Genomic DNA, 143,903 nt, shown 5'->3' on the forward strand with positions numbered 1-143,903 from the left:
ATTAATAATAATAATTTTATATATATATATATATATATGTGTGTGTGTGTGTTTTGTAATGGTTTTAGGAGACATGCTATGCTGAAAACAGCAGCAGCAGCTCGGTTCAGCAGCGCAGCTTAACAGCGCAGATCTGAGTAACTTTCAACACTAATATTTCAGAATGTGTGGCTGTCAGAGTAAGTTTAATACTTTCCTGACATGATTTAATGTTAATTAATTTGACTGGCTCGATATCCAGGTCACAATGTCACTTTAACACGTATTTTGCGAGTGTTTTTCTGAGTGTGTTCAGTCGCGAATCCCCATTGAAAATGCATTAACATCCGTGAACTCTGTCAATATTTTGCCCGGTTAGGAGGCGTCATGTCGCTGTCCATGAAGGGACGTTCGCGTTTAGTGGGCAGCATTGGGAGTCATATACAGTGTTGCCACAGTTACTTTGAAAAAGTAATCCAATTACTGATTACTCCTTGAAAAAGTAACTTAGTTACTTTACTGATTACTCAATTGTAAAAGTAACTAAGTTAGATTACTACTTACTTTTTTAGATACTTTCCCCAGCTGCCAACAACAACCCAGCTCAACATGACAATGATACTTGTTTTGCCAAAACTCACTTTATAGTCACCCTTTCTTGACTTCAAGGAAAATAAATACTTGTTTTATAAAAAGTAAAATAAAGACCTCTTTCTTGACCTCATATTTAACTGTTGACAGCACTGTAACAGCAAAACTTGCAATTTCTAACCAAAATTGTTTATAAATGTAACTTAAATTCATTCTAACATTTTTCTAACATTTAAATTCTCTCTAAACATTTTACTTGTCGAAATTATTATTATTTTAAGTAGTATTAGTAGTTGTAGTAAAAAAAAGGCTTCAAAACTGGACCTTTAATCTAGGGGTGTTGTGGGGAGGGGGGGCACATTCCTACCCCCCACCTCCATTCGAACTAGATTTGCCCCTGCTTTGGCGTCTGAGCACAAAGAATGGATAACATTTATTTATGCAGAAAACATGACCAGATTTACAGGTAAGAAAGTTTTATTGCGTTTTCACATCATGTGGTCCCCAGAAAGAGAGTTTAGGTGCATTTGAGTGGAAAATAGTGTTAGTTAACGTGTCGCGGAGGATCAGCTGTTTTTAGCAGCAGATACGGAGCGGCTCGGAGAAAAAAAAAGCATAAAAATGTCTTTGTTTGTAAAGCTCAGTGCAGGTGTGCTGTTGTCACCACGCTTTAAGAGGTGAGGACGAGTCGAGCTGCTGCAAAAAACCGTGGATGAAAAGCTCACAGCTCGCTTAAAGTGTGTAGTTCAGTCGAACCCCAACCCCCGGCCTGGCCACGGACCAAGTTTAATGCTGCTATCGACCCACAATGCAAAAATAATAGTAATGCACAGTGACTTGGAGAAGTAACTTTAATCTGTTTATTGATTTGGAAAGATTAACGCGTTAGATTACTCGTTACTAAAAAAAGTGGTCAGATTAGAGTAACGCATTACTAAGTAACACGTTACCAGCATCACTGGTCATATATAACCTCTTTGTTGGTGCCTCTGGCAGGGAATCTCAGAACGAGGCTCATCTTCCCCCAACCAGTGACGTCACCTGCCTGACCTGCGTAAATTGCGGCAGCTGGTCGATGTCAAAGCCTATCAGACCACAACTCAAACAACGTTTTCTGTAGATGTTTTATGGTCTTTAGTTTTTCTTGAACTATCAAAAGAAGGCATTTTTTTTGTGTTTATTCATGCTATAAATAATCCGTGGGCGTTTCTGTTCCCCTTTAAGGAATGTCACAGACAGTGTGCAAAGTCTGACCAGGGTTTACATTTTGAAAGTTAAAAACCACAGTTAAGACAAAGATCATCTCCTGCAGGGACACTGAGCTGTACGTCTGGTTATCATTATGCCAGACTTGTGCAAAGATTAGTATCACATACAGGGAAGCTTAGAAACATTTTGATTTGAACATTTTTAATTTTTAAGTTGCATGAAAGAAAACCATCATTTTGGGTTTGTCTGTTCATTATATATTTAAATTTTTTTTCTTTATAGGATTTCTACAGTACACTATATTTTAACTTTGCTGTGATCCACATATACGAGGGCTGTCAATAAAGTTACGGTCCTTTTTATTTTTTTCAAAAACTATATGGATTTCATTCATATGTTTTTACGTCAGACATGCTTGAACCCTCGTGCGCATGCGTGAGTTTTTCCACGCCTGTCGGTGACGTCATTCGCCTGTGAGCACTCCTTGTGGGAGGAGTCGTCCAGCCCCTCGTCGGAATTCCTTTGTCTGAGAAGTTGTTGAGAGACTGGCGCGTTGTTTGATCAAAATTTTTTCTAAACCTGTGAGACACATCGAAGTGGACACGGTTCGAAAAATTAAGCTGGTTTTCAGTGAAAATTTTAACGGCTGATGAGAGATTTTGAGGTGATTCTGTCGCTTTAAGGACTTTTCACGGTGCGAGACGTCGCGCAGCGCTCTCAGGCAGCGTCATCAGCCTGTTCAAGCTGAAAACCTCCACATTTCAGGCTCTATTGATCCAGGACGTCGTGAGAGAACAGAGAAGTTTCAGAAGAAGTCGGTTTCAGCATTTTATCCGGATATTCCACTGTTAAAGGAGATTTTTTTAATGAAAGACGTGCGGACGGGTCCGCGCGTCGGGACGCAGCCGCCGCGACGCTCCGCCACAGGAAAAACACCTCTGTTGAAAGCCTTAAGGACAAGTTGGAACATGTCCTGCCTGTTAAACAATTTCTCATATACTCACTCCACTGAAAGCCATCAAAAGCCGCCTGGATTTTACAAATGGTTATCAACACGGAGGTGTTTTTCCTGTGCCGCCGCACCGCGTCGGCTGCGTCCCGACGCGCGGATCCGTCCGCACGTCTTTCATTAAAAAAATCTCCTTTAACAGTGGAATATCCGGATAAAATGCTGAAACCGACTTCTTCTGAAACTTCTCTGTTCTCTCACGACGTCCTGGATCAATAAAGCCTGAAATGTGGAGGTTTTAAGCTTGAACAGGCTGATGACGCCGCCTGAGAGCGCTGAGCGACGTCTCGCACCGTGAAAAGTCCTTAAAGCGACAGAATCGCCTCAAAATCTCTCATCAGCTGTTAAAATTTTCACTGAAAACCAGCTTAATTTTTCGAACCGTGTCCACTTCGATGTGTCTCACAGGTTTAGAAAAAATTTTGATCAAACAACGCGCCAGTCTCTCAGCAACTTCTCAGACAAAGGAATTCCGACGAGGGGCTGGATGACTCCTCCCACAAGGAGTGCTCACAGGCGAATGACGTCACCGACAGGCGTGGAAAAACTCACGCATGCGCACGAGGGTTCAAGCATGTCTGACGTAAAAACATATGAATGAAATCCATATAGTTTTTGAAAAAAATAAAAAGGACCGTAACTTTATTGACAGCCCTCGTATTCATTACTTGCCCTGATTGGATTTAATTTTAATAATTATCCCGTGCTTCCAGCTCACCAGTTATATAATAAATTAATCATATTTATCCTTTTATTAAATGGTTTACGAATCCAAATGCTTTCTGTGTTGTTTCGAGCTATTAGCACACCTGTTATTAGTGTCTGTCACAGTATTACCACATGTCTGTATACAGTATATATGTCTGTAAAACAGTTACATACTGTAATAAGATGTTCACATGAATATTACTCACACGCCAATATTTCCTTTATATGAATTGAGCTACATATTACTATAGAGACCAAAAAGCATTATGCCATTTCACAACAGTGAAATTAGGCTCATTACAAATACTGTAAAGATTATATATATATATATATATATATATATATATATATATATATATATATATATATATATATATATATATATATATATATATATATATATATATATATATATAACCATCAATAAACACTATGAGAAAATACAATGGAGTTAGTAGTTGATTAACCCTGTTTTCATCTTGAAAAGGTTTTCACACAGTTTACATTTTTGAAGGTTGAGAGTACATCAGTGGCAGCGACAATGTCTGCAATTGTTACATGACGTGCTCTTAATAACAGCTGACGTTAAATTAACTTCATCGTCTGAAATAACAAGCGAGGGAGGAGCAGCCAGTTTTGGATCAAACACGGCAAACTAATGACAACAAAACTAGTACACGTAAGAAGGCCAAGACTTCAGCTTTGCAGGTTTGATTTCACACATAGCTGTGTTTTGAAAACACGTCAATGTTAATTTATTGAAAGAACCCAATATGACGATCAACTGTAGAACACAAGGTATTTCTGAAATAATCTTTAAAGGTGTTGTTTCAACATCGAGATGAAAGTTTCATGTGTGTGGCTCATTCAGAATTGTTCTCCCTCCTCTGGAATGTGAGCACATGTGTGTGTTTGTCAGGCGGTAAATAAATATGCCATTTATATACTTTCATGTAAAAATGCAGACATTTGTGAGCAAATTTTAAAGTGTTTAGACATCCATGCATGATGATTCTGTCCTTTAGTGTTCCTGATGTTTATGATGCATCTGTTTTTCATAATCTGTCAAGATCAAGTAGCAGCAAAACAAAATTATAGCAGCACAAACTAATGTTTTGTGGTTTTTACTGTCCTGTGAGGCAGCAGGAACTTAATATGATAGGAAAACAGATTTCAGGAAATCGCTTTAGTAGAGCTGGATTCTTGGTGTCATTAAAGGAATGCAGGGCGTTTTGATCGAATACAAGGCACTATAGATTTTGCTATAGAACAGCTAAACGGGAGGTTTGGGCTGAGGGGAAAAGAGGACAGGGATCACTACGACAAGTCTAACCAACGAGCGCGATAGTCTGTAGAGTCAGTGAGAATAGAAAGAGAGAGAAAGAAGAAAAGACAGATCAGACTGGTGGAGGAGAGGCAGAAGAAGGTGGTGGAGGAGCGGTTAAGACTGCATCTCAGCACGCAACATCCATGGAAACCAACAGCAGAACAGCAACCTGGACACGGAGGAGAGAAAGAGAGAGAGAGGAACATGAAACAAAAAAAATGAAGGAGGAAGAGTACAGTGGAATACAATTTAGCAAAGTATGAATTCAGATAGAGGTTGTGTTTATCCATGTAGCAAATGTGATACAGTCTAATTCAGTTAAATTTCTGTGCACACTGTGTGTACATCAGATGTGAGAAAACAAACTTGCAAACACACACACACACAACAAAAAATCCATAGAGACTGATAGTTACACAACCCCCTGATATATATCATATATACATTCAGCAAGCTAACACTGGTCAGGAAGTAACCCAAAAACAGAAATTAAAATTTGTATATGTACCATCCTGCAAACATTTTATTATATTTTCAGTTTGCTAATAAACAACCTATTTCTGACTGTCTGTTCTTTTAAATATAGCGTACATGGAGCTCTCCACGCCCTCTACTTACAGAGTGAGCATCTCTCCTTTTTCACCACAGACTGAGTGGGCCAATCACACAGAGTACATACTCGCTCATTAGGCATGTCACAAAAACACAGGAGTCCAGACATGGAGTACTGTGGCATACCTCAAGGAGTACTAAAATGAGGCGTTCCATGGATTAATTTTTTGCTTATACCAGGGGAGTTTCTCCATGCGCACTGATCAAATTTTATATTTCTGAGGCTGTTTAAAATCCAAAACATTATTACTTAAAGGCACTTTAGATTTTTTACATGCTTAATGACTCAGAGAACCACACCATCATTCGCAGACAGCTGCAGATGAATAATTTTCTGACAATATGCAAATTTAAGTGTGTCTATGCATCAGAATAAAGCTCAGTTTGTGAGTGGAAATAAGGCTCATACATATGCACACAGTTTCAGAGTTACATTTTTGTAAAGGTGAACCTGCTTTATAAATCTGAAAGACAAGGTGTATAATCATATTTCTCCTGTGCATATACAATATGTCCCTCTGAAGCAGCATGTTTGTGGCTCCACAATGACACCTCCAGCTGTCCTGCATACAGGTTAACACTATTTTCAAAACTGTTAGTGAGAGTGACAACTGAAATTAAGACACTGTATGGATGTCAAGTGTTTAGATCACAGGAATCAAATATGTCACTGATAATAGAGGTCTAAACTCAGCCTTTGACACGTGTCTGACAATATACAGTTGTATGTAAAAGTTTGGGCACTCCTGACGATTTCCATGATTGTCCTTTATAAATCATTGGTGGTTTGGATCAGCAATTTCAGTTAAATACTGTATATCATATAGCAGACACAATGATATTTGAGAAGTGAAATGAAGTTTATAGGATTTACAGATAAATGTGCAATAATCCTTTAAACAAAATTAGGCAGGTGCATAAATTTGGGCACCCCAACAGAAAAAAATACATCAATATTAGTAGATCCTCCTTTTGCAGAAATAACAGCCTCTAAAGACTTCCCATAGCTTCCCATGAGAGTCTGGATTCTGGTTGAAGGTATTTTGGACCATTCTTCTGTACAAAAACATCTCTTGTTTGTTGGTTTCCAAGCATGGACAGCCCGCTTAAAATCACACCACAGATTTTCAATGATATTCAGGTCTGGGGACTAAGATGGCCATTCCAGAACATTGTACTTGTTCCTCTGCATGAATGCCTTAATAGATTTTGAGCAGTGTTTAGGGTCATTGTCTTGTTGAAAGATCCAGCCCTTCAACTTTGTCACAGATTCTTGAACATTGTTCTCAAGAATCTGCTGATATTGACTGGAATCCATGTGAACCTCAACTTTAACAAGATTCCCAGTACCTGCACTGCCCACACAGCCCCACAGCATGATGGAACCACCTCCAAATTTTACTGTAGGTAGCAAGTGTTTTTCTTGGAATGCTGTGTTCTTTTTAAGCCATGCATACTGCCCCGTGTTATGTCCAAATAGCTAAATTTTAGTTTCATCAGTCCACAGCACCATGTTCCAAAATGAAGCTGGCTTGTCCAAATGTGCTTTAGCATACCTCAAGCAACTCTGTCTGTGGTGTGTATGTAGAAAAGGCTTCCTCTGCATTACAGCATCTCCTTGTGCAAAGTGTGCTGTATAGTTGAACGATGCATACAGACACTATCTGCAGCAAGATCATGTTGTAGGTCTTTGGAGCAGGTCTGTGGGTTGACTATGACTGTTCTCACCAGCCTTCGCATCAGCTTATCTGAGATTTTTCTTGGCCTGCCACTTCGGGCCTTAACTACTACTGTGCCTGCGGTCTTCCATTTCCTCACAGTGGAAACTGACAGCTGAAATCTCTGAGATAGCTTTTTGTATCCTTCCCCGTAAACCATGATGTTGAACAATCTTTGTTTTCAGGTCATTTGAGAGTTGTTTAGAGGCTCCCATGTTGCCACTCATTAGAAGAGATGCAAAGAAGGGAAACATTTGCAAATGGCCACCTTAAATACCCTTTCGCACAATTGGATTCATCTGTGTAAGGAGGCCAAGGGTCAGTAAGCTTACCAAAACAATTCTGTGTTCCAATAATTAGTATAGCCTAAATTTATGCACCTGCCTAGTTTTGTTATAAATAATTATTGCACACTTTCTGTAAATACTAGAAACTTCATTTCACTTCTCAAATATCAGTGTGTTCGTCTGCTATATGATGTATTTAACTGAAATTTCTGATCCAGACAACCAATGATTTATAAAGGAATATCAGGGGTGCCTTCAGCTTGCAGGTTCTCTCTGTCCTCACCTGGATATGGAGTTCTCAGAGGTCAGGTCTTTAGGAGAACGCAAGGTGTTGAAGTTACGCTTGGGCTGAGACACTGCAGAAAGCAAACAAACAGAATATTAATGGCATTATTTAGGGGAAAGGCATCAACATCCATTACTATTGATTTACAGGTCAATATCAGACCTGAATCAAGAGCTTTATATTTAGCGCATGATGTAAATATTCTTTGAATTTATTTTAGTGTTGCTTATCATTTATTAACAAAATTTGCTGCAGCGGCTTTCCACATCATCCAGATGGCATCAGTGGCACCAGCAAAAAAAAAATTCAAGGGTGGCTAGTGGGGGCTAGGCAAAATCTTAGGGTGGCATACCTGACCAAAAAAAAAAAAAAAAAAAAAAAAAAAAACTATTTGATATACTGAATTTACAGTATATTCATATATTTAAACACTGATTTTTTTATTATTGCAATCACACAATAATTACATTAACTTAATATATTTGGGTTATTCAACTATTCATGACAGAATACAATGACTGAGACAAATTTGACAAATTAGGGCCCGAGCACCGAAGGTGCGGAGGACCCCATTGTGCTCTGTTTCTTATTCTTATTATATTATATATTATTATTGTTGTTGTTGTTGATGTTGATGATGATGTTGCTGTTGCTCTTGTTTTAACACCGTTTTCACATTATTAACTGTTGTGATTTAAAATATATTCCCTAAATCCACACAAATCCAATGCGCCCTCATGTGGTGGCTAAGGGGTGGCTCAGAGTAATCTGGTGGTGGCTGTAGACACCCCCAGCCACCACATGGGGGCGCCAATGGACGGCATGACAAACACAGATCTGAAATTAATTGACCATGTAAGTGCACAACTGAGAGCACCCCTTCTACGACTTGTATGTTGATTTATGTTAAATTAAGCAGTACACATGGTGGCCAAGAAAACCTAACACACTATTAGGTGCCTTAAGGAAAGTCAGTTTGAGTCTCCAGAACAGTCTCACCATACCTAGATTAGATTCTACCAGTCACTGAACTCTGTGTGTGTGGATGTTGTGCTATGTCTCAAATTCTTAACAGCTGGATTTAAGTAATTAGCCAGAACACCAAAGTTTGAGACTACAGAATTCAATATGCATGAATGCCCAAACAATTCCAGTTTTGTCATTCAGGTAAAGGAAATTCTGTGGCAGCCACTACATTATACGTATCATGAGTACAATCAAATAATGAATTCAGTGTAATTGATCTGACGTGGCTTTTAATTAATAGACCCTGAAAACTGAAATACTACTCAAACAAATTCAGATCTACCTAGGTGGGAAAATCAAATTAATGCAACACTTACTGGTGACCTGGTGAACTTTCTTGATCTTTAAGTTGTCGTTCTGTGAACCATCTTTGGGGCCTCCGATTCTGAGAAATCAATGGCAACAACACCATAAATGCAGTTTGTTGGTGCTGTTATGACACTGTAGGAATGAAGTCATTACTTTAACTAGAAAGCACTCAGAGAGTGCATGCCTCTGCCAAACTGAAATAATGCAGATAAACTATAAAGGTGCCTTGACACTTGCACAAATTTGATCCCCGCACTGGTGTGCCAATGAGCAAACTCGCTGTAAACTGCCCGTGAACTGTGTGCGGTTGAGTCTAAAGAAAATTTTGAAATGTTCAACATTTCTGGCATGCATAAATTTTGTGCCACTACCGTGAACTAACCGTGAGTGTAGTGCAACCTATTCTCAAACATTGTGTGTCCATGCGTATCATTGTGCACAGGGCCTCGCAGTTTAAACACAGTGTACAACAATTTATGACAAGTTTACTCACTGACATGCAAGAATGCCTGTCAGTGCGGAGATCAAATTTGTGCAAGTGTCAAGGTGGCTTTTCAAGCATACCATCTAATGACACACATTGGCACGACGAATTGCGTGGCAATGTAGAGCCAAAATTCATGCAAGTGTCAAGGTGGCTAAGCACGTCCAGGTTTTCTGCTGCGTACCTCTGTACACGAGAAGGAGGAGCAAACACTCCATGCTTGGGGAGGCAGGAGAAATAGTTAACTCCAAACACGGAGCCGTCATGCTTTCCTGTTGGCTGATCAAGTTCTACACCAAACCAGTAACCTGCAGAGATGAACACACAGCTCAGTACACAGTGTTTCATTTCGACAATCATCACTGTTACCTGAAACATGTCTGTCAGATTGGACCAACAACGGGGGTGGGGAGGTCTGAGTAGAGGACAGTTACTTTAAATGAAGCCTCATGCTATATCTTAAAAATGTGCCTCATCACGAGTTTGCAGTTAGTTCAGTGTATCTCTTACATTTAAAATGTGAGCATTCAAATTATAGCCTGTGAAGGTGCACACTTGGCATGCTCATAGCCATTTGGTTAAAAGGCACCTTACTAATACTGACATGCAGCATGTTAATTATACAATGAAGAGACTCTGCAGAGTTTAAGCACAGACCTGGTGCAAAGTCTGTCTTGCCGTAGAAGCGGACAGTGCCGCGTTTCTGTCCGGCCACCAGAACCAGATCACCTACTTCAACCTTCATTCCCTCTGGATCCAAACCGGCCACTGAGGACTTCTTCTTCTGAGCTGAGAACACACAGTCACAACAACGTAGTTATCAGTCTGTAACATGGGCCACATACAGTTAAAGAAAATTCCTGCTTTAACATATTATCATACATCTAAAACATATACAGACTACAGTTCCTGCCAAAAAGATTCACTGAGCAAAAAAATGCTTAAAGGTACTCATCATTTCCCACTGTTATCAGTTCCTTTTGGCTTAATACACGTTTCCCAGCAAAACCACCCCAAATTACAACATTAGTATTTCTTTTCATGTGTTTTATATACGGTTTTGGTTCTGTGAGTTAGGACAAACAATCTACATGTTGACCATAACAAGACTGTATGAGTGAAGGTACGACTTATGCGCGTGCAAAGATGTGCAAACAACAAGAAGGAAGATGACACTAAGTAGACAAAATTTAGAAGTTCTATAAAAAAAGCAGAAAAATCTGATATCAAGTGTTAAGAAACAAAAGAAGCCAGCCAAGAGGGATAAAACCAGAGTAGCAGTTGAAGAGGAATATGAACACTGGTACACATTAACGCCGTAGGTAAAGCTGTGTAAACTTTCAGATTTCGCTGCCATGCTAATGGATGCACAATCAAATCTGGGCATGTTGGCCTCTTAGCCAGTAGGGAGCACTAGAGATGATGTGGTTACCTTTATCTTTCTCTTTTTTCTCTTTCTTGGTCTTTCCAGCAAGACGAGAAGCCAGGTCCATGCGGGGGGTGCGAGGGGTGGAAGTGACAGACGAAGGTGTGAGATCAATGGCCTTTGAAATCTTTGACACTGGGGCAAAAATTCCTGCAGGAGAAACAAAGACAATTAAACCTCAGAGTCTCTGCATTGGATTCTATATATAGGGTGTCCCCCCAAAAATATACAACATTTAAAACACTCGGTGTGACCCTTAAATGCTACAAACTTAATCACTTATGTTTCTTTTTTACTTGCAGAGACCCTGAAGTTTATATTGATGCCAAGCATCGATGCACTGAAGGAAAACATCTGCCGAGAAATCTGAAAGATTCCTCAGGACACTTTCCCCAAAGCGTTTGCAGGCCGTAATTGGCCAACGCGGGGCCTACACTGAACATGTTGTCTAAGAGACTGACAAAATGCAGGGCCAATATTGACATTGGTATGAAAAACGTCAACCTCTCAGCTTTCTATCCAGCCATAAATTTATTTCCTAGACATATGCTTTGACCATTTTCTTTGCTGATAAAATGTTGAATATTTTTTGGGGACACCCGATATGTGAAAAGTCGGAACAATGATGGTTTCAGTATGTTGTCGAGCTGCAAAGAATATTTACCTTAGGACTGTTTGGGGAAATGGAAGGTTACGGCTCCATCACACTAGAGCACGAACGCTGTACGAATCACACAAAATGGAAAAACAAACAGAATTCGAGCTGCATTCATACGAGACAGACATTCGTACAGCCGTGTACGAATGCCGTATAAATACCCAGAATGTGGTACGAAGCCGACTCGAAGGACTGGCGCAATTCGGAGTGCAACAGCACCCAAATCCAGGTCGACTACCCAGAGTGCAGGTCAAATGGAGACATAAACCTTGCCCTCCAAAAAAAAAAAAAAAACAGAATTAAAAAAAAAAGACAAAGAATAAAAACACCACAACACGAAATACCACAATGACACCTGAGGTCTGTGTGGAAAGCAAGCCTGGGGTGGTGGTGGGGGGGGGGGGGGGGGGGGAGAAGAACTGTGGTCTGCTCTTTTGAAGACCTGCCATGTCACACTGCTGGGTGTCACGCTTGCATCATATTAAAGATTAATATTAAAGACTGCTTGCAATCCACCTGTGGCATTGAGCAGAGACACTCGACATGGGAAGACAATTATCAGCTTTTCAGCTTTTGGGCACAGGCAGGATCACGTTGTCCAACACCTTCCACCCGAGCTGCATTCATGAGCCAGGTGGACTTGTCGACATGTTCCACACTGCAGAGGGTTTTCCAAGAAGTGGTGAAGAAAGGCAACACCAAGGAGGTGCACTCTTGCTGCAAAACATGACAAACTGCAAATTCAACAGCGGCTCCAGGTTCCAACCTGGAGCTGGTAAAACTGCTGGTGACATTTGGCACAGATATCCAACAGGCAGGGTGGAGAACAGTCATTTATAGCTACACAGTTGTGCCAGATTGAAGGAAAAAAACAAAAACAACTTTCCACCACCAACCACTGCAAAGCTACGAAACGCACCGCTCTTTGTTCTCTCAAATCCAAAAGGCGGCGCTGCTTTTATGCAGCACTTCACTAAAATTTCAAATAAAACAAATAAAATGAAACAGCCACGCCGGCCAGTTTTGTTGGTACTGAAGATTTCCCCTTAAGTGTGTTAACACTGATCGTGCGCTCCATTCCAGCGGGAGCCGATCCATGTGCGTGTGTGTGTGTGTGTGTGTGTGTGTGCATCAGCGTGTATGCGTTTGGAGTCCAGAGCACAGATGGCCCCTTTTCACCCTCCAGAGTCTCCTCTTCCTGAGCGGGGGCGCAGATTTAACTTGTCATCTTTTTTATTTATTTTTTGTCTTTTAAACTTGTTTTATGTCACAGTCAAACACGGCACATGATGTTCAGTAACAGTGACAGCCCATTCAGCCGGTTCTGAGACGCAGTGACTCGCTGCTCACCTGATCAAGCTGTTACAGATACATGGTCATGCCTTCTCTTGGGTTACATAACGTATGTGAAGTATGATCATCATCTAAAGGTGCCCTCGTCAGGGGTACAATCGGGACGTGTCGACACGATCAGACTGCTGTGAATGCTGGTGGGTTGCTATTTTGGATGCAAGTTCATATGCCAGTTCGAATGCCATTTGAAGAAGCAGTCACACAACAGTACAAACGACTTCCGGTTATGGCGCGTAGCTGAAAGGTCGCTTGGACAGAGGCTCCGCCTGGGTTGAAACAATTTGTAAGCTTTAACAGTCTATATCGAGCGAACTGTGACCAAAATTAATCCTAAGGTCTGAATGTCGTATTATGTCGAAGAATCGAGGGAGAAAACAGACAATTAAACTTAAAAAACACGACGTTGGAGCGTTACGCGAGGACAAGTCCGAAGGAGCTGAGGATAGCACTATGCTAAATCAGGACGAAGCTAGTGACGTGAGTCAGATCCTGTCAGCAATAAAATCACTCAGAAATTACTTTAACACGCAACTACATGATGTCAGAAATGACTTCTCCACGCAAATGCATGAAGTGGTCTCCTCTAACCGCAAGATTAAAGAAGCTATAGGGACCTTCTCAGAAAGACTCATTGAAGCCGAGAACCGCATTAGTGCGGCGGAGGACCAGATCTCCTCTCTCACAGTAATGGCCGACACCACAAAGGGAAAAGTCCAAAAGCTTGCTATGCAGATGGAAGAGATCGAGAACCAACGCCGACGTTGTAATCTAAAGCTGGTTGGAATTCCTGAGGGCTCTGAAAAGCGTGACTGCCGTGCATTTCTGATGACATGGCTACCGCAAGTGCTGGGTATGGAGGATCACCTGGACATCGAGCAAGCCTATCGCCTGGGTACGACGCCGACAGCAAAAAACCATCAACAACAAAGTGAGACAAAGCCGCGTGTTGTGCTTGTGAAATTTCTGTCTTATCGTGACAAAGACAAAGTGATGAAGGTGGCACGTCTGAAGGAGGTTAAACTCGAAAGCAGTCGGGTGTTGTTCTTCCGGGACCTATCACCAAAAGTCCAGAAACAACGAAAACTTTTTGATGGTGTTAAACTATGACTGAAAGACTTGAATATAAACTATGGACTCATATTTCCCGCGCGATTGTGGATCTGGCACGAAGACACCTGGCACTTCTTTGACTCTCCTGCTAAGGCTGAGAAACTCGGCAATAAGCCGGAGCGCTGCAATCCGCAAGACACCCGACGTGAACCTTCCGAGGAACAAGGGTAACATAATACTGTCTGACTGTCTGATTGACAGTCCAGATTGTCAACAATAACCTGCTGTTGTGTAGCTGCTGTGACATTGGAATGTGTGTAAGAGACAATAATAGTATGGTCTAGGCTACTGTGGACTGTGAAATATTTTCTTTTTGGTAACAAAAGAAAAGAGTATTTTTCCCTTTTTTTATTATTTGGGCAGAGTTTATATCCAAGGTACTATTTTGTTGTTGACTGTTTTCTTTTCTCCATTGCGACGATTGGTTGCTCACTGCTCCCTCTACAGGATCAGGTTGGAGCCTGGCCGGGACACTGGTTAAGGGAGGGAGGTGCGTTTTTGTCCGCACGGGGTCGGTGTTTGGCCTTGTTTGGGATAGGCCTGTGTTTGCTGTGTTCTATGTTTGTTTTGAATGCACATTATTGGTAATATTTTATGTTCTGATTATAGAGACGACAGCGGTAATGTTTAATTTACAGATGGTATCATGAGCAGAAATGTAAGGGCAAATATGATTTCATGGAATGTTAGGGGTCTTAGAAAGTTGGTGAAGTTGAAACAAGTAACATCCAGATTGAAACAACTAAAAACACAGATAGCCTTTCTTCAGGAAAGCCATTTACTTTCATCTAAACTTATACCATTAAAAAGGAGATGGCCAGGGCAGATCATAGCAGCCTCATATTCCTCTCATGCAAGAGGGGTAGCAATACTAATTCAGTCTTCTGTTCCATTAAAAATTCACAATACCATATTAGACTCAGCGGGCAGATACTGTGTTGTACAGGGTTCAATATTTGATCAAGATATTAATTTGGTTTGTATTTATGGGCCAAACAATGAGATGCCTCTTTCTATGACAATTTATTTTTAACCTTATCATCGCTATATGGTGACTTCTGCCTAGCAGGGGACTTCAATTGTACTCTGGATCCAGCCCTTGACAAATCTTCAGGTATTGATGTCACACACATTCAAAGTAGGAAAGCAATTCAATACCATATAAATAAGTTTGGTCTATGTGACGTTTGGAGATACAAAAACTCATCTAGACGTGAATATTCTTGCTACTCTGCTACTCATAATTCATACTCTCGTATCGATTATTTCCTTTTCTCTAAATCCCTTATAGAAAATGTGAATGACTATGAGTACAAAAGTATTGTCATCTCAGATCATGCGCCACTGTTGCTCTCCTACACTGTCATTGGAGCTTGCAAAGGACCTTCAGTGTGGCGATTAAGCCCACGATGGATCCATGATAGCGAGTTTTTGACATTTCTTGAGGCAAATATTGATATCTACTTTAAAATGAACACCAACCAAACATCCGCATCAATTAGGTGGGAGGCGTTCAAAGCCTTTATCAGGGGACAAATGATCAGCTATACAAGCAGTATTTCAAATAAACAACATATAAAGCTGATAGAGTTGGAAAAAGACATTAAAGAATTAGAAGAAGAAATTAATATTTGCAGTAAGAAGGAGACCAAACAAAACTGGACATTCTTAGAGCTCAGTATAATGAGTTGTCAGCAAATAAGGCAGCGTCTAGCCTAATGAAACTAAAACAGACATTCTACGACCAAGGGGAAAAAGCAGGGAAGCTATTGGCTTGGCGTATAAAATCATTACAGAATGAAAGAGCAGTCTTTGAACTTGAGTCTGAACTAGGGAATCCAATTACTAATTTACAAGATATCAATAAAAACTTTCAGGCATTCTATTCAAAACTATATACATCAGAAACTAAAGCAACCCCTCACTCACTTGACAACTTTTTAAACCAAACTGACATACCTAGGTTGGATGATAATGCTCAAAAAGAACTTAACCTCCCAATATCCCGGTCTGAGATATCAGAGGCTATTGATAGTATGAAAGGAGGGAAAACACCAGGGCCCGATGGCATTCCTATTGACATCTATAAAACATTTAAAGGCATGCTACTTACTCCCTTATTAGATATGTATGAGGAATCGTTAGAGAAAGGTGAATTACCCTCAACGCTAAAGACCGCACTTATAACCTTAATATTAAAACCTGGCAAACCTTCTACAAAATGTGAGTCATACAGCCCAGTATCTTTGATCAATAATGATGCCAAAATAATAGCCAAAGTTCTTGCACGCCGACTAGAGAAGCATTTGCCATCTATTGTTGAGCCAGACCAAAATGGTTTTATATTGGGTAGACAAGGCTTCCACAATATCCGTAGGGTGTTAAATATTATACATGCTAAAAAGGAAACACCTGACACGGCCGTGATAGGTTTAGATGCTTTAAAGGCCTTCGATATGGTGGAACACACATACCTATTTGAAGTTCTTCAACATTTTGGTATAAGCAGTTATTTCCTTAACTGGATTAAGATCTTGTACTATGACTCAAGGGCATCAGTACTGATAAACCACATAGTGTCAAAACAGTTTCCTCTTTCCAGAGGCACAAGACAAGGATGTCCCTTATCACCTCTTCTTTTTGTGTTAGCTATAGAACCCTTGGCTATTACAATCAGAAACAATCTTGAGATAACCGGTATTAACATAAATGATATCGAGAATAAAATAGCACTCTTTGCTGATGATGTGGTTGTCTTGCTGACCAACCTGAAGCAATCTGTACCTGCCCTATTGAAATGTATAGACATATTTGGGAATTTTTCTGGCTATAAAGTTAATTCAACAAAATCTACAATTATGTTCCTGAAAAGCTCAGAAAGGATAACTCCACCGCCAGGGGCGTAGGTTTGCATATGGACCATAGGGACAAGTCACAACCAATATTTTGGGATGGCAAAATAGTCCCTACCAATATTTAGCATTTTTGTTTATATAACAAAATCATTCACTATTTTTTTGCGAACTCGATACTATAATGTTAGTCGTCACGTTTTGTGTTTTCGACGTGCCAGAATGACAGGGTTACCCATGTTGCAATTTCATTGGCTCACGTTCTTCTCACATGGACGTAAACAAAGCGCATCTCGTGGCAGGCAGTGCTTAATTTGTAAAGTGGGAGGTCCTGGAGCGCAGAGGATGGGTGGCTCCAGTGCAGTGTTGCCAGATGTACGATAATTATCGTATTTGTACGATAGTTTTGCCATCTGTACGATGTACGATCTATAATGGGAAAAAACCCAATATGTACGATAATTTCAGTTGGTTGCCCAAACACGCATCTCTCTCTGACACCCAAGAATCATTTTGCAGGCGTTGCACTCAGGCGGCATCAAAGACACACCACACACAGGGCTGCCGCTGGCTTTGGGCTGCCGGGACAGTCATTTGAAAGCCCGCCCCCTCCCCATACAAAGTAATGAGTTCCCATCCAATCTCTGCAGGACAGGACAGGAAGATTCCCCAACCAACATCTTTTTTTTTCGAAACTGTATTTCAACAAATGCAATAACAAACGAACAAAACACAAGAGCAAAGAGATATACAAGAAAAATAAAAAAAAGTTCAAGTTCCTTATGGAGGTGTCAACATTTTTTCTGTGTTCAACAAAATCTGCACAAGTGGCCATGGCATCGGATGACGACAGCGACCTCGAGCTTGAATTCAACTCTTTCTAGTCTGGTAATTAACACGTTTGTGTTACTTCACAGTCTGGTAGTGCATTTGCTTGTGCATTTGCGTTCTTTTTGTGCCATAGTTTCCCCATTAATATAATTACTGTTTAAAAATGTGACATAAAATTCTTTGTAAATTAAAAAAAAAAAACGCTAAAATAGCTACGTTGTATGCGTTTTGTTTGTGTACGATAATTTCTCCCAAAATACGATAATTTTGAGGTTTTGGTACGATAGTTTCATATTTCATATCTGGCAACACTGCTCAGGTGCAGAAAAACAAGAAGGGCGGGGGGGAGGGGTTGCGAACAATGCTGTGCGCCACACTTAAAATAAACTGCACACAAACACGCACACACACCTTCACAAATGACACTAACATCCTGCCTTTTCCTTAAAAAATACATTTATGTTTGCTGTCTGTCTATGTACTTTTCTGTCACTTTTGCGCTCTTTTTCATACTTTTCCCTCGTTTCAAAAGTCACCGAACGCACTTTACTGTAATATATGCAACATATAGCATACTGTTGGATAGCATGGGTTCTTGGCTTGCTGTCAGTGTTGAAATTTTTTAGAGTGAGGGCTTACGTGAGAACTTACGGTAATGAGAATCAGCGGCGCACTAGTGTGAAACTTCCGTGTTTTTCCTCTGCGTTATGACATCACAGGCTTACGTTTACCGTAATACACCATATATATCATTGGAAATCCCTTTTTTTTTTTTTGGCAAATTAGGTTGCCAGATACCTACAACTGCATTATTGATGAAGAGAATAGATTATACATCTTGTTTGCAAAAACTTTTTTTTTTTTTTGTTAGCTCCACAAGTATTTTTTTTTTTGTTGTCTTGTTCTCTCAGGTGTAGGCCTATAGAATAGATTCGTGATTTTGGGTGCAATTTTGTTATTTAAGCTATTTGTTTGTTTGCCTACACACTTAATATTGTAAATAAAGTGTTAAATTATTCAGCATTATGTCGTCATATGTTATGTATTATGCTGTACTTGTGCGTCTAATGGTATGAGTGGGTTAGGGGGTGATGGTGGTGAGCAGGGGGGCCGGGTGGGCGGGGGGGGGGTGGTATTGTCCCTACCAAAGCTGAGACCAAACCTATGCCCTTGTCCACCGCTATACACCCCCTTCAAGAATGTCCAGGATAGTTTCACGTATCTGGGTGTTAAAATTACACCAACAATGGAATCACTGGTACCCGCTAATTATGATCCCGTAGTTGAATCTGTGATGGGCTCTATAAACAGATGGAAATCTTTGCCACTGTCCATGATTGGACGTATTAACTTTCTGAAAATGAATGTTCTCCCTAAGCTCCTTTACCTCTTTCAAACCATTCCACTTGCTCCTCCTACTAACTTTTTTGTCAAAATGAAGCAGATCTTTTGTCATTTTATTTGGAATGATAGATGCCCCAGGTTACGCATGACTCTGTTGTATTTACCATATGATAGGGATGGGTTAAAAGTCCCTTTTCTCCAAGGATACTATTGGGCTGCACAATTGAGGGCAGCTTCATACTGGTTTGACACTACATCATTCCCTAACTGGGCGAGGATGGAGGAGAGGACAACCTCCAAAATCCCTCTTAAGTTATATCTCCATTCAGCAAACCTTTCTATTTTGAAAAAAACGAACCTTAAATCCTTTTGTTAGGAATACAGTGATCATCTGGCATGAGATTTTGAACTACTTAAAAGAAAATGCTGCTTTATCCCAATTTACTCCCATTTGGGGAAATAGAAATTTCACACCAGGTACAAACGATCTTGGTTTTAAGATATGGGCTAATAAGGGCATCAACAAAATATCAAATTTTTATGATAGAGAAGTCCTTTTAAGTTTTACTAATGTCAAGCAAAGATTTAACATTGATGCCAAACATTTTTTCAAATACTTGCAGATTAGACATTTCATAAAGCAAACTCAAAACTCCTTAAACCTGCCCCCCCTGAACACTATTGAAATGATAGCTATGAACTATTATGGCAGACCCAGACTCATTTCTCGATTCTACCACAATATCATTGCAAAATCAATAGAATCCTCAGACGATAAAAGACATGCCTGGTGTCTAGATCTTAAAGAAGAAATATCTGATGAAGAATGGAAGCATGTATTCTTACAAAGCCAAGTTCAAACGATAAATACACGGTTTAAATTACTTCAGTACAAATGGCTGATGAGAACATATATCACTCCAGTAGTACAACATTGTATTGATCCTAATACAACTGATCTATGTGTTAAATGTGGTACACATAAAGGGACTCTATTTCATTGTCTTTGGGAGTGTTCCATTATCCAAGAATTTTGGAAGGAGATAATTACGACTTTGTCTAAGATTACTGATACACATCTTCCACTATGCCCTAAGCTCTGTATACTGGGACCTTTCCCAGAAAATTGTACACTCAGTAAATTTGAGAAAGCAATGGTCATATATTGTATACTTGAAGCAAAACATAAAATTGCTCTGTCATGGAGATCTATGTATAGGCCAAGTAAGCACATGTGGGCTGAAGGACTCTCACACTGTATAGCCATGGAGAAATTGACATACTTGATGAAGGGGAAATATAACAAATTTGTTAAGATCTGGAATTCGTTTATGGAGTTTTTGGAAGGAGGGGGTTTGTCTGAAATTGTACAACTTATTCTTTTTTTTTTTTTTGCTCATGGTATTCTTTTTATTTTCTTCACTAATGTTAATTTCCACATTTTATATTTACTTACTGTTGTCCCTGAAGACTATGTTTGTTAACATGCCTTCTTTTGTTCTTGTTGTTTAGTTTTTGTATGTGCTTGTTAATTAAAAGGGAAAAATCAATAAAGATATTTGTCAAAAAAAAACAAACAAAAAAAAAAACAGTAAAAACGCCGTATGAATATTCCTCAGTTTGAATGCAGCACGACAGTAGTGTGCCTGGTCGTGTGAATTTGGTGTATTTTCCTGAGTGCCACACGAATGCTGCCCAAGGAATTCAAATGCAGCTTGAATGCAGGTCAAATTGCACGAATGAAATTTGAATATCCATTCCTACGGCAGTAAGAATGCGATACAACTGCAGCTCCACTGCCATTCGTATGTGTTCCAGCACGGGTGACAAGCGAATGTGCCAACTGCTGTAGGAATGCTGCACGAGGTGTTTGAGTGCAGCATGTATTGGACAAATGCAGTGGTGGGCACAGATAACCAAAAAATTAACTTCGATAACAGATAACTGAAAAGTTATCTTTGATAAAGATAAACCGATAAACCACCCAAAAATGTATCGGAAGTTACAGATAATCAATAACCGATAAATTCTGGTGTTGTCTATGGGACATTTCTAGTTACTAAAGAGCTGAAATTGATTTTTAACACGATCGCGGTAAAAGACCTAAAGAATAAGCAAGAATATTTGACCATGCTGCCCCCTGCAGAAAGCAACACAGACAAATCCTGAGAACACCCACGAAATCAACTCTTTACTAATCATAATCATTTTTCTTTCAACATTGTGCCCCTGCTGGAAGCTCTTGTTTACAAGCCGCAAGAGCAGCCGCAAGAGCAGCCATAAGGCCAGCTCCCTATCAATTTCAACACTCCGGTCAGGCGGAGGTCTTGAAAAATAAAGTCATACTAACTTATGGTTTTTTGAAAATACTGATAGAATAACTCCATTAATGTCAATTCTGTCATTTGTACAAAGTTAAAATATAACATATATCTTTTAATGTTGAATAAGGCACTAATTCTGAGGTTCTGTAACAAACACAGACCGCAAAGCATTCTGGGTAAAAGTGCTAAACAGTGATTGGTTCAGTAATCCATTATGTAAACCAACATGTTAATGTGACGTGTCGTGTGTTGGTTTAAAGATAAATGTGCTTTTGTAAAATATTCCATTTTTATTTGTAAAAACAGGCATTTTTACGGAGACCTGGAAGTGTCATCGCAATTGCATGTTTTAAAACTTTTATGATGTTGTAAAACGTGCACTCAATATTAGTAAGTAAGTAAGTAAATTTATTTATATAGTGCCTTTCACAGACATAAGGCCATGTACACACATTGTCGGGTATTTGTAAAACCGAATATCTTACCCTTTCAGTTTAGGGAAAAAACTTCATCCACACTACGTCGTTTAAAAAAAAAAATCCATCCACATCGAACCGTATAAATGTGTTGTAATTAGTCTGCCAAACCTTTGGGTGGCGGTACTGATTAAAATTCTATCCAATCAGGAGCCTTATTCTCTTGTCGTCACTTCCACAAAAACTAAAAACATGGCGCTAACCTCGTTCGTGTGGACCGATAAGGAGTCGAAATTACTTCTAACTGTAGTTTTAGAATACAAAGTTAACAAATATATGCACACAAAAAGCGCCTGGACAATGGACAATACCAACACTTTGAGAGCAGCCATGTACCCAGACGTTTAATACTGCCATGAACACTCCTGGCCAGTAGATGGCAGTAGCGGCCTTGAAAAAATGTCAAACAAAATTCCAGATAATGTGTGTCTGCTACATTTAAGATGCGTGGAATTTAACAAACGCAAATACACTAACGTCTATAAACCCAGAGAATATATTCATGAGAGTTTTAGGCACTAGAATTTAATGCTGTTATCTGTGGAGCCTGAACAGAGTGTCTGAAATGCATTTGTCCTGTCGTGAACGTCTGAGATTACCTTATGCTACCCATAATGCATTGCTGCCTGGCACAGCATGTGCTTACAAAATCTTAAAAATTAGCACATTACTTTAAAACGAAAACATATATCTGATATTTTCACTTTATAAACTTCAGACATGACAATAATTTTAAATAACTTGTCTAAAATGAGTGGTTAAAATTTGAACCATAAGTTAAACATGTATGCCTCTGGATGACTTGTTGACATTGCGATTATATTAGTATGGTGTTAAAGGAAATGAGTTTTTCTTTGGTCACCAGTTCTCCTTTGCTTATAGACAATAGAGTGGTTTCTGATTGCAGAGGGTACAACAACATGCCTATTAGGAAACTTTTAACAGGTAGGTCTCAACAGCTTTAACAGTTTTGAAAATGTTTTTCACTGTTCAGCTTAGTTTAGTACGTTATCGGTCTAAAAGTTATCGGACAGTAATTCATCGGAAGATAATTAGTCCGATGATGGTTTTTAAACTTATCGAAAAAGATAATCCGATAATGAAAACATTATCTTCGATAATTATCTGTTATCGGATTATCGGAAGTGTGCCCACCACTGGACAAATGTTGTTCGAATGTCAATTAATTTGGCATTCCTGCAACTCGTGCTCTAGTGTGACACGGTATTACAGAAGCCTGCTGGTGACCACAGTTTAGTACATTCAATCCCCCTACCAGACAGAGAAATGCTAAGGTAATGCAGTGAAACATAATGCTACCCCTGAGGAACGCCGTAAATCCCCAAGTTGGTTCTTGCGACTATTTGACCTTGCACCTTGCGCTGGGAAATCCCAGATGAACAACTTCAAATCAGAAAAAGTTGGGATGGAATGGAAAATGCAAATATAAAGCAAAAGCAAAAACACAGTGATCCTTAGATTTAGTTTGACTTCAGTTTGCAGCCGTATAAACCTAAGATATTTCAAGTTTGTGTGGTCAACTTAATTTAATTCAATGCATTCATGCTTGCATTTCAGGTCTGCACCCCCCCCCCTTACAAATGCATTAATTTATTTATTTTTGCATTTTCCATAGCATTCCAACTCTTTCTGATTTGGGGATGCAAATTTAGTAAGGGGTAAGTATTCAAAAACACACTCTAGTGAATACAACTCTAATAAATCCAAATTTGCTAACACAGTATTGTGAACAAGCCGTGGTGGCATTGGTGGCCACCAGACCTAAGCTTTGGAAATTAAAAAACAAAACTGACAAACAGCCTCATTTCAAGCGACATGCTTGGTCAAGCACACCTGCTCCCAATTCCCATTATACATGTGGCTATAACACGTGTCTAGCAGATGTCAGTGCAGTCAGTACCATTAAAGTTCACCAAATTTTAATTAATTTATCTTCACTGTATGCTGTTTACAATTGGAGCTCTTCAAGATGATAATATTTATTATGTTTGTTATGATGTTAAACAAACTGGAAAGGATGGATTTATCTATTTGTCTATCGCTCACTGCATTTGCAAGGTACATGTTTCAGCTTTCCATAGTCTCGGAATAATGTGTTTACAAACCGATAAAATATAAACTATGAAAGACGGGCAAAGTTTTGGGAACTGTTTTATAAAATACTCAACGTCAGAGGCACTGAGAGAATTACATTAAAATTGGCTATAGCTCAGTCTTACTGCCGCCCACTGAGATACGTCAACCCCAGTGAATTGTTTGAGGGCACTCTGGCAGCTGTTACCTAGTTTAGGAGGACAGATGAAGTAGCGGACTCCGCCCACACTGCCATCATTCTTTCCTTCTGGCTCATCCAGCTCCACACCGACCCACTGACCGCTGGCAAACTCTGTAGTACCGCAGAACCTCAGAGTACCAGTCTGAGAGACAAAGGTACAACACAGACACACAGAGAAAATGAGATACATGTACAACTTACAGGTAGTGGAGGGTGATATAGCATTTATACACATTGGATCATGACCCACCATCTTATCACAATTCTTTTTCATGTTGAGTTTTTAAGACTATTTTGTAAATTATTGAACAGTACAAACTATATGTCCATTAAAAAACAACCTCAAAATGCAAGAAAACGTAACATAACATACTTCGACTAAAGTAACTTTTGAAGAACACTTGAATCGTGTGCAATTCTGCTAAGTATGAACATTCAATAAAATAACAGCCATGGTTTTTGACTTGTACTTAAAGGCCCTGTCACACCTTGATGATTTAGCCAGCGTATGATGACCATATTAAAAAATGCTGGCATACGTCTAATATGTTATGGGCACGTTTTTTATAAGTTAAGTGCACGATGAAGCATGCTGAAGCATGCTGATATACATTGTAATACACAGAGCACCTTGAAAAATTTTGGGCATGCTGGAAATTTTCAACGCATGCCAGCGTATGACTCATACACAGAAATGGGCATAGAAAACCAAAAAGTTAGCTTTGATAACCATTATTCCACTAACCAAAAAGTTAACTTTCATAACGTTAAACTGATAATCCGGTAAAAAAATTAGCGCAAGTTACAACTAACCACTAACTTTTCGTATTGTCTCGGTCGCGACCATATCGGATTACACTGTCGGCTACTGATAAACCAGTTTTGAGTTTAAGTGCTGCAGGGGCTGCTGGGTAAATTCAGGATCATAAACACAAAACAAATACATGAAAAATAAAGAAATAAAACCCCAAACACTGTCGTTATCTTTATCAGAAGCAGTAATTCGAAGTATTAGAAGTCACAGTTTATTGTTGTATTATATTTATAAACTGTTACAGGAATGGCTCACCCATGTTGTTTTCAACGCGACTAGTAAAATCTACACCTCATCCGTCACGTTGAGCTTCACCACCAAAGAAAACCCACCTAAGTTTTGTCTTCACATAACAATAAAGCAATATGTGGGTTATCACTTTAAAAAGTAAAGATTTGCATTTACATGCTGTCTTTAAAGCAAACACACTAACTGATGATTTATGCTACGGGAGCTCATCTCGGCAGAACACCGGCCTGACTGTTGCAGACACACAACAGACAGGAACTAACATGCATGATTTTAGGGTTTACAAACATTTTTGGCCGTTAAACTTTATTTACTTTACCAGCAAAAAAAAGTTAGTGGACTGAAAGTTAGTGGAACTAAATTTTGTGGAAGCTAATTGGATGCTGATGGTTTTCAAAGTTAGCTGAAAAGCTAATCTGCTATTGAAAAAGATAGCTTCACTAATTAGCAGTTAGCAGATTAGCATAACTGTGCCCACCACTGCTCATATGTCCTGCACATGCAAGACATAAGTTGCAGGTAAGTTATGCGATTGCTGGCACACTTTTCTTGTAATTTACTCATAAGTCTAAGTACATCCATTAATGCTGTGCATTGATTGGCTGAAAGCAGCAGTCCTCATGCAAACAGACTGTTTCATTCACACACAGAGTAATATAATCTTACCTGTTTGTTTCAGTGGGATCCATCATCACAGTCTGCCGAACATGTATTCACATAAAGTCTCCTGGTTTTGGAAAACAACATCTAAAAATACATTAATTCCTTGTCGTAGCTGGAAATGTAGCGTTTTAAAGCAAGTCCCTCAGTGGTTTTTCTGCTCCGGGTGCATTTCTCAGAGGATGCCAGTGTCGGGGGAACCGATAAGACAGCAACTGACACTTTGATTGGTACCTCGGTCTGTTCAATTATATTTGAATACAGTGTCATCAACAAAACCAGATTTTGACTTAAACCAAATATCGGTCTTTCTCATTCATTATCCGGTTGTTTAGCGCTGATTTAACGCATCACGTGATAAATCTGTTTCCGGGTCCAAAGACCTCCAAGTTTACAATTAAAGTTACGTCTGTTTGATCCTTTTAAGGATTTACAGTTTAAGTTTACTCGTAGTTTGTGTTTACATTGTGCGCAAACCTCCATCCCTCCCTTCTCCGCCTCCACCTCCGTTAACCGCATTGGTCTGGTTCTATGGTCAGAACACTTAATAAAACTTGTTTTTTCTTTTACTTTACATATTTTATTATGCACAGGTAAAATATACATGTCTGTTTGTTAATAAAAAATGATTTATTACAATAAACAGGATGTTAAAGTGCAAACTTCACTTTCTCCCTGAGCAACATGAACAGGAAGCGATCGCAGCTCGCAGCAACTCCCATTGAAAATAACAGAAACAACCTGAACGTCTGACATTTTTACATAAAATTAAAGCAGTAACAACGTCAAAAAGCCCAGTTAATATATCCAGGAGAGTTTTAGGCACAATATACAAAGAGTTTGATGTTGCGATGTTAATGCTGTTGTCCGTGTGCAATCGTGTAAGTGCATCCTCATCAGATCGTCTCAGTGCAGTTCTCACTGTTACTGACAGCGCGCCTTTTTTGTTTGGAGCCGGAAGTTGAAAATCACATGATGCGTTACGTCACACTTAACAACCGGATAATATCCCATGTTAATTTAAATCCTGGCACAATTTTCCTTCAAGTAGTTGAAACATAAAGCATCTAATAATGTAATGAATCACTTACTCATCCGAAGTGCCTTGAGGCAGCTTTGTTGTGATTTGGTGCTATACAAATAAAATAAAATAAAATGAATTGAATTGAATGAATGTTTGTGTTGGTGTTTTTTGGGTTTTTTTTGGTTCAAACTAGATTAATTTTGCCATCACTACAGACCATCCAGACTGCTGTTCTGACCTTCATGTCATCCAGCACCACGCGATCTCCCAGCTTCAGCCCCAGTGAGGACAGCATTAAGTTTCCTGGGATGTTGTCATAGTTGGGCAAAGTGGCTCTGGGAAGGTTACAGCTCAGGGGGACCGCATCCAGCAACAGCTGCTTCAGCTCTTTAGCCACCATAGCAGCCTCGGCCTTGTCAAGACTCATGTCCATCGGATCAGGAACAACCTCTGCTGGAACCTGGCCCTTTTCATTCTGCAGACAGAAAAGATGAAAGCTAATCAATGAAAAGAGTGATGGACATTTCTTGAGGAAGGCTAAAATGGCACTTTATTGGCATTCAGACTAATCTGAGACAGTATCGGTGAGCAAATCAAAATTCACAACTGATCTACTAAATGCATTAGAAACCTGGAGAGCTGCCTTCCATCACTATAGTGTTTTATTGCCAATAGCCAATTTGGACACACCAGTGTCTCCAAATTTATGAACGTGTACTATCAATAAACAACATTAAAACACAGAGAACATTTACCCGGACAGTCGGGTTGGCGCCATGTTCCAACAAACATTTGACGGCACCAAGACAGAGGTTGGACGCGGCAATATGGAGAGCTGTCCCATAGTGGAAATCACTGCAGGTGGAGTTCAACACTGTGGACACCACAGAAGAAGAATTCAGTATAGCAAGTTAAAGTTGTAATAACACCTGATTCTCATACATTTTCTATACCCAGGATGCCAGTCTGTCACAGGGCCACATACAGACAAACAAACACATTCACACTCGCACCTACAATCAATTTAAAGTTCTCAATTCACCTCAATCGCATGTATCTGGAAGTGGGAGGAAGCCGGAGGACCCAGAGAGAACCCACATAAATACAGGTAGAACACGAAGACTCCATACAGAAAGGCCATAGGTGGCACGCGACCTCACAACCTTCTTGCTGTGAAGCAACAGTGCTAAGCACTAAAGCACCGTGCTGCCTGACACCTGATAATATTTGTGCCAATTCCAACTCTGGTCTGTAATCTTTGTTTGTAATCTAAAGGGTTGAACTGGTCTGAATCCATTTTAAATCAAGCCCAAAGTGTTGAAATACAGAGCATGGCTTAACCTCTGTATCAAAACTTGCAGTGAATATTTTATTTTAGCACAAAGAGATTCAGCACATATAATGATTTTGGCACAGAAATGCAGGGTCCGTGATGCAGAAATTTATATGGTAGTTAATATTCTAATTTACACCCGGCCTTCTTACCAAGTTTAAATAACTGTGCTAAAATGACTAAAAATCCAGCCAAAGCCAGCACAGGTAATAATTTAGATTTTCTCACTTAAGTCCTGTGTGATTTTATTTTTATTATAATTTTTGGTTATTATATGGTATTATTTAATAATGACCATTTAATTTTACACTGTGTACCAAAAAAAATAAGGCAACCATCTACTCCCCAATTAAAGCTTTTTGTAGTTCATAATTGTGACTTTTGTCAGAGTTGAAAAAGGAAAAAGCACCGAGGTACAGACACTCAACTGATTATCCCTTATTGTCAGGAACTACACACATCAAACTGTGTATGTGTGTGTGTGTATATACCTCTAGGTTTGCCGGCTTTTAGGAGGACTCGAATCAGTTCTGGGACATCAAAGTAAGCAGCGTAGTGCAGCGCATTCATGTTGGTCCAGCGGCTTCTCAAACTCACATCAGCTCCCAGAGATATCAGCTGGCTGCTGAGACGCAGCGCTGCTGCTGGGTCGCCTGTGCACACAAACCAGACAAAACGTAAAGCTGCAGTGTGACAGAGCAGCTCCTGACAGGTCAATAAATGATACAATAAGGCTCCCTTTACACAGTTGTGGCATGCAGTTGTGGGTCTGTCGTGTGGCTTAAAACATGTCTGATCTGCACAGGTGATGTGAAAATACCTTTCTGTGTAACTATTTAAGCGGCCCTTGTCCAACATGGAGTTTATAATGGTACAAATTCCATCACATTTCCACGGAGATCCGACACTTTTTTGACATATATGCTGAATTTTGAGTGGTTAGCCATCATATTTCCTCACCGCACATGAACACTCTCAGAGAGAGAGCAAGAGAGAGCAAAAAAACAAGCCAAATATTAAATGGTTAATTTTTCACACCCGACAGTTTGGATTTACAGTTGTGTTCAAATGTTTACATACCCTGGCAGAATTTTTAGTGGGGGTTTTTTTGGCCATTTTTCAGAGAATATGAATGATAACATAAAAAGTTTTTTTCACTCATGGTTAGTGTTCTGTGTGCCGACGCGGCCCGGAGGACCCGAACCAGCGTCTGACCGGACCCAGCGTTAAAAGAACAGAGAGCGGTTGTTGGGAAAGTGTAAGTACACGTACCCACAACAGGGGGCGCAAATGAACGGACAATGGAATAGGTCAAATAACAACACTTTACTGTTGCGAACGTGCACAACGAATACAACAGATTACAACAATGGACAAAATTCAATTCACAAAGGTGTCGTGTGGGCAGGCTCGAAGATAGGAGACGCCTCTCCGAAGTAGAACCGGAACCACACGGTTTCCGCCGCCACAGGACCCCGGGAATACTGGAGCCGCCAAGTCCCGAACTCCCAGGTGGCCACTGCCTCCGCGTGTCGGACCTGGTACTGCTGGCGAGGAACAAAGTACAGTTAAATGAGGGCGCGTTTGCACCCAGCAATCCGCACGGCAGGAAAACTACCTCCACCTCTCGTTGGAAAAGGAGTCTGTTATATAACGCACAAAGTCACAAAAGATTACTGTCACACAGTGAGCTGAGAATATTACCTTCCAGGTAGAACGATATCTCGGCAAAGAGGTGGAGACGTCGTCCTGCTGATATACTCCTGCCGATCAGATGATTGGTAACAGCTGTTGCAGGTGATGCGTGACAGCTGTCACCCTGGCTGCTCCTGTGAGGCGGCTGCGCCCTCTGGTGCCTGGAGCCCGCACTCCAGACAGGGCACCCTCTGGTGGTGGGCCAGCAGTACCTCCTCTTCTGGCGGCCCACACAACAGCGGTTCAAAGAAAACAGATTTATTAACCAACTGTGTGAATGTGCAAAAGGGAGCAGCGGTCTGGCGTGGGAGGACGGCGCGCGCAAATGGACCGGAGCCACAAATGTTCTGGACTCAGGAACCCTGCTGACACCCCCCCCAGGCGGCTGCACGGACCACCGAGTTTGTGAAGAGGAGAACGAGGTTAGTCAGCCCAAACCTTCAACTCAGAGGGAAGTTCACACCAGCATGTACTCAACAAACACTTCCAGGCTTACGTTAAAGGTAGCTCCTCACCGCAAGTGCCAACCAACACTTTCCATGAACGGCGGTGAGGAGCGAACCAAACAATTAACGTAACACGCTCAATTACAGCTGTTAATTATTAGAAACCATAAACATTAAGGTACCTCAGGAAGTGCGCAGTACAGCTTGAGAACCTCACTTCTCCTCTCTCACAGACACGTGCGTCAAACCCGGAGCGGTCCTCAGCGTCTATTGTAATGAAGCTGATCTCTCCAAGTCAGCCTCACACGGATGGCACAAAGGTAATCCTCTGGCAAAGAAGCCCTGTATCTTCAGGGCTTAAATCCAGCAGGCCTCATCAGGGAATGCACTCCAGCTGTTCTCCTGTTGATCTGCACGTGTAGACAGGCAGCAGGTGCAGGCAATGAGTAAGGTTCTCTGATCCTCTGCACACTTCACCTCTTCTCAACTCAGGACCAAATGCAAACCACCTGGGGAGACACAGAGAAAGCAGGCCCAGCCAAACACCCCCCACTCCATGACAATAACCCCCCCCCCAGAACCACCTGGGGAGACAAAGAAAAACAGGGCCAGCCAAACACCCCCCAATCCATAACAGTTAGTGGTTGGGTGAAGCCATTTATTGTCAAAGAACTGTGTTTACTCTTTCTAAATCACAATGACAACAGAAACTACCCAAAACCCTGATCTTAATACCGTGTATTGCCCCCGTTAACATCTGTGACAGCTTGGAGTCTTTTGTGGTAGTTGTGGATGAGGCTCTCTGATGGTAAAGCTGCCACTGAATATGTCTTGGACTTTATTTACATCAATTATGAAGAAATACAAACAGTATGGCACTCTATGGTAAATCTGCATGGAGTAGACAGTCCTCAACAACTGACTGGCTGTGCAAGAAGAAGAGTGAGGAAAGACACCAAGACAACCCTGAAGACGTTATAGGCTTATGTGGCTGTGATTGGAGAAATTGTACACAGTACATGTTTTGCATTTTGTATCCCCAGTTATACAGCTTCATGATTAAGTGGTATAGAGGAGGATTTTCTTAAAAAGACCTGAAAGTTTAGCTACAAATTGCCAGAAGGTACATGTGAGATGCAAGCATAGATTTGACTGTTTTGGTGAACACATATCCTTCTCTGCTCTACTCCACTATGAAGCTAAGACTTCATTGCCTGTAATGACTGAAAAAAAGTAATGTGACTGTTGTCCTGTTCCATTTGTCCTCCTCTGACCTTGGCTGGAGCTCCACACTGAGCTCTGTGAGTCAAACCATGGCATATACTGCAGTGTTTTGGGATTGCCTTTCATTGCTATACTGATGATACCCAATTGTACATGCCGGTAACTGCTGCTAATCTCAGTCAAATAAAATCTTTAGAAGATTGCCTTGCATTAGTGAGAAGTTGGATGTCTAGCAACTTCCTACTTTTAAACTCTGATAAGACTGAAATGATGGTTCTTGGTCAGAAAAGCATCTGCATCAATTTGATCAGCTAGTGCTTAGCTTGGGTTCATGTGTTATACATCATACGGACAAAGTGAGCAATCTTGGGGTAATTTTTGATCCTACACTGTCTTTTGACCTCCACATAAGGGACATCATGAGGACTGCTTTCTTCCATCTGGGAAATATAGCGAAGATTCATTCCATCATGTTTATGGCTGATGCTGAGACCCTGATTAAAGCTTCTGTTTCTTCTAGATTGGATTATTGCAATGCCCTATTTTCAGGGTTACCACAGTCCAGCATTAGGGGTCTCCAACTGGTTCAGAATGCTGCTGCCAGACTGTTGACATGAAGCAGAAAATTTGACCACATTACACCCATTCTGGCATCTCTTCAATGGCTGCCTGTCTCTGTGAGAGCAGATTTTAAAGTTCTCCTACTAGCTTACAAAAGTGTTCATGGACTGGCACCTTCCTACACTGGCTGACTTAGTAAAAAACCTATGATCCGGCCCGGGCCTTGCGCTTGCAGGATGCAGGACTATTTTGTGTTCCTATTGTGAATAAAAAGTCTGTGGGGCAAAGTGTTGTGTGGGCCGCTGAAGAGGAGGTACTGCTGGCCCACCAATACCAGATGGCGCCCTGCTTGAAGTGCGGGCTTCAAGCACGAGAGGGCATCATAGCAACCGGGAGTGACAGCTGTCACTCGTCATCAGCACCAGCTGTCACTCATCACACATCACCATCACCATAAAGGCCGGACTGCCACTCCACCTCCCCGCCGAGAAATCAGTTACCAGAAGAGGTAATTTCTCTGCTGTATTTACAACGAATAATAGTCTGATCTCAATTGCAGCCGTTTTCTTGTGACGTGTTCCTTATCTGCTGTATTGGCGTTTGGTGTAGACAGCGACGGCTTCGCTTCACACCCCAACCAGATAAGTGGTTAGACAGGAGCTGCACGAGTGTGTGATTGGAGGTGGAGGTGCTCCCTCCCAAAGGAACACAGGCTGTGGAATTACTGAGTGTGCGAACTCACACTCATCTATACTGTTTCTGTTCTCTGCCAACAGTATCAGGTCTGACAGCTGGAGACGGTGGCCACCTGGGGATCCAGGACTTGGCGGATCCGGTGTTCTTCAGGTCCGTTGGCGGTGAAGGCCGTGTGGGATCCGGCTCGGTTCTGGACGGACGTCTCCTATCCTCAAGCCTGCCCACACGTCACTCAACATATAATTGTCTGTACTACCAAAACTGTATTTGTCTGTATTGCGTTGTGCATTTCACAACATTAAATTGTTACTGTTTGGCTTATCCACTGCCCGTTCATTTTACGCCCCCTGTTGTGGGTCCGTGTTCCTACACTTTCACAACAGGATTTCTCGGCCAGCGTCATGGATCCCGAGGGGCGTCAACCATCGCCTGAACAGCCAATGGAAGAGCGAGGTGCACAGGCGCCAGCAGGAGGCGTGTTAGGTGAGCTGCAGCACATCTTAACCGCTTTTACTGCTCGGTTGGACTTAGTTACCGAGCAGAGCATTATTCTGAATCGGAGGATGGAGGCTCTCACCGCCCAGGTGGAAGCGCATGCTCAGGGCGCTGCTGCAGCACCTCCTCCTGCTGACCGAATGCCAGAAACAGACATTCCACTGGTCGTTCAACGAACCCCCCACCTTCCCCTGAAGCATACATAAGCCCTCCGGAGCCGTATGGAGGCTGTGTCGAGACGTGTGCGGAATTCTTGATGCAGTGCTCGCTCGTCTTTTCACAGCGTCCCGTCATGTACGCATCAGATGCTAGCCGGGTGGCTTACGTTATAAATTTGCTTCGAGGAGAGGCACGCGCCTGGGCTACGGCGCTCTGGGAGCAGAATTCACGGCTCCTAACGAAATATGCTGGGTTTGTGAGGGAGTTCCGACAAGTGTTCGACCACCCTCATAGAGGCGAGACCGCTTCAAGCATGCTGCTGTCGATAAGACAGGGGTGTCGGAGCGCAGCGAATTATGCAGTCGACTTCCGCATCGCGGCAGCGTGAGCCGGCTGGAATGCTGTTGCGCTCTGCGCTGCCTTCGTAAACGGACTGTCTCTGGTCCTTAAGGAGCACCTGGTGGCGAAGGACGAGCCGCGTGATTTAGACGGGCTTATCGACCTGGTTATACGGTTAGACAACCGATTAACAGAACACCGACGGGAGCGAGACGAAGGGCGTGGTCAGGCACAAGCCGTCCCTCTTCCTCCCAGGTCCGAAAGGAAGCCGTCTTCCCCACGCTCCACAGCCAGGGCACGTGACGACAGCGCCCCCTGCTGACATTGTTAGAGAGACGAGCAGTTTTGTGAAAGTGTAGTGACATGGACCCACAACAGGGGGCGCAAATGAACGGACAATGAAAGAGTCAAATATGAACACTTTACTGTTGTGAATGAGCACAACACAGAGGAATGTGAAATTTAACAGACAGTCAATCACAAGGGTGACGTGTGGGCAGGCTCTAGGATAGAAGACGTCTGTCCTGAGATGAACCGGAACCACACGATTTCCTCTGCCACCGAACCCGGAGAATACTGGAGCCGCCAAGTCCCGAGTCCCCAGGTGGCCACCGTCTTCGAAGGTCGGATCTGGTACTGCTGGCAGGGAGCAGAGACAATAAGATATGGGTGTGTGCACACCCAGTAGCAAAAACGGTGGGAATGCCACCTCCACCTCTAACACACACTCGTGCAGCTCCTGTCTACCCACTTATCTGGTAGAGGTGTGCAGCGGAGCCATTGCTGGACACACCGAACGCCGGTCACACAGACACGGAACACCACAGGAAAGCGGCTGCAAAAAAGAGTTCAGACTGATACACAGTTCCCTTTCAAGGCTGAGAATACTACCTGAACGGTTTGACGATATGTCGGCGATGAGGTGGAGATGACGTCCGGGTTTTATGGAGTGAGATGATGAAGCATGAATGAGTGACAGCTGTCAGGAGATAATGAGTGATAGCTGTCACCCCCGGCTGTGTCCGTGGCGGCAGCGCCCTCTCGTGCCTGAAGCCCGCACTTCAGGCAGGGCGCCCTCTGGTGGTGGGCAAGCAGTACCTCCTCTTCTGGCGGCCCACACAACAGGACCCCCCCCTCGACGGGCACCTCCTGGCACCCGACCAGGCTTATCGGGGTGTCGACGGTAGAAATCGGCCAGGAGGGCCGAATCTCCTTCAAACAGGAGCGTTCTTCAGGTCCATACCCCTCCCAGTCCACCAGATATTGGAACCCCCGGCCCATTCGACAGACGTCCAGGAGCCGACACACTGTCCAAGCCGGCTCCCCGTCAATGATCCGGGCAGGAGGCGGCGCCGGACCGGGAGCACAGAGGGGTGAGGTGCGGTGCGGTTTGATCCTGGAGATGTGGAACACCGGGTGGATCCGCAGTGAAGCTCCAGCTCCCAGCTTCACTGCGGCAGGGCTAAGGACCTTGAGGATGCGGAAGGGTCCGATGAACCTGTCCATTAGTTTCGGTGACTGTACCTGAAGCGGGATGTCCTTTGTCGACAACCACACCTCCTGCCCGGGCTGATATGCAGGGGCCGGAGACCGCCGGCGGTCTGCATGGGTCTTGGCCCTCGTCCGGGCCTTCAACAAGGCAGAACGGGCGGTGCGCCACACCCGACGGCACCTCCGAAGGTGGGCCCGGACCGAGGGCACACCGACCTCTTCCCTCAACCACAGGAAATAATGGGGGGCTGGGACCCCAAACACACCTCAAACGGGGAGAGGCGGTGGCAGAAGACACCTGGCTGTTATGTGCATACTCGATCCAGGCCAGGTGGTTGCTCCAGGCCGTCGGGTGCGCGGATGTCACACAGCGGAGGGTCTGTTCCAACTCCTGGTTGGCCCGTTCTGCCTGTCCGTTCGTCTGTGGATGGTACCCGGACGAGAGGCTCACGGTGGCCCCCAGTTCCCTGCAGAAACTCCTCCAGACGTGAGAGGAAAACTGGAGACCACGATCCGAGACTATGTCAGTAGGGATCCCATGCAGACGGACGACGTGGTGGACCAGGAGGTCCGCTGTCTCCTGGGCCGTAGGGATCTTCGGGAGGGCCACGAAGTGGACCGCCTTGGAGAATCGGTCCACTATCGTGAGGATGGTGGTGTTGCCCTGGGACGGTGGGAGGCCCGTGACAAAATCCAGGCCGATGTGGGACCAGGGGCGATGAGGCACAGGAAGCAGTTGGAGCAGTCCTTGGGACTTCCTGTGGTCAGCATTGCCCCTGGCGCAGGTGGTGCAGGCCTGGATGTACTCCCGGATGCCGACCTCCATAGACGCCCAGAAGCGCTGCCGGACAACTGCCACGGTCCTTCGCACCCCCGGATGACAGGAGAGCTTGGAACCGTGACAGAAGTCTAGGACCGCAGCCCTGGCCTCTGGTGGGACGTATAGTTTGTCTTTTGGTCCAGTTCCCGGGTCTGGGCTTCGTGCCAGGGCCTCCCGGACGATCTTCTCCACGTCCCAGGTGAGGGTGGCCACGATAGTGGACTCAGGCAGGATGGGCTCCGGTGGATCCGACAGCGCAGTTTTGACCTCCTCTTCGTGCACCCGGGACAAGGCATCCGATCTCTGGTTCTTGGTCCCGGGGCGATAGGTGATCCGGAAGTCAAAACGCCTGAAGAACAGTGACCAGCGGGCTTGCCTGGGGTTCAGCCGCTTGGCGGTCCTGATATACTCCAGGTTCCGATGGTCAGTGAAAACCGTGAATGGCACAGATGCTCCCTCCAACAGGTGTCTCCACTCCTCAAGAGCCTCTTTCACCGCAAGGAGTTCTCGATTGCCGACGTCATAGTTCCGTTCAGCCGGGGTCAACCTGCGAGAAAAGTAGGCACACGGGTGAAGAACCTTATCGGTCTCTCCGCTCTGGGATAGCACGGCTCCTATCCCTGAGTCAGAGGCGTCCACACCGTTCCGACCAGGTGAAGGGGACTTTTGGAGAGGTCAGGGCTGTCAGGGGGCTAACTACCTGACTGTAGCCCTTAATGAACCTCCTATAGAAATTAGCGAAGCAGAGGAACTGTTGCAGCTTCCTACGGCTTGTTGGTTGGGGCCAATATCTCACCGCCGCAACCTTGGCCGGATCAGGGGCAATGGAGTTAGAGGAGATGATAAACCCCAGGAAGGACAAAGACGTGCGGTGAAACTCGCACTTCTCGCCCTTCACAAACAGTCGGTTCTCTAACAACCACTGCAGGACCTGACGTACATGCTGGACATGGGTCTCAGGATCCGGAGAAAAGATGAGAATATTGTCCAGATATACGAAGACAAATCGGTGCAGGAAGTCCCGCAAGACGTCGTTAACCAAGGCTTGGAACGTCGCGGAGGCGTTGGTGAGGCCGAACGGCATGACCAGGTACTCAAAGTGACCTAACGGGGTGTTAAATGCCGTCTTCCATTCGTCTCCCTTCCGGATCCGAACCAGGTGATACGCATTCCTAAGATCCAGCTTAGTAAAGATTTTGGCTCCATGCAGGGGGTTGAATACAGAATCCAACAACGGCAACGGGTATCGGTTGCGAACCGTAATCTCATTCAGCCCCCTGTAATCAATGCATGGACGGAGTCCGCCATCCTTCTTGCCCACAAAAAAGAAACCTGCACCCATCGGGGAGGTGGAGTTCCGGATCAGCCCAGCAGCTAATGAGTCCCGGATGTAGGTCTCCATTGATTCGCGCTCAGGTCGTGAGAGGTTGTACAGCCTGCTGGACTGGAACTCAACGCCTGGAATCAGATCAATGGCACAATCATACGGACGGTGCGGGGGAAGGGCGAGTGCCAGATCCTTGCTGAAGACATCAGCAAGATCGTGGTACTCAACCGGCACCGCCGCCAGATTGGGATGGACTTTGACATCCTCCTTAGCATGTAAACCGGGAGGAACCGAGGATCCTAAACACGCCCGATGGCAGGTTTCGCTCCACTGAACCACCACCCCAGACGGCCAATCAATCCAGGGATTGTGTTTCAACATCCACGGGAAACCCAAAATCACGCGGGAGGTAGAAGGAGTCACAAAAAACTCGATCTCCTCCCGATGATTCCCAGACACCACCAGAGTTACAGGTTGTGTCTTGTGCGTGATTAAAGGGAGAAGGGTGCCATCTAGTGCCCGCACCTGCAATGGCGAAGGAAGCGCCACCAGAGGGAGCCCTACCTCCCTTGCCCATCTGCTATTCAGCAGATTCCCTTCTGACCCCGTGTCCACCAGTGCTGGGGCTTGAAGGGTTAAATCCCCGCTCAGGATTGTAACTGGGAGTCGTGTGGCAATATGTGTGTGTCCCACGTGAATGTTATGACCCCCCCTTAGCCCAGTCTCTAAGGGCGGGTGTTGTCGTTTTGGCCGTTTGGGGCAGTTTCTCTGTATGTGCTCTTTTGAGCTGCAGAGAAAACACTCCCCGCGGACCAGCCTCCTCATTCTGTCAGCTGTTCTCATTTTGGCCCTGTGCGTTTCCCTAGCAATGTCAGCAGGGGGAGCTGTTGCCCCACGGAGCGCTGCGGCTGTGGAGCATGGGGAGGGCAGAACCTTTTCGAACCCGGAAGGGAGAGGGACGGCGCGTGCCCGGCCACGTCCTTCGTCTCGCTCCCGACGGCGTTCCTCCAACCGATTGTCTAACCGTATAACGAGATCGATAAGCCCATCTAAATCCTGCGGTTCTTCCTTAGCTACCAGGTGCTCCTTCAGGACCAACGACAGTCCGTTTATGAAGGCGGGGCGGAGCACAACGTTATTCCAGCCGGACCTCACAGCCGCGATGCAGAAGTCGACTGAATATTCGGCTGCGCGCCGGCGCCCCTGTCGCATTGACAGCAGCACTGTTGAAGCGGTCTCTCCTCTGTTAGGGTGATCAAACACTGTTCTGAACTCCCTCACAAACCCAGTATAAGAGGTAAGGAGCCATGAGTTGTGCTCCCAAAGCGCTGTAGCCCAAGCGCGTGCCTCACCACAAAGCAAGTTAATAACATAAGCCACCTTGCTGGCGTCAGACGCGTACATCATGGGTCGTTGTGCAAAGACGAGCGAACACTGCATCAGAAAGTCCGCGCACGTCTCCACACAACCCCCGTACGGCTCTGGGGGACTTATGTATGCTTCAGGGGATGGTGGGGGGGGGGGGGGTTCGTTGAATGACCAGTGGAACATTAATATCAGGCACAGGGTCGGCAGGAGGAGGAGCCGCAGCAGCGCTCTGATCGCGCGCTTCCACCTGTGCGGTGAGAGCCTCCATCCTGCGATTAAGGATGACGTTTTGCTCAGTCATCAAATCCAGCCGAGCGGTAAAGGCAGTGAGGATTTTCTGCAACTCACCGAGCACGCCTCCTGCAGACGCCTGTGCACCCTGCTCTTCCATTGGCTGTCCAACAGATGGGTGACGCCCCTCGGGATCCATGACACTGGCCGAGATATCCTGTTGTGAAATTGTAGTGACACGGATCCACAACAGGGGGCGCAAATGAACGGACAATGAAAGAGTCAAATATGAACACTTTACTGTTGTGAATGAGCACAATACAGAGGAATGTGAAATTTAACAGACAGTCAATCACAAGGGTGACGTGTGGGCAGGCTCAAGGATAGAAGACGTCTGTCCTGAGATGAACCGGAACCACACGATTTCCTCCGCCACCGAACCCGGAGAATACTGGAGCCGCCAAGTCCCGAGTCCCCAGGTGGCCACCGTCTTCGAAGGTCGGATCTGGTACTGCTGGCAGGGAGCAGAGACAATAAGATATGGGTGTGTGCACACCCAGTAGCAACAACGGTGGGAATGCCACCTCCACCTCTAACACACACTCGTGCAGCTCCTGTCTACCCACTTATCTGGTAGAGGTGTGCAGCGGAGCCGTTGCTGGACACACCGAACGCCGGTCACACAGACACGGAACACCACAGGAAAGCGGCTGCAAAAAAGAGTTCAGACTGATACACAGTTCCCTTTCAAGGCTGAGAATACTACCTGAACGGTTTGACGATATCTTGGCGATGAGGTGGAGATGACGTCCGGGTTTTATGGAGTGAGATGATGAAGCATGAATGAGTGACAGCTGTCAGGAGATAATGAGTGACAGCTGTCACCCCCGGCTGTGTCCGTGGCAGCAGCGCCCTCTCGTGCCTGAAGCCCGCACTTCAGGCAGGGCGCCCTCTGGTGGTGGGCCAGCAGTACCTCCTCTTCTGGCGGCCCACCCAACAAGCAGGGCCAAAAGGCGATCAGATCAGAGACAAAGGAGGCTGGTCCGTGGGGAGTGTTTTCTCTGCAGCTCAACCGAGCACACACAGAAAAAATGCGCCAAACGGTCAATACAGCAGCACTCGTCCTTAGAGACTGGGCTAAGGGTGGGTCACAATATCCACACGGGGAGACCCCGAAAATCTGCACGCATCCCAGTCACGATCCTGACCGGGATTTAACCCTTCACGTCCCAGCACTGGTGGACACGGGGTCGGAAGGGAATCTGCTGGATAGCAGATGGGCAAAGCAGGTTGGGCTCCCTCTAGTGGCCTTACCATCACCATTGTCGGTGCGGGCACTAGATGGCACCCTTCTTCCACTAATCACACACTAGACACAGCCAGTGACATTGGTTGCATCTGGAAATCACAGGGAGGACATTGTGTTTTATGTAACACCTTCTACCTCCCGAGTGATTTTGGGTTTTCCATGGGTGTTAAAACACAATCCCTGGATTGACTGGCCATCTGGGGTTGTGGTTCAGTGGAGCGAAACCCGCCACCGGGAGTGTTTAGGACCCTCGGTTCCACCCGGTGTGACAGCTAAGGAGGAGGTTTTAGTCCCCTCCCAATCTGGCGGCGGTGCCAGCCGAGTACCATGACCTTGCTGACGTCTTCAGCAAGGATCTGGCACTCATGCTGCCCCCGCACCATCCGTACGATTGTGCCATTGATTTGATCCCGGGCGCTGAGTACCCGTCCAGCAGGCTGTACAACCTCTCACGTCCGAAACGCGAATCAATGGAGACCTACATTCGGGACTCGTTAGCTGCCGGGTTGATCCGGAACTCCACCTCCCCGATGGGTGCTGGTTTCTTTTTTGTGGGCAAGAAGAACGGCGGACTCCGTCCATGCATTGATTACAAAGGGCTGAACGAGATCACGGTTCGCAACCGATACCCGTTACCTCTGTTGGATTCAGTGTTCACGCCCTTGCATGGAGCCCAAATTTTCACTAAACTGGATCTCAGGAATGCTTATCACCTGGTTCGGATCCGGGAGGGAGACGAGTGGAAGACAGCATTTAACACCCCGTTAGGTCACTTTGAGTACCTGGTCATGCCGTTCGGCCTCACCAATGCGCCCGCGACGTTCCAAGCATTGGTTAATGACGTCTTGCGGGACTTCCTGCATCGGTTTGTCTTCGTATATCTAGACGATATACTCATCTTTTCTCCGGATCCCGAGACCCATGTCAAGCATGTACGTCAGGTCCTGCAGAACCGGCTGTTTGTGAAGGGTGAGAAGTGCGAGTTCCACCGCACTTCTTTGTCCTTCCTGGGGTTCATAATCTCCTCCAATTCCGTCGCCCCTGATCCGGCCAAGGTTGCGGCGGTGAGAGACTGGCCCCAACCAACAAACCGTAGGAAACTGCAACAGTTCCTCGGTTTTGCAAATTTCTACCGGAGGTTCATCAAGGGCTACAGTCAGGTAGTTAGCCCCCTGACAGCCCTGACCTCCACAAAAGTCCCCTTCACCTGGTCGGATCGGTGCGAAGCCACGTTTAGGGAGTTGAAACGCCGGTTCTCGACTGCACCAGTTCTGGTGCAGCCCCATCCCAATCGCCAGTTTATAGTTGAAGTGGACGCCTCTGACTCAGGGATAGGAGCCGTGCTATCCCAGAGCGGGGAGTCCGACAAGGTTCTCCATCCATGTGCCTACTTTTCCCGCAGGTTGACCCCGGCTGAAAGGAACTATGACGTCGGCAATCGGGAACTTCTAGCGGTGAAAGAGGCTCTGGAGGAGTGGAGACACCTGTTGGAGGGACCATCGGAACCTGGAGTACATTTGGACCGCCAGGCATCTGAACCCCAGGCAAGCCCGCTGGTCACTGTTCTTCGGGCGTTTTGACTTTCGGATCACCTACCGCCCCGGGACGAAGAACCAACGATCTGACGCCCTGTCCCGTGTGCACGAAGAGGAGGTCAAGACCGAGCTGTCAGACCCTATGGAAACCATCATCCTCGACTCCACTGTCATGGCCACCCTCACCTGGGACGTGGAGAAGACCGTCCGGGAGGCCCTGACTCGGAGCCCGGAAGCGGGGACAGGTCCGAAGGACAAGTTGTACGTCCCACCAGAGGCCAGGGCTGCGGTCCTAGACTTCTGTCACGGTTCCAAGCTCTCCTGTCATCCAGGGGTGCGAAGGACCATGGCAGTGGTCCGGCAGCGCTTCTGGTGGGCGTCTATGGAAGCCGATGTCCGGGAGTATGTCCAGGCCTGCACCACCTGCACCAGGGGCAAAGCCGACCACCACAAGTCCCAAGGCCTCCTCCAGCCTCTGCCCGTGCCTCATTGCCCCTGGTCTCACATCGGCCTGGACTTTGTCACGGGCCTCCCGCCGTCCCAGGGCATGACTACCATCCTCACGATAGTGGACCGGTTCTCCAAGGCAGCCCACTTCGTGGCCCTCCCGAAGCTCCCGACGGCCCAGGAGACTGCAGACCTCCTGGTCCACCACGTTGTGCATCTGCATGGGATTACATCGGATATCATCTCAGACCGTGGTCCTCAGTTCTCCTCTCAGGTCTGGAGGAGTTTCTGCAGGGAACTGGGGGCCACCGTGAGTCTCTCGTCCGGGTATCATCCTAAGATAAACGGACAGGCAGAGCGGGCGAACCAGGAATTGGAGCAGGCCCTCTGCTGCCTAACCTCCGCGCACCCGACGGCCTGGAGCAACCATTTGGCCTGGATCGAGTACGCTCACAACAGCCAAGTATCATCGGCTACTGGCCTCTCCCCATTTGAGGTGTGTTTGGGGTACCAGCCCCCATTGTTTCCGCTTGTGGAGGGAGAGGTCGAGGTGCCCTCAGTCCAGGCCCATCTGAGGAGGTGCCGTCGGGTGTGGCGTGCCGCCCGCTCTGCCCTGCTCAAAGCCTGGACAAGGGCCAAGAACCATGCAGACCGCCGGTGTGCCCCGGCCTCTACGTATCAGCCTGGGCAGGAGGTATGGCTTTCCACAAAAGACATTCCCCTGCAAGTGGAATCCCAGAAGTTGAAGGACAGATACATTGGACCTTTCACCATACTCAAAGTCCTCAGTCCAGCCGCAGTGAAGCTGAAGCTGCCAGCTTCACTGCGGATCCACCCGGTTTTCCATGTGTCACGCATCAAACCTCATCACGTTTCACCCCTCTGTACCCCCGGACCAGCGCCGCCTCCTGCCCGGATCATCGACGGGGAGCCGGCTCCTGGACGTCCGTCGGAAGGGCCGGGGGTTCCAGTATTTGGTGGACTGGGAGGGGTATGGACCTGAAGAACGCTCCTGGGTGAAGTGGAGCTTCATCCTGGACCCAGCCCTCCTGGCCAACTTCTACCGGTGTCACCCGGACAAGCCTGGTCGGGCGCCAGGAGGCGCCCGTTGAGGGGGGGGTCCTGTTGTGTGGGCCGCTGAAGAGGAGGTACTGTTGGCCCACCACCACCAGATGGCACCCTGCTTGAAGTGCGGGTTTCAAGCACGAGAGGGCGTCATAGCAACCGGGAGTGACAGCTGTCACTCGTCATCAGCACCAGCTGTCACTCATCACACATCACCATCACCATAAAGGCCGGATTGCCACTCCACCTCCCCGCCGAGAAATCAGTTACCAGAAGAGGTAATTTCTCTGCTGTATTTACAACGAATAATAGTCTGATCTCAATTGCAGCCGTTTTCCTGTGACGTGTTCCTTATCTGCTGTATTGGCGTTTGGTGTGGACAGCGACGGCTTCGCTTCACACCCCAACCAGATAAGTGGTTAGACAGGAGCTGCACGAGTGTGTGATTGGAGGTGGAGGTGCTCCCTCCCAAAGGAACACAGACTGGTGCGAACTCACACTCATCTATACTGTTTCTGTTCTCTGCCAGCAGTACCAGGTCTGACAGCTGGAGACGGTGGCCACCTGGGGATCCAGGACTTGGTGGCTCCGGTGTTCTTCAGGTCCGTTGGCGGTGAAGGCCGTGTGGGATCCGGCTCGGTTCTGGACGGACGCCTCTTATCCTCAAGCCTGCCCACACGTCACTCAACATATAATTGTCTGTACTACCAAAACTGTATTTGTCTGTATTCCGTTGTGCACTTCACAACATTAAATTGTTACTGTTTGGCTTATCCATTGCCCGTTCATTTTACGCCCCCTGTTGTGGGTCCGTGTTCCTACACTTTCACAACACAAAGAGCATTCTCTTATCATGTCCCCTTTCTGTGGAACAGTCTTCCAGCGTCTATAAAGCAGTCAGATTCTGTGGACACTTTTAAAGTCAGATTGAAGACGCATCTATTCTCCCTCTCATTTAGTTAGCATATTTGTCATTATGTTTTTTATTGTTGTTATTATGCTTTTTATTTCTTTTAATATTTAATATTTATTTTACTCTTTTAATTGTGCTTTTTAATCTTTTAATTCATTTTAATTTGTTTTTGGGTTGTTTTGTGTGAAGTGCCCTGGGGGCGAGGCTGTCATGAATTTGCGCTCTACAAATTGAAGGAATTGAAATTGGAATTTAACTGAATTTGATTATACCATTCATGAAAAAAGTGCAAAACTGTTGTAAGTCCATAATGAACTCCAGGTATCTACTTACATATTAAAATGTGCAGGTGCTGTCAAGCATGGCAGTGGAAAAAAAAAACAAAAACCCTGCACACACCCGCATAATCCAAACAGAATGTGCACATAGAGAAAATGGAAAAAGAATTCATTTAAAAATTTTCCATGGTGACAGGCTTTTAGTTTGTTAGTGCTATTGGTTGTCATTATAACAGTAATAGTGCTGCAGATTACTTGTCTGATGTAACGCACGCTTTTGGTGACAGTCGAACTGCATGTCTGCTTGTGCTGAATTGACACTGGAGCTTTCAGAAGCCCAGAATGAATCATCAGTTACAGGAAAAGCATAAGATAAAGCTCTCCACCTGATCTCTGCTCAAAGTTTTTAACACGCACAAAACTTTGTGATGAACTCTGTGGACAAAATCTGACATTTTGTGCTTGATAACAGCTCTTTGTAAAATTAACTTGATTCATAAAATCACGACACAGCCCCGAACATTGTGCACCCGTTGGCTGCAATATTGAAATGATATTGCTCTTTTTTTTCAGAGTTCATGTCCAAGCTCACCTCATTCCAGTCATGTGTCAGTGGATGATCTGCTGTTGTACTGTGCGGCCGTTGGACGGTCATAGGGTGCTCTGTGGGGTGTTTTTGCGTGGTGTGTGTGGTATTTGTGCATCTTCCAGAATTGACAACTCTTCTGCAAAAATCAGGTGCAACTTCATACGTCTCCGCAACCATTGGGATCATGGCAGTTTGTGAGAAGATACCGAGTGGACCCTGTAAGCTCCTGGCACCAGATCAGTGCCTCTTTGGCATAATGCGGCATTCCATGCGATTTCATGACCGCACAAGGACCGCTGGACACACCCCATCCCTGTGTAACGGGGGTTAAGAGAAACTACAGTCACTCTTATTAAATGCAGTGAGCATGGCCTTACAATAAGTAACACTAATCTGTGCTCACAGCTCAGTGACCATGGGTTTGAGTTGAAGACCGGAAATATGTATAATGTGTCATTACTACAAAAATCCAAAGAGTCTGACAGAAAAATAGATTAGATTAGATAGAAGTTTATTAATTCCTTGGAAAGACTCCTCAGGGAAACTGAGGCAGGATTTTCATAACAAAGGCAACTCTATATATCTGTAATCAGGCTTAAGCGAGTTTCCTTTAAATAAAACCACTCCAACAAGCACATACAATGTTTTAACTGTAAGCTTTGGCATGTGTTTGCACCCCAGAGGTACCATTCCAGTGTTGTCCAAGTGACATCCTGGATGTGTTGACACGTGCAGCCACCTATATTTCCTGTTTGTAGACAGTGTGTCTGACTGACTGGATCTATAATGAAGTATCTTACCAACACCATGTGCTCCAGCCTTACAGCTGTAGTGAAGCAGTGTCATGTCAGTCAAACCATCACGGTCATTCACATGGCACCCACGCTTCAGAATCTGAGAGAGACAGAGGCAGAGAGCCAGACAGTTGAAGGATAAGTGTGAGATTGATCGATTTATTCGGTTTTATTTTTATGTTTCTTATGGCTGTCTTCTCTGTATGATGGGCAACACGCAACACCTATATAAACACACACCTAAACACTTTCATCTTTAGGCCGGTGCAAATACTGAATGTTTTATATGAGACATGAATAGCAAAATATGCTCTGATTTGTTTATTGTATTAGTTGCAAAAGAAATACTGGAAGAAAATCAAGCTTCAGCCAAAAATAAGTGTGCAATTTTGTTTCAGTGCGTTTCATCAATGAAATGCACATGATCATCCCACTGATCAATTCATATCATACCTGAAGTGATCGCAATATGTCTGTATATATCAAAACTGGATTTGTGCAAAAGTTAAAGTTAACGTCTCAGTTAGCAAGACAACATAAAAGTACTCATGACTGTAAGTCTCTCCGCATGCATGTGCTAATAATTAGTGATCGCTGATTTATTTTATTTCTCTCACTCTGAGTGTGAGAAGGTGCATTTCCAGAAAACATTTCACTCGAAAATCCTCTGCATTTTTTGGCAAGTTATGCACATGTTAGAATGAGCAGAAACATCCCAATGACTGACAGACAGAGGGAAACGAACCTGCTCGGTCTGAAAATGAAGCTTCTGAGCTGCTATTCGAAAGTGATGGCTTGGATTTACAGAGGATTTACAGACACGAGAAGACACACTTTAGCCCGAAACTCTTAACTTTTTCAGTGTTGCATTTTGGAACCTAAAGTGTGGTGATGCATTATTTGTCTGGATGCTGGTTTACTGAAGCTGTGGACATGGACGTGGGGACATCTGACACTGTTTTTAACAGACTGTCTGGACACGGAAATGGATTTATCACATTGGAAAAAATCAGAATACATTATTTCCAGGAGTTAATGGATGTTATTTTACATGCCACGATCTAGTGTGCAAGCGTGCTTCTTTGATCATGTGGAGTTTACATTTGATATTAAATATTTAACACAATGAGTCTGGCATGTTCAGGCTTTTACCCCTTTTGTGTTTTGTGGTAAGCTTTTTATTTTTTTGCTTTGAGAGAGTGTGAATTTGGAGCTGGAGTGTGTGTATGTGCGTGTGTGTGTGTGTGCTGCAAAGCTCGCTGTGTGTGTGTGTGTGTGTGCGCGTGTGTGTGTGTGTGTGCTGCTGCTCTTTGCTCCTCTCAGCTCGCTGCAAAAAGGATTGTCTCCAAGACATTTTTTCCCCCGGCAGCAGATGTATTTTTTTTTATTTATTGATAACACTCATAATTAATTGTGCACAAAGCTGAACCTGGAGCAGATATTGTTACTGACAGGCTGCTTTTATGGCTCATGTCCATGCAGGTGCACAGAAACCTTCTCAGAGCTGCAGCTTTTACCGTGACTGCATCAAAATGAACAGTTTTCACTTAAAAACGAGTCATCATAACACAACATCACACTTATGTCAACTTTGGAATTAATCTGTGCCTCCATTCTTAACGTTACCAGCTACATTCCACTGAAGCGCACGCTGGGATGCTTATAGTAGCGACGTCACTTGTCTGAAAAGGATATTGTCAGAATGTCGGCAAAACACAATAGCAAAACGAGAGCATTTCCATTTATGACGGAATATGACTGTTAGGTTTTGTCATCTTGCGATAACGGTCATTCCAGTGAGATTCTCATGAGAACTGGAATTCCAATAGTCATGTCAACAGATGGGTAGGTCCCGCTAAATATTGCCATTTAGTTGTTTTTTGCAATCCAGTATTGCCATAACGTCATCTCTTATAAGGTATATAACAAGCTCTCTGTCTCAAACTCTGTCCATAAGCACCACATCATGTACATATTTTATTGTCATATGACACTTTCTGTATGTCATGTGACCTGTAAAAGTGGAAAAACTGCATTCATTGTAGTTTTCTGAAATAAGGTCTTTTCAAATTGCCTGAAAAACCACCCTCTGTGAATGCAAATACTTTTTTGTGATTGATACATATGTAGGCAGCACGGTGGCTTGGTGAATGTGGGTCAAAGTGACAATCGAGTCAAACAAGCAGTTTGAAAGTTAGATACACACACACACACACACACACACACACACACACACACACACACACACACACACACCAAGTTCATCCAGTTATATCAAATTTCATCAAAGATTTGAGGTGCAGTCCTGTCCCCTTTATCTGGTGTCGTCTGTGTATGTGTCCTTTTATGTTTGTGTACAAGTTCTTACCTCGTTACCAATCACATCAATCTTGTGTTGCACTTGGGGAACCCACTGTCGCACGATAGCAAACAGCTCAGGAATGGTGGTCCGAGGATCCATGAGGATCTCCAAACAGGCCGGGTCGTTGGGGTCAAAAAAAGTGAAGGCTGGTGAAGGACAATAAAAGCTCAGGATAAACATAATGAGAGATACTGTTTGCATTTCATTTTTTTCCCCTTCATTTACATTGGTGAGTTGGGACTGGGTGCCCCAAGACACGAGTTCAATCTCATTCATGGGCACTTCAACACTCAATTGGGGTCAAACCTACCAAAGAGATTATCTACTACGCTATCACTGGCCCTAAACCTAATGATGAAAACACCATAAAAATAAACAAAAAGAGAAACAAGACTGAGATGTTCATTGAAAGTGTATATCAAACAAATTTAGTCAGCCAGAGAAAACATGACATGAGTTAATGAAGATATAAAGATGAGTTTAATGGTGAAATAAAGTTGAACTAGCGTGTTGCATGTGGGGATCTACAGGTTCTAGATTGGGTAGTGTTTATAAAATAGGTAGCTGACATTTTGTGTGGTAAGGGTGGTAATGAATTAAGCAAAGCTTGTATAATGAGTTGGAATGGCGTGTGAGTCCAGAATGTTTTTCAAACCTCAGACCTCAACAATTTTTAGGAAAAGAACTCAACCCTTTTATTTCCTGTTAATTATGTAATTTTTAATGTTAATTTACTGTCTTGATGTATTTATAAATTGTTTAGGTTCTTGTTATCATATACACTATTATTTTTTTTTATTTGTACTTCTACTTTGTCATTTGATTTTTAAATGTACCACAATGGAAATATGAGGTCTATTAGAAAAGTATCCAACCTTATTATTTTTTTCAAAAACCATATGGATTTGAATCACGTGTGATTGCACCAGACAAGCTTAAACCCTTGTGCGCATGCATGAGTTTTTCCACGCCTGTCGGTTGCGTCATTCGCCTGTGAGCAGGCTTTGAGTGAGGAGTGGTCCAGCCCCCTCGGCGGATTTTCATTGTCAGGAAATGGAGGAATGATTTGGGCTTTTTTTCCATCAGAATTTTTTCAGAAACGGTTAGAGACTGGCAGCTGGAAACCATTAGAAAAATTTATCTGGCTTTCGGTGAAAATGTTACGGGCTTGGTAGAGAATAAGGAGTGTTACTGTCACTTTAAGGACGGCCCCCAGTGGCTGTGGGGCGCGCCGCGCTCCGAAGCCGCCATCGACAGGCTGAACGACCATTTCATTTCTAAACGAATGGCTGTCTGGATCTGTGACCATCGTGTGCCATTTCTCTGGTTATCACAAGAGCTGGACATCAAACCATTTTCTGGCAGATTTCACTTTTAACAAGAGATTTTGTCATGGAAAGCCGAGCGGAGGCTTTCACCACCTCGCACCACCGGTGCCGCATGGCGCACAGCAACGCCGTGATGAAGCCTCACGGGACATGTTCTGGCATGTCCAGGCACATCCACAATTTCTCGGATAATCACTTGATGGAAAAACCACCTACAGCTGTCTGAACGCCATCTCAAAGCCGTCCTGTGAGACCAAAACGGAGGTGGTTTTGTCTTGCTCCAGTAGTGAATCCATCGTGACGCGCGAAGCCTCCGCTCGGCTTTCCATGACAAAATCTCTTAAAAGTGAAATCTGCCGGAAAATGGTTGATGTCCAGCTCTTGTGATAACCAGAGAAATGGCACACGATGGTCACGGATCCAGACAGCCATCCGTTTAGAAATGAAATGTTCGTTCAGCCTGTTGATGGCGGCTTCAGAGCGCGGTGCGCCCCACAGCCGCTGGGGGCCGTCCTTAAAGCAACAGTAACACTCCTTATTCTCTACCAAGCCCGTAAAATTTTCACCGAAAGCAAGATCAATTTTTTTAATGGTTTCCAGCTGCCAGTCTCTAACAGTTTCTGATGGAAACAAAGCCCAAATCATTCCGCCATTTCCTGACAATGAAAATCCGCCAGGGGGGCTGGACCACTCCTCACTCAAAGCCTGCTCACAGGCGAATGACGCACCCGACAGACGTGGAAAAACTCACGCATGCGCACGAGGGTTCAAGCTTGTCTGACGCAATCACACGTGATTCAAATCCATATGGTTTTTGAAAAAAATAATAAGGTCGGATACTTTTCTAATAGACCTCGTAAGTGTTTTCACTTTCTTCTGTCATCCATGTATTTTTAACATATTTACAATTATATTATATTGAACTTAAAATCACTCCCCACACTCATGCTTTTAATATAAAGAAGACTTACTTTCCCCTGCTGGAAGGGCGTGAGTCCAGAAGGTAGTTAGCAGCAAGCACGCATGCAAAGCTGCTTTAAGCAGGTGGTTTTAATTTGACAAATAAAGTGTGGCTGAAGACAACCACTAAAACATTTCAGTCATGGTACGAACATGAAACTTGAGTCACTCATGGTAATAGCAACATGAGACTTATCTAAACTGACTAAACCAACTGAGCTACAAAACACAATGAATCAATAACACTAACAACATTGTTAAACCAACATGAACCACAATAACATTTATAACCTCAAAAACCCGAACTCCCATGGTGCACTGCAGCACAGTGGGACTTCAGGAAAGTGCACTGTTAACTAAAATTGCTAATTTCTCCAAAAATATTTGTCCTATTAACTTTCTATTTTTGTAGCATTCATGCTTGACCCAAAATACATGAGCATGCCAGATGACAAATGTCAGCTCTCCCTGGTTTTTGCATGATTGAAGCCATACACAAACACATGCACACGCACAGAGGCCACTTGGCTATTATAATATAGATAAAGCCATTTCCAAAGGAAAGACTGCAAATAATTCCCACTTGTGTTGTTAAATGTTCAGGAAAGTGCATTTCTTCAAACACATTTGATCCATGAGCATCACAAGTAAGTCAAATCAAAAGCCAATATGACCCAAGCATCCGTGTGCACACAGAGGAGTACATTCAAAAACATTCATAAACTCTGAACGATAATACAGTGGGTCCAATAAATATTTAGTCAGTCCCTGATTGTGTAAGTTCTCCTACTTAGAAAAATGAGAAAGGTCTGTAATTTTCATCATAGGTACACTTCAACTATTCTTCTTCGTCTTTCGGCTGTTCCCGTTAGGGGTCGCCAAAGCAGATCAATCGTTTCCATCTCACCCTGTCCTCTGTATCTTCCTCTGTCACACCAACCACCTGCATGTCCTCCTTCAGCACATCTATAAACCTCCTCTTTGGCCTCCCTCTTCTCCTCCTGCCTGGTGGCTCCATCTTCAGCAACCTTCTCCCTATATAATTTAATTCAATTTTCAATTTATTTTCATTTATACAGCGCCAAATCACAACAGAGTTGCCTCAAAGCACTTCACACAGGTAAGGTCTAACCTTACCAACCCCCAGAGCAACAGTGGTAAGGAAAAGCTCCCTCTGAGGAAGAAACCTCAAGCAGACCAGACTCAAAGGGGTGACCCTCTGCTTGGGCCATATGGCTATATACCCTGGGTCCCTCCTCTGCACATGTCCAAACCATCTCAATCTCGCCTCTCTGACTTTGTCTCCAAATCGTCCCAACTGAGCTGTCACTCTGATATGTTCATTCCTAATCTTGTCCATTCTTGTCACTCCCAAAGAGAATCTCAACATCTTCAACTCTGCCACCTCCAGCTCTGCCTCCTGTCTTTTTGTTAGTGCCACCGTCTCTAAGCCGTACAACATAGCTGGTCTCACTACTGTCTTGTAAACCTTCCTTCACTCTTGCTGATATTCTTTGGTCACAAATCACTCCTGCCACCTTTCTCCACCCACTCCACCCTGCCTGCACTCTCTTCTTCACCTCTTTACCACACTCTCCATTACTTTGAACAGTTGACCCCAAATATTTAAACTCATCTACTTTCACCACTTCTACTCTTTGTAACTGCACTATTCCACTGGGCTCCCTCCCATTCACACACATGTACTCAGTCTTGCTTCTACTGACTTTCATTCCCCTTCTCTCCAAAGCATATCTGTACCTCTCCAGACTAGACTGAACTTGCGCTCTACTCTCACTACAGATCACAATGTCATCTGCAAACATCATAGTCCATGGGGACTCCTGTCTAATCTCATCTGTCAACCTGTCCATCACCATTGCAAACAAGAAAGGACTCAGAGCTGATCCTTGGTGTAATCCCACCTCCACCTTGAATGAGTCTGTCATTCCGACTGCGCATCTCACCGCTGTCACACTATTCTTGTACATGTCCTGCACTACCCTAACATACTTTTCTACCACTTCAGACTTCCTCATACAATACCACAGCTCTTCTCTTGGCACCTTGTCATAAGCTTTTTCTAAGTCCACAAACACACAATGTAACTTTCTGGCCTTCTCTGTACTTCTCCAACAGCATTCTCAGAGCAAACATTGCATCTGTAGTGCTCTTTCTCGGCATGAAACCATATAGATGCTCACAGATCTTCACCTGTTTTCTAATCCTAGCTTCTACTACTCTTTCCCATAAATTCATGCTGTGGCTGATCAACTTTATGCCTCTGTAGTTACTGCAGCTCTGCACATCACCCTTGTTCTTGAAAATAGGAACCAGCACACTTCGTCTCCACTCCTCAGGCATCCTCTCACTTTCCAAGATTTTATTAAACAATCTGGTTAGAAACTCTACTGCCATCTCTCCAAGACATTTCCATGCCTACACTGGAATGTCATCTGGACCAACTGCCTTTCCACTCTTCATCCTCCTCATAGCAGCCCTCACTTCTTCCTTACTAATCTCTTGTACTTCCTGATTTACTCTCACCACATCATCCAGCCTTTTCTCTCGCTCATTTTCTTTATTCATCAGCTCTTCAAAATATTCCCTCCACCTTCTCAGCACACACTCCTCACTTGTCAGCACATTACCATGTGCATCTTTTACCACCCTAACCTGCTGCACATCCTTTCCAGCTCTGTCCCTTTGTCTGGCCAATCAGTACAAGTCCTTTTCTCCTTCCTTACTATTCAAGTTCTTGTACAGCTCGCAATATGCCTTTCCCTTCGCTTTTGCCACTTCTCTTTTTGCCTTACACCACATCTGCTTGTACTCCTTGCTACTTTCTTCATCTCTCCAAGTATCCCAAAACTTTTTCGCCAACCTCTTTCTCCTTATGCTTTCCCAGACCTCTTCATTCCACCACCAAGTCTCCTTGTCTTACTTCCACTGTCCAGATGTCATACCCAGTACTGTCCTAGCTGTCTCCCTCACCACATCTGCAGTACTTTTCCAGTTGTCCAAAACTGCTTCCCCTCCAACCAGTGCTTCTCTCACCTGCTCGCTAAATTTCACATGTCTTCCTCCTTCAGCTTCCACCATCTGATCCTTTGTTGAGCTCTCACTCTCTTCTTCTTCTTTACCTCTAAAGTCATCCTACAAATAAACCATCCTATGCTGTCTAACAACACTCTCTCCTGCCACCACTTTACAGTCTCTGATTTCTTTTAGCTTGCATCTCCTATAAAGAATGTAGTCCACCTGTGTGCACCTTCCTCCACTCTTATATGTTACCCTGTGCTCCTCCCTTTTCTTAAAGTAGGTATTCACCACAGCCATTTCCATCCACTTTGCAAAATCAACTACCATCTGTCCTTCCCCATTCCTATCCTTGATACCATATCTACCTACCATATCTATCTACCTATTACTTCCTCATCACCTCTGTTCCCTTCATCACCCCATTGATGCCCACTGAAGTCCACTCCTATCACCACTCTTTCATGCTTGGGCACACTCTCCACCACCTCGTCTAACACACTCCAGAAATCTTTCTCCTTCATCTCACAACCTACCTGTGGGGCATATGCACTGATGATATTCATCATCACCCCTTCAATTTCCAACTTCACACTCATCACCCTGTCAAACACTCGCTTAAGCTCCAACACACTTTTAACATACTCTTCCTTTAAAATGACCCCAACACCATTTCTCTTCCTGTCCTCACCATGGTACAACAACTTGTACCCACGCCGATGCTCCTGCTCTTACTTCCCTTCCACTTGGTCTCTTGCACACACAATATGTCTACCTTTCTCCTCTCCATCATATCAGCCAGCTCTCTCGCTTTACCAGTCATATTACCAACATTCAAAGTCCCCAATCTCATTTCCACCCTTCTAGTTTTCGGCAACATGGACTTTCAACTCCCTCAACAATTTTTCTATGGGGGTTGAGGTCTGGAGACTGGCTTGGCCACTCCAGGACCTTGAAATGCTTTTTACGGAGCCATTCCTTCATTGCTCAAGCGGTGTGTTTGGGATCATTGTCATGCTGGAAGACCCAGCCACGTTGCATCCTCAATGCTCTCACTGAAGGAAAGAGGTTTTGGCTTAAAATCTCATGATACATGGCCCCGTTCATTCTTCCCTTAACACAGATCAGTCGCCATGTCCCCTTTGCAGAAAAACAGCCCCAAAGCATGATGTTTCCACCCCCATGCTTCACAGTAGATACGGTGTTCTTGGGATGCAACTCAGCATTCATCTTCCTCCAAACATGATGAGTTGAGTTTTTGCTAAAAAGTTCCATTTTGGTTTCATGTGACCACATGATATTCTCCAAATCCTCTTCTGGATCATCCATATGCTCTCTGACAACCTTCAGACAGGCCTGGACATTTACTGGCTTAAGCAGGGTACACGCCTGGCACTGCAGGATTTGAGTCCCTCTTTGCATAGTGTGTAGCCTTTGGTACTTTTGGTCCCAGCTCTCTGCAGGTCATTCATCAGGTCCCTCTGTGTAGTTCTGGGATTTTTGCTTGCCGTTCTCATGATCATTTTGACCCCACCAGATGAGATCTTGCATGGAGCCCCAGACTGAGGGAGATTATCAATGGTCTTGTATGTCTTCTATTTTCTTACAATTGCTCCCACAGTTGATTTATTCACACCAACCTGCTTGCCTATTGTAGATTCACTCTTCCCAGCCTGGTGCAGGTCTACAATTTTCTTCCTGGTGTCCTTCAACAGCTCTTTGGTCTTGGCCATGGTCGAGTTTGGAGTTTGACTGTTTGAGGCTGTTGACAGGTGTCTTTTATACAGATAACGAGTTCCAACAGGTGCCATTAATACAGGTAACAGGTGGAGGACCGAAGAGCTTCTTGAAGAAGTTACAGGTCTATGAGAGCCAGAAATCTTGCTTGTTTGTGGATGACCAAATACTTATTTTCCACCATAATTTACAAATAAATTCTTTAAAAATCCTACAATGTGATTTCCTGGATTTTTTTCTCATTTTGACTCTCATAGTTGAAGTGTACCAATGATGAAAATGACAGACCTCTCTCATCTTTCTAAGTTGGAGAACTTGCACAATCAGGGGCTGACTAAATACTTTTTGGCCCCACTGTATGGGGCAAACCTAATTTGTAACAATACCTTTCATTTGCTACGATGGTCACGGCACAGGAAAGCAACATTTTTCAACCTTTCCTGTGAAAATGCCCATAATAACTATACAATTATTTTTTTTACACAAATCTGTTGCATCAGTATCTTCTTATCCATGTCAGGGATGGTTGCCAAACAGGAAAAGAAAAAATAAACACAACACAGGGGAGAGGAATCAAAAACAGTTCTTGTACACCAACAACGCCCAAACCTTTATCAGCCTCATCACATCAGACGTAACCTCTGACATTGGCAGCTTCTCTTCCTGCCAGCTCTGCACTCTGCAAACAACAATAGATTTGATTTCACAAACCAAATGCTATCACTGCAAAAGCACTGGAACACACCGACAAGAATCCTTACTGTCCCCACTGTCAACATCCTCAGCAAGGTATTTTAGAACTCTCATTGTGACAGCATGGTGCTTGTGAATTTGTTTCCGAAACAAGAATGCAGTTCAATTCAGGTTGTTTTATTCGTGACCAAGTTCACTTCAACCTTCTGAAAAGATTGATTCTAAGGATGTAACAGGAATATAAATTGTCTAAGGAATTTAACTCCACTAAATACTACCAACTACTGTACATTCAAATAGAGCTCCTCTGGAATCACTTTAAAAAAGCAAAATAAAGGTTATTAACTGATATAAATATAATACCACAACCTCAAAACTGTACTGTTTATAATAATCTTTGTTTTGCTTTATTAAAGCAAGGAAGTTGTCAAACCTGAGGAAACTCAACAGCACACTAACAAGCTCAATTTATAACCTCTCCAAGAAACTCTGTCCAGTGTCGAACTTTTCAGAGGTCTTACTAAGTTGATCTTACCAGGTTACCAGGTTTCACCTTGATACACAACGTCTTTTGTCAAGACATCACACACATCAACCACACAGATGGACAGGTAGACAGACAAACATACACATGGAGTCAAACAATTTCTCAACCTGTATATTTGTGCAACAGTAAAAAGTCCAAGTTTTCTGACTATATATATATATATATATATTTGTTCTGTTTTGGTTTATTTGGATAGTCTGGAACTTTTATGTCCAGGGTATGTCATAAATGGATTTCCATTGTGGCAAGCATTCATTTATCTGTCAAAAATAAACAGGACGCCCGATTTCAGCCTTTAGGGCCCCTTCGGACATAACACAATTGAAGCCGACTAGCGCACAAAGGAGGAATTGCATGCCATTCATGAAAAATCAGAGCTGCCTCTAACGCCTCGTACACGTGTCGCTACAACTATTCATGCACACCAGCGGCCAAAAGACAGAGTGCCCTGTGAGAGCCCATTCGCGCTGTTAGGACGAAAAGAGTGAGCAGATGACCACTTTAGAGTTGGATGTGAAATTTGTCTAAGTGCCCCACGAGTGTTGTGTTGCAAAGCAACACACATCTGGCATGCAAGTGTGTCGGCTCCCCCCAACACATGTGGCATGCATGTGTATCACGCGTGTGTCGCCCCACCAACACATGTGGCGTGCGGGAGGAGAGGGGAGCACACTTGCATGGAATGCTGATATGTATGTACAGATGGGGAGCGGCCAGCCACTTCTGAGTGCACACAGCACGGTGAGGCGCCTCTCTGCTGATCGCCAGCCAGAAACTCACTGACAGCTGCAAATGACGGCTCAGTGCACACAACGTCACATTAAAAACACAGGGACCACAGCCAGGACAGGACCACAGCCGTATTAATAATTACTACAATAACTACATATACAATTACATAACAAATAACTAAAAAATATGGGAGGCACGTCCATCTGGGAGGAGACCCTGGGGAAGACTCAGGACTAGGTGGAGAGATTATATCTTCACACTGGTCTAGGAACGCCTCGGGATCCCCCAGTCAGAGGTGGTCAATGTGGCACGGGAAAGGGAAGTCTGGGGTCCCCTGCTGGAGCTGTTGCCCCCGAACCCGAACCCGGAAAAGCGGTTGAAGATGAATGGTGAGATGATAACTAAAAAAATGATCACATAACACAGAAACAGAGAGTGACATGTTGGTGTGTGCGTTGAACGTGGCCGCCGACAGCAGCAGCTGTTGAGATCTCTGGTTCTGGACATCACATAACGCGTACCGTGTCCTTACAACTGTCCACTGTGATATGCATGTGTCTGCTTGCTGTCCTCACGTTGAAATACATTAAAACATATATCACTTTTGCGACAGGCTGCAGCGAGCACACAGCGTGCACATTGACAGGCTGTCCCAGGTTAAATGGACCATCAGATCATGTGAACACGCGGCAGGTGATCTGGATGTCATGTCACCCATGTCTGCTATGTTCGACATGACCCGGTGTCTGTCCTGTGGTGCTTCGCCAACAGGACATGCATGCCTGCCCGACGTGCGCGGGGCCGACTGGACACGCCGGGCCAGCAAATGTGGACATAATGAGAGCACACTGCTTCATTCATGTCATGTCATGACTGTATGGCTATGACCATGAGTCATCTACACAGTAAAATCACCAGTGTAAAACAAACACTGACAGTGTTAAATTAACACTGCCAGTGTACATATGGTCCTACTCTGGCCAGAGTGGGACCATATGTTCACTGGTTCATACTTGTATTGTCCACTCAATAAGAGGGATTCAATAATTTGCGGTGTTTTTTATGATGTGTGGGTTTTATTTTTTTGTCTCCACAGCAGAGGCGCGTTGTGGTGCAACACGTTCCAGCTGCTCACACTGTGTTCATGCAACTGTGCGTCCCTCACGACAGCAGGTGGAATGTTTCGTGGTTCTGCATTTTATGTTTGGTTTGCGAATTTTCTTCCGGTTTCTGCGTCTTTCATGTTAAACATGGCCAACCAGAGGATTCAGGCAGCGCTACATCAAACAAGTGACATTTGGTGGGTAAGGTGATCAGAGCCCTGCGTGGGACTAATTTCTCCATCCCATTTCCGCCCAGTCCCGCTGAATTTCGGGTCGTTACCTCCTGCACCCGCAACGTGTGTGTTACATTCCTGGCCATTACCGCAATGTGCCTGTCCAGTCCTGCCCGCACCCGCGAAACACTGAGAATTTATGCATGTACAATAATAGAGATGCATTCATTTTGTGTCTCCTCCCATCTCACAGGAGAAAACACTTCATTTAGGCCATTAATAAAGAGATTCATGTGGTTGTTTGTTTCAGTTCCATGGCCTGTATGTCCTTTGATGCACTGATCAGGAATAGCACTACTATTGGTTGTTTTCATTTAGTTTAAAGGCAGTTTCATGTGACACCTCAGCTGTGCCTCTGTCTGTTTGCTCCTGTTATGTCCACTGCTCCTGTTAAATTATTTAAGATCAAAGTAGCGCATGGACACGCACACTTTACACTATTCCCATTTGTTGACTGAGTCATCTTGTTGCTGCTGTTCCTGCAGTGTTTATTTTTAGCTGCCCGTTACCGCCCGCAGCAAAGTTCTGACCACCCGGTCTTGCAAGATTTGCGCTGGGTCCCATGGGACACAATCCCAATGCAGCCCTCTAAGGGGGTCTACAGACTGCACTGCTTTCAAAGATGAGTCATGTATAACCTACCGTAGTCCTTGGGTAAGGGTGCCTGTGCAGATGAGTGCACCATAGCTCGGCGTCGCACCTCATGGACGGGACTCTGATACTCAGACACTGACATCGGCTCTATCTCTGGCTCGTTCTCATGCTCTTGGTTGGCCAGTGTCTCCTCCTCCTCTTCTTGCTCTTCTCTCTCTTCCCGATCCTCTTCAGGTTCATCCTCTTCTTCATCATCCATCTCTGCTCTCTCCTCCCCCTCTCTCTCCTCTTCAATCTCATATTCCTCCTCTTCCTCCTCGTCTTCCTCTTCCTCAGTCAGTGCCTCCTCCTCCTCCCGCTGTACCTTCCCCTCCTCCTGCTCCTCCTGGTCATGTGTCTCCTTCTCCTGTACGTCCAGGTTCTCCTCTTTAGTCATGATGAAGGATGCTGCAGCTGGGCCTGCCAGAGAGAGAGAGAGAGAGAGAGAGAGAGAGAGAGAGAGAGAGAGAGAGAGAGAGAGAGAGAGAGAGAAATGTATTATAAGGCTTTCATCATATTTTAGCATTTCTTTATTGAAGTAAAAAATGATCTGTCCAATATAAAACTACAAAAAGAAATATTTATGACATCCATTAATGAACAGAGGAGAGCATAGGTTATGTGAACCTGTCTTTGCCTGTCTGTTTATGAGATCCTAAAAACTGCATTTTCTGGAAATTTAGCTACTTGTTTTTCCTGCCTGTATCAGTATAAATTCATAACAGATAGACATATCTGAGAAAAAAAATCCTGCATACCAGCTTAAAACATTAGCATAATATGTTGATCACAATACGATAATGAATGTAATAAAGCACATTCTTCATCTAAGACATAGTTATGCAAGCCACCGTTTTACTCATCTGCTAGATGGTTAAACAACCATATATTTCAAGTTCTAGCATGATTGTGAATCAGTGCACCGCTAGAAAGTCACTGGTTAGCAGCAAAGTTTAAACTACGGATGTCTGCTAATACAGTGATTTACCTAACCATACCTTGATCTCTACAGTGAGGAAAATAAGTATTTGAACACCCTGCGATTCTGCAAGTTCTCCCACTCAGAAATCATGGAGGAGTCTGAAATTTTCATCTTCGGTGCATGTCCACTGTGAGAGACATAATCTAAAAAATTAAAAAAAATTAAAAAAAATCCGGAAATCACAATGTATGATTTTTTAATAAATTATTTGCATGTTACTGCTGCAAATAAGTATTTCAACACCTGCCAATCAGCAAAAATTCTGGCCTCTAAAAAGTCCACCTCCACTCCACTTATTAATCCAAATTAGAAGCACCTATTTGAGGTCGTCAGCTGCATAAAGACACCTGTCCACCCCATACAATCAGTAAGACTCCAACTAATAACATGGCTAAGACCAAAGAGCTGTCCAAAGACACCAAAGACAAAACTGTAGACCTCCACAAGGCTGGAAAGGGGTACGGGGCAATTGCCAAGCAGCTTGGTGAAAAAAGAGCAATTATTAGAAAATGGAGGAAGCTAAACATGACTGTCAATCTCCCTCGGACTGGGGCTCCATGCAAGATCCCACCTCGTGGCGTATCAATGATCCTGAGAAAGGTGAGGAATCAGCCCAGAACTGCACAAGAGGAGCTGGTCAATGACCTGAAGAGACCTGGCACCACTGTTTCCATGGTTACTGTGGGTAATACACTAAGACATCATGGGTTAAACTCATGCATGGCACAGAAGGTTCCCCTGCTTAAATCAGCACATGTCCAGACCCGTCTTAAGTTTGCCCATGACCATTTGGATGATCCAGAGGAGTCATGGGAGAAATTTATGTGGTCAGATGAGACCAAAATACAACTTTTTGGTCTTAATTCCACTCGCTGTGTTTGGACGAAGAAGAATGCTGAGTACCATCCCAAAACCACCGTCCCTACTGTGAAGCATGGGGGTGGAAGCATCATGCTTTGGGGGCGTTTTTCTGCACATGGGACAGGACGACTGCACTGTATTAAGGAGAGGATGACTGGCGCCATCTATTCCAAGATTTTGGGGAACAACCTCCTTCCCTCAGTTAGAGCATTGAAGATGGGTCGTGGATATCCATCATTGTCATCAATGGATACCCACCCGTGGATACCCATCATTGTCATGTTGGAAGACCCATATGGGTCTTCCAACATGACAATGACCCGAAGCACACAGCCAGGATAACCAAGGAGTGGCTCCGTAAGAAGCATATCAAGGTTCTGGAGTGGCCTAGCCAGTCTCCAGACCTAAACCCAATAGAAAATCTTTGGAGGGAGCTCAAACTCTGTGTTTCTCAGTGACAGCCCAGTAACCTGGCTGATCTAGAGAAGATCTGTGTGGAGGAGTGGACCAAAATCCCTGCTGCAGTGTGTGCAAACCTGGTGAAAAACTACAGGAAACGTTTGACCTCTGTAATTGCAAACAAAGGCTACTGTACCAAATATTAACATATTCACAGGTGTTGAAATACTTATTTGCAGCAGTAATATACAAATACGTGGTCTATTAGAAAAGAAACCAACCTTTTTATTTTTTTCAAAAACTATATGGATTTGAATCACGTGCGATTACATCAGACAAGCTTGAACCCTCGTGCGCATACGTGAGCTTTTTCACGCCTGTCTGTTGCATCATTCACCTGTGGGCAGGCTTTGAGTGAGGAGTGGTCCACCCCTCCCGTCTATTTTTTCATTGTTTAGGAATGGCTCAGAGACTGCCGCTTTGCTTGATCAAAATTTTTTCAGAAACTGTAAGGCACATCCGAGTGGACACCATTCGAGAAATTCAGCTGGTTTTCAGTGAAAATTTTAAGGGCTGATGAGAGATTATGGAGTGTTACTGTCGCTTTAAGGACAACCCACGGAGCCGGAGGGCGCGCCGCACTCCGAGCCGCCGTCGTCAGCCTGTTTTGAGCTGAAAACTTCCAAATTTAAGCCTCTGTTGACCCAGGCCCGGTGCCACAGAGAAACACCTCCGTGTTGATAACCATTCGTAAAATTCAGGCGGCTTTCGATGGTTTTCAGTCGAGTGAGTATCCGAGAAACTGTTTAACAGCTGGGCATGTTCAAACTTGTCCCGTAACACTTCCAACGGAGGTGTTTCTCTGTGGTGCTGGGCCATGAGCTGCTGCCTGCCGACGCGCGAATCCGTCCGCACGTCTTTCATTACAAAATCTCCTTTAACAGTGGAATGTCCGGATAAACTGCTGATCCCGATCTCTTCTGAAACTTCTCTGTTCTCTCACGACATCCTGGGTCAAAAGAGGCTTAAATTTGGAAGTTTTCAGCTCGAAACAGGCTGACAACGGCGGCTCGGAGCTTGAATCACTCTTCAAAACTAAAGCTGTGAAGTTTCAGCTGCAAAGTTTCAGCTTTGAAGAGCGCTTTGTAAATTCCAACAAGTGCTTGGGCTACAATGTTTGCTTCAAATTATATAATGTAATGTAACATTCACAAAAGTACAGAAACCAAATAAGACCAAAGTAGCTAGAAACTGGACTTGCAACACAAAGCATATGTGATCATTATGACAACCTTTTTGATTCAGTTTTGTGGTAATATTTGCTTTTATAAATTACAACCTTGGTAAAGAAGTAATATTTTTAACTGTCTTATCCATGTTATAGCCCACATGAAACAACATGGGATGATGCGTCAGGAAAATATGCACATTTTGTAGTCCATCTTTGGAAAATTGTAGTTTCATCATGGCAGACTGACGTCAAAAACAGTAACACCTGCTGTTGTATAATAAAGTGTAAGCCAAGCATCGTTAGATTCTCTAAACACCATGTCTGTCTTTTCCTCTAAGTCCTCATGAAATTTCCTACACATCTTTTCTTGACTTGATGATGTTATCTATCAAGGTCAAAGAGTAGTGGTTTAAGAATGGATCTTTTTTGTGACATCTTGTCTGTTTTTTGGATCATGTCTTTGCTCAACCCTTGTTGGAATTATATGCCAGTTTTTGCGAGTCTCTCTAGACAACAATTTTTTTCTCATACAGCTTGATTTTTTTGGACTTTATGCCGTGTGTCTAAGTCGGGTAGGAGTGGGAAAGCTGATCAATGGTATTTTTTTTTTTTTTTTTGGGGGGGGGGGGGGGGGGTATTTATTGTCTTGTTAGTATGCTGTCTTGCACTCCTGTCCAGGTGGTGGCGACAGCACACCAACAACTATGCCAACCACCACTTAACCCAACTGAAGAAGAAGAATCACCACAAATACTTCAGTTTAGTTGTTCAAGTTCACGGTTGCTCGCTGTTTTCTGTCTGTTTCAAATGAAATAAAGTCAATGTCATGATCCATTATTAACAGTCAGTTGTAGTTACAGCCCAGGGGGACTTTTGTATGACACTAGTTTAGGCTGGTTTTGTTTTACAGCCTTTAATACCCTCTTTTTTTTTGTCTTTCTTTCCATTCTGCAGCAGGAGATAAATGCTAAATTTAGCTCAGCAATGTGTATGTCCAAGAAGGAAGCTAAATGACTCAGTGCATTGTACTGAAAATGCCACAGGAAGCTAATGCTAACACTAGCAACTGATGGCCTGAGTGGATTAAATCTATATTCTACTTTAGTAAATGGATGGGTCAAAGAAATCCATCAACAGCTACGTCAACCATCACCATTCACCCCATCTAAAAACCCTTAAACTGGTGAGATGAATTATATGAGCTGTGAATAAGGCATAATAATTTTGGAGTACTGGTGAATGCTGTCGCCAAACTCAAGCGAGTTTGAAACCTGTGGCCCCCTCTTCAACGCACTCTGGATTCCTCTCACACTACAATTTAGGATCATTTGTGAAGCTTGAGAAGTCATTTTGGGGTTTCAGTATCACATTCATGTCCATCGTTTCTTGGGCTTGAGGTTGATGCAATTGGTTAAGGGTTATAAAACATCACCGATTTCACATAGCCAAATCAGACAGACAAAATGACTGAAAATGACATTTAAACACGCATTCAGCATCTTTAAAACCCGGCATTTCAAGCCGATTCTGCAGACCTGAACCATAATCTATCAATAAAAGCAGATTTCTGTTTTGCCCAGCAGCCCCTGCATGCATGAGCTGTTCTGCTGCCATGAGATCTATCCAGAGCAAATATAAAACTCCACGGAACATGAAACAAGAAACATTTATTCCGGTGTTCTGATTCCAGAATAATTGCACAGAATTTGTTTTCTCATCATCATAGAACAATTCAGTCATAATTATAATAAGTTAGGCTCTGTGTTATCTGGCCTCACATGATACAGTAAACATCCCTCAAGTGTCTCACTGACCTACAAATGCTATGAAATGTGAATTATTTTTCTCCTTGATCTCACTCTTAAAGAATCTGGTCTCAGCTGGTTTATTCGTGTCTGAGCAGAACAGCAGATCTACACTGGACTAAAACAGGACGCGACTTACCAGGAACACAAAGAGAAATAATAATTTTAATAATAACTACGAGGTCTGTTAGAAAAGTATCCGACCTTATTATTTTTTTCAAAATCCATATGGATTTGAATCACGTGTGATTGCGTCAGACAAGCTTGAACCCTCGTGCCCATGTGTGAGTTTTTTCATGCCTGTCGGTTGCATCATTTGCCTGTGAGCAGGCTTGGAGTGAGGTGTGGTCCACCCCTCTCGTCTATTTTTTACTGCGAATAAATGTCTGAACGATTTGGAGCTTTGCTGCATCAATTTTTTTCCAGAAACTGTGAAAGACCTCCAGGTGGACACCGTTCGAAAAATTAATATGGCTTTCAGGGACAATTTTATGGGGATTAAACAGATTACGGGGTGTTACTGCCCCTTTAAGGACGGCCCACAACTGCTGAGAGCTGCTCCCAGCCCCCATCGACAGGCTGACCCCGCTGGAACAACCAGATCATTTCCAACGTGAAAGCTTTGTTGATCCGGGACCTCGTCTGACTTTCACAAAAAGGCAGAAGATGTGGACATCAGCACTTTATCAGCACATTCCACCGTTACAGGAGTTTTTTTCATGGAAAAAGAAGCGGAGGGACGCGCCACCGTGCCGCTCATGGCGCGGCACAAAACCACCTCGGTGTTGGTCTCACAGGACGGCTTAAAGGTGGATTTCAGACGGCTGTCGGTTGCTTTTCAGTCGTGTGATTATCTGATTGTGATTGTGCATGAGCTGGACCTGCCCCAACATGTCCTGGAAGGCTTCATCACGGCGTTGCTTTGCGCCGAGCAGCTGCACCGCGACGCGCGGTGGAGCAGCTTCTCTTTCCATGACAAAAACTCCTGTAACAGTGAAATGTGCCGTTCATTTTTAAACTGGACGCTGTCTTGATCCGGTATGTCATCTGACTAGCACAGAAATTGTGAAAAGACGTGGACATCAGCACTTTTCCGGCACATTAAGACAGACGTGCGGAGGAGTTCCGCGTGTCGCGGTGCAGCCGCTCGGCGTAAAGCAACGCCGTGATGAAGCCTCACGGGACATGTTCTGGCATGTCCAGCTCATGCACAATCACAATCGGATATTCACACGACTGGAAAGCAACCGTAATCCGTCTGAAATCCACCTGAAAGCTGTCCTGAGAGACCAACACCGAGGTGGTTTTGTCCCGTGTAATGAACGGCTCCGTGGCGCGTCCCTCCGCTTTTCTTTCCATGAAAAAACTCCTGTAACAGTGGAATGTGCCGGAAAAGTGCTGATGTCCACGTCTTTTCACAATTCCTGTGGTAGTCAGATGACATACCGGATCAAGACAGCGTCCAGTTTAAAAATGAACGGCACATTTCACTGTTACAGGAGTTTTTGTCATGGAAAGAGAAGCTGCTCCACCGCGCGTTGCGGTGCAGCCACTCGGCGCAAAGCAACGCCGTGATGAAGCCTTCCAGGACATGTTGGGGCAGGTCCAGCTCATGCACAATCACAATTGGATAATCACACAACTGAAAAGCAACCGACAGCTGTCTGAAATCCACCTTTAAGCCATCCTGTGAGACCAACACCGAGGTGGTTTTGTGCCGCGCCATGAGCGGCACGGTAGCGCGTCCCTCCTCTTCTTTTTCCATGAAAAAAACTCCTGTAACGGTGGAATGTGCTGATAAAGTGCTGATGTCCACATCTTCTGCCTTTTTGTGAAAGTCAGACGAGGTCCCAGATCAACAAAGCTTTCACGTTGTCGATGGGGGCTGGGAGTGCGCCGCGCTCTCAGCAGTTGTGGGCTGTCCTTAAAGGGGCAGTAACACCCCGTAATCTGTTTAATCCCCATAAAATCGAGCTTATGTTTAGAAGTGTCTGTCTTTTGTTTCTTTATTTGTACATGTCTGTGAGCTTGTTTGTCACCAAAATTTCCCAGACACGTACAGACTGATTTTCATGAAACTTGATGAAGGGATTCAGCATTGTTCAATAAGTGTCACACTGAGTTTTTGTTTATAACTGGATCCAGGAAATATCATTTATTTCATCAACACTTTAAGTCCAGGCATCTTTTGTTATTTTTGTCGACTTCTCATCAATTAACGCACAGTCGTCAGTTAATGTTGCTGTATGTACACATGCAGCTTTGTGTGGGTCCACATAAATGTGATGTTTTTGGAGCTGATGAAGGAGAAACTAATCATTTAGAAAAAGCACATTTTAACATTTAAGTAAAGACAAAAAAATATTTTTTAAGGTTTGCTGTCTAGTACATGTCAAGTTGTCAAGACAGCAACAGCTGCAAATGATTCCTCATAAATAAATCAAATAATATTTTAGTTGCTCGAATTTTGACACAGCTGACCTCATATGAGGCAACATATGATGCAACTCCAGATGTACATGGACAATGGGGCACCTTCTGTTTGAGAGCTCACTAACATTTGTAACATTTGTTCCTCATAAATGAAATATATATATATATAAAATTTAAAAAAGATTAAACTATAAATTGCAGGAGATGTGCATATTCATGTTGATTTCTTCACATAAATCACGTACATCAATTCCATCATTTTCTACCACTTATCTAGGTCCAGGTAGTGGTGGCAGTCGACCAAGCAGCTCATCCCACACTTCCCTATCCTCGGCCACATCCTCTTACTCTTCCTGGAGATTACCTAGATGTTGCCATGCCAGCTGGGAAATATAATCCCTGCAGTGTGTCCTGGGTCTTCCCCTAGCCCTCCTCCTACTTGGACGTGTCTGAAGGACCTCCCTCATGAGACAGCTGGGAGCATCCTCACCACATGCCTGAACCACGTCAGTTTGCTCCATTCGATGCGAAGAAGCAGCAGCTCTACTCTGAGTCCCTCTCAGATATTCGAGCTTCTCATTTGTCTTATTTATACTTATTTATAAATATTAGCAATTTAGCAGCTTTTCATTAATTCAATTTTTTTAGACACATTAAATGTGCTTTTAAAACTTTTTGCATGCCCTCATAACATCTCTTGGAAGATTTCATACACAATACACAATGATGAATATGGAGGCTTTGGCGTTCCATGCCTTCCAAACAAACATCACCAAAGGCTTCATTATTTGAACAAATCCTACATGACAGCACCCACTGAAAAAGTATGTTTTAAGCCCAGTGCCGAGCTCCGCCTAAATCCCGACCAACCCAGACATGCATAAGAATTGGAGCCTTGGCAGAACTGCCCAAAGCTGGGCATCGTGTAGTTAGCAAACCAGCGAAAGCTAACAAGCTAGGCAACCTGGGTGGTGGATCTAATAACAGGTAGTTTGGGCTCGAGTAATAAAAAGTATAACTGACATCTAGCCTCAATAACTGCGGCATTATCAGTCTAACTGACTTTACCGAGCTACTAATCTGCGCTAATTAGTTCTAACAATGCTAACAAACAAATTAAATAATGCAAAATTTTCACTCACAGCAACTATTGGAACTCAGGCTTCTTACATGGCCTGTTAGTCCAATAAACTCCACAGAAAATCACATTATTGCAACTATTTGGTTTTAAATGCTCAGGAAAAAAGTCCACAGCTAGCAGGTGGCCTTCCTGAACCTCGCACACATTCACACCTCGCTGTCACGCATACTGACAGGAATACATTTGTGGCTTAAAACTGTTTAAGGGTGATTCTTTAACTACGGGCACTATTGGCCTTGTAAATGTAATTTCCACCACACCATTGCCTAACAATATAAAGCGCCTTGGGGCAACTGTTTGTTGTGATTTGGCGCTATATACGAGGTCTATTAGATAATAAACCGACCCTTTTATTTTTTTTTTAACTATATGGATTTGAATGACGTGCGATTACACCAATCATGCTTGAACCCTCGTGCGCATGCGTGAGTTTTTTCACGCATGTCGGTGACGTCATTTCCCTGTGGGCAAGCCTTGAGTGAGATGTGGTCCCGCCCTCTCGGCTGAATTCCTTTGTTTCACACGCTGCTCGAGACGGCGCGCGCTGCTTTATCAAAATTTTTTCTGGACCTGTGAGGAATATCTGAGTGGACACTATTCGAGAAATTAAGATGGTTTTCGGTGAAAAGTTTAACGGCTGATGAGAGATTATGGGGTGTTTCTGTCGCTGTAAGGACTTCCCATGCAGCGGGATGTCGTGCAGCGCTTCCAGGTGCCGTCGTCGGCCTGTTTCCACCTGAAAACATCCTAATTTAAGGCTTAATTCACCCAGGACGTCGTGAGAGAACAGAGAAGATTCAGAAGAGGCCGGCATGAGGACTTTATGCGGACATTCCACTGTTCAAGGACATTTTGTAATGAAAGATGTGCGCGCAAATTCGCCGAGTCGTTTCCGTGACGACAGGAAAAACACCTCCGTGTTGAAAACCATTTGTAAAATTCAGGCGGCTTTTGATGGCTTTCAACAAGTGAGTAACTGAGAAATTGTTTAACAGCTTGGGCATGTTCCAACTTGCCCGTTAAGGTTTCCAATGGAGGTGTTTTTCCTGTCACGACCCCCCGCGGTCGGGTCCGGCCCGACATGCGACTCTGCCCGCACGTTCTTTCATTACAAAATGTCCGTTAACAATGGAATGTCCGAATAAACTCCTCATGCCGACTTCTTCTGAAAGTTCTCTGTTCTCTGACGACTTACTGGGTCAACAGAGCCTGAAATGTGGAAGTTTTCAACTTGAAACGGAGAGACGCTGCCGCCTCGAAGCGCAGATCGCCGTCAGGTGCCGTGGGCCGTCCTTACGGCGACACTACCAGACCAAAATCTCTCATCAGCCATTAAAATTTTTACCGAAAACCAGCTGAATTTATCAAATGGTGTCCACTCAGTTGTGCCTTACAGTTTTGAAAAAAATTTGATCAAACAAAGCAGCAGTCTCTGAGTCATTCCTAAACAATGAAAAAATCAACGAGAGGGTGGACCACTCCTCACTCAAAGACTGCCCACAGGCGAATGACGTAACCGACAGGCATGAAAAAACTCTCGCATGCCCATGAGGGTTCAAGCATGTCTGATGTAATCACACGTGATTCAAATCCATATGGTTTTTGAAAAAAATAATAAGGTCGGATACTTTTCTAATAGACCTCGTATATCATATCATATACCATCATATCATATATATTATATCATATCATATATCATCATATCATATATCATATCATATATCATCATATATCATATAGATAGACCTCGTACATGTGCTCTGATGTCACTGTTTATCTCCATATAAACTACCCAAACAATCTTTCATACAAACTGTTTAGGGACATTACAGTGTTGTGGTGGAAATTACGGCAATAGTGTGGGACAACTACATTTTGTTTAAAAAAAAATCACAACAGTTGTATGACATTGAATACCCCAATTATGTTTTGATTATTTTACTGATATTTTATTCAGAGAGATTTTAAAACATTAGAAAAAAACGTTTCTTTACCATTCATTTTTATCATTGAAGATCAAAAGTCTGGGTGTGGGACAAGCACAAAACGGCAATATTTGCATATAATGATGCTGAAAAAAGGTGAAAAAGTCATCATAGACTACTAGAACAAATTTCTTAACACACTTTCATTGTAAAGATAACTATAAAAGTGTGAAATTTCCCCTTTTTTCTGTTTTTCATACAATATGATCAAAGGACATAATAAGTGCCCGTAGTCTAAGAATCACGCTTAAACTTGTCAGTTATATAAAAATTCACCCCATACCATTGTCAGAAATGGAAAAAGAACTAGCTATATAAACCAAAACAATTTTTATACCAGCCTATACAAATAACATGTTCATTTCTTCAGTAAAGTTGGACATTTTAACATGAGCTTCTACATGAGGTGACTCACTTTTGGGGGCTGCATCTAGTGGCCATTCAAGGAACTGCAGGTTTTGGCACTTCTGCTTTGGCATCATTTGTCAGCACAAAAAGTTGGAGCTTGTAGCGTGAAGCCTCATTTAACAACTCCTTAGAATGCTGACATCTACTGGTCACTGGTCAAATAATGTATTGGACATTTACTGTGATATTATTGATAGATACACTGAACAAAAATATAAATGCAACACTTGTTTTTGCTCCCATTTTTCATGAGCTGAACTCAAAGATCTAAAACATTTTCTATATACACAAAAGACCTGTTTCTCTCAAATATTGTTCACAAATCTGACCAAATCTGTGTTAGTGAGCACTTCTCCTTTTCCAAGATAATCCATCCCACCTCACAGCTGTGCCATATCAAGATGCTGATTAGACTGCATGATTATTGCACAGGTGTGCCTTATGCTGGCCATGATAAAAAGGCCACTCTAAAATATTCAGTTTTATCACATAGCACAATGCCACAGATGTCACACAAGTTTTGTGGGAGCGTGCAATTGGCATGCTGACTGTAGGAATGTCCACCAGAGCTGTTGCCTGTGTATTGAATGTTCATTTCTCTACCATAAGCCAACTCCAAAGGCATTTCAGAGAATTTGCACAATATCCAACCAACCTCACAACCACAGACCATGTGTAACCACACCAGCCCAGGACCTGCATTTCCAGCATGTTCACCTCCAAGGTCATCTGAGACCAGCCAGCCGGACAGCTTCTGCAACAATCAGTTTTCAGAACCAAAGAATTTCTGCACAAACTGTAAGAAACCATCTCAGGGAAGCTCATCTGCATGCTCGTCGTCATCATCAGAGTCTCGACCTGACTGCAGTTCGATGTCGTAACTGACTTGAGTGGACAAATTCTCACATTCCATGGCGTCTGGCTGCTGATCAACTCTTTGCAAAGAAGATGTGTTGCACTGAATGAGGCAAATGTGGTCACACAGATACTGAGCAAAACTGCACATTTCAGACTGGCTTTTTATTGTGGCCAGCCTAAGGCACACCTGTGCAATAATAATGCTGTCTAATCAGTATCTTGATATGCCACACCTGTGAGGTGGGATGGATTATCTCAAAGTCGTGTTCACTAACACAGATTTAGACAGATTTGTGAACAATATTTGAGAGAAATAGGTCTTTTGTGTATATAGAAAATTATTTATATTTTTGTTCAGTGTAGAGACAGATAGATATGATATGACATGATACTGAGCAGCACGAGGCGGTGGAGCCACCGAGCTTAACAAGGATGATGACAGATGAGCGCAAGCGTGTTGTCATAGTCCATCCAGCTCAGTTTTCTTGACCGCAAACCGGAAGCATGATGGTTGAGACTGAGGTGCATGATGGGAGAACGCCGTTAACTGGTTACCGCTGTCACTGCATTTGGTTTTGCAGTCATCACACCGGACACTACAGGTGGACGGCTCAATCATAATATTGATAATATCGATACCAACGCTGGTATTGATATTGAACGATCCTCATGTAAAAAGATCGATACTCAAGCTTTTTTTCTCTCACGCACGCACTGACTGCTGCACAAGCAGATTCATCAAAGTCTACTCTCTGTCTGTAAGAGCAGCGCTGCGCTGTGTCACACAACATGGAGCAGTGCACCCTTGTATTGTGGTTTGTCAGCCCTCTACCTCAGGAGATTATGTTTTAAGTTGTGTTGAGTGATATTTTTTTAAACAAAAATGTTGATTGTGATAATAAAATATTTTGTTGTCATGTACAATGTTTGGCAAAATTCTATCCTAGGTCTTTTGGATCCTTTGGATCTATGAAGCTTAAATATGAAAAAGTATCAGTATCGGTATCAGTGATACTGGGCCTGTATTTACTTGGTATCGGATCAATACCAAAATTCCCGGTATTGCCCACCTCTACCGGACACCAGCAAATGGCTGAAGTAGGAATACACTAAGCGAGCCGCATTACTGCCGTAACTGTATACCTCTGATTAACAAAGTAGTTCAGAAAAGAATCTGCCCAAAATCTGACTATCTTCTTCTTCTTCTTCACGTTTAATGGCGGTTGGCAACCAGCTTATATGGAGCATTACCGCCAACAGCTGGATTAGAGTGTACGTCAGGAGGCTAACATCCACAAAATAAAATAAGAGAGAGAAAAAAATAGGTCACAGACTTATATCCTGTGCAGTAATCCTGTATTCTTCATAAAGTCATAAAAGTAATTGAAGCAGATGAAATCTGACTATGTACTGGTTCAGCTTCTTAAAAGGTGCTCAGTGGTAATTAGTCGAAATCTGACTATGTACTGGATCAGCTTCTTAAAAAGTGCTCAGTGGTAATTAGTCATTTATAATCAAATTTGTGAATTAGGCATAAATAATATATATTGTTGTGACATTGATTACAGATCTTGAAGAAAGAATTTAATTTCTATGATATATATAGAAACAGCATGAACTGTTCGTAATTTTTTGCTTATTCATAATGGCAGGACTATAATGAACATTTTACATATAGAAATGCTGTGAACTGTTACTAATTATTTTTTTTTATAATTAGAGGTACTGTCATGTATATTTCTACATTGTACATAGCATAAGTATCTAGTTTCACTGAATTAAAATGGTGTAGGTGTTGTGTGTTGGGGGGTTTGGCTGGATGTTTTTGTGTTGTTTTCTTTTCTTTGCTCTCCAGGTGGTATGCAAACTGGTTTTGTCTGTGGAGAAGGTGCTGGCAGAAGAGTCCTTCACCCTCATCAGCATTATTAGCTGCACCTGTGGATGATGCTCACGTGTAAACTTAAAGACTTTCAGCTGAAGCGGATGATGAGGTGGCGTTCTGCATTTAAGCCATGAGTGGTTCAAGCAGAATTGCCGGGAACTCGACCTTGTGACGTTCGTTTGTGAGACGCTGAGGACCGCGCCAGGGTTTGACACATCGTGCCTGTGAAGGAGGACGGGTGAGGGACACATGCTGTCAGCACACATCAGAGGTGATTATTGTCTGATCGTTAATAGTAATTTGGCATTTTGTTACGCAGTATATTTGAACATTGATGAGAATTGTGCAGTTTGCTTCTCACTGCCGTGGCGTACGGACTGATGATCCTCTACCTGTTGTGAGAAGCTGCTCATTTACATAAAGCTTAAATTCAGACCTGAAGGTGTTGCTGATAGTGTGTGCCTCTGAAAGATATTTGCTGTAGCTCTGTTGACTTACCTCACCTTTTCCATCCTTCACAGAGTCAGTTTGTCGTGTCCACCTGGGGGGTGTTTGGCGGTGAATCTGAGTCCAGAAGCGCCGAGGCTTCGATCCTTTTGGGCGCTGGAGAGCGCGTCGTCCTTCACTCCACCAGACAAACTAAATATTTATGTTGTACACTAATTATTGCACTAGAGGGGAAATAAAATCGTTTTGTTTGTGGAACCGCTTTCTGGTTATTTAGCGCTGGGTTCGGTCAGACGTTGGTCCGCTCCTCAACCTGCGTCTGCACATAACAGTAGGATATTGTCATTAAATATCTCTCATTTATATTTGCAATTTAATACATGCTGTCAGTGCCACATAATTCAGGAGAATAAATATCTTTTGTTGTGTAAACATCACTTTTTTAATGAAATCATCAACCCCTGAAGAAAATTATTAAAATAATATTGCCCAATAGCATCTTCAATTTTTACAGCATTTCAATCAAACTTCAATATTTTTCCATACAGAAAAAAAAAACTGTTCAGTCAAAGGCTTTGCCTTCATTATATTATGATATATGATATGATATGATGATATATGATATGATCTATGATATGATATATAGGATACGATATATGATATATATGATATATATATGATATGACATATGATGATATGATATGATATATGATATGATGATATATGATATGATATATATGATATGATGGTATATGATATGATATACGAGGTCTATTAGAAAAGTATCCGACCTTATTATTTTTTTCAAAAACCATATGGATTTGAATCACGTGTGATTACATCAGACATGCTTGAACCCTCGTGGGCATGCAAGAGTTTTTTCACGCCTGTCGGTTACGTCATTCGCCTGTGGGAAGTCTTTGAGTGAGGAGTGGCCCACCCTCTCGTCGATTTTTTCATTGTTTAGGAATGGCTCAGAGACTGCTGCTTTGTTTGATCAATTTTTTTTCAAAACTGTAAGGCACAACTGAGTGGACACCATTTGATAAATTCAGCTGGTTTTCGGTAAAAATTTTAACGGCTGATGAGAGATTTTGGTCTGGTAGTGTCGCCGTAAGGACGGCCCACGGCGCCTGACGGCGATCTGCACTTCGAGGCGGCAGCGTCTCTCCGTTTCAAGTTGAAAACTTCCACATTTCAGGCTCTGTTGACCCAGTAAGTCGTCAGAGAACAGAGAACCTTCAGAAGAAGTCGGCATGAGGAGTTTATTCTGACATTCCATTGTTAACAGACATTTTGTAATGAAAGAACGTGTGGGCAGAGTCGCATGTCCGGCCGGACCCGACCGCGGGGGGTTGCGACAGGAAAAACACCTCCGTTGGAAACCTTAACGGGCAAGTTGGAACATGCCCAAGCTGTTAAACAATTTCTCAGTTACTCACTTGTTGAAAGCCATCAAAAGCCGCCTGAATTTTACAAATGGTTTTCAACACGGAGGTGTTTTTCCTGTCGCGGCGCATACAGATTCGTCGAGTCGTTTGCGCACGTCTTTCATTACAAAATGTCCTTAAACAGTGGAATGTCCGCATAAAGTCCTCATGCCAGCCTCTTCTGAATCTTCTCTGTTCTCTCACGACGTCCTGGGTGAATTAAGCCTTAAATTAGGATGTTTTCAGGTGGAAACAGGCCGACGACGGCGCCTGGAAGCGCTGCAGGACGTCCCGCTCTGTGGGAAGTCCTTACACTGACAGAAACACCCCATAATCTCTCATCAGCCGTTAAACTTTTCACCGAAAACCAGCTTAATTTCTTGAATAGTGTCCACTCAGATATTCCTCACAGGTCCAGAAAAAATTTTGATAAAGCAACGCGCGCCGTCTTGAGCAGCGTGTGAAACAAAGGAATTCAGCCGAGAGGGCGGGACCACATCTCACTCAAAGCCTGCCCACAGGGAAATGACATCACCGACATGCGTGAAAAAACTCACGCATGCGCACGAGGGTTCAAGCATGATTGGTGTAATCGCACGTCATTCAAATCCATATAGTTAAAAATAAAAAAATAAAAGGGTCGGTTTATTACCTAATAGACCTTGTATATGATATATGATATGACATATGACGATATATGATATGATATATGATATATATATGATATGATATATGATGATATATGATATGATATATATATGATATGATATATGATGGGGCTGTGCAATTAACCGAATTTCAATCGCGATATCGATATTTGTATCAAATGATCTCCAAACTTGTATAAGGGCCTTTCATCAGGCAAATCTGTCAATGTGTCACAAGACGCATGACGTCAGACGCGTCGCTTTGGAAGCGGCAAGGGGGCGGGATTGCTACGTCACACTCTGGCTGTTTCCACAACCTGAAAAAAGTTCAGCGATCGCCTTCTTGAATTTGTGTTGCCTGAACCACAAAAAGCTTTAAAAACAGCAGTAGAACGATTCTCCATCACCCTGCTGGGAGAAGCTTTTTTTCAGGTACTCTTCAGAGTGACGCCGACCGAGGGAGGACTGACGACTTGGTGGGATATCGATCGAACCGCGACAGCAAGCCAATCCACACAGAGAAGCCGGCCTTCAGTCATCATTCCTGGGCAGAACGAGGCAGGCAGCCGGGGTGATGGAGCAAACCCACTCAGTCCAAAATCTCCCACTTTTTGGATATATGCGAAGTCCCAGTTTGCCCAACGGAATTTAGTTCTGCAGCTTTATCGAGGTGAGAATAATATAAAAATAAAACGTGACGTTTACTGAACTGTGAAGGTTTAATGATCGGCTAACATTAGCTTAGCCTTTTAGCACAGTTGATCTGAGTGAACACTTTAATTTGAAAATGGTTCAGTCTTTTTTATTTTTACCAAATAAAGCTACAGCTTTTTTCAGACACCACAAAAGCTTAACTTTAAATAACTTATTTTTTGGGCATTTTTTTCCATCGTTTTTCCACATTTTTTTTTTCCTTTTTTATATATAAACTGTTTAGTGTTTCTTTATATTTAAATAAATATTTTTATTTGTCCTAATCAGGAACATTTGCTGTGCAGACAACCAAACTTCCATTGATGAGCTGAACACCACGAAGTCCAGTCGAAAGAAAACATCTCTGCTCTTCAGCAACACCACCAGAGTTCAAAGCTGCAGAAGAGAACTTCATCTGGTCCAGAGAATTCAGCATAACATCACCTGCTTCTAAATAAAAGGCTCTTTCAACAGCAACTATTTTATTATTTTTTAAAAAGCTGTTTCATTTTATATTTTAACAATAAATGAACGGATAAATTTCTCCAAAAGAAGATAAGGAGACGTGGTCAAGGGAATGATGACAAAAACACAAACTAATGAACATAAATTGAAACAAAAACAATGCAACCACACTATGTCCTAGTAGCACAGGTCAGGGAGATGCCCAAAGACACTGACCAACTGGTCGGTGACAACAGGGAAGGGAGAGGAAAACAGAAAAATAATATATAATATTGTATTTTTAATATTTATTTTATTCATTTTATGTTTTATACAGGTAAGGTACAGTACATTTTCAATTTGGAGGTTTTGCGCACATTGTCTATAACAATTTTTTTTTTTTTAAGAGCGAGAGAAATGCTGAATAAATGCAGTGTGTAACTAAAAAAAAAAAAAATCGTTTGAATAATCGTGATTTCAGTATTTACATAAATAATCGTCATACTGATTTTTTCCATAATCGAGCATAATATATGATATATATATGATGATATATGATATCACATATATGATATGATGATATATGATATCACATATATGATATGATATGATTAAGGGGTTGAATAATCAGAAGCAGCGTGCAGGTGTGTCCATGTGAAGGCTAGTGGTGAGTGTGGAGTGTTTGTGTTGTACTTGTGATGGTTGTGCACCAGCAGGTGGAGGAGGCTGAAGAAGGCCACGGCAGCCTCCATTTTACAACAAACCAGCCCGGTCACGTCAAACCGCACTCGGAGCACTCGGTTCGTCCACACACCGCCTCCTCTGTGGTCCATGGCAGCGACGTGTTTGTCAAAACGTGCGCAAAACGTGGCGCCTGTGAAATATGCCTAAGTGCGTAGCAATGAATGAGACCCGCAAAAAAACACGCCCTGCTAACAATAAAACATACGCACACGCGTGGAAAGATGACAAAGCGCGCGTTTGTGCTCTTTTAGACTGTAGAAATAAAAGACTACTGGTCCATTGGGCTTCTTAGTGGGCTGAGAGTGAAACGAACAGCCGTAAATGGGGTTTATTTTGGAGGTTTTGTTTCTGAATAGCGCCCCTCTCATTTTGTCTCAGCATCTCCATCTTCACGCCACAGACACACGCAACACAGCGCACACACACCAAGCGTTTCAAACACAAACACCTTCTCCTCATAGAATAAAAAGACAAAGGCAAAAAGGCATTTTTACCTGAAAACCAGCCGCTTGTTTGATGGCGACGAACTTCTTTCTGTCTAATCACACGTTCTCTCTCTCTCTCTCTCTCTCTCAATCTGTCTCTCTCTCTCTCTCAATCTGTCTCTCTCTGTCTCTCTCTCCCTACCCCAAAGACATATGGATAATGCCTTAATACTAATATGTTGTCAATAATAATAATCTATTCATTAGTGTATAATAACAACAACCATAATAATAATATTGATCATCATCATCTATTTATTAGTTTATAATAATAATAATAATCTATTCATTAGTGTATAATAATAATAATAATAATAACAATGCATTTATTAGTGTATAATCATCATCATCATCTATTTATTAGTGTATAATAATAATAATAATAATGCATTTAATAGTGTATAATCATCATCATCATCTATTTATTAGTGTATAATAATAATGAGATTAGATAGTCTTTATTGTCATTGTTACTTTTTACAAAGTCACAACGAAATTGAAAGTGCTTCGGCTCGTGAGTTAAAAGTAATAAATAATTTAAAAACATAAAACATATTGCACTGACTATGAACAGGAATAAAACATATAATATATATATATATATATATATATATATATATATATATATATATATATATATATATATATATATATATATATATATATATAACAAATTGCACTGTTTATGGACAGGATTGGTACGGTCACAGGTTGCACTGGGTGAAAAAGACTGCCACCAGATGTATTGCATACTGAACATACTATTTCACCTTGAAGAGTGATTCATTAATTATAATAATAATGCATTTATTAGTATATAATTATCATCATCATCTATTTATTACAACCCCTGGCAAAAATTATGGAATCACCGGCCTCGGAGGATGTTCATTCAGTTGTTTAATTTTGTAGAAAAAAAAGCAGATCACAGACATGACACAAAACCAGTCATTTCAAATGGCAACTTTCTGGCTTTAAGAAACACTATAAGAAATCAGGAAAAAAAAAAATTGTGGCAGTCAGTAACAGTTACTTTTTTAGACCAAGCAGAGGGAAAAAATATGGAATCACTCAATTCTGAGGAAAAAATTATGGAATCATGAAAAACAAAAGAACGCTCCAACACATCACTAGTATTTTGTTGCACCACATCTTGCTTTTATAACAGCTTGCAGTCTCTGAGGCATGGACTTAATGAGTGACAAACAGTTCTCTTCATCAATCTGGCTCCAACTTTCTCTGATTGCTGTTGCCAGATCAGCTTTGCAGGTTGGAGCCTTGTCATGGACCATTTTCTTCAACTTCCACCAAAGATTTTCAATTGGCTTAACATCCGGACTATTTGCAGGCCATGACATTGACCCTATGTGTCTTTTTGCAAGGAATGTTTTCACAGTTTTTGCTCTATGGCAAGATGCATTATCATCTTGAAAAATGATTTCATCATCCCCAAACATCCTTTCAATTGATGGGATAAGAAAAGTGTCCAAAATATCAACGTAAACTTGTGCATTTATTGATGATGTAATGACAGCCATCTCCCCAGTGCCTTTACCTGACATGCAGCCCCATATCATCAATGACTGTGGAAATTTACATGTTCTCTTCAGGCAGTTATCTTTATAAATCTCATTGGAACGGCACCAAACAAAAGTTCCAGCATCATCACCTTGCCCAATGCAGATTCAAGATTCATCACTGAATATGACTTTCATCCAGTCATCCACAGTCCACGATTGCTTTTCCATAGCCCATTGTAACCTTGTTTTTTCTGTTTAGGTGTTAATGATGGCTTTCATTTAGCTTTTCTGTATGTAAATCCCATTTCCTTTAGGCGGTTTCTTACAGTTCGGTAACAGACGTTGACTCCAGTGTCCTCCCATTCGTTCCTTATTTGTTTTGTTGTGCATTTTCGATTTTTGAGACATATTGCTTTAAGTTTTCTGTCTTGACGCTTTGATGTCTTCCTTGGTCTACCAGTATGTTTGCCTTTAACAACCTTCCCATGTTGTTTGTATTTGGTCCAGAGTTTAGACACAGCTGACTATGAACAACCAACATCTTTTGCAACATTGCGTGATGATTTACCCTCTTTTAAGAGTTTGATAATCCTCTCCTTTGTTTCAACTGACATCTCTCGTGTTGGAGCCATGATTCATGTCAGTCCACTTGGTGCAACAGCTCTCCAAGGTGTGATCACTCCTTTTTAGATGCAGACTAACGAGCAGATCTGATTTGATGCAGGTGTTAGTTTTGGGGATGAAAATTTACAGGGTGATTCCATAATTTATTCCTCAGAATTGAGTGAGTCCATTTTTTTTTTCCCTCTGCTTGGTCTAAAAAAGTAACCGTTACTGACTGCCACACTTATTTTTTTCCTGATTTCTTATAGTGTTGTGAAAGTGTTGGAACACGGACCCACAACAGGGGGCGCAATGAACGGACAATGGAGAAAGTAAATAAGTTTTACTGTCGTGAAAGTGCACAACCAATACAACAATTGACAATTTGGGTTTACACCGAATTCCACTGGTGTAGTGTGGGCAGGCTCGAAGGTAGGAGACGTCCGTCCAAGTCGAGCCGGAACCACCCAGATTTCCCCTGCCACCGAACCCTGGAAATACTGGAACCGCCAAGTCCCGAATTCCCAGGTGGCCACTGCCTCCGCTCGTCGGATCCGGTACTGCTGGCAAGAGAACAAACACACAGGTGTGGATGCGGCTGCACCCAGTACACAGAGAGGGAAGAAGCTGACTCCACCTCACGTCAATACTGCAGAAAGGTGAGTACTTATCTTTTAGTAGTCAGCTGTTCTGCAAAACTCAGAGAGACAATATAATGTAGCAGAGAATCGTTACCTCTAACGTAAGGCGATATCTCGGCACTGAGGTGGAGACGCCGTCCTCCTGATATACCTCTGTGCTGAGTGGAACAGCTGTGTCTGGTGATGGGTGACAGCTGTCACCCAGGCTACTCCCATAAGGCGGCAGCGCCCTCTGGTGCCTGGAGCCCGCACTCCAGGCAGGGCGCTCTCTGGTGGTGGTGGGCCAGCAGTACCTCCTCTTCAGTGGCCCACACAACATATAGTGTTTCTTAAAGCCAGAAAGTTGCCATTTGAAATTACTTTAGTTTTGTGTCATGTCTGTGATCTGTTTTTTTTTTCTACAAAATTAAACAACTGAATGAACATCGTCCAAGGCCGGTGATTCCATAATTTTTGCCAGGGGTTGTAGTGTATAATAATAATAATAATAATAATAATAATAATAATAATAATAATAATACATTTATTAGTATATAATCATCATCATCATCTATTAGTGTATTATAATAATAATAATGCATTTATTAGTATATAATCATCATCATCATCATCATCTATTTATTAGTGTATAAGAAGAAGAAGAAAAAGAATAACAATAATAATATAATAATAACAACAATGCATTTATTAGTGTATAATAATAATAATAATAATAATATAATAATGCATTTATTAATGTATAATCATCATCATCCATTTATTAGTGTATAATAATAATAATTATAATAATAATAATACATTTATTAGCATATAATCATCATCATCTATTTCTTAGTTGATAATAATAATAATAATAATAATAATAATAATAATGCATTTATTAGTGTATAATCATCATCATCATACTGTTTCACCATATAGCGTCAGGAATCAGCTCGAACTGCATATTATGTGTAATAAATATATGTATTGCTTTCTCCATCTCCATGTAATGTAGAGTTGCGTCAGGAAGGGCATCAGGCGTAAAAGCTGTGCCAAATCAATATGCAGATCCACCTCTTGGCTTTGCTGTGGCGACCCCGAGTAAAAAACAAGAGAGCAGCCGAAGGGAAGAAATGAATACAACTGCACATTCATTATTATTGTTATCATCGATATTCATTTATGCATTCATTCATTTTTTAATGCCCACTTGCACCAATCAAGGTTCGGCGGGGGGGTGGGGGGGCACCCTGGATAGGACAGGACGTCAGTCTGTCGCAGGGCATTATTATTATTATGATGATGATGATGATGATGATGATGATGTTGTTGTTGTTGTTGTTGTTGTTTCAGATTTAAAAAATAGTATTTCGTTTTTTCTGCAGTTGCTAGACTCGTGTTTTGTGGAAGATTTATTCTCTGTTAATGACAAATGTCTTGTCTGTGATATGCAAACATTTTTTTCTTTATTACATTAAAACCATAGACCGTATATGTGCAGTTATGCGTGTTACTGACCTTCTCCGTCACCGTGTTACTGATGAACAGTGTCGTCCTCTACTGGCAGCTGCGAGACTAACACTTGTACTATTTGGTGCAGGGGATGAATACAAGACCATTTCTAAGTCACTGAATATACAGTACTGTACAAAGGTTTTAGGCATCCCAGTTATAATAAATGTAGCGTTTGATGCCCCTTCCCCCAACCCCTTTTTATTGGCATGTCATCACAAAATCAGCCCCCCAAAAAGTGAATATGTGCGCTGTATTTTTTATTCCATAATAACAACAATAATTTATTTGTAAGTGTACTGGCCAGTAGAATACCACACAAACATCGCTGCAAATGATCATGCAACATTAAAATGATTGTAAAACACAAATACTCATAGTTAAAGTCACGTTTTTCTTCAAATAGTTTTGAGGTCCTGTGATTTATTCTCTGGTGCAGATTTAAATAGAACCCAGTGTTCATATAGATTATCATTAAAGTGTTTGCATTAAAGTGTGCAAAGAGACCTGGTACCTGTGTGGGCCGCTGAAGAGGAGGTACTGCTGGCCCACCACCACCAGAGGGCGCCCTGCTTGGAGTGCGGGCTCCAAGCACGAGAGGGCGCCAGACCCAGAAGAAGTGACAGCTGTCACTCATCCTCTGCACCAGCTGTCACTCGTTATCATCACTACCATAAAAGCCGGACTGCAACTCCACCTCCCCGCCGAGAAATCGACTACCAGTACCAAGGTACACTTCTCTGCTGTGATTATTGCGAATAATAATCTGATCTGTTTTGCAGCTGTTTTTCCTGTTGGTATTCCTTATCTGGGATTTTTGGCGTTTGGTGTGACTGCGACGGCTTCGCCTCACACCCCAAAACCGATAAGTGGTTGACCAGGAGCTGCACGAGTGTGTGTGATTTGGAGGTGGAGGTGCTCCCTCCCAACTGTGTTTGGACTGTAAATTACTGAGTGTGCGGACTCACACTCATACATCATCTTTCTGTTTTCTGCCAGCAGTACCAGGGTCGACAGCCGAAGACAGAGGCCACCTGGGGACTCGGGACTTGGCGGCTCCGGTGTTCTTCAGACCGTTGGTGGTGGAGGCCGTGTGGGACGCGGCTTCTCTCTCGTCGGGCGTCTTCTATCTTCGAGCCTGCCCACACGTCACCTGGTGTTTATTGACTGTGAGAATTACGACACATTTAGTTGTGTATTATCACAACATTAAATTGTTACCTTTTGGCTTACTCATTGTCCGTTCATTTGCGCCCCCTGTTGTGGGTCCGTGCTACGACACCTTCCCAACAGGATTTCTCGGCCATCGTCATGGACTCCGAGGGGCGTCAACTTCAGCTTGAACGGCCAATGGAAGAGCCAGGAGCGCAGGCGTCAGCGGGAGGTGGGTTGAGTGAGCTGCAGCAGATCTTAACCGCCTTCAAGGCCCGGTTAGAATTAGTGACCGAGCAGAGTGTCCTCCTTAATCGGAGGGTGGAGGCTCTCACCGCCAGGGTGGAAGCGCGCGATCAGGGCGCTGCTGCAGCCACTCCTCTGGCTGGTCCTGGGCCCGTATCAAACGTTCCACTGGTCGTTCAACGAACCCCCCCACCGTCCCCTGAAGCATACATAAGCCCTCCGGAACCGTACGGGGGCTGTGTCGAGACGTGCGCGGACTTCCTCATGCAGTGTTTGTTATGTGTCGACGCGGATTGAGGAGCGAACCTGCGTCAGACAGAACCCAGCGCTAAAAATAACCAGAAAGCGGTTCCAACAACAAAAACAATTTATTTTTCACCTGTGCCTAAATAAAATGTACAAAACCAAAACCAACGTCCTTCTGGAGGAGTGACTGCTGGCACGCTCTCCAGCGCCCGCAAGGAGAGAAGTCCGGCGCTCCTGGACCCACTACCACCAGACAAACACCCCCCAGGTGGACACGACAAACTGACTCTCTGTGAAGCAAAGAAGATGTGAGGTAAGTCAGCAGTTACAACAATATCTTTCAAAAGACACACGCTATCAGCAACACATTCAGGTCTGTACTTTTTATCTTTATGCAAATGAGCAGCTTCTCACAACAAGTGGAGGATCACTTATCCTGCACGCCACAGCAGTGAGAAGCAAGCTGCACAATTCTCATCACAATTCAGGTATACTGTGTAACAAAACACCAAGTTACTATCAACAATTAGTCAAATACTTAATTACCTTTAATGTGTGCTGACAGCATGTGTCCTCACCCTTCCTTGCTTCACGGCTCGATGTGTCAAACCCAGGTGCGGTCCTCAGCGTCTCACAAACGAACATCACAAGGTAGAGTTCCCGGCAGTTCTGCTTGAATCACACATGCCTTAAAAGCAGAACGCCATCCAATTATCTGCTTCAGCTGAAAGTCTTTAAGGTTGCATGTGAGCACCAGTCACAGGTGCTTCACATGATGTTGATGAGGGTGAGGATTCTTCAGCCAGCACCTTCTCCACAGACAAATCAGTTTCCATGCCACCTGAGGAGCAAAGAAAAGAAAAGAACACCAAAACATCCAGCCACACCCCCCAACACACAACAGTACCCCCCCATCAACGGGAAGCCTCCCGGCGACCGAACAGACCAGACCCGAGAACAGCACCTCCCTCCGGGGTCCACGTCAGGAAGTAGACAGCACCACGCTCCCAAGGTCCACCACAGACAGCAGGACAGGCACCGCAGCTGGAAGGCCGGCTGGAATCAACAAAGCCCCAAAACATACCCCAATACACTCCAACACACAGAAAAAAAACATAAAACCCACCCAAAACCTCCCCAGGGGACCGTCCCATCAAACCCCGGGAAGAAAAGAAAAACTCCCAAACGCCAAAACCCAACACAGCCCCACAAACACAATACAAACAGAAATGCATAAAAGAAAAATAAACAACCCCCCCAGAATGACCTGCAGAGTCCAACCCCCCCCAGAAGGCCTTCATCGCCAGTTCCAGGAGGAACAGCCAAACCATGATCCCACACAGGTCCCCAGGTATACATGGAGCAAAACGGCGCCCCCCAGGGGACCGTACCATCAACCCCAGGAGGTACCCTCCCCACAACCCCGGAACCCCAGACCCGGTCACACTTGGCCAGTTGGCCCCAAGCCAATTCCCCCCCAGAGGACCGTCCCATCAACCCTGGAGGTGGAACCCGGAAGGAAACAGAACAAAATCAAACATCAACCCCCGGAGGACTACCAAAAACAACCCCGGGGGGATATAAATGACTGTAAACCCTGTTACCCTCCCCGGCACCTCGAAAGACCCCAGGTCCCTCCCAGAGCCTTCGGCGGCTCAATTTTGGCGAATGGCTCAAAATATCAAGCCGGAGAAGGGAACAGAAAAAAAACTAACCCAGCTCCAACCCCAAGGCGCAGCAGAGAACCGGAAATACGTCCGGTGCCCCAACTCGACCATACCCCAGCCTCTCGGGAGGGGTGTAACTACCGAAATGGCGAACGGCAACAGATCGGCCCACCCCTCCGACTGAGGTAAGTCTCCGCTGCACCACACCCCGGCAACACCAATGACGAACGGTACAAAGGCTCACCGAGGCTGGAGTGGAACCGGGCCCTAACCAAACCAAAAAAAACGCTTCTAACACCCCCCCCTAGGTGCAGAGGTCTTCTGAGAATGCTCAGCGTGACCAACCTGCACCACCCCACCACCCACAAGACAAACGGTCTTGGGGCAAGTGAGGTTGGGGTTAGGGATGTAGAGAAATAAAAAACAACAAAATAAAACGACCCAACAACCCAAACAGAAAATACCTAAAAACACATAAAAAATTAATAATGACGTGAGCTCAGGTGGACTTCCAACCGCCTAACAGTCACTCCACCAGATACGCCTCTGACTCCCCATACAATTATAACCCCTATTTAAGGAAAAAACATTTACCCGTGCTAGATTTTTTTTTAATTTTTTTTTTATGTGTGTTATGTTGCCTGTCCCGGAACACTTGGAGACACGTCACCATTATTTCTCTTGACGTTTACATGTCGGGGCAATACAGTAATCTCTGCTCGTCCGAGCTGCATGGGCTCGTCAACAGGAGGAGCCAGAGGTCCCGTCGGAGGAGCCTCAGTGGGGCAAAGAAGAGGCGGCCCAGATCTGTGTCGGGGAAAGCCCCGAGACGAAAAAACCCGCTCTGATGGGCGTCCTCTCTTGCGTCCACGCTCCTTCATCCGATCATCTAGACGAATCACCAACGATATTAGCTCATCTAATTCGTTTGGCTCGTCACGGACTACCAGCTCGTCTTTCAATGACTCACCCAACCCATCTACAAATACGCCTCGTAAAACTGCGGCGTTCCAACCTGTGGGTGACGGAGTTATCGGCACCGGTATCGATAGTGCCGCAGCTGGAGCAGCAGGAAGCAGAACGGCTTGCGCTGCAAGCTCCGTAACACGGGCGTCTGTTTGTTTAATTTGGTTCGCGAAATGCTGTAATTGCTCCCGTATGTTCTCCAAGTGTTCTTGAACTTTTTCGACAAAAGGAACCGCTTCTGCCGCTGGGTCCATTATGGAATGGCCGGGAACTACTGTTATGTGTCGACGCGGATTGAGGAGCGAACCTGCGTCAGACAGAACCCAGCGCTAAAAATAACCAGAAAGCGGTTCCAACAACAAAAACAATTTATTTTTCACCTGTGCCTAAATAAAATGTACAAAACCAAAACCAACGTCCTTCTGGAGGAGTGACTGCTGGCACGCTCTCCAGCGCCCGCAAGGAGAGAAGTCCGGCGCTCCTGGACCCACTACCACCAGACAAACACCCCCCAGGTGGACACGACAAACTGACTCTCTGTGAAGCAAAGAAGATGTGAGGTAAGTCAGCAGTTACAACAATATCTTTCAAAAGACACACGCTATCAGCAACACATTCAGGTCTGTACTTTTTATCTTTATGCAAATGAGCAGCTTCTCACAACAAGTGGAGGATCACTTATCCTGCACGCCACAGCAGTGAGAAGCAAGCTGCACAATTCTCATCACAATTCAAGTATACTGTGTAACAAAACACCAAGTTACTATCAACAATTAGTCAAATACTTAATTACCTTTAATGTGTGCTGACAGCATGTGTCCTCACCCTTCCTTGCTTCACGGCTCGATGTGTCAAACCCAGGTGCGGTCCTCAGCGTCTCACAAACGAACATCACAAGGTAGAGTTCCCGGCAGTTCTGCTTGAATCACACATGCCTTAAAAGCAGAACGCCATCCAATTATCTGCTTCAGCTGAAAGTCTTTAAGGTTGCATGTGAGCACCAGTCACAGGTGCTTCACATGATGTTGATGAGGGTGAGGATTCTTCAGCCAGCACCTTCTCCACAGACAAATCAGTTTCCATGCCACCTGAGGAGCAAAGAAAAGAAAAGAACACCAAAACATCCAGCCACACCCCCCAACACACAACAGTGTTCGCTCGTCTTTTCACAGCGCCCCATCATGTACGCATCAGACGCTAGCCGGGTGGCTTATGTTATTAATTTGCTTCGAGGAAAGGCACGCGCATGGGCTACGGCGCTTTGGGAGCAGAATTCACGGCTCCTAACGTCTTATACTGGGTTTGTACGGGAATTCAAACAAGTGTTTGATCATCCCAACAGAGGCGAGACCGCTTCGAACGTGCTGCTGTCGATGAGACAGGGGCGCCGTAGCGCAGCCGAGTATGCAGTCGGCTTCCGCATCGCGGCAGCGAGGTCCGGCTGGAATAACGTTGCGCTCCGCGCCGCCTTTGTAAATGGACTGTCCCCGGTCCTTAAGGAGCACCTACTGGCCAAGGAGGAACCGCGGGAATTGGACGGGCTGATCGATTTGGTTATACGTTTAGACAACCGTTTAAATGAGCATCGTCGGGAGCAGGCCGGGAGGCGTGACCGGGCACGAGTCGTCCCTCCCCCTTCCGGTTCCGATAAGATGACGTCGTCCCCACGCTTCACTGCCAGAGAGCTCCGTGTGGCTACAGCTCCCCCTGCTGAGGAGGCTAGGGACACGAGCAGGGCCAAATTAAAATCAAACATCAGACAAAGGAGGCTGGCCCGCGGGGAGTGTTTCGTCTGCGGCTCTTGCGAGCACATGCAGAGGGACTGCCCTAAAACGGTCAAACTACAACGCCCGTCCTTAGAAACTGGGCTAAGGGTGGGTCATAACACGCACGCGGGAAAACCCCGCAAATCTGCACGAATCTCAGTAACCATCCTTTGTGGGGATTTAACCCTTCATGCCCCAGCACTGATAGACACAGGGTCTGAAGGGAATCTGCTGGACAGCAGATGGGTAAAGGAAGTAGGGCTCCCTCTGGTGGCTCTGCCGGCACCATTGCAGGTGCGAGCACTAGATGGCACCCTGCTTCCATTAATCACACATCAGACACAACCAGTGACTTTGGTTGTGTCTGGGAATCACAGGGAGGAGATAGTGTTCCATGTAACACCTTCTACCTCCCGAGTGATTTTGGGCTTTCCATGGATGGTGAAGCACAATCCCCGGATTGATTGGCCGTCTGGGGTTGTGACGCAGTGGAGCGAAACCTGCCACCGGGAGTGCTTAGGATCCTCGGTTCCTCCCGGCACTACGGCTAATGAGGAGGTCAAAGTTCCCCCCAATCTATCGGCGGTGCCAAAGGAGTACCACGATCTTGCTGACGTTTTCAGCAAAGATCTGGCACTCACTCTTCCCCCGCACCGACCGTATGATTGTGCCATCGATTTGGTCCCGGGCGCTGAGTACCCGTCCAGCAGGCTGTACAACCTCTCACGTCCGGAACGCGAATCAATGGAGACCTACATCCGGGACTCCTTAGCTGCCGGGCTGATCCGGAACTCCACCTCCCCGATGGGTGCTGGTTTCTTTTTTGTGGGCAAGAAAGACGGCGGACTCCGTCCATGCATTGATTACAGAGGGCTGAACGAGATCACGGTTCGCAACCGATACCCGTTACCTCTGTTAGATTCAGTGTTCACGCCCCTGCATGGAGCCCAAATTTTCACAAAATTGGATCTTAGAAACGCGTACCACCTGGTTCGGATCCGGAAGGGAGACGAATGGAAGACGGCATTCAACACCCCGTTAGGTCATTTTGAGTACCTGGTCATGCCGTTCGGCCTCACTAACGCCCCCGCGACGTTCCAAGCTTTGGTAAATGACGTCTTGCGGGTCTTCCTGCATCGGTTCGTCTTCGTATATCTGGACGATATACTCATCTTTTCCCCGGACCCTGAGACCCATGTCCAGCATGTACGTCAGGTCCTACAGCGGTTGTTGGAGAACCGGCTGTTTGTGAAGGGCGAGAAGTGCGAGTTCCACCGCACTTCTTTGTCCTTCCTGGGGTTCATCATCTCCTCCAACTCCGTCGCCCCTGATCCGGCTAAGGTTGCGGCGGTGAGAGATTGGCCCCAACCAACAAGCCGCAGGAAACTACAGCAGTTCCTAGGCTTTGCAAATTTCTACAGGAGGTTCATTAAAGGTTACAGTCAGGTAGTTAGCCCCCTGACTGCCCTGACCTCCACCAAGGTCCCCTTCGCCTGGTCGGATCGGTGCGAAGCCGCGTTCCAGGAGTTGAAACGCCGGTTCTCGACTGCACCAGAACTGATCCTGATCGCCAGTACATAGTAGAGGTGGACGCCTCTGACTCAGGGATAGGAGCCGTGCTGTCCCAGAGCGTGGAGGCTGATAAAGTCCTCCATCCTTGTGCCTTTTATTCCCGCAGGTTGACCCCAGCTGAACGGAACTATGACGTCGGCAATCGGGAACTTCTTGCGGTGAAGGAGGCTCTTGAAGAGTGGAGACACCTGCTGGAGGGGGCATCGTTGCCCTTCACGGTTTTCACTGACCATCGGAACCTGGAGTACATCCGGACCGCCAAGCGGCTGAACCCCAGGCAAGCCCGCTGGTCTCTGTTCTTCGGGCGCTTTGACTTCCAGATCACGTATCGCCCCGGGACCAAGAACCAAAAACCAGATGCATTGTCCCGGGTACACGAAGAAGCCAAAGCGGGGCTGTCGAACCCCACCGAGACCATCATCCCCGAGTCCACTGTCGTGGCCACCCTCACCTGGGACGTGGAGAAGACCGTCCGGGAGGCCCTGACAAGGAGCCCGGACCCGGGGACTGGCCCCAAGAACAGACTGTACGTCCCACCAGAGGCAAGAGCTGCCGTATTGGACTTCTGTCACGGATCCAAGCTCTCCTGTCATCCCGGAGTGCGTAGGACCGTGGCAGTAGTCCAGCAGCACTTCTGGTGGGCGTCCCTGGACTACGACGTCCGGGACTACGTCCAGGCCTGTACCATCTGCGCCAGGGGCAAGGCAGACCATCGGAGGACGACGGGACTCCTCCAGCCCCTGCCGGTGCCTCATCGCCCCTGGTCTCACATCGGCCTGGACTTCATCACGGGCCTCCCGCCGTCCCAGGGCAACACCGTTATTCTCACGATAGTGGACCGGTTCTCCAAGGCGGCCCACTTCGTGGCCCTCCCGAAGCTCCCGACAGCCCAGGAGACGGCAGACCTTCTGGTCCACCACGTCATGCGGCTGCATGGGATACCATCGGACATTGTATCAGATCGTGGTCCCCAGTTCTCTTCGCAGGTGTGGAAGAGTTTCTGTAAGGAGCTGGGGGCCACCGTGAGTCTCTCGTCCGGGTACCACCCCCAGACCAACGGCCAGGCAGAGCGGGCTAACCAGGAGTTGGAACAGGCCCTTCGCTGCGTCACCTCCGCGCACCCGGCGGCCTGGAGTCACCATCTGGCCTGGATCGAGTATGCCCATAACAGCCAAGTCTCGTCTGCTACCGGCCTCTCCCCTTTTGAGGCTTGTTTGGGGTTCCAGCCCCCATTGTTCCCGCTGGTGGAGGGAGAGGTCGGTGTGCCCTCGGTCCAGGCCCACCTCAGGAGGTGCCGCCGGGTGTGGCGGACCGCCCGCTCTGCCCTGTTAAAAGCCCGGACGAGGGCCAAGACCCATGCGGACCGCCGACGTTCCCCGGCCCCAACATACCAGCCCGGGCAGGAGGTGTGGCTCTCGACCAAGGACATCCCTTTGTGTGTCGACTCCCCAAAACTAAAGGACAGATTCATCGGACCCTTTCGTATCCTCAAGATCATCAACCCAGCCGCAGTGAAGCTTCAACTCCCGGCTTCACTGCGGATTCACCCTGTCTTTCATGTTTCCCGTCTCAAACCACACCACACCTCGCCCCTCTGTACTCCGGGACCTACGCCGCCTCCTGCCCGGCTCATTGACGGGGAGCCTGCCTGGACAGTCCGCAGGCTCCTGGACGTCCGTCGTAAGGGCCGGGGTTTCCAATATCTGGTGGACTGGGAGGGGTATGGACCTGAAGAACGCTCCTGGGTGAAGAGGAGCTTCATCCTGGACCCGGCCCTCCTGGCCGAATTCTACACAAGACATCCGGACAAGCCTGGTCGGACGCCAGGAGGCGCCCATTGAGGGGGGGGTCCTGTTGTGTGGGCCGCTGAAGAGGAGGTACTGCTGGCCCACCACCACCAGAGGGCGCCCTGCTTGGAGTGCGGGCTCCAAGCACGAGAGGGCGCCAGACCCAGAAGAAGTGACAGCTGTCACTCATCCTCTGCACCAGCTGTCACTCGTTATCATCACTACCATAAAAGCCGGACTGCAACTCCACCTCCCCGCCGAGAAATCGACTACCAGTACCAAGGTACACTTCTCTGCTGTGATTATTGCGAATAATAATCTGATCTGTTTTGCAGCTGTTTTTCCTGTTGGTATTCCTTATCTGGGATTTTTGGCGTTTGGTGTGACTGCGACGGCTTCGCCTCACACCCCAAAACCGATAAGTGGTTGACCAGGAGCTGCACGAGTGTGTGTGATTTGGAGGTGGAGGTGCTCCCTCCCAACTGTGTTTGGACTGTAAATTACTGAGTGTGCGGACTCACACTCATACATCATCTTTCTGTTTTCTGCCAGCAGTACCAGGGTCGACAGCCGAAGACAGAGGCCACCTGGGGACTCGGGACTTGGCGGCTCCGGTGTTCTTCAGACCGTTGGTGGTGGAGGCCGTGTGGGACGCGGCTTCTCTCTCGTCGGGCGTCTTCTATCTTCGAGCCTGCCCACACGTCACCTGGTGTTTATTGACTGTGAGAATTACGACACATTTAGTTGTGTATTATCACAACATTAAATTGTTACCTTTTGGCTTACTCATTGTCCGTTCATTTGCGCCCCCTGTTGTGGGTCCGTGCTACGACACCTTCCCAACATAAAGTTGAAATTCAACACACATTTCATTTCTTTATGAATATTTACAAGGTTTTCATGCTTTTTAATGCTTTTATGATGCATTAAATTTGCCTAAAACGTGCACAGTAATGTATGTTGGACTGTTCAGGACCACAGCAGCTGGAGAAGGTCAAGGGGACGCCTTGCAGCTGGCTACAGCAGATGGATGCTTTCATTCAAGAGGTGGGTATGTGGGTATGGGCCAGCCTGGGTGATTGCTATCCAGGAAGCAAGACGGTTCCATCGCGTGGTGGATGCAGTGACACGCATGCTTCCAGACCTGATCTGACCATATGGGAGATTTGAGCCAAGATTGTGCTGGTATTGCAATCCTTCTGCTACGCTCTACCATGAAGTTGTGGTAATTCAATTCAATTCAATTCAAATCAATTTTATTTATATAGCGCCAAATCACAACAAACAGTTGCCCCAAGGCGCTTTATATTGTAAGGCAAGGCCATACAATAATTACGTAAAAACCCCAAAGGTCAAAACGACCCCCTGTGAGCAAGCACTTGGCGACAGTGGGAAGGAAAAACTCCCTTTTAACAGGAAGAAACCTCCAGCAGAACCAGGCTCAGGGAGGGGCAGTCTTCTGCTGGGACTGGTTGGGGCTGAGGGAGAGAACCAGGAAAAAGACATGCTGTGGAGGGGAGCAGAGATCAATCACTAATGATTAAATGCAGAGTGGTGCATACAGAGCAAAAAGAGAAAGAAACACTCTGCATTATGGGAACCCCCCAGCAGTCTAAGTCTATAGCAGCATAACTAAGGGATGGTTCAGGGTCACCTGATCCAGCCCTAACTATAAGCTTTAGCAAAAAGGAAAGTTTTAAGCCTAATCTTAAAAGTAGAGAGGGTGTCTGTCTCCCTGATCTGAATTGGGAGCTGGTTCCACAGGAGAGGAGCCTGAAAGCTGAAGGCTCTGCCTCCCATTCTACTCTTACAAACCCTAGGAACTACAAGTAAGCCTGCAGTCTGAGAGCGAAGCGCTCTATTGGGGTGATATGGTACTATGAGGTCCCTAAGATAAGAAGGGACCTGATTATTCAAAACCTTATAAGTAAGAAGAAGAATTTTAAATTCTATTCTAGAATTAACAGGAAGCCAATGAAGAGAGGCCAATATGGGTGAGATATGCTCTCTCCTTCTAGTCCCCGTCAGTACTCTAGCTGCAGCATTTTGAATTAACTGAAGGCTTTTCAGGGAACTTTTAGGACAACCTGATAATAATGAATTACAATAGTCCAGCCTAGAGGAAATAAATGCATGAATTAGTTTTTCAGCATCACTCTGAGACAAGACCTTTCTAATTTTAGAGATATTGCGTAAATGCAAAAAAGCAGTCTTACATATTTGTTTAATATGCGCTTTGAATGACATATCCTGATCAAAAATGACTCCAAGATTTCTCACAGTATTACTAGAGGTCAGGGTAATGCCATCCAGAGTAAGGATCTGGTTAGATACCATGTTTCTAAGATTTGTGGGGCCAAGTACAATAACTTCAGTTTTATCTGAGTTTAAAAGCAGGAAATTAGAGGTCATCCATGTCCTTATGTCTGTAAGACAATCCTGCAGTTTAGCTAATTGGTGTGTGTCCTCTGGCTTCATGGATAGATAAAGCTGGGTATCATCTGCGTAACAATGAAAATTTAAGCCATGCCGTCTAATAATACTGCCTAAGGGAAGCATGTATAAAGTGAATAAAATTGGTCCTAGCACCGAACCTTGTGGAACTCCATAATTAACCTTAGTCTGTGAAGAAGATTCCCCATTTACATGAACAAATTGTAATCTATTAGATAACTATGATTCAAACCACCGCAGCGCAGTGCCTTTAATACCTATGGCATGCTCTAATCTCTGTAATAAAATTTTATGGTCAACAGTATCAAAAGCAGCACTGAGGTCTAACAGAACAAGCACAGAGATGAGTCCACTGTCTGAGGCCATAAGAAGATCATTTGTAACCTTCACTAATGCTGTTTCTGTACTATGATGAATTCTAAAACCTGACTGAAACTCTTCAAATAGCCCATTCCTCTGCAGATGATCAGTTAGCTGTTTTACAACTACCCTTTCAAGAATTTTTGAGAGAAAAGGAAGGTTGGAGATTGGCCTATAATTAGCTAACATAGCTGGGTCAAGTGATGGCTTTTTAAGTAATGGTTTATTTACTGCCACCTTAAAAGCCTGTGGTACATAGCCAACTAATAAAGATAGATTGATCATATTTAAGATCAAAGCATTAATTAATGGTAGGGCTTCCTTGAGCAGCCTGGTAGGAATGGGGTCCAATAGACATGTTGATGGTTTGGATGAAGTAACTAATGAAAATAACTCAGACAGAACAATCTGAGAGAAAGAGTCTAACCAAATACCGGCATCACTGAAAGCAGCCAAAGATAACGATACATCTTTGGGATGGTTATGAGTAATTTTTTCTCTAATAGTTAAAATTTTATTAGCAAAGAAAGTCATGAAGTCATTACTAGTTAAAGTTAAAGGAATACTCGGTTCAATAGAGCTCTGACTCTTTGTCAGCCTGGCTACAGTGCTGAAAAGAAACCTCGGGTTGTTCTTATTTTCTTCAATTAGTGATGAGTAGTAAGATGTCCTAGCTTTACGGAGGGCTTTTTTATAGAGCAACAGACTCTTTTTCCAGGCTAAGTGAAGATCTTCTAAATTAGTGAGACGCCATTTCCTCTCCAATTTACGGGTTATCTGCTTTAAGCTGCGAGTTTGTGAGTTATACCACGGAGTCAGGCACTTCTGATTTAAAGCTCTCTTTTTCAGAGGAGCTACAGCATCCAAAGTTGTCTTCAATGAGGATGTAAAACTACTGACGAGATACTCTATCTCACTTACAGAGTTTAGGTAGCTACTCTGCACTGTGTTGGTATATGGCATTAGGGAACATAAAGAAGGAAACATATACTTAAACCTAGTTACAGTGCTTTCTGAAAGACTTCTAGTGTAATGAAACTTATTCCCCACTGCTGGGTAGTCCATCAGAGTAAATGTAAATGTTATTAAGAAATGATCAGACAGAAGGGAGTTTTCAGGGAATACTGTTAAGTCTTCAATTTCCATACCATAAGTCAGAACAAGATCTAAGATATGATTAAAGTGGTGGGTGGACTCATTTACATTTTGCGCAAAGCCAATCGAGTCTAATAATAGATTAAATGCAGTGTTGAGGCTGTCATTCTCAGCATCTGTGTGGATGTTAAAATCGCCCACTATAATTATCTTATCTGAGCTAAGCACTAAGTCAGACAAAAGTTCTGAAAATTCACAGAGAAACTCACAGTAACGACCAGGTGGACGATAGATAATAACAAATAAAACTGGTTTTTGGGACTTCCAATTTGGATGGACAAGACTAAGAGACAAGCTTTCAAATGAATTAAAGCTCTGTCTGGGTTTTTGATTAATTAATAAGCTGGAGTGGAAGATTGCTGCTAATCCTCCGCCTCGGCCCGTGCTACGAGCGTTCTGGCAGTTAGTGTGACTCGGGGGTGTTGACTCATTTAAACTAACATATTCATCCTGCTGTAACCAGGTTTCTGTAAGGCAGAATAAATCAATATGTTGATCAATTATTATATCATTTACTAACAGGGACTTAGAAGAGAGAGACCTAATGTTTAATAGACCACATTTAACTGTTTTAGTCTGTGGTGCAGTTGAAGGTCCTATATTATTTTTTCTTTTTGAATTTTTATGCTTAAATAGATTTTTGCTGGTTATTGGTGGTCTGGGAGCAGGCACCGTCTCTACGGGGATGGGGTAATGAGGGGATGGCAGGGGGAGAGAAGCTGCAGAGAGGTGTGTAAGACTACAACTCTGCTTCCTGGTCCCAACCCTGGTTAGTCACGGTTTGGAGGATTTAAGAAAATTGGCCAGATTTCTAGAAATGAGAGCTGCTCCATCCAAAGTGGGATGGATGCCGTCTCTCCTAACAAGACCAGGTTTTCCCCAGAAGCTTTGCCAATTATCTGTAATGCAACAGACAAAAGCTGTGCTAGCCCCAGTTTCTCTAATTACATCTACAAAAGACTGTATGTTTTCAGAGATGTCATAGGTGTCTTGGTGGCTTCCTTCACCAGTCTCCTTGCAGTCATTTAGCATTTGAGAACTGCCTATTTCAGACAGATTTACCATATGAAAATGCATAAACCTCACTCACTGACACGAGAAGACATTCTAGCAACAGACACTCGAACCCTTGGAAATGGATTTTAATCTCACTGTTTGAGTGAGGAACAGACACAGTACAAGTTACACATGCAGTACCATACTGTCTGTATTTTTTATTGATCGTTGGGCACATGCATGTTGGATCACGCCCACATGGACAAAATATTGTACCAGTTGAAGCTCCCCTCCCTCACAATGCAAATGATCCTTCCCATTTGAATCTTCTGAAAAAAAAACCTGTTAATTTAATACAAAGTTATTAAAGTAGCACCCAAGGGTCTTGCAAAGAGACCTGGTACCTAAGTCATTCAGTCATCACCTTAGGTCACTGGTTAATGTCCAAGTCTCACAGCCATACAGTAAGACAGGTAACACCAGGACCCTGAAGACTTGGACCATTATTTTCCTGCAAAGGTATTGGCATTGACAAACACATCTGTCCAGTGACCTTTTTGTTGTGTGGGCCGCTGAAGAGGAGGTACTGCTGGCCCATCACCACCAGAGGGCGCCCTGTCTGGAGTGCGGGCTCCAGGCACCAGAGGGCGCTGCCGCCTCACAGGAGCAGCCTGGGTGACAGCTGTCACTTATCGCCTACGACAGCTGTCACCAATCATCAGATCAGCAGTGGTATATCAGCAGGATGACATCTCCACCTATTTGCCGAGATATCGCTCTACCTTGAAGGTACCGTACTCAGCCGACTGTGTTGTCTTTTTTCGACATTAACACTTTGTTACTTTTGTGCGTGAAATAGCAGACATTCTTCCGACGAGAGGTGGAGGTGGTTTTCCCGCCATACGGGTTGCTGGGTGCAAACGCACCCACATTTAACTGTTTTTGTTCCTCGCCAGCAGTACCAGATCCGACACGCGGAGGCAGTGGTCACCTGGGAGTTCGGGACTTGGCAGCTCCAGTATTCCCGGGGTTCGGTGGCGGAGGAAATCGTGTGGTTCCGGTTCTGCTTTGGACAGACGTCTCTTATCTTCGAGCCTGCCCACGTGACACATTTTGTGAATTGACTCCTTTGTCTATTGTTGTAATCTGTTGTGTTTGTTGTGCTTTTTCACAACAGTAAAGTGTTGTTATTTGGCTACCTCCATTGTCCATTCATTTGCGCCCCCTGTTGTGGGTCTGTGTTCCTACACTTTCACAACAGGATATCTCGGCCAACGTCATGGACCCCGAGGGGCGTCAACCGGCTGTTGAACGGCCAATGGAAGAGCAGGGCGCACAGGCGTCTGCAGGAGGAATGATCGGTGAGTTGCAGCGAATCCTCACCGCTTTTACGGCTTGGTTGGATCTAATGACCGAGCAGAACGTCCTCCTTAACCGCAGGGTGGAGGCTCTCGCCGCGCAGGTGGAAGTGCGCCCTCAGGGCGCTGCTGCGGCTCCCCCTCCTGTCGATCCTGTGCGCAACAGTGACATTCCACAGGTCGTTCAACGACCCCTCCCACCTTCCCCTGAAGCATACATAAGCCCTCCAGAGCCGTACGGGGGTTGTGTGGAGACATGCGCGGACTTTCTTATGCAGTGTTCGCTCGTCTTCGCACAACGTACCGTCATGTACGCGACTGATGCTAGTAAGATAGCTTATGTGATTAATCTGCTTCGCGGTGAGGCACGCGCTTGGGCTACAGCGCTCTGGGAGCAAAATTCACGGCTCCTTCTGACATATGATGGGTTTGTGAGGGAATTCAGAACAGTGTTCGATCACCCAAATAGAGGAGAGACCGCTTCAGCCGTGCTGCTGTCAATGAGACAGGGGCGCCGGAGCGCAGCTGCTTATGCAGTCGACTTCCGCATCACGGCTGCGAGGTCCGGCTGGAATAGCACTGCCCTCCGTGCCGCCTTCGTAAACGGACTGTCGTTGGTCCTGAAGGAGCACCTGGTGGCCAAGGACGAACCGCGGGATTTAGACGGGCTTATTGATCTCGTTATACGATTAGACAATCGGTTAGAAGAACGCCGTCGGGAGCGAGACGAAGGGCGTGGCCGGGCACGCGCCGTCGCTCTCCCTTCCGGTTCCGACCGAGTTCCGCCCTCCCCACGCTCCACGGCCTCTACGCTCCGTGTGGTTACAGCTCCCCCTGCTGATGAAGCTATGGACACGAGCAGGGCCACATTTAGGGCACCAGATAGACAGAGGAGGCTGGTCCGCGGAGCGTGCTTTGTTTGTGGCTCAATAGAGCATCAAGTGAGGAACTGCCCCGAGCGGTTAAACACCAACGCCCGCCCCTAGAAACTGGGTTAGGGGTGGGCCAAAACATTCACGTGGGACATACCCATATCGCCACACGACTCCCAGTTACAATCCTTTATGAGGATTTAACCCTGAAGGCCCCAGCACTGGTGGACACGGGCTCTGAAGGGAATCTGCTAGACAGCAGATGGGCCAGGGAGGCAGGGCTCCCTCTGGTGGCGCTTACCTCGCCTGTGCAGGTGCGGGCGCTAGATGGCTCCCTACTCCCTCTAATCACACATAAGACACCACCAGTAACTCTGGTGGTGTCAGGGAACCACCGGGAGGAGATCGAGTTTTTTGTGACTCCTGCCACCTCCCGTGTGATTCTCGGGTTCCCTTGGATGTTAAAACACAATCCCCGGATCGATTGGCCGTCCGGGGTAGTGGTTCAGTGGAGCGAAACCTGCCATCGGGTATGTTTAGGTTCCTCAGTTCCTCCCGGTTCCCAGGCTAAGGAGGAGGTCAGAGTCCCGCCCAATCTTGGGACGGTGCCGGGGGAGTACCATGACCTTGTGGATGTGTTCAGTAAGGATCTGGCGCTCACCCTTCCCCCCCACCGTCCGTACGATTGTGCCATTGATTTGGTTCCAGGCGTTGAGTTCCCGTCCAGCAGGCTGTACAACCTCTCACGACCTGAGCGCGAATCAATGGAGACCTACATCCGGGACTCTTTAGCCGCCGGGTTGATCCGGAATTCCACCTCCCCGATGGGTGCAGGTTTCTTTTTTGTGGGTAAAAAAGACGGCGGACTTCGTCCATGCATTGATTATAGGGGGCTGAACGAAATCACGGTTCGTAATCGATACCCGTTGCCCTTGTTGGATTCAGTGTTCACGCCCCTGCATGGAGCCCAGATATTCACGAAGCTAGATCTTAGAAATGCGTATCACCTGGTTCGGATCCGGAAGGGAGACGAGTGGAAGACGGCATTTAACACCCCCTTAGGTCACTTTGAGTACCTGGTCATGCCGTTCCGCCTCACAAACGCCCCCGCGACGTTCCAAGCATTAGTTAATGATGTCTTGCGGGATTTCCTGCACCGATTCGTCTTCGTATATCTAGACGATATACTCATCTTTTCTCCGGATCCTGAGACTCATGTCCGGCATGTACGTCAGGTCCTGCAGCGGTTGTTGGAGAACCGGCTGTTTGTGAAGGGCGAGAAGTGTGAGTTTCACCGCACCTCTTTGTCCTTCCTGGGGTTTATCATCTCCCCCAACTCCGTCGCTCCTGATCCGGCCAAGGTTGCGGCGGTGAGAGACTGGCCCCAACCCACCAGCCGTAGGAAGCTGCAACAGTTCCTCGGCTTTGCAAATTGCTACAGGAGGTTCATTAAGGGCTACAGTCAGGTAGTTAGCCCCCTGACAGCCCTGACCTCTCCAAAAGTCCCCTTCACCTGGTCGGATCGGTGTGATGCCGCGTTCAAGGAGTTGAAACGGCGCTTCTCGTCTGCACCTGTCCTGGCTGTGGAGCAGGGGAAGCAAGGGCAGTGGATGGCATGGGAAGGACTGGAGAAGAGGAAGATCTCCTGGAAAGAGCTATGGGAGATAGAGGCATTTAGGGCGAGCTTTGCCATCAGGGCTGCCTATGATGTCCTGCCTCCCCCCCGCAAACCTAAGCCAGTGGTATGCTGAAGACCCCATGTGCCCTCTATGCCCAAGTCCAGCAACACTGAAGCACATCTTAGTGGGATGCAAGGCCAGCCTCGCCCAAGGCCTTACACCTGGCGGCATAACCAAGTGCTAAAGTGTCTTGCGGCAGTGTTGGAAAGTCGGCGGACAAATGTGAATGCCCTTCCTTCCCCTTCATCCCAGTGGCAGCCAACATCATTTGTTTGGGAGGGCGAGCGGCAAACCAACCTCAGAACTGTAAGATCAGAAACTGATCAGCTGGGCAGAGCGCGGGACTGGAAGCTGTTGGCAGACTTGGACAAGAAACTGTGCTTCCCAGCAGAAATCACAACCACCAACCTGCGACTAGACCTTGTTCTGTGGTCATCCTCGTTCAAGCTCGTCTACATCATCGAGCTCACTGTGCCCTGGGAGGGCGCAGTGGAGGAAGCCTATGAGCGGAAAAGGTTGAGGTACGCTGAACTCGCAGCCGATGCGCAACAACAAGGCTGGAATGTGAAGGTACGTCCAGTGGAAGTAGGCTGCAGAGGATTTGTAGCCACCTCAACATCCAGGCTGCTCAGGGAGATGGTGTTATATGGCTGGGGGGGCCTGGCTGCCTTTTTGTTTCTGTCTTTTGTTTTTCCTTCCAGGTGGCTTGCATTTGGGACTGAGTGGCTGTGTTGCTGAGGTTATCAGGACCTCACCCTGATCACCTGCGGCTCGTCAGGACTCACAGCTGAGGTGCATCTATATGGATTGGAACATGGTGGCATTTAAGACTGGAGTATACAGTGTGTATTTGCCAGAGACTCGACCTTGTGACCAGACGGGTGAGATCGTCGTCTCGGGAGCCATCTCATCATCAGTGGATGCAGAGAACGTCCAGGGTTTGATGCACGGTCTGTGAAAGAGGAGGGGGTGAGGTCTCACGCTCGTCAGCACACTTCCTGAGGTACGTTAGATTTTGTGACTAACATTTATACAGTCAGTAAATGTGGTGTCCCTCACACCTTTTTATATTGAGCTGTATGTTAGTCATGTATCGGCTTCCACTGCAGTGGAGTTTTGTGAACTGGATGTTCCATGCCTGCAGGTTGGGAAGCTGATTAGTAATCAAGCCAGGAAGTGTTTGCTGTTTGTACACCTTTAAGTGTTCTCTCTGTGTGTAGAGTGTGGACTCACATAATGGTTCCTTCTTTCACAGACTCGGTTTGTTGCGGCCACCTGGGGGGTGTCGGCGGGGTCCTTGGGTCCGAACAGCTTCTGGCTCCGGACCGTTAGCGCTGCTGGGAGTGCACCACGCCAGACCGCACTTTCTGTTATTTTTGTATCACTGTTATGTATTAAATTCAGTTAGCCTTTGTACCGTGCTCTGCTTATTTCATACTGGGTCCTTCAAACGCTGGTCGGTTCTCCGAGCTGCGTCCGACACATAACAGATGGGAGTGCGAGGGAAAGCCCATTGGCAGGCAGTCAAAGACCTCTCAGCCGCTGCTGAAACGGGAAGCCAGTGGCTGTGGATGAAGACGAAAGACTCCATCTGGGCCTTCAAGTGAGGTGATGGCATCCAGGGAGTGAACCTGGGACGCTGGGACTCACTGCTGAATCCTCTGGAGGTGTCGTGGACTTATCAGCAAAACACCCAAGAAGGAGGGCACCCACTTGACAACCCAAAGGATGCCATCACTCAATTGACCATCCCTCAGAGTCTGCCTCAAGTATTCATTAAGGGATATCAACATCATGTCCTATACAATAGATCATGTTTTTAAACTGTAAACACTCCACCGAGGTGAGACTCTTTACATTTAACAATGTTTCAAAATAAAATATACAGAAAAAATATTACTGCAAAATGATAATGAAGTTGATGCACTGTAATGTGTATTTTGTGTCATTTGTGGGTTTGTTTGTTAAAACAAATTATTTGAATCAAATGTTTTAAAAACATCAGATTAATCTGCTCATCATAAAGACTGATTTCTAAAAACAGAGAAAAAGTTGGTTAGTTATTATCAGGCTGAGGTATGTGCTGTCTGAATCCTCTTCTGGTTTTAATATTTTCATGAATTTTTTCTAAATAAATCATTAAACCTTTGTGTTCCTTTCATAAACCAAACAGAACTAAGGGAATCAATTGGACTTTGATAATAAATTTTCTCTTTATTTCATAAAATGTTAGAATCATAAAAGTTAAACTGTTTCATCCATCATCTATCCATACATTTTCTTCCACTTATCTGAGGTCGGGTCGCAGGGGCAGCAGCTCAAGCAAAGCCGCCCAGACCTCCCGATCCACGCACACCTCCCCCAGCTCCTCCGGGGGAACCCTGAGGCATTCCCAAGCCAGCTGAGAGACGTAATCCCTCCAGCATGTCCTGGGTCTTCCCCGGGGCCTCCTCCCAATGGGACATGCCCGGAACACCTCTCCAGCGAGGCGTCCAGGGGGCATCCGGAAAAGATGCCCAAGCCACCTCAGCTGGCTCATTTCGACGTGGAGGAGCAGTGGCTCGACTTCGAGCTCCTTCTGAGTGACCGAGCTCCTCACCCTATCTCTAAGGGAGCGCCCAGCCAGCCTGCGGAGGAAACTCATCTCGGCCGCCTGTACTCGCAACCTTGTTCTTTCAGTCATGAGCCAAATCTCATGACCATAGGTGAGGGTCGGAACGTAGATCGATCGGTAAATCGAGAGCTTTGCCCCCCTGCTCAGCTCTCTCTTCACCACGACGGTCCAATACAGCGATCGCATCACTGCAGACACTGCACCGATCCGTCTGTCGATCTCACGCTCCATCTGTCCCTCACTTGTGAACAAGACCCCAAGATACTTAAACTCCTCCACTTGTGACAAGGACACCCCATCAACTTGAAGAGGGCAAGGCACCTTTTTCTGGTCGAGAACCATGGCCTCAGATTTGGAGGTGCTGATCTTCATCCCGGACGCTTCACACTCTGCTGCAAACCGCCTCAATGCACGCTGGAGTTCCTGGTTTGACGAAGCCAACAGGACCACATCATCCGCAAACAGCAGAAATGAGATTCTGTGGTTCCCAAACCGGACCCCCTCTACACCCTGCACCTAGAAATTCTGTCCATAAAAGTAATGAACAGAACCGGTGACAAAGGACAGCCCTGGTGGAGGCCAACATGCACTGGAAACAGGTTTGACTTACTACCGGCAATGCGAACCAAGCACCTGCTGCGGTCGTACAGGGACCGGATAGACCTTAGCAAAGGACCCCGGACCCTGTACTCCCGGAGCACCCCCCACAAACTGTTTCATCTTTTATTTTTTGTCCCTCCATTTAAACTGACTCTCATGTTAATTAAAATTTATTGTGTCAAAATGATTGATTGTGAGTGACATTTTTCTTCTATCTTTCAGCTGAACATTCAGCTGATCTACTTACTGAAACTTTATACAAGCTTCAGATTGTCACTGCTGGCCGTTTTTAGTAAAAGAATGGATTTTTAGAACAAAAACAACAACAACAAAAAAACAGAGTTTAGCTAACATCTTCTCTGTGCTGTCAAGTTAGACTCAGTGTCATTGAACAATGACACTGTGGCTTTCACAGTAAAAGCCTTCCACAGGATTTTGGTTTTCAAAATTTAATTTGAAGTGTTGTTGGAGTCATGATATTATTTAACTTTGCTGCCAGTAACACCAGAGAGTGATTCTTAGTGCTTTTAAATTTAGAAACATCAATTGTGGAAACAAGTTTAACTGACCACTCATTGTTCTTAAAACTCACTCTAATGGAGGGTTTTTTAAATTTTAGTTTTTAGTTTAGTTTGTTTTATGTGTTTGTGGGTTTTGTTTTTGTTTTTTGTGAATCTGTTGGCTTAAAGCATAGTTTCACTTCATTCCAGCATCAAAGTTGTTAAAATTAAGTTACTGTACAAATGCTAAGATTTGTCGGGGAATCAGGACTTTCTTTTCAGGCGAAGGCAGCATGCGTACTGAACGTACAGGGAGGTCTGGCTCTGCTGGTGGGTGTTTTTATGTCAGAGAATTTGCTTGTCAGGTGGATCTGAGTGTGTTTTTTATATAGCATCTGAACTTTGGGGAATCTCAAGTTTCTGTTCTAGGTCCACTGTTGTTCTCTCTGTATGGCCTCTCTCTTGGTCAGATTGTCTCACTGTGGTCCTGATGATCTGCAGATGTTCGTGACTGTTTATGTCACTAATGTTGTAAAACTGGATGTTAGTCTGGCTGCAGTTTTCCACTCCTTCATTGTGGATTAATCTGATAGTGGATTTTAGAAAGTCCGCTTCTGTTGAATCACTTCAGGTCAACCCAAAAACATATTTGTTTTGTACAGTTTTTATAGCACTTTTGATCCATTTCAATGAATATGATGTGTGTAATTCTTGTTTTGAGTTCTTATCTTTCTGTTTTATGCTTTTATCGTGTAAAGCACTTTGTAATTTCTAGTAATTAAGTGATGAGTTTTAATGTTGTCTCCATGTTACAGCAAATGGATGGATAACTTTATCTGGATGACTTTATCTGCAGATTTATTCAAATGGAAGAAGAGACTGATTTAATGCAGAATTCGGCCTTAGAGGACCTTTACGTTGACACACGTTAGAGGACTGGTTCCAGAGATATCTGGACCAGGAATCTCCAACTCCTGCACCTCCTGAGGAGGCACAGGTGAGGCTGGACACAACACACTGTCAGTAGGAGTGTTACCTTATTACATCATTCATAAATGTTTATCCTTTCAAATGAAGCAGCTCTTTAAAATGTCATAAAAGCAGGAAGTCTGTCTTCAGTTTAATCGAAAGCAACAAATTAAAAACATTAATTTCACTGTCACATAAAACATGAATGTAGGTTTGATAGAAGATCAGCCACAGGAGAAAAAATTTATGAGCACTAATACTTCTCAGTACTCCTAATGATATTCACTCACTCATCTTCAACCGCTTACTCCAATAGGGCAGCACAGTCTCATTTGAACCCCTGTGTGATATCGCGGGATTTGACCATTTCTGGGGACAGCCTCCCATTGTGCAATACAAACACAGCATAACTTCACACGGGTAAATGGTGTACTCTTTTGTTTTTGTCTGCAATCACCAAAGCAGTCGCAAAAAGTGCAGTTTTTTTTCGGTTCCCAGTGTAGAAGGGAAGACGAGACAAATGGGAGAGGACGTGTTGGTAGGTGTTAGCCTACAGAGCTAACCAGAGTAGCTGCGTTCTCTCGCCTGCACAACCACCTCGACACATTTGAGCTCCGGGTCATAAACAAGCTGCAAAACATGTCCACTTTCCACTACAGAGAGGACTGTCCCAGGATGTAATGTAAATGACCTTTTGCATAACAGACAATTTCTAAAACGTGTTTGTTGTTTTTTCATGTTAATTCATTTATTGTTTTTGAGCATTCTCTAAGGCCAGGTTATTTCTCCAGTTATAACAAGACATTAGATTTGCTGCTTTTATTTTGAAAGGCATCTCACCGAAAAACCTGAAGTTTCTGAAGTTTTTTTTTTGTGGTCAGTGTGTCTGTATAGCTGATGCTGACGGAAAGAAAACTAGTATTGTTTAAATTAGCGCCTGGTTGATAAGGGCACAAGGTTTATGGTCATTTCTTTTCATGCCACCTTTCGTGCCCAGCTCAAATTGTGTTGTTTTCTTTTTCCTTTTATAGTTTCATGCAGTTTTGTGATTATGTGTTTTCACTAGCAGGAATCAATCAATCAATCCATTTTTTTTTTATATAGCGCCAAATCACAACAAACAGTTGCCCCAAGGCGCTTTATATTGTAAGGCAAGGCCATACAATAATTATGTAAAACCCCAACGGTCAAAACGACCCCCTGTGAGCAAGCACTTGGCTACAGTGGGAAGGAAAAACTCCCTTTTAACAGGAAGAAACCTCCAGCAGAACCAGGCTCAGGGAGGGGCAGTCTTCTGCTGGGACTGGTTGGGGCTGAGGGAGAGAACCAGGAAAAAGACATGCTGTGGAGGGGAGCAGAGATCGATCACTAATGATGAAATGCAGAGTGGTGCATACAGAGCAAAAAGAGAAAGAAACAGTGCATCATGGGAACCCCCCAACAGTCTACGTCTATAGCAGCATAACTAAGGGATGGTTCAGGGTCACCTGATCCAGCCCTAACTATAAGCTTTAGCAAAAAGGAAAGTTTTAAGCCTAATCTTAAAAGTAGAGAGGGTGTCTGTCTCCCTGATCTGAATTGGGAGCTGGTTCCACAGGAGAGGAGCCTGAAAGCTGAAGGCTCTGCCTCCCATTCTACTCTTACAAACCCTAGGAACTACAAGTAAGCCTGCAGTCTGAGAGCGAAGCGCTCTATTGGGGTGATATGGTACTACGAGGTCCCTAAGATAAGATGGGACCTGATTATTCAAAACCTTATAAGTAAGAAGAAGAATTTTAAATTCTATTCTAGAATTAACAGGAAGCCAATGAAGAGAGGCCAATATGGGTGAGATATGCTCTCTCCTTCTAGTCCCCGTTAGTACTCTAGCTGCAGCATTTTGAATTAACTGAAGGCTTTTCAGGGAACTTTTAGGACAACCTGATAATAATGAATTACAATAGTCCAGCCTAGAGGAAATAAATGCATGAATTAGTTTTTCAGCATCACTCTGAGACAAGACCTTTCTAATTTTAGAGATATTGCGTAAATGCAAAAAAGCAGTCCTACATATTTGTTTAATATGCGCTTTGAATGATATATCCTGATCAAAAATGACTCCAAGATTTCTCACAGTATTACTAGAGGTCAGGGTAATGCCGTCCAGAGTAAGGATCTGGTTAGACACCATGTTTCTAAGATTTGTGGGGCCAAGTACACTAACTTCAGTTTTATCTGAGTTTAAAAGCAGGAAATTAGAGGTCATCCATGTCTTTATGTCTGTAAGACATTCCTGCAGTTTAACTAATTGGTGTGTGTCCTCTGGCTTCATGGATAGATAAAGCTGGATATCATCTGCGTAACAATGAAAATTTAAGCAATACTGTCTAATAATACTGCCTAAGGGAAGCATGTATAAAGTGAATAAAATTGGTCCTAGCACAGAACCTTGTGGAACTCCATAATTAACTTTAGTCTGTGAAGAAGATTCCCCATTTACATGAACAAATTGTAATCTATTAGACAAATATGATTCAAACCACCGCAGCGCAGTGCCTTTAATACCTATGGCATGCTCTAATCTCTGTAATAAGATTTTATGGTCAACAGTATCAAAAGCAGCACTGAGGTCTAACAGAACAAGCACAGAGATGAGCCCACTGTCCGAGGCCATAAGAAGATCATTTGTAACCTTCACTAATGCTGTTTCTGTACTATGATGAATTCTAAAACCTGACTGAAACTCTTCAAATAGACCATTCCTCTGCAGATGATCAGTTAGCTGTTTTACAACTACCCTTTCAAGAATTTTTGAGAGAAAAGGAAGGTTGAAGATTGGCCTATAATTAGCTAAGATAGCTGGGTCAAGTGATGGCTTTTTAAGTAATGGTTTAATTACTGCCACCTTAAAAGCCTGTGGTACATAGCCAACTAACAAAGATAGATTGATCATATTTAAGATCGAAGCATTAAATAATGGTAGGGCTTCCTTGAGCAGCCTGGTAGGAATGGGGTCTAATAGACATGTTGATGGTTTGGAGGAAGTAACTAATGAAAATAACTCAGACAGAACAATCGGAGAGAAAGAGTCTAACCAAATACCGGCATCACTGAAAGCAGCCAAAGATAACGATACGTCTTTGGGATGGTTATGAGTAATTTTTTCTCTAATAGTTAAAATTTTGTTAGCAAAGAAAGTCATGAAGTCATTACTAGTTAAAGTTAATGGAATACTCAGCTCAATAGAGCTCTGACTCTTTGTCAGCCTGGCTACAGTGCTGAAAAGAAACCTGGGGTTGTTCTTATTTTCTTCAATTAGTGATGAGTAGAAAGATGTCCTAGCTTTACGGAGGGCTTTTTTATAGAGCAACAGACTGTTTTTCCAGGCTAAGTGAAGATCTTCTAAATTAGTGAGACGCCATTTCCTCTCCAACTTACGGGTTATCTGCTTTAAGCTGCGAGTTTGTGAGTTATACCACGGAGTCAGGCACTTCTGATTTAAAGCTCTCTTTTTCAGAGGAGCTACAGCATCCAAAGTTGTCTTCAATGAGGATGTAAAACTACTGACGAGATACTCTATCTCACTTACAGAGTTTAGGTAGCTACTCTGCACTGTGTTGGTATATGGCATTAGGGAACATAAAGAAGGAAACATATACTTAAACCTAGTTACAGTGCTTTCTGAAAGACTTCTAGTGTAATGAAACTTATTTCCCACTGCTGGGTAGTCCATCAGAGTAAATGTAAATGTTATTAAGAAATGATCAGACAGAAGGGAGTTTTCAGGGAATACTGTTAAGTCTTCAGTTTCCATACCATAAGTCAGAACAAGATCTAAGATATGATTAAAGTGGTGGGTGGACTCATGTACATTTTGAGCAAAGCCAATTGAGTCTAATAATAGATTAAATGCAGTGTTGAGGCTGTCATTCTCAGCATCTGTGTGGATGTTAAAATCGCCCACTATAATTATCTTATCTGAGCTAAGCACTAAGTCAGACAAAAGTTCTGAAAATTCACAGAGAAACTCACAGTAACGACCAGGAGGACGATAGATAACAACAAATAAAACTGGTTTTTGGGACTTCCAATTTGGATGGACAAGACTAAGAGTCAAGCTTTCAAATGAATTAAAGCTCTGTCTGGGTTTTTGATTAATTAATAAGCTGGAATGGAAGATTGCTGCTAATCCTCCACCTCGGCCCGTGCTACGAGCGTTCTGGCAGTTAGTGTGACTCGGGGGTGTTGACTCATTTAAACTAACATATTCATCCTGCTGTAACCAGGTTTCTGTAAGGCAGAATAAATCAATATGTTGATCAATTATTATATCATTTACTAATAGGGACTTAGAAGAGAGAGACCTAATGTTTAATAGACCACATTTAACTGTTTTAGTCTGTGGTGCAGTTGAAGGTCCTATATTATTTTTTCTTTTTGAATTTTTATGCTTAAATAGATTTTTGCTGGTTATTGGTGGTCTGGGAGCAGGCACCGTCTCTACGGGGATGGGGGAATGAGGGGATGGCAGGGGGAGAGAAGCTGCAGAGAGGTGTGTAAGACTACAACTCTGCTTCCTGGTCCCAACCCTGGATAGTCACAGTTTGGAGGATTTAAGAAAATTGGCCAGATTTCTAGAAATGAGAGCTGCTCCATCCAAAGTGGGATGGATGCCGTCTCTCCTAACAAGACCAGGTTTTCCCCAGAAGCTTTGCCAATTATCTATGAAGCCCACCTCATTTTTTGGACACCACTCAGACAGCCAGCAATTCAAGGAGAACATGCGGCTAAACATGTCACTCCCGGTCCGATTGGGGAGGGGCCCAGAGAAAACTACAGAGTCCGACATTGTTTTTGCAAAGTTACACACCGATTCAATGTTAATTTTAGTGACCTCCGATTGGCGTAACCGGGTGTCATTACTGCCGATGTGAATTACAATCTTACCAAATTTACGCTTAGCCTTAGCCAGCAGTTTCAAATTTCCTTCAATGTCGCCTGCTCTGGCCCCCGGAAGACAATTGACTATGGTTGCTGGTGTCGCTAACTTCACATTTCTCAAAACAGAGTCGCCAATAACCAGAGTTTGATCCTCGGCGGGTGTGTCGTCGAGTGGGGAAAAATGGTTAGAAATGTGAACGGGTTGGCGGTGTACACGGGGCTTCTGTTTAGAACTACGCTTCCTCCTCACAGTCACCCAGTCGGCCTGCTTTCCCGGCTGCTCGGGATCTGCCAGAGGGGAACTAATGGCGGCTAAGCTACCTTGGTCCGCACCGACTACAGGGGCCTGGCTAGCTGTAGAATTTTCCACGGTGCGGAGCCGAGTCTCCAATTCGCCCAGCCTGGCCTCCAAAGCTACGAATAAGCTACACTTATTACAAGTACCGTTACTGCTAAAGGAGGCCGAGGAATAACTAAACATTTCACACCCAGAGCAGAAAAGTGCGGGAGAGACAGGAGAAGCCGCCATGCTAAACCGGCTAAGAGCTAGTAGCTGCGCTAAGCTAGCGGATTCCTAAAAACACGCAAAGTGAATAATGTGTAAATAATTTAGAGGTGATTCAGCAGAAGGAGTGCTTTAGTTAAGGCACGTGAAGATTACACTGGGAAACAAATCGTTATCTAGGTAACTAGATCAATCTAATTGCACAGATTAAACAGCTAACAGATACAGCAAAACACCGCTGTGCTCCGGAACAGGAAGTGATACAATACCGCAGTGAGAGCCAACCACCAGTAGAGGCAAAGGAATGCTAACGACCTCCTGAGATTTGTTGCCCCTTTTCCTGCTCACTGGAAAAAGGGTGCTTCAGGAAGTGTGTAGGCATGGCACAAGCTGGGATCATCCCCTTTCCAGTGAACTGCAACCAGTGTGGGAACGTTGGAAGAAGGACCTTGCAAACTATAGAGAAAATTGCCATACCTCGCTGCTATGTGCCTCCTGGCTTTGGACAAGTTGTGAGAAAGGAGCTACACCATTTCTCCGATGCAAGCACATGTGGTTATGGTCAGTGTTCATATTTGAGACAGGTGAATGAAGATGGAAGTGTCCATTGTGCTCTGGTTATGGGAGAGTCCAGAGTAGCTCCAATTAAGGTCACAACTATCCCCAGGCTAGAGTTGAAAGCTGCTGTTGTGTCAGTCACAGCAAGCAACACCCTGAAGGAGGAGCTTGGATTGGCAAACGAGTATTGAGTATTGAGTATTTCTGGACTGATTCCAAAGTAGTTTTGGGATATATTAACAATGATGCACGCCGTTTTCACACCTTTGTGTCAAACCGAATACAGAAAATACATCTCAACTCATCTCCTCAGCAATGGAGATATGTCTCAACCAACGATAACCCTGCAGACCTCGCCTCTAGAGGTTCAAGCGCACGTGAGATTCTCACATCAACCTGGCTCACAGGACCTCGGTTCCTGTGGGAGAAAGAGATGCCTCCAGCTGCGGATGTTAGTACAGAAATACAGATTGGAGATCCTGAAGTCAAAAGGATTCAGACACTAAAAACACAGACATTGGAGCAATTGAGTCTCTGACCACTTGTCAAAGTTTTCTTCATGGTCTAAAGTAACCCAACCAGTCGCTCGCCTCATTCGTCGTGTCAGAGGTGATAAATCAACAGATCACAGCACTGTCTACGAATGAGAAGATGCACGCTGCATCATCATAAAGGACCTGCAGAGGCAAACCTATCCAGAAGAGATACGGCTGCTCAGTGAGGTAACTCCACCTCCTACTCGGAGTAAACTGTTTCAGATGGATGCCTTTCTTGATCAAGATGGACTCCTCAAGGTGGGAGGAAGACTGAAAAATGCTTCACTGCCTACGTCACTGAAGCATCCAGTTATCATACCAAAGGATCATGCCCTTACCAAAACAATAATTGCACATTGTCACAAGAAGGTTCAACATCAAGGAAAGGGCCTGACTGTTAATGAAATCCGATCGAATGGATATTGAATTCCAGGAATCAACAGAGCTGTGGCCGCTTATCTGCACCAAAGTGTTACATGTCAAAAACTCAGAAGGTTCACAGAAGAATAGCGGATGGCGGATTTGCCATCTGAGTGTGTAGATCCATCATCACCATTCACCTATTGTGGAATGGACTGTTTTGGTCCATTTTTCACCAAGCAAGGACGCAAAGTACAAAAGCGATATGGTCTGCTTTTCACATGCCTTTGTTGTCGTGCTATTCATATTCAAATATTGGACGACATGTCCACAGATGCTTTCATTAATGGACTTCGTTGTTTCATTGCCATAAGAGGAGCAGTACGTGATATAAAATGTGATCAAGGATCTAACTTTGTTGGTGCTAAAAACAAACTCAAAGAAGCTCTTAAGCAAGTGGATGCTAGTCATTTGACCACATTCTTGGCTGAAAAACGGTGCGACTTCAACATGAATGCTCCACACAACAAGCCATACTGGAGGCGTGTGGGAGACACAGATCCAGACAGGGAGGAATGTTTTTCGTTCCATTCTTTCACCTTCATCAGGCAGGCTGGATGATGCCTCTCTGCGGACATTCCTTTATGAAGCAGCAGCTATTGTGAACAGTCGTCCTCTCACAGTTGACAACCTGAATGATCCAAATAGTCCAGAGCCACTAACGCCCAATCAGCTGCTTACTATGAAACACATTGCAGCTTTACCACCTCCTGGCAGATTCATTAGAGAGGACATGTATGCTCGTAAGAGGTGGCGTCATGTTCAGTATCTGGCGGAACAGTTCTGGAGTCAGTGGAAAGAGAGTACCTCTATAATATCGCCACCAGACAACACTGGCATACTCCAAGGAGGAGTCTCAAAGTCGGTGATATTGTGATTTCAATTTCAATTTATTTTTCATTTATATAGTGCCAAATCACAACAGAGTTGCCTCAAAGCGCTTCACACAGGTAAGGTCTAACCCAGAGGTCTCAAACCGGTTCCAGAAAGGGCCAAGAGGGTGCAGGCTTTCTGTGCAGCCACCCACTCCAGCAGGTGATTTCACTGATTAACATCACTTTGAGCAGGTGAACTCAGTTAATCAGTGAAATCACTTGGAGTGGGTAGTTGCACAGAAAACCTGCACCCTCTTGGCCCTTTCTGGAACCGGTTTGAGACCTCTGGTCTAACCTTACCAACCCCCAGAGCAACAGTGGTAAGGAAAAACTCCCTCTGAGGAAGAAACCTCAAGCAGACCAGACTCAAAGGGGTGACCCTCTGCTTGGGCCATGCTACAAACATAAATTACAGAACAATTCACAGAACAATTCACGGACAAATATATAAGAAATGCTATTAGCGCACAGGACAGGAGGATTGCCAACACGAATACAACTCCCATCTCTGGATGGAGCTGCACCTTAAACAGAGAGAAAAAACAGAATCAGGCATCAGAAAGACAAAAAAAATACTGTATAATTTGCCAGCATTAAACAACAAGAAAAACAGAAGAAATACTAAGGTGATCACCAGCCACTAGCCCTAAACTTCACTAAAAGACCCAGAATTTAGGTAAAGTTGAGGCCGCGGCCCGCTCCAATTACTAATAAATGAATTAAAAGAGTAAAAAGCGTAAAATAAAACTGTACCAGTATGCTAGCCATATGAAAGGGAAAATAAGTGCATCTTAAGTCTGGACTTGAAAGTCTCCACAGAATCTGACTGTTTTATTGATGCAGGGAGATCATTCCACAGAACAGGGGCACGATAAGAGAAAGCTCTGTGACCCGCAGACTTCTTATTCATCTTAGGGACACAAAGTAGTCCTGCCCACTGAGAACGTAAAGCCCATGCCGGTACGTAAGGTTTAATTAGGTCAGCTAGATAGGGAGGTGCCAGTCCATGAATAATTTTATAGGTTAGTAGCAGAACCTTAAAATCTGATCTCACTGGGACAGGAAGCCAGTGAAGGGATGCTAAAATGGGTGTAATGTGGTCGAATTTTCTGCTTCGTGTCAAAAGTCTGGCTGCAGCATTTTGAACCAATTGGAGACCCCTAATGCTAGACTGCGGTAAACCATAAAATAGAACATTGCTGCAGTCCAATCTAGAAGAGATAAATGCATGGATCAGCCATAGACAGGATGGGACGAATCTTCGCTATATTTCGCAGGTGGAAGAAAGCAGTCCTAGTAATATTTCTAATGTGGAGGCCAAAGGACAATGAAGGATAAAAAATTACCCCAAGGTTCCTCACTTTGTCAGTGCGATGTATGACACATGAGCCGAGGCTGAGCGTTAACTGGTCAAATTGATGCCGATGTCTCACTGGACAAAGAACCATCATTTCAGTCTTATCAGAGTTTAAAAGTAGGAAGTTTCTAGACATCCAACTTCTCACTGCTGCAAGGCAATCTTCTAAGGATTTTATGTGAACGAGATTACCAGCAGTTATCAGCATGTATAACTGAGTATCATCTGCATAGCAGTGAAAGGTAATCCCAAAACGCTGCAATATGTGCCCAAGGGGTGCTATATAAAGGGAGAAAAGCAGGGGGCCTAAGACAGACCCCTGTGGAACCCCAAATTTCATGTCACTAAGGTTAGAGGTAGTGTTACTGTACAAAACACAGTGAGAACGACTGGTCAAGTATGACGTCAGCCATGCAAGGGCACTCCCAGTAATCCCAGTGATTTTCCAGCCTATCAAGTAGAATATGATGATCCACCATATCAAATGCAGCACTGAGATCTAACAACAACAGAACTGTAGTGGTGTCCGAATCCATTGTAAGTAGAAGATCATTCACCACTTTAGTGAGAGCCGTCTCTGAGGAATGATATTTTCTAAAAGCAGACTGCAGTGGCTCAAAGAGATTATTCTCAGTAAGATAGTCTACGAGCTGCCGTGACACCACTTTTTTTCAGAATTTTGGAGAAAAATTATAGATTTGATATCGGCCGATAGTTTGTCAATACACTAGGGTCAAGATTGGGTTTCTTAAGTAATGCTTTAATCGCTGCAGATTTGAAACATTTAGGAACAGATCCAGAATTTAAAGAAAGATTAATAATTTCCAGCACAGTCGGCCCAAGAGTGGGTCACAGGTCCTTAAACAGTTTTGTTGGTATAGGATCAAATAAACAGGTTGTGCTTTTTGTTGACATTACGAGTTTTGTCATCATGCCTAGTGAGATACTGTCAAATTCTGTAAATCTAGGTAATACCTCAGTAGTGGCGCCCACATCAATAGCAGGGTGTAGTAGCTGGATTAAGGCATGCCGGGATATGTTTAACCTGACGTCTTCTATTTTCTTCCCAAAGTAATCCAGGAAATCTTGTGCTGTAAAAGGAGAGCGAACTACAGGTGGTCGTCCATGCAAAAGTGTTGCCACCGTGTCAAACAAGAACTTTGAGTTATGCTTGTTTTTGTTGATCAAATCAGAGTAGTAAGTCCACTTTGTGGCCAATAATGCATGCATATAGTCTAAGATAGCAACACACCATGCAAGGTGAAATACTTCTAATTTTGAACGACGCCATTTCCGTTCTAGACCTCTTGCTTTATGCTTGAGGTCACGCAGATAATCACTGAACCAAGGTGACTGTGATTTGGGGGAGCACGGTTTTAACACAGGTGGTGCAATCATGTCGAGTGTAGTTTTGAGCACTGAGTTTAAACTATCCACAAGTCTGTCTACTGACTGGGCATTTGTCAAATGTGAAGCTACGACATCAGGCAGTCTAGCTTCGAGTTCAGTCTTAGTTGAGGACTTGATACATCGCCGTAATGATATATAAGGTTGTTGTTCCACTAAACACGGCAGCGAAACTGTAAACTTAATAAGTGAGGGATCAGACACCACTGATGTAAGAGGCATGATGTCAATATTCGTGACAGCAATACCACGTGTGAGAACCAGATCCAGGGTATTTCCACTAATGTGAGTTGAATCCCGAATGCATTGCCGAAATCCTAATGCGTCCACAATTTCCATAAATGATTTGCAGAGGGGATCAGAAGGCTTATTTATATGAATGTTAAAGTCACCAATAATCAGAATGTTATCTACACTAGTTGCCAACTTAGAGATGAACGCACCAAATTCATCTAAGAATTCAGAATATGGGCCAGGAGGCCTATATACAGTGACAAAGTAATACGACTGATTTTTATTCTTCTGACCTTGGCAATGTGTAATATCCTGAGCAGAGCGGAGAATCAGATGCTCAAACGAGTGATATTTGTAACCCCCAACAGCTAATAAGCTAAACCTAGATTTAGAAATAAGAGCAACACCCCCGCCTTGCTTTGCATCACAAGGGACATGACTAAATGTATATGCTAGTGGGCAGGCCTCATTTAAGGGGAGGACAGCTGTAGGTTTAAGCCAGGTTTCACATAGCCCAATCATATCTAAGTGATGATCAATAATTAGATCATTGATCAACAATGAATTTGAGGACAGTGATCTTATGTTAATGAGACCCAGTCTAAGGACCTCAGTGGGGTTGACAGTTGAACTGTTTAGGTTTAGGGGAGGTTCCAGAGTAGCATATATAAGATGCCTAGAAGTACGTTTAGGTTTAAGACATTCCACGTGCGTTGTAGGTAGCAGACATGAAATCTTTGCTATTGCTAACAACCACTGGGCCATCCTCAATTTCAACATCATCCAATATAGTAATGGGTATTAAGTTTGGAAAGCATATCCCTCTAGGATTTTTATGGACACAACTACAGAAGCAGGCCACAGTCTCAACTTGTTGAAATTCCTTCCCTGGCAAATAAACTGCACTATCACCATAGTGGATTTTCTGCACTAAATTCCCTGCTATGCTAATGGGTTCCACACCCACATTTGTCATAAGCCTTGCAGGGTCTCTAATCACCTGCTCTGTGGCCTGCTGTAGATTCCCAATGTTATCCTCCCTGTAGAGCTCTATCTATGTTCGCAGACAAGATGGTCGCACCTTCCCCAGTAGGGTGGAGGCCATCCGGCATCAGCAAGCAACGGCGGCCCCAGAACGAAGGCCAGTTATCAATAAAGCTAAAACCTTGCTGTCTACAAAACTGCGCCAGCCACCTATTTAATGATGTCAGCCTACTAAACGCCTCATCAGTACCCCGGGAGGGGAGGGGACCAGAGACTATTAATCGATGCCGACACATCTTTCTGGCAAGGTCACTATGTCTGACAAGGTCTCTATGTCCATTTTTGTGACCTCTGAGTGCTTCATCCTGATATCATTGGTGCCAACGTGAATAACTATGTGACTATATCTCATGTCATGTTCCTTTGTCTGTCTTCCCTTCTGCAGCGTCAGCACCCTAAGATGAGATGCAATGTCGGGAGCTCTGGCCCCAGGAATACATTTAACGTCAGCCGGCGTCTGTAACCTGACTTTGCGGGTGATAGAATCCCCTATCACTAAAGTCTGGTGTTTCGGCCTGGAGACAGGAGTGGAAGTCACTTGTGGGCTCAGAGAATTCACATCTGGCAAATCCAAGGGGGAGAACCGATTCACAGTTCGCACTGGCGAGTGTGATCGGGGTGCCACAACCGGGCACCAAGCCCTACGGGGCTTCCTCTGCCTAGCCACAGTCCAAAACCCGTCCTCCACAGCCGGCGTTTCTAAGGTGATGCTAATGGGCTCGTTAGCCGGCCCAACACTAACCTCATCTGGAGTGCCCATAACATCTAACGCCACTGCGCTAAGAAGCTGCTTTAACTTACGGACATGGCTTTCTAAGAGAGCCACCCTATCTTCCAACATCACGCAGAATTTACGGAGGGTGTAAAGTAGAATTAGTAGTGTACTTTGTGCACTAAGAAATTCAAGAAATGTAGCCAAGCAAACACGAGCTAACCAATAATGGATAAGCTAACCACTCCTAAGGCTCACACAGACGCAAATAAATGTATTAAAATTCACAGCAGTTACACTGAAAAACTAACAGAAGTATTAAACAGGTAAAAACGCAGCAGCTATAAAATACACTAAACAGTTAATTAACTAACAGGAGTGTAAAAAAATGAAATGAAAAAAATTATGACAGGGGTCCGAAATAGCTAACGCAAGCTAACCGCTAGTGAAAATGCTAGCCGCTCCTAAGATTTTACACAGGAGTAAAATAATTACTTAAAATTCACAGCAGTTCAACTGAAAAATGAACAGAAGTATTAAACGGGTAGAAAAGAAGCAGCTATAAAAAGTAACAACGGAGAGGGGAGAGGTCGACCTAGCTAGCGAATGCTAACTGCCAGCGATTCACAACAGGACTGTTGTTAAATAACATTCAGAGTAGATACGATTAATAACCAAAATAGTGCTAAACAGAAATAAAAGAAGCGTATACGAGGGCTGTCAATAAAGTAAGGGTCCTTTTTATTTTTTTCAAAAACTATGTGGATTTCATTCATATGTTTTTACGTCAGACATGCTTGAACCCTCGTGCGCATGCGTGAGTTTTTCTACGCCTGTCGGTGACGTCATTCGCCTGTGAGCACTCCTTGTGGGAGGAGTCGTCCAGCCCCTCGTCGGAATTCCTTTGTCTGAGAAGTTGCTGAGAGACTGGCGCGTTGTTTGATCAAAATTTTTTCTAAACCTGTGAGACACATCGAAGTGGACACGGTTCGAAAAATTAAGCTGGTTGTCAGTGAAAATTTTAACGGCTGATGAGAGATTTTGAGGTGATACTGTCGCTTTAAGGACTTTTCACGGTGCAAGACGTCGCTCAGCGCTCTCAGCCGCCGTCGTCAGCCTGTTCAAGCTGAAAACCTCCACATTTCAGGCTCTATTGATCCAGGACGTCGTGAGAGAACAGAGAAGTTTCAGAAGAAGTCGGTTTCAGCATTTTATCCGGATATTCCACTGTTAAAGGAGATTTTTTTAATGAAAGACGTGCGGACGGATCCGCGCGTCGGGATCTGGATAAAATGCTGAAACCGACTTCTTCTGAAACTTCTCTGTTCTCTCACGACGTCCTGGATCAATAGAACCTGAAATGTGGAGGTTTTCAGCTTGAACAGGCTGACGACGGCGGCTGAGAGCGCTGAGCGACGTCTCGCACCGTGGGAAGTCCTTAAAGCGACAGAATCACCTCAAAATCTCTCATCAGCCGTTAAAATTTTCACTGAAAACCAGCTTAATTTTTCGAACCGTGTCCACTTCGATGTGTCTCACAGGTTTAGAAAAAATTTTGATCAAACAACGCGCCAGTCTCTCAGCAACTTCTCAGACAAAGGAATTCCGACGAGGGGCTGGACGACTCCTCCCACAAGGAGTGCTCACAGGCGAATGACGTCACCGACAGGCGTAGAAAAACTCACGCATGCGCACGAGGGTTCAAGCATGTCTGACATAAAAACATATGAATGAAATCCATATAGTTTTTGAAAAAAATAAAAAGGACCCTTACTTTATTGACAGCCCTCATACAACCGTGTGAAGTTCAGAGTGGCGTCACAGCAACAAACAATCTGTCAGAAGCAAGTTGCCAGATCTGTGAAAATCGTGATGGAGAAGACGGATGATCTGCCTCGCAATGAGTGGAAGCTGGCCAGAGTTGTAGAGACAGTGACTGATAAAGATGGACTGGTGAGAAAAGTAAAGATTCAGATTGGACACCAGAAGATAGGAAAGGATGGATAGCGCTCTGGGAAGCCATCCATAGTCCAACGTCCAGTACAGAAGCTGATCCTGCTCCTAGAGACTGGTTAATCACATTCTTCACTTCACAACAGTATCCTTTACAGTATTAAGAGGTTATGGCCATTCTTATAGACTCAAGCCTTAAGCGTTAAAGGCCATACTGAGTTTATAAATCATTTATGCTTTACATCCCTTTTTGTGATGAAAATCAGTCATGATTTGGTGGGAGTGGAAATGACCTTTTGCATAAGAGACCATTTCTAAAATGTATTTGTTGTTTTTTCACGTTAATTAATTTATTGTTTTTGAGCATTCTTTAAGGCCAGGTTATTTCTACAGTTATAACAAGACATTAGATTTGCTGCTTTTATTTTGAAAGGCATCTCACCTTTTTTTGTGGTCAGTGTGTCTGTATAGCTGATGCTGACGAAAGAAAAGCAGTATTGTTTAAATTAGCACCTGGCTGATAAGGGCACAAGGTTTGTGATCATTTCTTTTCATGCCACCTTTCGTGCCCAGCTCAAATTGTGTTGTTTTCTTTTTCCTTTTATAGTTTCATGCAGTTTTATGATTATGTGTTTTCGCTAGCAGAAATGCTAATTAGCATCTTACTGGTATTTGTGTGTTTTAAATTAGCTTTAAAATATAGGTTGACTTTATTTTAAAATAGGCTCAAAAATGATTTTCCTATAACAGATAAAAAATACATAATTTCATTTGGGTGAAGGTTGATTGCAGTGAAAGAGGATATGTTGTGTGGGCCGCCAGAAGAGGAGGTACTGCTGGCCCACCAGCAGAGGGCGCCCTGCCTGAAGTGCGGGCTTCAGGCACGAGAGGGCGCTGCCGCCAAGGACACAACCGGGAGTGACAGCTGTCACACATCAACTCATGACAGCTGTCACCCATCATTTCATCACTCCATAAAAGCCGGATGTCATCTCCACCTCGCTGCCGAGATATCATCTACCTGTGAAGGTATTTCTCTGCTAAACTGAAAACATTGACTAACAGTCTGAACTTCTTTGCAGCCATTTTCCTGTAAGTGTTTCCTTATCTGTGGGATTGGCGTTTGGTGTGATCAGCGACGGCTTCGCTTCACCCCCCAACCAGATAAGTGGTTGACAGGAGCTGCACGTGTGTGTGATTAGAGGTGGAGGTGACTTTCCACCTTCTGACTGTTTTTGTTACTGGGTGTGTGCACACACCCACATCTCACTTTTTGTGCTCCTCGCCAGCAGTACCAGATCCGACAGTCTGGGACGGTGATCACCTGGGAATTCGGGACTTGGCGGCTCCAGTATTCTCCAGGTTCTGTGGCGGTGGAAATCGTGTGGTTCCGGCTCTTATCAGGACAGACGTCTTCTATCCTCGAGCCTGCCCACACGTCACCTTGGTGTATTGACTGCTGTCAGATTCTGTGATTGTCTGTATCATCGTTGTGCACATTCACAACATTAAATTGTTACCTTTTGGCTCATCTATTGACCATTCATTTGCGCCCCCTGTTGTGGGTCCGTGTCACTACACTTTCCCCAACAGGATACTTATATTTTTATTCATCTTTTTGTCTTATAGCTCTTATGGTGTGTTCTTAAGGGTCGTAAAAATAAACACCATGAACCATCAGTCAAAGAGTCTGACCATCATTCAGCCAGGGATGCTACATGTAAGATTATTGCATCATATGTGTCATATTTTAACCTTTTAGTGCCCGCTCTCAAACAAGACTGCACTGCCCAATTAAGGGTCATGGGGAGCTGGATCCCATCCCAGCAGTCATAGGGCATGAGGTGTTTTACCCACACCAAACTGGGGAAACGACGTCCTGTGTTTGGAGACAGCTGGTGCGAAATCTTCTTCGAGGGAGCTGGAGGTGTTTGAAGTGAGCGCAGTAGTGACAGTTTGTTAAGTTTCACTTGTTACCAGTTTTGTTGTGTGTTTTGGCTGGAGGAGCCGCGGACCGGGGAAGATGTCTTCATCAAAGGGCAGACGAGTGGAGGCGGTTGGCAACACCTGGACTGTGGGTGGTCAAAAGCGGGGAGCTGGGACTGACGCGTTAGGAAGCAAGGGTCAGGAGGTGGAAGGTAGCGGGCATTCTGAACCATGGATTGAGTACAGGGGTAAAAAGAATCAAACACGTCAAGCAAGTGATGATGACGAGAGAGTTAGTGTGGAGGAAAGGAGTGTGGAGTACAAAGTGTTTGTTAAGTTGATGCAGGAAGGAGCCACATTTGCCGATTGGAGTCCGATACGCCTTATGAGAGCGTTACACGAGGAGATTGGGGAGGTGAAGTATGCTAAAAAACTAAGAAACGGAGACGGGGAACAACAAAGAAAGCAAAGTTACTAAACTGAACGGTTACAAAGTGAAGTGTTCAGTGGTTTTTGACAAGCAACTAGTGAAGGGTGTGATATCTGGCATACCATTAAGTGAACCAGTAGACAGTGTGTTAGAGAGCATAACTAATGTGAGAGTAAAAGACAGTAAACAGTTGAAAACATGGCGGAGTGGAGTGTTAACTGACAGTCTCTCACTTGTACTGACATTTGATGAAGCAGAACTTCATGTTGTACATTCAGAAGTGCTTAAGTTGTATGTCTGTAAAATTCTCACTCAGTCATCTTCAACCACTTACTCCAATTAAGGGTCGCGGGGGGAGGACTGGCGCGTATCCCAGCAGTCACAAGGTGTGAGGCAGCGTACACCCTGGACAGGGCACCAGGGCCACATATAGACAGACAAACACATTCACACCCACTCGCACACCTACGGACAATTTAAAGATTCCAGTCTACCTAACCCGCATGTCTTTGGATGTGGGAGGAAACCGGAGCACCCGGAGGAAACCCACGCAAACACGGGGAGAATACGCAAACTCCACACAGAAGGCCCACAGGCGAGAATTGAACCCATGACCTTCTCGCTGTGAGGCAACAGTGCTAACCACTAAGCCACCGTGTTGCCCCTGGTAACAATCTGGATGGTCTTTTTCCTCTTTTGTCCGGAGGACACGACATCCATGATTTCCAAAACAATTTGAAATGTGGACTCATCAGACCACAGCACACTTTTCCACTTTGTATCTGTCCATTTCAAATGAGCTCGGGCCCAGAGAAGGCGTCGGCGTTTCTGGATGTTGTTGATGTATGGCTTTCTCTTTGCATGGTAGAGTTTTAACTTGCACTTGTAGATGTAGCAACGAACTGTGTTAACTGACAATGGTTTTTTGAAGTGTTCCTGAGCCCATGCCGTAAGATCCTTTACACAATGATGTCAGTTTTTAATGCAGTGCCACCTGAAGAGCCACACTGAACATGTCAAGACCCATCAGAAGCGTCAAAAATCGGTCTTAAAAGCATTATTTTCAATGAGACGCGTTGCTTTTTAGATGCATCAGAAGCGTCAGATGTGTCAGTTAAAACGACGCTTCTGACGGGAGTGCGCATTGCCACTTGTCGGCAGGCTGACGCAGTCAAAGTTCAATCCTATCCAACTTTCGACACTGAGCTGTGACCTACCTTCGCGTTGTCCAATAGGAATGACACGTCAGGCCAAAACACGGAAGACTAGTGGCAGAAACCACTGATCTATACAAAAGGGATTGGTACAGAAACCACTGATCTGTACAAAACATTAACGTGTCACAGGACTGCTCATTTATAGAGCAGTTTTCTGAAGAAAAATCCTTGGAAATGTTTGTTGTTGTTTGTTACCTCAAAATTTCTGATTACTGTTAAAAAAGTTTAGAACACTTGTAATTAAAATAGCTAAATAAATCAATAAATGGTTCTTTAGAAACCTTTCATCTGTAAATTAAAACCACCTGTTATTTCAGAGGAGATAATTTCTTAACATAAGGAACCTTGGAGATTTTTTTTTAAGTCTGGTAGATTATTCATATCTAATTTCAACCAGAAAAACAGACACTGTAAATAAATAGAAATCTTTATTATAAATGCAAAGGGAAATAATTTAACTGACTGCAGTGTGATTGTAAAGTAGGATTTCTGTGACATAAACCTCATGATGAATTTTTTATATATAGTCATTTCAACTTGTAATTTCATCAAAATATGTAATTGCCTTTAATGTTGTTATCAGGACAGAGTCATTTCTAAAATATGAATTTGAGCACAATAAGTGGAGAGCTTCTACCTGTGCAAATGTCTTTTGACTTTGATTCGTGGACATTTTTAATGATCTGTTCATTAATTGTTAAAATATAAAATGAAACAGCTTTTTAAAAAATAATAAAATAATTGCTGTTGAAAGAGCCATTTATTTAGAAGCAGGTGATGTTATGCTGGATTCTCGGGACCAGATGAAGGTCTCTTCTGCAGCTTTGAACTCTGGTGGTGTTGCTGAAGACACTTTTGTCCTATTTTGAAGAGCAGTGATGTTTTCTTTCGACTGGACTTCATGGTGTTCAGCTCATCAATGGAAGCTTGGTTGTCTGCACAGCAAATGTTCCTGATTGGGACAAATAAATATTTATTTAAATATAAAGAAACACTAAACAGTTTATATATAAAAAAGAAACAAAAAGGAAAAAAAAAAGATGAGAAAAAAAAAAAAACGCCCCCAAAAAAAAGTTATTTAAAATTGAGCTTTTGTGGTGTCTGAAAAAAGCTGTAGCTTTATTTGGTAAAAATAAAAAAGACTGAACCATTTACAAATTAAAGCGTTCACTCAGATCAACTGTGCTAAAAGGCTATGCTAACGTTAGCGATCATTAAAACTTCACAGCAGTGCAAATGTCACGTTTTATTTGAATATTATTCTCACCTTGAAGAAGCTGCAGAACTAAACTCCGTTGGGCAAACTGGGACTTCGCATATATCCAAAAAGTGGGAGATTTCAGACTGAGTGGGTCTGCTCCATCCCCCCCGGCTGCTTGCCTCGGTCTGACCAGGAATGATGCCTGAGGGCCGGCTTCTCCATGTGGGTCGGCCCGCTGTCGCGGTTCGATCGATATCCCACCAAGTCATCAGTCCGGTCAGTGTCACTCCGAAAAGTAGCTGAAAAAAAGCAGGGTGATGGGAGAATCGTTCTGCTGGTTTTTAAAGCTTTTTTGGGGTTCAGGCGATGCAAATTCAACATGGTGATCACTGAACTTTTTTCAGGTTGTGAAAACAGCCGGAGTGTGAAGTAGCCACAATCTCCGACCCCCTTGCCGCTTCCGAAGTGACGCATCTGACGTCACGATGCGTTGGAAACACATCGGCCTGGCGTTACGACGCGTTGGGAAGCGTTAAAGCGTCGCGCTGACGCTTTCAATGTGAAAGGCCCTTGAGGCATCGAAGGTCATGGGCATTCAATGTTGGTTTTTGGCCTTGCCTCTTACGTGATTATATTGTGTACTGTAGATGATGGAATCCCTAAATTCCTTGCAATTGAAAGTTGAGAAACATTGTTCTTTAAACTGTTGGACTATTTTTTTAAGCAGTTGTTCACAAAGTGGTGATCCTCGTCCCATCTTTACTTGTGAAGGGCTGAGACTTTTGGGGATGTTCCTTTTATACCCAATCATGACACTCACAATTAGTGTCCTCAGTTCCCCAATGCTTATTAAGTGTTGTCAGAAGGAAAGGTAATGTAACACAGTGGTAAACATACCACTGTCCCAGCTTTTTTGAAACGTGCCGCAGACATCCATTTCAAAATGTGCAAATATTTGCACAAAAACAATAAAGTTTAGTTTGAACATTAAATAACTTGTCTTTGTGGTGTATTCAATTGAATATAGGTTGAAGAGGATTTGCAAATCATTGTATTCTGTTTTATTTACATTTTACACAACATCCCAACTTCATTGGAATTGGGGTTGTATTATCAGTCCATTGTTATTTTCTGTTATGGTGAACGGAATGTTCGTTGACATTCAAAGCTATGTGAGTGTGGCACTGTTTGCGGATGATGGGGCAATCTAGAAAAGGGGGATAAATGTATATTACATTATGAAAATGATGCAAAAAGCCATAAATACAGTCCAAGAGTGGGCTCTTAAATGGGGTTTTAAGATATCGGAGGATAAAACAAAATTTGTACTGTTTACTAAGAAAAGAACACTACCGGACCTGAAATTACTACACTCAACAAAAATATAAACGCAACACTTTTGGTTTTGCTCCCATTTTGTATGAGATGAACTCAAAGATCTAAAACTTTTTCCACATACACAATATCACCATTTCCCTCAAATATTGTTCACAAACCAGTCTAAATCTGTGATAGTGAGCACTTCTCCTTTGCTGAGATAATCCATCCCACCTCACAGGTGTGCCATACCAAGATGCTGATTAGACACCATGATTAGTGCACAGGTGTGCCTTAGACTGTCCACAATAAAAGGCCACTCTGAAAGGTGCAGTTTTATCACACAGCACAATGCCACAGATGTTGCAAGATTTGAGGGAGCGTGCAATTGGCATGCTGACAGCAGGAATGTCAACCAGAGCTGTTGCTCGTGTATTGAATGTTCATTTCTCTACCATAAGCCGTCTCCAAAGGCGTTTCAGAGAATTTGGCAGTACATCCAACCAGCCTCACAACCGCAGACCACGTGTAACCACACCAGCCCAGGACCTCCACATCCAGCATGTTCACCTCCAAGATCGTCTGAGACCAGCCACTCAGACAGCTGCTGAAACAATCGGTTTGCATAACCAAAGAATTTCTGCACAAACTGTCAGAAACCGTCTCAGGGAAGCTCATCTGCATGCTTGTCGTCCTCATCGGGGTCTCAACCTGACTCCAGTTTGTCATCGTAACCGACTTGAGTGGGCAAATGCTCACATTCGCTGGCATTTGGCACATTGGAGAGGTGTTCTCTTCACGGATGAATCCCGGTTCACACTGTCCAGGGCAGATGGCAGACACCGTGTGTGGTGTCGTGTGGGTGAGCGGTTTTCTGATGTCAATGTTGTGGATCGAGTGGTCCATGGTGGTGGTGGGGTTATGGTATGGGCAGGCGTCTGTTATGGACGAAGAACACAGGTGCATTTTATTGATGGCATTTTGAATGCACAGAGATACCGTGACGAAATCCTGAGGCCCATTGTTGTGCCGTACATCCAAGAACATCACCTCATGTTGCAGCAGGATAATGCACGGTCCCATGTTGCAAGGATCTGTACACAATTCTTGGAAGCTGAAAATGTCCCAGTTCTTGCATGGCCGGCATCCTCACTGGACATGTCACCCATTGAGCATGTTTGGGATGCTCTGGACCGGTGTATACAACAGCGTGTACCAGTTCCTGCCAATACCCAGCAACTTCGCACAGCCATTGAAGAGGAGTGGACCAACATTCCACAGGCCACAATTGACAACCTGATCAACTCTATGCGAAGGAGATGTGTTGCACTGCATGAGGCAAATGGTGGTCACACCAGATACTGACTGGTATCCCCCCCAATAAAACAAAACTGCACCTTTCAGAGTGGCCTTTTATTGTGGGCAGTCTAAGGCACACCTGTGCACTAATCATGGTGTCTAATCAGCATCTTGATATGGCACACCTATGAGGTGGGATGGATTATCTCAGCAAAGGAGAAGTGCTCACTATCACAGATTTAGACTGGTTTGTGAACAATATGAGGGAAATGGTGATATTGTGTATGTGGAAAAAGTTTTAGATCTTTGAGTTCATCACATACAAAATGGGAGCAAAACCAAAAGTGTTGCGTTTAAATTTTTGTTGAGTGTACTTGCTGGCAAAGACTTGGAGAAGGCTGAGTTGTTTAAATACCTGAGCCTATGGATGGATAGGACTTTATCATGGACCATACATGTGAAACAGATGATTGATAAGTGTAAGAAGGTACTAAATGTGATGATGTGTTTGTGTGGTGTGGACTGGGGAGCCAGCAGGTCAGCCCTGAAAGCTATTTAAACTGGTCTGATAAGGTCAGTGTTGGACTATGGCTGCATGGTGTATGGGTCAGCTTCTACAACATCACTGAAACAGCTAGGTGTAGTTCAAAATCAAGCCCTTCATCTATGCTGCCGAGCCAGGAAAACTACTCCAGTTGCACCCATCCAGGTTGAGGTGGGAGAGATGCTGTTACACCTTAGGAGAGATCAACTGGCTCTAGTGTATTGGGCAAACTTAAGATCACATGATACTAGCCATATGACCTAGTCAGTGTTAGCACCCTGTCAAGAGAGAGACGCCTGCTGTCAGAAGCTTTGGATGGTTAATCAAACGGAAAGTGTGGGATATGAACCTAACCACAGTTAAGGTCTCATCTCCTGTAGTCTTCCCAGTGACTTCTCCGTGGTTGTTTACAGATCCGAAAATTGACTTAGGGCTACTGGAGGAATGGCATGAGAGTGTGGTGGACAACGGTAGGGTCATGTGCTTTCTGTGTGAGAAGTACAGTGAGACTACTGTAATTTATGTTGATGCTTCAAAAAACACAGATGGGAGGGTTGGAGTAGCCTGTGTCATTCCTCGGTTAACTGTTGTTAACCGAGGAATGGAATTACGAATTACGGACGACCTTGCTGTATACACAGCAGAGTTACTGGCAATATGGCTGGCACTACACTGGCAGACTGATCATAACATAAAGAATGCAGTAATAGCATAGGACTCAAGTGCGGCATTACTCAGCCTTAAAAACACACAGTCTGACACTAGACAAGATCTTGCATATGACATAGTTTCCTTGACAGTCTCACAAAATCAGGAGCTCTCACAGCATTTATATGGGTCCCAGCTCATATAGGGGTCAGAGGAAATGAGCTGGCTGATAAATTTGCCAAACAAGCCGCAGGGAAGTCCACCGTAGATATTAACATCAGACACAGTAGAGCTGAACTGAAGAGTATGATCAAGGCTAAAGGCATCAGCAAGTGGCAGCACCTAGGGGATGCTGGCCACACAGGGTGCCACTTTTATGGTATTCAGCGTACTGTTGGCAGGGGAAGGTGCATGCACAGAAACAGAAGGGAGTAGGATGTGTTCTCGAGACTGTTTGGTCACGCAGGACTGAATAGCTCACTGGTTAAGATTAATAAACATGTTGACGGAACGTGCGACTGTGGTGACAATCAGGAGGCCGTGGAACATGTTCTTCTACAGCAGGGGTGGCCACGTTCGGTCCTTGAGAGCCACCTTCCTGACACTCTTAGCTGTCTCCCTGCTCCAACATACCTGAATCCAATGAAAGACGCATTAGCAGACTTTTAATGAGCGTTTCATTGGATTCAGGTGTGTTGGAGCAGGCAGACAACTAAGAGTGTCAGGAAGGTGGCTCTCGAGGACCGAACTTGGCCACCCCTGTTCTACAGTGTACCAACAGCATAGACAACTACTGTCCAGTCAGCTGCAGGGGAGACAAGTAGTCATCATTTTACAGAAGATACTTAAGCTAGGGTCTGGTGGGACCTGCTTCAATTACTTTTATGAATATCTGAAGACTACAGGATTACTACACAGGGTATGAGTCGACTGCTGTTTTTTTGTTTTTTGTTTTTTGTTTTTGTTTTTTATAATTTTGTTTTGGGGTTGTTTGCTTCCTGACCAACACTGCAGTCCAGTTGGTGGCGGTAATGCTCCATAAAAGCTGGTTGCCAACCGCCATTAAACACGAAGAAGAAGAAGACACACCAAACCAGGGACCAAAATAGTAACAAGGTTGGTTTTGGGTTTTATGTACCCCATCTTGATCTTCGACAGAGTCACCGCCTTCCGGATGGCCTGTCTATCTTCTCGGCTGAATTAACTGCAATTTTGTGGGCATTGTGGTGGCTTGAGGAAAGTGGAGTCAAGAGTGCAGTGATTTGCACTGACTCTTTGTCATCTCTGATGGTCCTGGAAGGAGGTGAGGGTTGTAAAGCTCGACCAGACATTATTGATGAAATTTTGATTACAATATAGAGGTTAGAGATGGTGGGTTTTGACGTGGCTTTTCTGCGGGTACCAGCTCATGTTGGAGTTGAAGGCAATGAAATTGCAGATGGCCTCACTAAGGCAAGCTTAAAAGAAGTGAGCATTCATTTTAAAGTGCCTTTTGGGAGAACCGAGTGTTGCTTGTTTGTTATGGATGCCATAGGAAAGCAGTGGCAGCGAATGTGGGATGCTGAAATTAGGGGAAGAAAGTTATATGGTATTGTTCCTTCAGTTAATGGCACCATTATAAGATCTGGCCTCTCTTGGCAGGATGATGTCAAGCTGACACGTCTCCAGCTGGGCCATTGTGGGTTGGCTAGTGGATTGTTTCTCACTGGAAAACACAAAGATGGCCTTTGTGAATTTTGTGATGTCCCTGAAGCCGTGACTCATTTTATTTTGCATTGTTCTGCTTATGCAGAGCAAAGAAAAGATATGTTCTCTGTGCTTACATCATTGGGAATTAACACCTTTTCCCTAAGTACCATTCTAGGTCAAGGAGCTTCCCCTAAAAAGAGGGAAATGGCAGTCATAAACTTTCTGAGGAGCACAGGGTATTATAATAAAGTGTAGGGCAGATAATTCATTGTGTTTTCTAGGTGTACATTCTGACAAGTGGGGGGCAGCAATGCACTAGCCGTGCCTTGTCTGCCGGAAATAAAAAGAAGAAGAAGAAGAAGACACCAAACCGATGATGCCACTGAAGGATCAGTCAAGGAGAGTCAGTGGTGCCGGGCGCGGACCCCGAATGCTTGAGCGGAGATGGAAGGAAGTGACGGTAGTTTTCTTGGCAGGGAGATAGAGATTGGAGGAGAGGACAAGGGAAATTCAAATGAGGTATGGCAGGTGAAAGGGAAAGGAAAGAAGAAAGGAAATAAACGAGGTCATTCTGATGTTCACTCAGAGTCAGATAAAGATAAAGGCACTGAAGCAAAGCGAGTGGCAAGACACAACGATTTGAAGGTGTAGTTGCAGTTTACTTCCTCTAGCTTTATCAATCCCCTGAAACTAACCAAAGCACTTCGTGTAGCTGTAGGGACAGTACAGGTTACACCGTTAAAGGATGGTAGCTTAATCATTGGTTGTTGCGATGCTGCACAGCGGGATAAGTTACTTGGCCTGAATGAGATGGAAGGTAAGAAAATTACATGTACTGAATGGGAGCGTAAAAAACTTGAGCTTGGAGTTATAACTGGAGTCTCAACTGACTTTTCGTGTGAGGATATTGGATATAGGCTTATGTACACCCGAGATCAAGTTAAAAAGGAGAGCCTTTCCATTCGGTTGTTTTTTGATGAGAGGGTATTGCCTAAAAGGATTAGGGTAGGATATATGAGCTTTCAAGTTCGTCCATACATCCCGCCGCCATTACGGTGTTTTCAGTGCCAGAAATTTGGGCATGTGGCAGCCATTTGTAGAGGCAAAAAGCGGTGTGGCAAATGCGGAGGAGGAGATCATGAGTACGGTCAGTGTCAAGATGGCGCTAGCGTTAAGTGTTGCAATTGCGGAGGCTCACATAGCGCTGCATACAAAGGTTGCCAAGCACACAAAAGAGCGGCTGAAGTGCAAAGAGTTAAGGTAGAGGAGAAACTTACTTAAGCAGAGGCTGTTAAGAAAGTAGATGGGAAAAGAAAACTTGACATGGATCGCAGACCGCAGGGGTTACGCCAAATTGCTCCTTTTCAGCATAGCAGTTCAGCAAGTAAGGAAGCTATACAAGTAGATAGCGTGAAATTCTTGGCATTCCTCGCTGAAGTCATAAATTGCTCAGCATTAACGGATAAGAAAAGTGAGAAGATTAAAATCATAGTTAAGGCTGCACGAAGGCATTTTTGTGTAGGGGCGGAAGTTTCATTTGAAGAAATCAAAAGAACTTTAACTATTTTCCAAAGTGTACAACTATCATCACAGCCCGCTTCATGTGGGGATTTCTAATGGTTTTAGTGTTTTGCAGTGGAATGCTCGGAGTCTCTGCTCTAATGGGCAGGAATTTAAGAAGTTTGTGGAAGATTTGGATGTTAAGCCTAATGTTATATGTGTACAGGAGACGTGGCTTAGGCCTCATTTGGACTTTGTTTTACAAGGGTATACTGTGCGTAGGGATAGGGATAATGGCCCTGGTGGAGGGGTGGCTTTCTTTGTCATGCATGGACTGGGTTATAGAACTATTGAGGTAAGTAGAGAGGTAGAGAGGATCATCATTGAGGTATGGATAGGTAATTCCAATTTTTTGGTTGTTAACTACTACAATCCTTGTGAAGCACTAAACAAAGATGTTCTTGATGAGTTCCTGGGTGATGTTTCTCGCAAGATGGTATGGTGTGGGATTTTAATGCATATAGCACCCTTTGGGGGAGTACAGAAACCAATGGCAATGGTAATGTAATAGAGGAGTTGCTAGAGGAAAGAGACCTTATTTGCCTCAACGATGGGAGGGGAACAAGAATTGACGTCTCAAGTGGGCGGGAGACGTCTATTGATCTTACCTTCGTCTCTGCGCAGTTTGCAAGATGTTCTAAATGGAATGTCATGCAGGATGATTGTATTGGTAGTGATCATTACCCTATCCTGTGTGAAATTGGTGTGGGACCAGTCCGGATTGAAGAAGTAATCTTCCCTAGGTGGGCTTTTAAAAAAGATGAATGGGATGAATTTAGTGAGGATTGTAGTATCAGACTGATGAGTTTCAATTTAGAACAATATGAGACTGTTGATGCTGTTAACAGTAAGATTACGGAGATATTGCACTCTTCTGCTCTAGAATTCATTGGGAAAACAACAGGTAGTGGGAAGCATAAAATGGTGCCTTGGTGGACAGATGAGTGTAAGGAAGCAATACAGATAAGAAATAGAGCTTTTAAAAAGGTAAAATCAACTTTCTCCTTTGATGACCTGGTTGAGTATAAAAGAGCTCAAGCTATGGTCAGGAGGGTGATAAGGAAGGCAACGAGAGAGTGGTGGGGAGCATTTTGTGACACTATTGGAAGAGATACTTCAATTAGTGATGTGTGGGGGATGTTAAGAAGAATGGGAGGAATTAGGAGGGAATATTCCTTACCAGCTATCCAGTTTAATAATGAAATTATGAGAACAGATAAAGAAAAAGCAGATGCTCTAGCTAAAGTATTTGTTAGAATTCATAGTGTGAATAACTTATCTCCTGAGGCCAGAGTGGCTAGAGAAGTGGTAAGGATGCATCCTAATGTTTTAGAGAAGAAGGTTGCTGCAGATGAGGCTTTTGCTGTGCCATTTTCTATGTTTGAGTTAAAGCGGGCTCTGAGTTGAGTTAGATCTACATCTCCAGGTAAGGATGAAATTTGCTATCTAATGGTGGATAAATTGTGTCCTCAAGCGCAGATGGTACTTTTGCAACTTTTTAATTTCATATGGGAGACGGGGAATAGTCCATCAGCTTGGAAACACTCTGTTGTGGTACCATTTTTGAAACCATGTAAGGAAAAGAGTGAGGCGACTAGCCTATTGCGTTGACCTCTAACCTATGTAAGTTAATGGAGCGAATGGTCACAGATAGGTTGATTTATATTGTGGAAAAGAGAGGCTTACTCAGTTCATGTCAGAGTGGCTTTCGTAGGGGGAGGATGACTATGGATCCTGTGCTGTGTCTGGAAGATACTATAAGGAGGGCTCAAGCAAATAATGAGCAAGTAACTGCAGTTTTCTTTGATATAGAAAAGGCATATGATATGCTGTGGCATCAGGGACTCCTTATTAAGTTAGAGGCAATGGGAATAAGTGGCAGACTGTACAACTGGGTCATGGCTTTTCTGTTAAATAGAACTCTTGAATTGCGTGTTGGTCAGTCACATTCTAATGTTTATCCAGTGGATAATGGTGTTCCTCAGGGTAGTGTGTGCAGTCCATTGCTGTTTAGTATCATGATTAATGACATTTTTCAGACACAGATGTTAGTATTGGAAGATCTTTGTATGCAGATGATGGAGCACTGTGGATCAGGGGGCGAAATTCAGCTTTCATTAGTCAGAAACTCCAGGCAGCAGTTAGTCTTGTGGAGAACTGGGGCATTAAATGGGGCTTTCATTTTTCTGTGGAAAAGACACAGGTTATTTGCTTTACCAAGAGGAGAAATGTTCTCCCTGTACGTATTACCTTGTATAGGCAGCCACTCAGACAAGTTGAGGTAGTGAGGTTTTTAGGGGTTTGGATGGATAGTAAACTGACTTTTAGAGATCATATCCAGAGAGTTGTTGTTAAGTGTAAAAAGGCAGTAAATCTACTTAGATGTTTAGTGGGGAGTGATTGGGGTTCCACTATGATGTCACTAAAACATGTATATATTGCTCTCATCAGATCTGCATTAGATTATGCGTGTGTTGCATATGGATCAGCGGCAAAGACACATTTGCTGAAACTTGATGTAATTCAAGCACAGGCCTTACGTGTGTGCAGTGGGGCATTTAAGTCCTCATCAGTTCCAGCTCTTCAGGTAGAAGCAGGAGAATTGCCCTTGTCTTTAAGACGTCAGCAGCTGGCTATGGTGCACTGGACGAACTTACAAGGTCATAAAGAAGCTCATCCTACTAAGCACATTTTAAATCAGTGTTGGAACATGGTAAGGCAAATTTTAATAGTTTTGGGTGGGTTGGGAATTGTCAGGCTGAGAAACTTGGCCTAACCAAGTTGGCTCATAGTTGCGTGGTACCACTGCCGGTTATTCCACCCTGGTTTTTTGTTATGCCTACAGTGGATCTTGATTTGGTTACAATGCGCAATACTGCTGAGGAGGCAAGGGCTGTGAAATATTTGATTAATGAGCATATGCGTACCAAATATTCTGAAGGGGTTCAGATTTTTACAGATGGCTCTAAAGACCCTGACACAGGGAAGACTGCAGCTGCAGTGTTTATCCCAAAATATGAGAAAGAAATTACAAAAAGAATGTCTGACCACCTTGCAGTTTATTCAGTGGAGCTATTTGCAATCTGCCTTGCGTTAGAATGGATAGAGGTGGTAAAGACCAGATGTAGTGTTATTTGCTCTGATTCTTTGTCGGCATTGACTAGTATCCTACATGGCAAGTCAGCGTGTAGACCTGACTTGCTATGATGTTCTTCAAAGTCTTTTCAGACTGCATCAGCAAGATATTTTGGTTAATTTCATATGGGTTCTATCTCATTCAGGTATTGAAGGGAATGAGGTTGCGGACCGGCTTGCTAAGGATGCTTTGAATTCTGCGGTTCAGTTGAACATTCCACTCAGTAAAGCAGAAGTTAAGCACATAATAGTTACTAAAATGCTAGGCTTATGGCAGGGGCAGTGGGACAGGGAGAGTAAGGGCGGCTTCCTTCGCACTGTACAAAAACAGGTTCCCACTAGAAGACAGTGTAGTTGGAGTCGTAAAGAAGAGCAGGTAATGACAAGGCTTAGGATAGGGCACACTAGGCTGAACCATAATCTCCACATTATTGGCAAGCATGCTACGGGTCAGTGTGTTCACTGCAGGGACATGGAGACTGTTCATCATGTTCTGTTAGCCTGCCAAGCGTACAGCATAGAAGTATTCTGCTAGAGGAGGTCAGAGAACTGGGGGAGACCGGGCTCTCTCTTGAGGGACTACTTTCCTTCTCTGTGCCATCAGCTTGGAGATTTGTGTTTAAGTTCCTTAAGAACACAGGGCTTTTTGATAGGATTTAGTTAACCTTTTTTTTTATTTATTTTAATTTTTATTTATTTATTTATTTATTTATTTGTCGCTCCTTCGTCGATGCTCCACATCTGTAGTTTCACGACTGTACAGTTGATGGCGGTAATGCAACATTCTGGATGCCAACCGCCAATAAATTGCAAGAAGAAGAAGACGACGACGACACCAAACCAGAGCGGAGTAGTAGAGCAGACGGTCGGTGTTTCCATCCAGGCTTACCGTTCGTCAGAGATTGTCAAGAGCACGCGACTTGCCGGAGGCCGTAAGCCGTAGCGTCGGAGGCCACCAGCAGCATCGGCAGTCAGCTTGTTGTTCCTGCGAGGAAGCTGGGACGACACAGGCTGAGCTAATACAGCTTAGCTTCGGCCGCAGCTCGTGGGAGGCCCCAGCCAGGACCGCGCCTCGTCGGTAGACTCCACCCAGGCCTGTGGCTGCATAAGTTTGTTTATCATGGCACCTAAAAAGGTAATAAGTGGAGAATAACTAGAAGAGATAAAACCGTCTCTGAACTTTAGGTCGGAAGAACGAAACGATGAATTACTGGGTTTAATGAAGGAGGTATGTGAGCTGAGAAAATTGATGCAAGAAAAAGACAGCAAAATTAGATTTTTGGAAAAAAAAAAACGAGTGGACGAGTTGGAACGGTACTCTAGAATGGATGATGTTATTGAGGCAGTGTAAATTTTGCCGGACCCGGCAAACATACAGCTAACGATGTTTTGCGGGTTCGCCTATTCTCGCAGCCGGACATCCGGGAACTTCCTAGCTGGAAGCGAGCTGCCATCTTAGTGTGGTGGAATTGCGCGATTTCGGTAACATTGAAAGCAGCACGAAAATGCCCCAAAATTGTTGTATTTCGGGTTGTACAGCCAACCAAGAGTTATCCCGAATGGCAGTTCTATATTATACCATCTGAGAAATGTAGGCGTGAGAAATGGCTCGCTGCAATCAACAGGGCCGCTGTAAACACCGATGGGAGTAGGCAGTGTATATTTTGCCGGAAACTACAAATACGTATTCGGCCAGATTTACAAGAGATATTACTTTTGGTTTTCTGAGTAAGAATAAGAAAGAAAAACTCTGTATTAATGTCATTTTATGTCCTGCCAAATTTTGTATCCACAAAAGCAAATGTCAAAAATGCCCCCCTACATTTTCCTACTTCAAGAATGACTTTGACCTCTACATGAAATCTTTGGAACATATGAAGCAACCGAAAGCCATGAAACTCTTCTCTTATTTTTTTGCAGTTGTCGAGCAATGATCTTTAAACCAAAAACTTCATGACCTTATCTGTGAGCTATTTCTAAAGTCTACGAACTCTTCTCCGTGAACTTTGAACTTTCTCTAAAGACTATGAACTTCCAAAACTATGAACTTTTCCCTGTGAACTTGGAACTTTTTTTCTAAAAACTAAAAAAAAAAATACACGCTGACGCCTTCTCTTTTTATTTTTCTTGTATATCTCTTTCAATTTATAACGGTGATACTGTGACTTTTTGTGGCCTTGTGCTTTGTTCGTTATTGTATTTGTTGAAATAAAGTTTTGGAAAAAATAAAATATTCAACCAGATCTCCTCCCTGATTGGCTCATTCAAATGACGTCATTGCAGAGTTTATTTAAACATGGCGGCACCCTCGGCAAAGTTGAACTGGACGATATTTCGCCATACGCGACACTGGCAAAATAGATTTGCAGGTGCTGCCAAATAGATTTAAAAACAGTCTTTTCCCTAGTGCAATAATCACTTTGAACTCTGACAGCCACTGACTGATATTTTCTGCCTTATTGGACTTAGTGCAACAGCACAGTGATGTGCATTATTTAATTTTATGCATTATCTGATTTTATTTTACTGACAAATTTTGTTTTTTAAAAACATAAAATTTGACATCGGGGTGAATGTGAGGCATAATTGTAAAGCGCTTTCTGCGTCTGATGCAGATGGAAAAGCGCTATATAAATGCAGTCCATTTACCATTTATATTATGTTGGCACTGACTGAGCTTCAATCTCACTGTACATTTGTACAACCCCTGGCAAAAATTATGGAGTCACCGGCCTCGGAGGATGTTCATTCAGTTGCTTTAACTTTGTAGAAAAAAGCAGATCACAGACATGACACACAACTAAAGTCATTTCAAATGGCAATTTTCTGGCTTTAAGAAACACTATAAGAATCAGGAAAAAAAATTATGGCATGCAGTAACGGTTACTTTTTTAGACCAAGGCAGAGGGAAAAAAATATGGAATCACTCAATTCTGCAGGAAAAATTATGGAATCATGAAAAACAAAAGAACGCTCCAACACATCACGAGTATTTTGTTGCACCACCTCTGGCTTTTATAACAGCTTGCAGTCTCTGAGGCATGGACTTAATGAGTGATAAACAGTACTCTTTATCAGTCTGGCTCCAACTTTCTCTGATTGCTGTTGCCAGATCAGCTTTGCAGGTTGGAGCCTTGTCATGGACCATTTTCTTCAACTTCCACCAAAGATTTTCAATTGGATTAAGATCCGGACTGTTTGCAGGCCATGACATTGACCCTATGTGTCTTTTTGCATGGAATGTTTTCACAGTTTTTGCTCTATGGCAAGATGCATTATCATCTTGAAAAATGATTTCATCATCCCCAAACATCCTTTCAATTGTCCAAAATATCAACGTAAACTTGTGCATTTATTGACGTAATGACAGCCATCTCCCCAGTGCTTTTACCTGACATGCAGCCCCATATCATCAATGACTGTGGAAATTTACATGTTCTCTTCAGGCAGTCATCTTTATAAATCTCATTGGAACGGCACCAAACAAAAGTTCCAGCATCATCACCTTGCCCAATGCAGATTCGAGATTCATCACTGAATATGACTTTCATCCACAGTCCACGATTGCTTTTCCTTAGCCCATTGTAACCTTGTTTTTTTTCTGTTTAGGTGTTAATGATGGCTTTCGTTTAGCTTTTCTGTATGTAAATCCCATTTCCTTTAGGCGGTCTCTTAAAGTTTGGTCACAGACGTTGACTCCATTTTCCTCCCATTCATTCCTCATTTGTTTTGTTGTGCATTTTCGATTTTTGAGACACATTGCTTTAAGTTTTCTGTCTTGACGCTTTGATGTCTTCCTTGGTCTACCAGTATGTTTGCCTATAACAACCTTCCCATGTTGTTTGTATTTGGTCCAGAGTTTAGACACAGCTGACTGTGAACAACCAACATTGCGTGATGATTTACCCTCTTTTAAGAGTTTGATAATCCTCTCCTTTGTTTCAACTGACATCTCTCGTGTTGGAGCCATGATTCATGTCAGTCCACTTGGTGCAACAGCTCTCCAAGGTGTGATCACTCCTTTTTAGATGCAGACTAACAAGCAGATCTGATTTGATGCAGGTGTTAGTTTTGGGGATGAAAATTTACAGGATGATTCCATAATTTTTTCCTCAGAATTGAGTGAGTCCATATTTTTTTCCCTCTGCTTGGTCTAAAAAAGTAACCGTTACTGATTGCCACAATTTTTTTTCCTGATTTCTTATAGTGTTTCTTAAAGCCAGAAAGTTGCCATTTGAAATGACTTTAGTTTTGTGTCATGTCTGTGATCTGCTTTTTTTTTTTTTTTTTTTTTTTTTTTTTTTTTTTTTTTTTTTTTCTTTCTACAAAATTAAACAACTGAATGAACATCCTCCGAGGCTGGTGATTCCATAATTTTTGCCAGGGGTTGTATAAGTGACAATAAAGGCATTCAATTCAAAATGGCAGGTTGCACTGTTTTGCCGGCCGTCTAATTTTATTCACAACAGAACGGCCGTGGTCGGGCGGGAACTTAAAGGCAATCGGAATTTAAGATCTCCTTATTTCACATTCATGATAGTAGCTCGATATTGAATATTGATTTTCATTATTGAAAATTGCCATATTTTACCATTCACTATTTTCAGGGGTGGACTGATCGAAGGTTTTGCAAACGTGACACTGACAGAGGGGAAAAAACAAGATAAACGTACGTGCCGACGTGGATTTCTGTATTTTCGTTTTTATTCTGTCTTGAATTTGCAGGTTTTATTTATCATCCCCGCCCAACACAGAAAATTATTTCCACCGTGCCTGAAATTATTTCCACAGATTGGTAAAAAAAAAAAAAGCGCCGGTGGAAATAATTTTCGCCACACGGTGGAAATAATTTCGGGCACGGCTATGCCACGTTTTTGAGCTGCTTTTAGCGTCCGGGAATCCCTTGAGCTATTTCCACCATGTGGCGAAAAGCGCTGGTGGAAATAATTTTCTAAGATACTGGAAAAACTTTACAATAACAGACTGGATAGATTTATTGAACTACACAACCTGCTTGATGACAGTCAATATGGGTTCAGAGCAAAAAGGTTCACTGCTTTGGCTTCGTGCAGTGCAATCGAAAAGATCAATAAACATGTGAACCAAAGGGAATTAGTAATAGGTCTATTTATTGAGTTAAAGACTTTTGACACAATCAATTAACATTATTTCAAAAGTTGGAACTTTATGGGATTAGAGGGGTGGCTCTGAATTGGGTTAAAAGATATTTGCAAAACTGGAAGCAGTTTGTTAAAATCAGGCACTGCTGTTCTACATATCTGGACATTGTTTGCAATAAAACTACATTACAATCACTATTCATCCTTCAAAAAAGAACATTAAGAGTAGTTCACAATTCAGGGTTTCGAGCTCATACCAATCCATTGTTTATTAAATCGAAGATATTAAAACTTTATATGATGTCATTTAGGACTTCAGTTGATGCATAAAGCAAAAAATTAACAATTACCTCTTAGAATTCAAGAATATTTTACGTAGAGAGAAGGAATGTATAATTTAAGGGGTTTGTATTATTTTAAAATTGCTGGTGCTAGGATGACTAGGAGGTGCTTCTGTCTCTCCATTTGTAGCCCCAAAAAAATTGAATAATTTACCGGGGAAACTTAAGCGATGTCCAGATATTAACCGGTTGAAATATTTATACAAAGAAATGGTATTTTCTAGTTATGTATTAGATGACTGGAACCTTTGTGTTGTTTTTTTTTTTTTTTGGGGGGGGGAGATGTCTGGAGAAATTTGGCTATCTGTTGCTATGTGCTGCTGTTGTTCAGATTGTTGGATATAAAAGTCTATGAACAGGCGTATATGCCTGGTTTGATTTGACTTTATACAGGGGGGTAGGTGTTGAGTGTTGCTTCTGCCTACACCTTTAGGCACCATGTATTTTGTTTATTTTATTACATTTCTTTTCGCCTTTGACTTTTCGGTTATGAGATTGGTTGTTTGTATACAAGTGAATTTTGGTTATGCATGGGTGTCTAATAAACTCAATTCAATTAAAAATTCGATTCAGGTGGCGTACACCCTAGACAGGAGGCCAGAGTGTCGCAGCTCCTAATGATATTTTACTTTGTAAATGAAAGAAGCAGCTGTTGTAATGAACCATTTTAATTAAAGGAAAGGCAGGTTTAGGACAAACATGGACAGAGGACATTTTGTCATAACTGGTTGTGTTTGTTTGTTTCTCCAGGATCAGTGTGATTCCCTGATCCCGGACTTTATCTGTCCTGAGGACACAGCTGGGCCTCTGGAAGTCCCTCCAGACCCTCCTGTCCTGCCCACATACAGCGTTCCTCCCGTGGTCCCTCCCTACACCGATGCTCCTCCCAGCTGCGAGGCCCCTCCTCCCAATCCTTCTCTGCAACCACCCTTCATCCCCACCATCACTGACGCTCCTCCACCAGTCCGTCCCGCACACCTTCCCCACCCAGACCTGACATAAAAAAACCCCAGACTCATTCATCAGATGGTCTCAAGGTCTTTTCTTTTTTGCAGGGCACAAGAGAAAGTCTGTCAGCCATAATGGAACTGAAGGTGAGAACATTTTCCCCTGAAGACTTTAAAGAAACACAGCAGCCTTTTCAGAGATTTAAATTTTAATAAAATAGTGAAATGAAGTGAGGTGTTGATGTTCTTGTTGTTTGTGTTGCAGAACCAAAGAAAAGACACAAGAAAAGGAAGCGGACAGAAGAAACCAAGAAAAAGACGAAAGATGACGACGACGGTCAGGTTATTCAAATCCCAGTCATGATCCCCACAAAAAGCTTCTGTGCGTTTTGGGAGGAGCAGCGCAGCCATGCAGTTGAACAAGACACCTTCCAAAATGGCCTCTGCAAAAAGATGGAGCAGATGGTGAGTGTGCACGCTCCTGCACAGGCATGATCTTCTTCTTGTGTCAGTGAGCGTGTTAACTGATGGTTTGTTGTTTGTCTGCAGTGGGATTCTCTGACTGTCCAGCAAAAACACGTGTTTTACCGTCTAGGTCACAGGTTGGCTGTCAGGAAGGTGAGAAACACTCTGATCATACATGTTGTATGTTGACGTCACACACGTGACTCTTGTTTTAAGCAGCTGACATCATGTAGAAAGTCTGAATGTTTTTTTTTTTCCCTTTTTCTGTGCAGGTTGGAAATGACGGAACGTCCTGATGCTGATTATTGGCAAACAAACATGCATGTGCACTTGTGGTTGATTTATTTATATATATATATATATATATATATATATATATATATATATATATATATATATATATATAGTCAATAATAATCTTTACAAAATAAAATATTTCATTGCATTCAATGTTTTCCCCTAAAACCAATATGTCAGTTAGATAGATACATAGATAGGTGGTATAATACAGTATATGCTGGACTAGACTTTTATGGTATAATACAATTAAAAGCAGAAAAACTGCAATGAATAAAAAAAAAAATGCTTCAAAATCTTTGTTTCTATCCCCTGATTTCTCTCAAGAGAAATGACTGTAAAAGTGTTATTTTTAATAAAAGATAGTCAAGCCTGGGAGAGGCACTGGTGCTGCACATCACTACATCCAGGACACCACAGAATCCCCGACGTTCCTGGGTGGCAACCCCTGGGCTGGCAACAGGTCCAGCCCCACATTTCTAAAATAACCCCCCCCCCCCCCCCCCCCGCCCCAAAATTCCACACACACCATATTGACAATGTGAACAGTTTTTTTTTTTTTGATTTTTACAAATGTATTAAACTAAGAAATCACACCTACGTAAGTATTCAGCCTTTGCCATGAAGCTCAGAATTGAGTGCAGGTGCATCTTGTTTCCACTGATCATCCTTGATGTTTTTATGGCTTAATTGGAGCCCAGCTGTGGTAAATTCAGCTGACGACATGATTTGGAGACACCTTGTCTGCATATAAGGTCCCACAGTTGACAGCGCATGTCAGCGCACACACCAAGCATGAAGTCAAAGAAATTGACTGTAGACCTCTGAGACAGGATCATCGTGAGGCGCAAATCTTTGGAAGGGTACAGAAATGTTTCTGCTGCTTTGGAGGTCCCATTGAGCACAGCAGCCTCCGTCATCTGTAAATGGAAGAAGTTCGGATCCACCAGGACTCTTCCTACAGCTGGCTGCCCGCCTGAACTGAGTGATCAGGGGAGAAGGGCCTTAATCAGGGATGTGACCAAGAACCCAATGGTAACTGTCAGAGCTCCAGCATTACTCTGGGGAGAGAGGAGATCCTTATAGAAGGACAACCATTTCTGCAGGAAACCACCAATCAGGCCTGTATGGTACAGTGGTCACAGAGAAGCCACTCCTTAGTAAAAGGCACATGGCAGCCCACCTGGAGTTCGCCAAAAGGCACCTGATAGTCCATGAGCCAGTCATCAATTTTGACCTAATCGGTACCACTGAAGGTGACTAAACGACACTTAGAATCCAGCCTCAGTGTACCATGGCCTACACAAAAATGTATGATAGCCATCCCAGGGTAGTAGCTACAACCCCTGGCAAAAATGATGTAATCACTGGCCTCAGAGGATGTTCATTCAGTTGTTTAATTTTGTAGAAAAAAAGCAGATCAGACATGACACAAAACTAAAGTCATTTCAAATAGCAACTTTCTGGCTTTAAGAAACACTATAAGAAATCAAGAAAAAAAGATTGTGGCAGTCAGTAACGGTTACTTTTTTAGACCAAGCAGAGGAAAAAAATACGGACTCACTCAATTCTGAGGAATAAATTATGGAATCACCCTGTACATTTTCATCCCCAAAACTAACACCCTGCATCAAATCACATCTGCTTGTTAGTCTGCATCTAAAAAGGAGTGATCACACCTTGGAGAGCTGTTTGCACCAAGTGGACTGA

General features: G+C 44.0%; 2 protein-coding genes across 3 annotated transcripts; one reads left to right on the top strand and one right to left on the bottom strand.

Moving 5' to 3' along the window:
- Positions 1-4,671: 4,671 nt before the first annotated feature.
- On the bottom strand, positions 4,672-78,448 carry clip3 (CAP-GLY domain containing linker protein 3). 2 transcript variants are annotated; one of them, XM_034168218.1, is made up of 14 exons: positions 78,329-78,448; positions 59,454-59,864; positions 48,446-48,585; positions 46,084-46,177; positions 28,787-28,948; positions 27,718-27,836; positions 27,201-27,437; positions 24,222-24,357; positions 10,978-11,121; positions 10,203-10,334; positions 9,730-9,853; positions 9,070-9,137; positions 7,724-7,796; positions 4,672-4,992 (listed from the first exon to the last, which is right to left on the bottom strand). In XM_034168218.1, exons 2-14 carry the CDS (start codon positions 59,839-59,841, stop codon positions 4,938-4,940), a joined length of 1,872 nt encoding a protein of 623 aa, XP_034024109.1. In that variant the 5' UTR covers positions 59,842-59,864; positions 78,329-78,448; the 3' UTR covers positions 4,672-4,937. The 2 variants fall into 2 exon arrangements, with proteins under 2 accessions (XP_034024109.1, XP_034024108.1); XM_034168217.1 differs by having other exon boundaries at positions 10,203-10,336; positions 10,974-11,121.
- Positions 78,449-135,842: 57,394 nt separating this feature from the next.
- LOC117509214 (proline-rich protein 4-like) lies at positions 135,843-142,415 on the top strand. The gene is made up of 6 exons (XM_034168940.1): positions 135,843-136,158; positions 141,235-141,447; positions 141,540-141,578; positions 141,697-141,896; positions 141,981-142,049; positions 142,169-142,415. The coding sequence occupies exons 1-4, from the start codon at positions 136,144-136,146 to the stop codon at positions 141,793-141,795; spliced, it is 366 nt and encodes a 121-aa protein (XP_034024831.1). The 5' UTR covers positions 135,843-136,143; the 3' UTR covers positions 141,796-141,896; positions 141,981-142,049; positions 142,169-142,415.
- Positions 142,416-143,903: the final 1,488 nt, after the last annotated feature.

This window comes from Thalassophryne amazonica, chromosome 4, assembly GCF_902500255.1.
Source record: "Thalassophryne amazonica chromosome 4, fThaAma1.1, whole genome shotgun sequence".
Taxonomy (NCBI): Eukaryota; Metazoa; Chordata; class Actinopteri; order Batrachoidiformes; family Batrachoididae; genus Thalassophryne; species Thalassophryne amazonica.

Coding starts and splice junctions, on each gene's coding strand:
- clip3 (XM_034168217.1), bottom strand. CDS start 59,841: ATGACTAAAGAGGAGAACCTGGACGTACAGGAGAAGGAGACACATGAC. Junction 48,586..59,453: donor ACCCTTACCCAAGGACTACG/GTAGGTTATACA, acceptor GTCCTTCACCAG/CCTTCACTTTTTTTGACCCC. Junction 27,837..28,786: donor AAAAGCCGGCAAACCTAGAG/GTATATACACAC, acceptor TGGTGTCCACAG/TGTTGAACTCCACCTGCAGT.
- LOC117509214 (XM_034168940.1), top strand. Junction 141,448..141,539: donor TCACTGACGCTCCTCCACCA/GTCCGTCCCGCA, acceptor TCTTTTTTGCAG/GGCACAAGAGAAAGTCTGTC. Junction 141,579..141,696: donor CAGCCATAATGGAACTGAAG/GTGAGAACATTT, acceptor TTTGTGTTGCAG/AACCAAAGAAAAGACACAAG.